The following is a 144,179-nucleotide window of genomic DNA, read 5'->3' as shown; positions in this document are numbered from 1 at the left end:
TATATGTTGAATACAGATTTGTATTCCTTTACATGTTTAGATTTTAATTCATGTTACTTGATATATGCTATGCTTTTGTACTTGATTTAGTTACATTGCATGCATCCATGTTTTATACTGGGATTTGTTCTCACCGGAGTTATCCGGCTGTTGTCGTCTCTGTATGTGTGCATGGCAACAGGTGGGGCAGGATCTGGGTCTCGAGCTAGATGAGAGATTGATGATAGCATGGAGAACTCGGGCGTTGAAGATTTCTAGTGTTGATCTACTAGACTTGTACTACTTATGTTGTAGTTGGGACTTGAACACTAGTATATGATTGTACTAAAAAGACTTGTATGTACATGATGTTGTTTAATTATTATAAAGACGTGTTATGCTTTGATTATACATTTGATTTAATGTTAAAAGCAAAATTTTGACCCACATTTTCGAGCAAAGATCCAATAAATCCCAAAAGAATTGAGTTAGAGCCCGGGTCCCCACATCATGATTCTTCTGTGATCTCTAGTGCTATTTTAATTTCAGGAAGAGTAGCTACGACTTTGATTGATACTGGTGCTACTCATTCTTTTATGTCTGAATTGTTTTTGTGATCTTTGGGTATAGTTTCTTCTGTTATTCCCCTCCTGTTCAATGTCGTTTTGTCTTCGGGAGATGTCTTGTGCCCGACGTCTATTGTGTATGCATGCCCTGTTCGTATTGATGATAGAGAGGTCTTTGCTGATTTGATTGTGATCCCGATGGTTGCCTTTGATGTTATTCTTGGCATGGATTGACTTTCGACTTATCGTGCAGTGATTGATTGCGTTGCTAAGACGATGAATTTTGCAGATGATAGCAATAAGGGAGGTTCGCTCGCCAGTGCAGGTACTTCGCTGGTCCTTCCTTTTATTTCTTGTCTTGAGGCTGAGAGATTGCTATGTAGAGGTTGCGATGGGTTTCATGCTTCTATTGTGGATGTGGATGGTATGGTTAAGTTGAATATTGATGATATCGATGTTGTGAGGGAGTTTGCTGATGTGTTTGAGGATGATGTTCCGGGTTTGCCGCCGGACAGAGATGTTGAGTTCGTTATTGATTTAGCTCCAGGTACGGTTCCTATTTCTAAGGCTCCGTATAGGATGGCTCCTACTGAGATGAAAGAGTTGAAGACGCAGTTGCAGGATCTTTTGGACAAGGGTTTCATTCGTCCGAGTTCTTCGCCTTGGGGAGCTCCGGTTCTATTTGTTAAGAAGAAAGATGGGTCGTTGCGGCTGTGTATCGACTACCGAGAGCTCAACAAAGTGACTGTCAAGAATAAGTATCCGTTGCTACGGATTGATGATTTGTTTGATCAACTTCATGGTGCTACTTTCTTTTCGAAGATTGATCTTCGGTCTGGCTACTATCAGTTGAAGGTTAGGGAGTCCGATATCCCTAAGACGGCGTTCAGGACCAGGTATGGTCATTATGAGTTTCTTGTGATGTCTTTTGGTCTGACCAATGCCCCATTCAGTTTTCATGGACTTGATGAACCGAGTGTTCAAGCCTTTCTTGGATAGCTTCGTCATTGTCTTCATCGACGATATTCTGATCTATTCTACGACCAGAGAGCTTCATTCAGAGCATCTCAGAGTTGTTCTTCAGTTGTTGAGAGAGAGTAGGTTGTTTGCCAAGTTGAAGAAGTGCGAGTTTTGGTTGGATCAGATTTCTTTTCTAGGCCATGTCGTTTCGAAGGATGGCATTGCCGTTGATCCAGTGAAGATAGAGGCGATTCAGAAGTGGACCTATTCCTACCACTGTTTCTGAGGTACGCAGTTTCCTTGGTTTGGCGGGTTATTATCGTCGTTTTATTTCAGATTTTTCCAAGATTGCCCTGCCATTGTCCAATCTAACGAGGAAGACTGTGAAGTTCGAGTGGTCCATTGATTGCCAGAGTGCATTTCAGGAGTTGAAGGATAGATTGACGACAGCTCCTGTTCTTTCTTTGCCCAGTGGTTCAGAGGATTTTGTTGTGTTTACCGATGCGTCGAAGAAAGGCCTTGGTGCAGTGCTGATGCAGCGAGGTAAGGTCATTGCCTATGCTTCTCGCCAGTTGAAGGATTACGAGAAGAATTATCCGACGCACGATTTGGAGCTAGCAGCTGTGGATTTTCGCCTTGAAGATTTGGAGACATTACTTGTATGGCGAAAAGTGTGAGATCTACACAGACCACAAGAGTTTGAAGTATCTGTTTTCCCAGAAAGAGCTCAACATGCGGCAGAGGAGGTGGTTAGAGCTTGTCAAAGACTATGATGTGACTATCAGTTATCACCCAGGGAAGGCGAACGTTGTGGCTGATGCTTTAACCCGCAAGTCGAGTTCTTCCTTGAGTTCTTTGATTCAGAGGCCATTGTTGATGGATTTGCAGAGAGAGGAGATTTCTTTGGTAGTTCCGGGGACCATTGCTCGCCTTTCAGCGTTGGTTATTCGGGCTACATTGACGGACATGATCCGTAGAGAGCAGACTGACGATGTTCAGTTGACAGAGTTGAGAGCTAGAGAAGAGGAGAGAGGTAATTCAGAGTTTGCGTCGAATGGAGAGGGTTTGGTAACTTTTAGAGGCCGTATTTGTGTTCATATTGGCGATGACATTCGGCGAGACATTCTGACAGAGGCTCATACCGCACCATATTCGATCCATCCAGGCAGCACCAAGATGTATCAGGATCTTCGTCGACTTTATTGGTGGCCAAGTATGAAGAAAGATGTAGCTATGTTCATTTCTCAGTGCCTTACTTGTCAGCAGGTGAAGATCGAGCATCAGATACCTGCTGGGACATTGTTATCATTGCCGATTCCTCAGTGGAAGTGGGAGCATATTACGATGGATTTCGTGACTGGTCTTCCCAGAGTGCAGAGAGGATTTAATTCTATTTGGGTTATCGTTGATCGATTGACCAAGTCAGCGCACTTTCTTCCAGTAAAGACGACGTACTCCATGAACCAGTATGCCGAGGATTACATAGCGGAGATTGTTAGACTTCATTGTGTGCCTGTGTCGATTGTGTCTGATCGTGACCCCAGGTTTACTTCAGAGTTTTGGAAGAGTTTGCACAGAGCTATGGGTTCGCGGTTAGCGTTTAGTACAGCTTATCACCCTCAGAGCGACGGTCAGTCAGAGAGAGTCATTCAGATTCTAGAGGATATGCTCAGAGCTTGTACTATTGATTATCCCGGTAGCTGGGATTCTAAGTTGCCTTTGGTTGAGTTCACGTACAATAACAGTTACCAGGCGACGATTGGCATGGCACCGTATGAGGCACTTTATGGCAGGAAGTGCATATCGCCATCTGTATTGGGATGAGATTGGCGAGAGGAAGATGTTAGGACCAGAGTTGGTCCAGCAGACTGCTGATGTTGTTGCTGTGATTCGAGAGAGGATGAAGACAGCGCAGTCGAGACAGAAGAGCTATGCAGATGTTCGGCGTAGGCCGTTGCCATATTTTCTGCTTTTAAGAGGATCGATCCGCCAGAATTTTCAGGGAGCACCGATCCTTTAGTTGCCTGTAGAGTGGGTCAAGGCTTTAGAGGCGATCTTCGATCATCTCCACTACGAGGACAGAGACCGTATCAGCTTGTGATGTTTTCATGTTGGTTAAAGATGCTCGCATATGGTGGAATGCGACCAAAGTTGGAGTTGATGTCTCGATATTGAAGTGGTCAGAGTTCACAGACCTGTTCTATGACAAGTATTTCCCCGACGCACTTCGAGCGAGGAAGGTTACGGAGTTCTTGGAGCTTCGACAGGGGAGCTTGAATGTGGATGAGCATATTCTGAAGTTTGAGGAGGGTTGCTTGTTTGCTCCGTACATTGCTTCCAACGACAGAGACAAAGGCGCTCATTTCATTCGAGGCCTTAGAGCTGAGATTCGTCGAGATATCAATATGTCCAAGGCCGTGACTTTCAAGGAGATTGTGTCCAAGGCTTTGTTGGCCGAGCAGGACAAGAAGGACATCGCCAGGGAGAGGCAGGCGAGACATCAGGCGATTGCTCAGAGGGGCCAGAGTTCGAGTCAGAGAGGCAGAGATCGATTCAAGGGGAAAGGCAAGATGGATTCGAGTCCTAGACCACCGACAGTTCCAGTTGCTCCATCTGATCCCGAGAAGCCTTTATGTCCCAAGTGTGGGAGACATCATAGGGGAGAGTGCAGATTTGGCACTTATTCTTGTTATCGTTGTGGCACGGCAGGCCACATTGCCATAGATTGTCCAAGAGGAGCTAGCCAAGAGAAGGTGCAGGGTCGCATCTTTACGATGACGAAGGAAGGTATTAATCATGATTCTTCTGTGATCTATAGCACTATTTTAATTTCAGGCAGAGTAGCTATGACTTTGATTGATGCTGGTGCTACTCATTCTTTTATGTCTGAATTGTTTTTGAGATCTTTGGGTATAGTTCCTTCTGTTATTCCCCTCCAGTTCAATGTTGTTTTGCCTTCGGGAGATGTCTTGTGCCCGACGTCTATTGTTTATGCTTGCCCTGTTCGTATTGATGAGCGAGAGGCCTTTGCTGATTTGATTGTTATCCCGATGGTTGCCTTTGATGTTATTCTTGGCATGGATTGGCTATAGACTTACCGTGCTGTTATTGATTGCGTTGCTAAGACGGTGACTTTTGCAGATGATGGCCTTAGGGAAGATACGCTCGCCAGTGCAGGTACTTCGCTGGTCCTTCCTTTTATTTCTTGTCTTGAGGCTGAGAGATTGCTATGGGTTTCTTGCTTCTATTGTGGATGTGGATGGTATGGTTAAGTTGAATATTGATGATATTGATGTTGTGAGGGAGTTTGCCGATGTGTTTGAGGATGATGTTCCGGGTTTGCTGCTGGACAGAGATGTTGAGTTCGTTATTGATCTAGCTCCAGGTACGGTTCCTATTTCTAAGGCTCCGTATAGGATGGCTCCTACTGAGATGAAAGAGTTGAAGACGCAGTTGCAGGATCTTTTGGACAAGGGTTTCATTCGTCCGAGTTCTTCGCCTTGGGGAGCTCCGGTTCTATTTGTTAAGAAGAAAGATGGGTCGTTGCGGCTGTGTATCGACTACCGAGAGCTCAACAAAGTGACTGTCAAGAATAAGTATCCGTTGCCACGGATTGATGATTTGTTTGATCAACTTCATGGTGCTACTTTCTTTTCGAAGATTGATCTTCGGTCTGGCTACTATCAGTTGAAGGTTAGGGAGTCCGATATCCCTAAGACGGCGTTCAGGACCAGGTATGGTCATTATGAGTTTCTTGTGATGTCTTTTGGTCTGACCAATGCCCCTTCAGTTTTCATGGACTTGATGAACCGAGTGTTCAAGCCTTTCTTGGATAGCTTCGTCATTGTCTTCATCGACGATATCCTGATCTATTCTAAGACCAGAGAGCTTCATTCAGAGCATCTCAGAGTTGTTCTTCAGTTGTTGAGAGAGAGGAGGCTGTTTGCTAAGTTGAAGAAGTGTGAAGTTTTGGTTGGATCAGATTTCTTTTCTAGGTCATGTCGTTTCGAAGGATGGTATAGCAGTTGATCCAGTGAAGATAGAGGCGATTCAGAAGTGGCCTATCCCTACCACTGACTCAGAGGTACGCAGTTTCCTTGGTTTGGCGGGTTTTTATCGTCGTTTCATTTCAGATTTTTCCAAAATTGCCCTGCCATTGTCTAATCTGACGAGGAAGACTGTGAAGTTCGAGTGGTCCATTGATTGCCAGAGTGCATTCCAAGAGTTGAAGGACAGGTTGACGACAGCTCCTGTTCTTTCTTTGCCCAGTGATTCAGAGGATTTTGTTGTCTATACCGATGCGTCGAAGAAAGGCCTTGGTGCAGTGCTGATGCAGCGAGGTAAGGTCATTGCTTATGCTTCTCGCCAGTTGAAGGATTACGAGAGGAATTATCCGACACATGATTTGGAGCTGGCAGCTGTGGTTTTCTCCTTGAAGATTTGGAGACATTATTTGTATGGCGAAAAATGTGAGATCTTCACAGACCACAAGAGTTTGAAGTATCTGTTTTCTCAGAAAGAGCTCAACATGCGGCAGAGGAGGTGGTTAGAGCTTGTCAAAGATTATGATGTGACGATCAGTTATCACCCAGGGAAGGCGAACGTTGTGGCTGATGCTTTGAGTCGTAAGTCGAGTTCTTCCTTGAGTTCTTTGATTCAGAGGCCTTTGTTGATGGATTTGCAGAGAGAGGAGATTTCTTTGGTAGTTCCGGAGGACTATTGCTCGCCTTTCAGCGTTGGTTATTCGGGCTACATTGACAGGACATGATCCGTAGAGAGCAGACTGACGATGTTCAGTTGACAGAGTTGAGAGCTAGAGCAGAGGAGAGAGGTAATTCAGAGTTTGGGCTGAATGGAGAGGGTTTGGTGACTTTCAGAGGCCGTATTTGTGTTCCTATTGGCGATGATATTCGGCAAGATATTCTGACAGAGGCTCATACCGCGCCATATTCGATTCATCCAGGCAGTACCAAGATGTATCAGGATCTTCGTAGACTTTATTGGTGGCCAGGTATGAAGAAAGATGTTGCTTTGTTCATTTCTTAGTACCTAACTTGTCAGCAGGTGAAGATTGAGCACCAGAGACCTGCTGGGAAATTGCTATCATTGTCGATTCCTCATGTGGAAGTGGGAGCATATTACGATGGATTTCGTGACTGGTCTTCCCAGAGTACAGAGAGGTTTCAATTCTATTTGGGTTATCGTTGATCGATTGACCAAGTCAGCGCATTTTCTCCCAGTCAAGACGACATATTCCATGAATCAGTATGCTGAGGACTATATTGCAGAGATTGTTAGACTTCATGGTGTTCCAGTGTCGATCGTGTCTGATCGTGACCCCAGGTTTACTTCAGAGTTTTGGAAGAGTTTGCACAGAGCTATGGGTTCGCGTTTAGCGTTTAGTACAGCTTATCATCCTCAGAGCGACGGTCAGTCAGAGAGAGTCATTCAGATTCTAGAGGATATGCTCAGAGCTTGTACTATCGATTATCCAGGTAGCTGGGATTCTAAGTTGCCTTTGGTTGAGTTCACGTACAATAACAGTTACCAGGCGACGATTGGCATGGCACCGTATGAAGCACTTTATGGCAGGAAGTGCAGATCGCCCTTGTACTGGGATGAGATAGGTGAGAGGAAGATGTTGGGACCCGAGTTGGTCCAACAGACTGCTGATGTTGTTGCTGTGATCCGAGAGAGGATGAAGACAGCGCAGTCGAGACAGAAGAGCTATGCAGATGTTCGTCGTAGACCTTTGCAGTTTGAGGTTGGCGATCACGTGTTTCTGAAGATAGCACCTCTCAAGGGTGTGATGAGGTTTGGCAAGAAGGGTAAGTTGAGTCCGAGATTTATTGGTCCATTTGAGATATTGGACAGAGTTGGTGATCGAGCCTACAGATTAGCCCTACCGCCAAATCTTGACAGAGTTCACAATGTGTTTCATGTATCAATGCTCAGGAAGTATATTGCGAATCCTTCCCATGTTCTTAACCACGAGCCATTGGACTTGACGCCGAATTTGACTTATCAAGAGATTCCGATTCAGATTCTGGATCGCAGAGTTAGAGTTTTGAGGAACAAAGAGATCGGCATTGTTAAAGTCCTTTGGAGGAACCATTTGATCGAAGAGGCTACGTGGGAACCAGAGGATGAGATGAGAGAGAATTATCCTGAGTTGTTCGTGCAGTGACGTCAATTTCGCGGACGAAATTCCTCTAAGGAGGGGAGATTGTAATAGCCGAGCCCGGTGTACGGTACGGTTTAAGCTTTTCTTGTTATTTGGGTTATGTGATTAGATGTTTAGAGTTGTGTTTTGGGCCATAGTATTATTGGTTATTATGTTCTTGAGGTGTTAGTTGTTGTTGGTTGTTCGTTTCAGAGTTTCGGATCGATTTTTGTTGGTTGAGTTTTGATCATTGCCGTGACCATAGCGCACCCGCGGTAGTGCAAGGATTGCACCCGCGGTCGACTGTTCATGATTTTGGAGTTGGGAAGTCATAGCAGGACCGCACCCGCGGTAGTGCAAGGACCGCACCCGCGGTGATGACCGCACCCGCGGTGTTTGTAGCGTCGCACCCGCGGTGATGGTGTTCCAGGAATTATTGGTTTGGTCGAAGGCTAGGCGCACCCGCGGTGCTTGTGGCAGCGCACCCGCGGTCTAGGTATGGGCGAGATTTTAAGTTACTTTTGGCTAGTGGTTGGCCATACTTTCCCTTTTCCTTTCTTCTCATTTCCGATTTTCTCTCTTCTAGCAAGGGTTTTCTTCCATTTCTTTTGCTTCCTATCTTTGATTCTTGGATCTAGTTCGATTTTCGACTTGAGATCGTGGTTCTCCTTGGTGCTAGGAAGCTAAGGTAAGCTTTTGGTGCGATTCTTTTAAGGTTTTAAGTTAAGAGTTGAATTGGGTTTGTTGTTCTTGTGTATTTATAGATTATTTAGCTTGGATTCTTGGATATAGAGTTGATGTTGGTGTTATTTATGGATTATTGTTGTAGGTGGTGTTCAAGAGCTTTGATTGAGGTTTTCTATTGGTTTGTAAGTGGAAATTCGTCCTTTTTGCTCACATGATGTTATATGTATTGTGTTTTAAAGGTTTTAATATGATATTCCCTTCAATTGATTCATTGTTATGTATTGATTCCATTGCTATGTTTATTGGAGGCATTTTATGTCTCAACTATTGTTCAAAGGGAATACAAGAGTAAAGATAGAGTTTCAAAGTGTTTTTAATGCCAAGAGAGAGATTAAATGTTTTCTGGATTGATAAATACATAGTCAGAGATTGCATGCAATTAGTTGATCAACGTCCATAGGCTTATATCCCTCAGAGTTATCGGTTTATATCGATTTGGGATACGAGCACCCCAGAGCAGAGATACTATTGATATCAATCCCCAGAGTAAAGAGAAATACCATCTCATTTATATGCTATTGCTATGATATTCATGTTCAGAGTTTATGATTCAGAGTTGATGGTATTTATGATTTCAAAGCTATGTTTTACAGAGTATATGTTCATTGCTATATAAGAGTTCCACTTGCTGAGATTTATTCTCATTTCAGTTATTTCATGTGATGCAGATCAGAGTGGAGGCCCGGGACGTTGACTGTGGACAGGGGGTCATATGCATACACCGTTGGAAGGAAGATTTTGGCATGCTCATAGGAATGATGCTTTGTATTTTGTTATGTCATTCGAATGATCATGTATTGTTATTTTGTAAAGATTTTTAAAGAAATGTTTTTTGAAACTCCTTCCATATTTTAAAGAAAATTTTAATTTCCGCTGTGTATTTTATTTAAAGAGGTCAGAGGTGTCACAGGAGATATGCTGTATCGGTTGGGTTTGTATGTACTGTAGTATTGATGTCCTTTCTTGTTGAGGAGATGTTGATATCAGAGACTTCTGTATATATTGTATACTACAATAAGATGAGAATGAAATGGAGATAGATTATGATGTACTTGTGTTTTCTGATTTGAACGCATTAGTGATATGTATATGCTGAACAAGTACAGACATATTGTAGAATTTTTCCAAAAATGGTAAGAGTCAGATCAGAGATGAGTGATCAATGGAGATACCACGATAAGGATTCTAGATTTAGAATTCCTTTGATATCTGTATTGTATATGACTCGATTAATACAGAAAGGAGCAGATTGCATCCCTATGTATTCAGTAGACCTACTGAAATCAAGCCTAGCATTGGCAGATTTGCCAGTGATATATGAGTTGGCTGATATTTGCCTAGATAAGATTTCAGATTTTTGTGATCTCAAAAAGATAGACTTCAGAAATTGAATGGAGATGAGGTATGGTTTGTATGTTAGATTCAGTATAGAATAATATTGAATATACAGAATAATACATACCGAATTGAAAGGTTTGAATATCTGGAGATGGTAGTGAATATTCTGAGAATTAGAATTGTTGTATACAGAAACTATTCAGATAAGAATTCCGCTGGAAACAGATTGTATTCAGAGTAGGTGATATATGAAATTAGTATACCGATTGACTTGGACACAGTTGCGGTTATGATCAGTGACTGAAAGATATGAAGATCAGAAAGTTCAGAGATGTCAGAAATGTATTTTGTCTGATTTGGCAGATTATTTTATTCGATTATTGCTTTATATCTGCTGAGTATTGTTATTGTTCTGAATCAGTATTTGAGACATCTTATAGTGTTTTGGGGAGCATATTTTATTTGCAGATAAGATATAGCAGTTGATCAGAATGACAAGAAGATATTTACTAGAAATCATTGTTTTATGAGTTCACTGATGTGGGGACCCGGACGCTAATCGTTTTCTTAATCATCTTTGGGATTCAATTATCAATTCTGAGAAACAGGGTCTAAAAATTTTTCTTTTTGAAATATAAATGCGGAAGGTAATGGAATCTAACAATATACATCTCTGTATAAAAACAACTACATTTCAGTATAAAAGTACAATACTGTACAATTTAATTCTAAGGTTCAGTTACTAAGTTCAAGTAATAAACCAAGTCTGTTACAAGTTCGGAATCACCACACTAACTCGTCTTCTCTCATCATCCTCATGACCCTGAACCAACCCCACCTGTTGTCATGCACACATTACAAAACAAGACAACAGCCGGATAACTCCGGTGAGAATAAATCCCAGTATAAAACATGGTAAGCATGTATAGAAACAATCTAAATCTTAAAACATGCTATCATGATCATATTCAAAAGTAATAGATTTCATAATCTATGAAATCAACTCAAAATCAGCATGCAACTCAATTCAGATAACCATGCAATTTAAATCAAATCATATAAGCATGCTGTCATTACTGAAAGCAATAAACATGGGTTTCATAGTCTATGAAACCACAACCATAAACTCATGCAGTTCTAGTCAAATCATGTCTAGACTCGACTCAACTATAACTCTAGGGATCCCGAGGTGAATAAGACGTCACTGTCTGTCACCTACCCTCCCAATCGAGGTGACGTATGTCTTATTCCTAGACTTCGGTCATATCTGTATCGAATAATCTACAGTAGGAGGGTGTCTGCTCCTATGTAACGATACCCCGAACGTCTAGAAGTCTGACTATCTGTCAAACTTTTCTATCTCAAATGCAATGTATAACAATCTGTAAACAACGCATGTTCATTTCACAAGATTTGAATATAAAGTCTATAAACAAATCATAATCATATCAGAAGATAAACAATAATTAAGTATGTGATTTTATTGGGAAACTCAAATGAGATCTAATTTGAGTTATATCTTCCCAGATATCACATGAATTATACCTTTGTCGTCCCGGTCTGACGAAGACGAAGTCTGGAAGTCAAATCTGTCCATATCAATCTGATAATGACAAATCACATAAATACAATATCAGTATATATCTCAGTTCAGAATCTGTTCTGATAAATACTCAACTCGGTATACAATCTGATCCAAGTCAACAATATAACAATGAATCTCAATCAATATCATATCTGATCAATCTAAATCAATACTGATGTTTCGATGGCATAACAATACAATCTGAATAACTCCGTCAATTCTGAACATCACAGATATAAATCTAGAACCCGTAATCTGTGTCAATACAATTCATAATCTGAATATTAATGCAATTCTGATATAGAATCTCAGTCAATATCTTTCAAAAATCTTAACAATTACAGAAACAGTCTGTTCTTTAATCTGACTTCAGTTCCATAATGTCTACGGTAGCAGAAACATCATATCCGAATCACATGCAATTCTAGCAACATCATATTTCCAAAACATCTCAAAACGTAATAAAACTTACGTCCTTGTGTAGCTCGTGTCGAGAGGAACACGGTACTGCGTTCGGATTCGAATTCTGATGCACGGATTCTTCGAAACCTCAAATCTAAAAGGCGTAAGGATTTTCTCTCCAAAAGCTTCGACCCTTTGATGAATTCTGAGAGAAAACACGTGTAACTATCATATATATACTGCATGCACCCATATAAAACGTGGCATAGCTTTTCTTGTTGCACGTAAGACCGCGGGTGCGGTAACTCAATGAGCGCGAGTGCGCCATGCTCTCGGCAGCACTACCCATTTTCTAGAATCGTCGACCGCAGGTGCGGTCTTGGTTAATACCGCGGGTGCGGTCACCCTACTGTAGCTGCACCGCGGGTGCGGTCCTTCTAGCATCGCGGGTGCGGTGTCGCTACGGCCTTGCTTACAAAATTTCACAATTGTATGACCGTGGGTGCACTCTTGTTCTGAGCGCCGGTGCAGTCTTGCAAAACCAAACTTTCTCATGTCTTTTCTTCCCTCATTGCTGTCATGCATTCTCATATCTTCCGAGTCTTACGTTAACGAAGATTAATACTCTTGGTTTATCAATTCTATAATTCTTGGGCCTTACAACTGAACTCACTAGATCTGTATAAGTTACTGATATTTTGTATCTGATTTGTTATTACTGTTGTTTTGAATCCGTATATGATACAGATTGTTGTGAACCGTTGAGAATATACACAGTACAATTGTATCAGAGTTGTTTTTGAAAGGTACAACTCTTCAGAAATGCGATCAGAATGTTCAGAGCTTGATTGATAATCAGAATGGAGCATCGATCAGAGTAACAGATATATGATTTTGTGTTTTGTATGAAATTGAATAGCTTGTGATGTCAGAATGTTCAGAATTGTATAACATAATTGATATTGATAGTCAGAGCCAAATATAAGGTAGGTATTTCTTCTTTAAATTATGTTATTAACTGATTTGTTTATGGCAGTAGTTCGAAATTGAAATCACAGATAGTGTCAGAAATGCGTTGTAGTGACTTCAGTTGTCATGTTTGTGACTGAGAATGTATGATATTCGTGAAAGGTGATCGGTTACGGTGACCGGAAGCGCAACGGAAGTTCAAAAATCTAAAATTTTTAGCTAAAATTTTCGGCCACCATGACTAAGTGTAGCTAATACAATAAAAAAACATTCATAATGTCATACATAGGGTGTTTAGAAGTTTTACCTATCAATCACAAGGATTGATGTATGGCTCCAACTTTGTTGTTAAACAACAAAGCTCTTGAATGGCATGAAGAAATCTACAAGCTTCCTCCTACCTTGAATCTTTCCTTCAAATTAAGCCCACCACCAACTAGGTAGATCCCCTCATATTTTGCACTAGAAAAATATGAGGATTTTTCATTTGAGAAGAGAGTGTTTCTTCAACCATTGAAGAAAGAAAAATTCGAGAGAAAGTGAATAGTATTTTTGGCACTATTCATCCATTGGAGAGAAGGAGAGACATTTTCTTGGTTGTGGGAAAAGTTAAGTAAAGATAGTTGCATGCCATGCCTTGGTTATACAAAAAGTTGTTTCCCAACCTTTCATCTCCCCATGCACATTCTATTTGGGCTTGTAACAATTACAAGGCCCATGAACTTTTATTTAAATGTCTCAAACACATTTGAGACCATTTAACCATTACTTGATTTTACTCAAGCCCACTAGTTTAATAATTATTTCTAATTGGGCTCTACTAGACCCAATGGTATTTAATTAATCCAACATTTGAATTAATTTAATTACTTGGACTCTACTAGGCCCACTAGTGTTTAATTAATTCAACACTTGAATTAATTTAATTTAGTCCATAATAATGTTTATGAAAATCACAATTTTCAAATACATTATTTATTTGGCCAACTTTTAATTTAGGAACACTTCCATAAATTAAAATTTACATTTCTCTCATAGAAGTCATACTTCTATTTTCTCTTACACTTATAAACTCATTTATAAGTCGTTCAACACATTGAACTAGTTTCTCCTTTATAGAAGTCATACTTCTAATTTTCCTTACGCTTATAAACTCCTTTATAAGCCGTTTAACACATTGAACTATTTTTACTTCTCAACGGGTTCTAGAAAGCCAGCACTTGTGTGGCCCTCAATGGTTCATTGATACAACTAGCCGTGGGTTCACATCTCCATGTGATTCGGAATAAACATGTCCTGATATGAGCATACCCCAATTGCTCCATTCTTACTTATCAACCCCTTGATAACAAGAACGTCAGAACTCAAGTCTGATAGTACCCAACCAACCATGTTAAACGCCTAGCAACATCGCTTACATGATTCCCTAGGTATCAAATGATAGTGCCTGCAAGAACCATTCAATTATGGTTAGCGTACAGTACGGTCCCTTCAACTCATATATCCCGACCGATTCAACAACCATTGGTTTATCGAGAGTTGTCAATGAATCGATACTATGTGTCATGTTGTAGTTGCATCGATGGTGTAATCTATGAAACCCCTTTCATAATTACCACCACACTCTGGCCAGAGATTTCAACCTACATACACATGATAACACATAGGATATCCATACCCGAAGGTAAGCGGTGAATCCCCGACTACAATGCATCGACTCCTATATGTTTCGACAGAACACCCAACCTTGCCACCTGATGACCCCATGAGAGTCGGTAAACAAGTCAAAGTGTAATTCTAGCACATAGAGTCTCAATGTTGTCCCGGGTCATAAGGACTAATTCTGTACAACCATAAACCAGGACTTTTCCACTCGATAAGTGAGAACCACTTGGAAAGTCCTTTAATGGAGGGTTGTTCAATGCAATCTACCAGGAGCACCTATCTGCATGCTCGGACATCACAATGTCCCCTACCAATGAAACATGGTACTCACATCGCATATACTAGTCTCTAACTCGAGCGGCCTATATCCTTCTTAGTGGCGGCTGAATCGACTAGGAACCGTTTAGAATATACAGTATTACAAATATGAGTTTCATGATACTCATCAAATGAGCATCTCATATTCTTTCTACCATTTGTATATTCAAGGGCTTTATCTATGCAACTAGCATGGGTATACAGATAAAGATGTGCCAAAATAATAATATCAAATATTACTAAAATAAAGATTGCTTATACATAGAGTTTCATTGTGAACACTCGGCCAACACTTGGCTCGACTGGCACCTACTCTAACAATTCGAACAGACAGTTTTGATATAGACAGATTAAGTCAGTTATGACAGAATTTGTACCGAAATGTTGGCAGAAATTGTACTGATATGTATGAATCACTAACAGAAAAGACAGAAAGATATAAATCAGAAGATGTATTACAGAATTTGTATATGTCTGATGAGAAATGGGGAGTATAATTCGATGAATTTCGTAATGAAATTACTACAATAATTTCCAGATTATGATATGATATGATTGTGATTGACAGATTGATCAATATATATCTATCAGTTTGTACCAGATAATGTACAAACATGACCAAAAGACACAGACTGATGTCAGAGAAGTGGTCAGAAATATCAGAATGACAAAGTAGATTATGTCAGATTGTGATTTTGCTTGAGTTTGTATTCGTGACAGAATATATCACGAGCTCTCTCTTAGATGGCTTTACAGATTGACAGACTGTCAGAATGTATTAGCCAGATATTAGAAGATGTTGGTACAGCTTTAGTGCTGGATGTTAGCACTAAATGTTATGAATTATTGTCACTGTATGAATTACTATATGACAATAGCTACTAAGACAGTTCAGAATGGACAGACTTAAGAAACCAACGTCGGATGATGACAATTGGTATTTGAAGCTAAAGATTGCATATGTCCTTGATTTGAGATAAGAAGACTGGATAACAACTACCCGTAGTGGTTTGTTATAAACTCTGATTGACATATACAGATGTTGTATAACCAACATGACAAGATTGATTCTGTCAGAAGGACTAGAGAAGCATTATGACATTATACTTAGTGAATTCTTATTCCAGACCGGAATCAGATATTTGAGTTTTGGTTTAAACTCTGTTATGCATTTCCTCTGTTTTCTTTGAAGTGATTGTTTGTGAGTTCGGGGACGAACTCAGACCTAAGAGGGAGAGAAATGTAAGGCCCAAGAATTACAGAATCGATAACCAAGATTATCAATCTACATTAACATGAGACTCGGAAGATATGAGAATGCATGACGTGCAATGAGGGAAGAAAAGATATGAGAAAATAGGGTTTGCAAGACCGCACCCGCGCCCAGAGCAGGAGTGCACCCGCGGTCATGCAATTGTGGATTTTTGCCAGAAAGGCCGAAGCCACACCGCACCCGCGGTGCAACCAAGACCGCACCCACGGTGCATGGACAGAAAGTTGGCAAATTTTATTCGAAGCGACACCGCACCCGCGGTGCAAGATGGACCGCACCCGCGGTAGTGACCCTGCACCCGCGGTCTTGTACGTAGCGCACCCGCGGTCATGCGTGTTGCTTGAAAAGTGATGCCACGTTTCCAGATTTGCATGCAGTATATATATAAGTTGATGACACGTTTTATTCCTCAGAAAACTCAGAAGAAGGTCGAGATCTTGAGGAGAATTTCCTTACGCCTTTTAGAATTTAATTTACGAAGAATCCGTGTCTCAGAATTCGAATCCGAACGTAGTATCGTGCTTCTTGTGCTACGAGCTACACAAGGACGTAAGTTTTGTTACGTTTTAAGATGTTTTGAAAATATGATGTTGCTAGAATCGAATATGATTCAGATATGGTATTTCTACTGCCGTAGACATTATAGAATTGAAGTCAGATTAAAGAACAGACTGTTTCAGTAATTGTTATAATTTTCGAAAGATATTGACCGAGATTCTATATCAGAATTGTGTTAATATTCAGATTATGAATTGTAGTGACACAGATTATGGGTTCGAGAATTATATTTGTGATGTACAGAACTGACGGGGTTATTCAGATTGTATTGTTATGCCGTCGAAACATCAGTAGATTGATATTGATCAGATTCAGTATTGATGGAGATTGATCAGACTCTGTAATTATTCAGATTATATTGTGATGTCGATGATATGAATTGAATTGTGTCTTGTTCAGATATTGATCAGATTATATACTGATTTGAGTATTGATCGAACAGATTGTGTATTGAGTTATTTATTGATACTATGTATTCGATATTGTCTTTTCAGATTGGATATGGACAGATTTGAATACAGGTCATCGTCTTCGTCAGACCGGGACGACAAATGTATAATTCATGTGATATTCGGGAAGACACAACTCAAATAAGATCCTATTTGAGTTTCTCAATAAAATCACATACTAGATTATTGTTATATTCTGATATGAATATGCTTTGTTATATGCTGATATGCTACTGCTCTGTTTATAGATTTATATGCATTGCATTTCATATAGGAGAGTCTTGACAGACAGTCATACCTCTAGATGTTCGGTGTATCTCAGCTTAGGAGCAGCTCTAACTCCTATTGCAGCCGTCGATACAGCTCAGACCAAAGTCTAGGAATAAGACGTACATTCACCCCGAGTGGGAGGGTAGGTGACAGCCATTGAAGTCTTATTCACACCGGGATCCCTAGAGTCAGCATGGAGTCGAGTCTAGACATGATTTGACTAGAACTGCATGCGTTTATGGATGTGGTTTCATAGACTATGAAACCCATTGCTATTGCTTTCAGTTATGATAGCATGTTTTTATGATTTGATTTGAGTAGCATGTTTAACTGATTTGTGTTGCATGCTTATTTGATTTGATTTCATAGATTATGAAACCTATTGCTTTTAGTTTATTCATGATAGAATAATTCATGATTTACTTTGTGTATATGCATGTTTACCATGTTTTATACTGGGATTTATTCTCACCGGAGTTATCCGGCTGTTGTCTTGTTTTGTATGTGTGCATGACAACAGGTGGGGCTGGATCGAGGTCAAGAGGATAAGGAGAGAAGAAGAGTTAGCGTGGTGATTCCGGACTTACTGTAGGTTTTGGTTTATTACTTGAACTTAGTAACCGAACCTTAGATTTAGAATGTACAGCATTGTACTTTTATACTGAACTGTATTTTATACTGAGATGTATATTATTTAGATTCCATTACCTTCCGCATTTACATTTTAAAAAGAAAATTTTTTAGACCCTGTTTATCAGAACTGATAATTAAATCCCAACGATGATTAATAAAAAGATTAGCGTCCGGGTCCCCACATAAAGTCCATAGAAATGTCAATCCAAGTTCTTTTTAAGAATAGCATGCAGAAGTGTTCCCAAAGTTCTATTGACAACTTCAGTTTGTCCATCCGTTTGAGAATTACAAGTAGTAGAAAACAACAATTTTGTACCAAGTTTAGCCCATAAAGTCTTCCAAAAGTAACTCAAGAATTTAAAATCGCGACCAGAAACAGTAGTCCTAGGAATGCCATGCAACCTAACGACTTCTCTAAAGAACAAATCCGCGATGTTTGAAGCATCATCGGTTTTATGACAAGCTATAAAATGTGCCATCTTAGAGAATCTATCCACAACAACAAAAATAGAATCCCTCCCCTTCTTAATCCTAGGCAACCCCAAAATAAAGTCCATAGAAATGTCAATCCAAGTTCATTTTAAGAATAGCACGCAAAATTGTTCCCAAAGTTCTATTGGCAACTTCAGTTTGTCCATCCGTTTGAGGATGACAAGTAGTAGAAAACAATAATTTTGTACCAAGTTTAGCCCATAAAGTCGTCCAAAAGTAACTCAAGAATATAACATCGCGACCAGAAACAGTAGTCCTAGGAATGCCATGCAACCTAACGACTTCTCTAAAGAACAAATCCGCAATGTTTGAAGCATCATCGGTTTTATGACAAGCTATAAAATGTGCCATCTTAGAGAATCTATCCACAACAACAAAAATAGAATCACTCCCCTTCTTAGTCCTAGGCAACCCCAAAATAAAGTCCATAGAAATGTCAATCCAAGTTCTTTTTAAGAATAACACGCAAAAGTATTCCCAAGTTCTATTGACAACTTCAGTTTGTCCATCCGTTTGAGGATGACAAGTAGTAGAAAACAACAATTTTGTGCCAAGTTTAGCCCATAAAGTCTTCCAAAAGTAACTCAAGAATATAACATCGCGACCAGAAACAATAGTCCTAGGCATGCCATGCAACCTAACGACTTCTCTAAAGAACAAATCCGCCATGTTTGAAGCATCATCGGTTTTATGACAAGCTATAAAATGTGCCATCTTAGAGAATCTATCCACAACAACAAAAATAGAATCCCTCCTCTTATTAGTCCTAGGCAACCCCAAAATAAAGTCCATAGAAATGTAAATCCAAGTTATTTTTAAGAATAGCACGCAGAAGTGTTCCCAAAGTTCTATTGACAACTTCAGTTTGTCCATCCGTTTGAGGATGACAAGTAGTAGAAAACAACAATTTTGTGCCAAGTTTAGCCCATAAAGTCTTCCAAAAGTAACTTTAGAATATAACATCGCGACCAGAAACAATAGTCCTAGGCATGCCATGCAACCTAACGACTTCTCTAAAGAACAAATCCGCCATGTTTGAAGCATCATCGGTTTTATGACAAGCTATAAAATGTGCCATCTTAGTGAATCTATCAACAACAACAAAAATAGAATCCCTCCCCTTATTAGTCCTAGGCAACCCCAAAATAAAGTCCATAGAAATGTCAATCCAAGTTCTTTTTAAGAATAGCACGCAGAAGTGTTCCCAAAGTTCTATTGACAACTTCAGTTTGTCCATCAGTTTGAGGATGACAAGTAGTAGAAAACAACAATTTTGTGCCAAGTTTAGCCCATAAAGTCTTCCAAAAGTAACTCAAGAATTTAACATCGCGACCAGAAACAGTAGTCCTAGGAATGCCATGCAACCTAACGACTTCTCTAAAGAAAAAATCCGCAATGTTTGAAGCATCATCGGTTTTATGACAAGCTATAAAATGTGCCATCTTAGAGAATCTATCCACAACAACAAAAATAGAATCCCTCCCCTTTTTAATCCTAGGCAACCCCAAAATAAATTCCATAGAAATGTCAATCCAAGTTCATTTTAAGAATAGCACGCAAAAGTGTTCCCAAAGTTCTATTGACAACTTCAGTTTGTCCATCCGTTTGAGGATGACAAGTAGTAGAAAACAACAATTTTGTGCCAAGTTTAGCCCATAAATTCTTCCAAAAATAACTCAAGAATATAACATCGCGACCAGAAACAGTAGTCCTAGGAATGCCATGCAACCTAACGACTTCTCTAAAGAACAAATCCGCGATGTTTGAAGCATCATCGGTTTTATGACAAGCTATAAAATGTGCCATCTTAGAGAATCTATCCACAACAACAAAAATAGAATCCCTCCCTTTCTTAGTCCTAGGCAACCCCAAAATAAAGTCCATAGAAATGTCAATCCAAGTTCTTTTTAAAAATAGCACGCAAAAGTGTTCCCAAAGTTCAATTGACAACTTCAGTTTGTCCATCCGTTTGAGGATGACAAGTGTGGGGACCCGGGCTCTAATTCTTTTCTTTGGGATTCAATGGATCGTTAATATAAAAAGTGGGTCAAAATTTTCGCTTTTCAACATTTATTCTAATGTTGTATAAACAAGCATAAAGTCTTTATTTATTTTACAAACATAATGTACAAACATAAGGTACAACATGTCTTGTTCCATCCATTCTTAACCACTAGTAATTAAATACTGTACATGTCAAAAGTATAACTACTAGTTCTTCTGCTATGCCCGAGATCACCACGCTATGTCCATCTCTCATCCTCTGCGTGACCCAGATCCTGCCCCACCTGTTGTTATGCACACATACAAACATAACAACAGCCGGAAACTCCGGTGAGAACAAATCCCAGTAAAAACATGTATACATGCATATAATCAATCTAAAACATGAAACATGCTATTATGAATGACATCCATATAAACATGCAATGCGAATCAAATCATGTCTGGACACGACTCGACTATAACTCTAGGGATCCCGGTGTGAATAAGACGTCAATGGCTGTCACCTACCCTCCCACTCGGGGTGACTGTACGTCTTATTCCTAGGCTTCGGTCTGAGCTGTATCAACGACTGCAATAGGAGTCAGGGCTGCTCCTGTAATAGCCGAGCGCGGTGTACGGTACGGTTTAAGCTTTTCATGTTATTTAGGTTATGTGATTAGATGTTTAGAGTTGTGTTTTGGGCCATAGTATTATTGGTTATTATGTTCTTGAGGTGTTAGTTGTTGTTGGTTGTTCGTTTCAGAGTTTCGGATCGATTTTGGTTGGTTGAGTTTTGATCATTGCCGTGACCATAGTGCACCAGCGGTAGTGCAAGGAGTGCACCCGCGGTCGACTGTTCATGATTTTGGAGTTGGGAAGTCGTAGTAGGACCGCACCCGCGGTAGAGTTAGCACCGCACCCGCGGTGAGCACCGCACCCGCGGTCCCAGTGTTCCAGAATTTTGTGTTGTGCCGTGAGCTAGGCGCACCCGCGGTGCTTGTGGTAGCGCACCCGCGGTCTAGGTATGGGCGAGATTTTAAGTTACTTTTTGGGAGTGGTTGGCCATAATTTCCCTTTTCCTTCCTTCTCATTTCCGATTTTCTCTCCATTTGCAAGGGTTTTCTTCCATTTCTTTCACTTCCTATCTTCGATTCAAGCATCTAGTTCAATTTTCGACTTGAGATCGTGGTTCTCCTTGGTGCTAGGAAGCTAAGGTAAGCTTTTGGTGCGATTCTTTTAAGGTTTTGAGTTAAGAGTTGACTTGGGTTTGTTGTTCTTGTGGATTTATGGATTATTTAGCTTGGATTCTTGGATATAGAGTTGATGTTGGTGTTATTTATGGATTATTGTGGTAGGTGGTGTTCAAGAGCTTTGATTGAGATGTTCTATTTGTTTGTAAGTGTAAATTCATCCTTTTTGCTCACATGATGTTATATGTATTGTGTTTTAAAGGTTTTAATATGATATTCCCTTCAATTGATTCATTGTTATGTATTGATTCCATTGCTATGTTTATTGGAGTCAATTGATGTCTCAATTATTGTTCAAAGGGAATACAAGAGTAAAGATAGAGTTTCAAAGTGTTTTTAATGCCAAGAGAGAGTTTAAATGTTTTCTGGATTGATAAATACATAGTCAGAGATTGCATGCAATTAGTTGATCAACGACCATAGGCTTATATCCCTCAGAGTTATCGGTTTATATCGATTTGGGATACGAGCACCCCAGAGCAGAGATACTATTGATATCAATCCCTAGAGTAAAGAGAAATACCATCTCATTTATATGCTATTGCTATGATATTCATGTTCAGAGTTTATGATTCAGAGTTGATGGTATTTATGATTTCAAAGCTATGTTTTACAGAGTATATGTTCATTGCTATGTAAGAGTTCTACTTGTTGAGATTTATTCTCATTTCAGTTATTTCATGTGATGCAGATCAGAGTGGAGGCCCGGGACGTGGACTGTGGACAGGGGGTCATATGCATACACCGTTGGAAGGAAGATTTTGGCATGATCATAGGAATGATGCTTTGTATTTTGTTATGTCATTCGAATGACCATGTATTGTTATTTTGTAAAGATGTTTAAAGAAATGTATTTTGAAACTCCTTCCATATTTTAAAGAAAATTTTAATTTCCGCTGTGTATTTTATTTAAAGAGGTCAGAGGTGTCACAGCTCCTAAGCTGAGATACACCGAACATCTAGATATTTGACAATGGCTGTCAACGACTCTCCTATCTTAAATGCAATGAATATCAATCTGTAAACAAAGCATGCTCATATTCATATCTGAATATCACAATGATCTTAAATGCTTGAATACAATTCTATAATCAAAGCAAAATCATGTTACAAGATTTGAATATAATTCTATAAACAATTCATAAACATGTTAACATATATACACAACAATTCTAGTATGTGATTTTGGTTGGGAAACTCAAATGATATCTTATTTGAGTTGTGGCTTCCCAAACAAACATGGCTTATACCTTTCTTGTCGTAGGAAGACTCCAAGTCTCCAAGTCAATATTAAATCTGTCAATCCGAATCTGAAATGACAATATTGATATATCTTCTATCAATTTCTAACTCAATATAACACATATACAATTCAGTAATTGATTCTGATACAATTCGACGGTATAACGGCTTGATTCTTCAATACCGATCAATCTAAATCTCATCCTATACCAATAATCAATACCCTCAACTCATAATCAGTATCATAACCATTTCAAACTATGAAAATATGCAAAATCTTATGCATATACATGCTGGAAATTATAATAATAGCATCTGATATCCGATATTCAATCCGGTAATGAATATACGATGCTCATTATATCAAGAACACAATATAACCATCATATTATAATTTCCTCAATCCATAAAATCTGAACCATGATGGAATCGAAGGAAACTTACATCACCTTGAAGCCCTTGAAGCGAGGAATAAGAATCTCAACTCGGAATATAATTCGGATGGCTAAATCTTGAGAAATCTAACTTTAAATTGAAAGAACTTTCCTTCTCCTTTAGCCTTTCTCTCTCTCGGTGGTTTCAGCTGAATTGGAAGGAAATGAACACCTCTATATATATCTTGCATGTAAAGTAACACATGGCCATTTCATTGTGTAACACACACGACCGCGGGTGCGCAAACCTCTAGACCGCGGGTGCGCATTGCCTTCGGCAACCCTTTTATTTTCCCAAAAGAGCGACCGCGGGTGCGGTCTCTGCAAGACCGCGGGTGCGGTCTTGCTTCGCATAAAATTGCAAACTTTCTGTCCATACACCGCGGGTGCGGTGTCTCCTAGCACCGCAGGTGCGGTGTGGCTTCGGCAGCACATTCAAAATTCCATAATTTATGACCGCGGGTGCACTCTTGTTCTAAGCGCGGGTGCGACCTCTCACACATGAAATATTTTGTACTTTCATCTTATGACATTCATTCTCATATCCCCCGAGTCGTACGACAATGAAAACTAATAATCTCGAGCCTTACATTTCTCCCCCTCTAAGAAATGATTTCGTCCTCGAAATCGCAGGCAATCTACTAAACATACATGACAAGTAATATAATCAAGACTGAAAAATTACTTACATTAAATAAATAGCTCGGGATGTTTCTGTCGCATGTTTGTTTCTGTCTCCCAAGTCGCTTCTCCGATGCCATGACGACTCCATTGGACTTTCACTAACGGAATAGTCTTCGTCCTGAGCTTCTTTTCTTTTCGATCAAGAATTTGTATCGGTTGCTCAACATAGCTCAAGGTCTGATCAAGTTCAGCTTCGTCAGGCTGAATGACATGAGAAATATCCGGCATATATTTACGCAACATTGACATATGAAAGACATCATGTATCCCGGATAACGGAGGAAGAGCAAGTCGATAAGCTCGGTTGCCAATCTTCTCTAAGATCTCGTAAGGACCGATGTATCTAGGAGACAGCTTCCCACGCTTACCAAATCTGACAACGCCTCTGAATGGGGAAATCTTTAGAAATACTCGGTCTCCTTGCTCGAATACCAACGGTCTACGTCTGACATTAGCGTATTTGGCTTGCCTATCTTGTGCCGTCTTCATTTTCTTCTGAATGACTTTCACCTTCTCAGTCATGTCACGAATCATATCTGGCCCAAGTTCTGGTACCTCTGAGACGTTATCCCAGTACAGTGGAGATCTGCACTTCTTGCCATATAAAGCTTCAAACAGTGCCATCTCAATGCTTGTCTGATAGCTATTATTATAAGAAAATTCACAAAGAGGTAGAGAATCTTGCCAACTAGGGCCAAAATCTAGCACTACGGCTCTCAACATATCCTCTAAAGTCTGGATAGTCCGCTCTGACTGTCCGTCTGTTTGAGGATGATACGCAGTACTCAGGCGTAATGTCGTACCTAAGGCCTGCTGTAAACTGTGCCAGAAGTGTGAAGTGAATCGTGGATCACGATCTGATATGATAGACTTCGGAACACCATGTAATCTGACTACCTCTCGAACATATATCTCCGCCATCTGATCGTGTCTGTAAGTCATTCTGTACGGGATGAAACAAGCTGATTTGGTCAATCTGTCGATAACGACCCAAATCGCATCACAGCCTCGGGAAGATCGGGGTAACTTCGTCACGAAATCCATGGAAATGTGATCCCATTTACATTCTGGAATGGCTAAACTCTGAAGTAACCCTCCGGGCTTCTTTCTCTCTGCTTTCACCTGTTGGCAGTTCAAGCATTTAGACACATACTCTGCGATGTCTGACTTCATCTGCTTCCACCAGAACTGTGTCTTCATATCATTGTACATCTTCCTGCCACCAGGATGAATGCTGAACCGACTACAGTGTGCTTCGGACATAATCTGATGTCTCAAGTCTGAAACATCTGGCACTACGAGACGATTATTGACGTACAAAACATGCTCACGCACCTGATATTCTGACAAATGCCCTGATCTGACCATTTGAATCGATCTTTGCACATTCTGATCGGTTCGTTGAGCTTCTTTGATCCTCATGATCAAGTCTGGCTCAACTTGAATAGCAACAAGTCGTAGTGGCCTCCTATCTGTATAAAATTCTAATCCAGAGAAACAACAGTTTTCAACTAGCTTTGTAACACCAATCGTTGATAAGGATAAGGAGCAAACCTTTTGACTTAAGGCGTCTACTGCTGCATTTGACTTCCCTGGATAATATTTGATCTCGCAATCAAAATCTTTTAACAGATCAAGCCATCTACGCTGCCACATGTTCAACTCCGACTGAGAAAACACGTATTTTAGGCTTTTATGGTCTGAATAGATCTCAAATTTCTCGCCATGAAGATAATGACGCCAGATCTTTAGTGCAAATACGATAGCCGTCAATTCAAGATCATGAATGGGGTATCGAGTCTCGTGAGTCTTCAACTGTCTTGAGGCATATGTGACCACATGACCTCGCTGCATAAGAACACATCCCAAATGTGGGGACCCGGGCTCTAATTCTTTTTCATGGGATTAAATGGATCGTTATTCATAAAACGGGGGTCAAATTTTTTTGCTTTTCGACATTCAATCAAATGTTACTAACTAGCATAAAACATGTCTCTATTTTATTACATTAGCATAATAGACAAACATAAAATACAAGTCTTGTTCTTACAACTAGTGTTTAATACCATCTATAAACAAACGGTAGTACAAGTCTAGCAAAAGAACCACTACTCCTCTGCTGCGCCCGAGATCACCACGCTATGTCCATCGCTCATCTCTGTCTTGACCCAGATCCTGCCCCACCTGTTGGTATGCACACATACAGACATAACAACAGCCGGAAAACCGGTGAGAACAAATCCCAGTATAAACATGTAACATGCATATAAACAATCTAAACATGAAACATGCTGATATGAATGTCATTCATATAAAATCATGCAATGTGAATCTAATCATGTCTAGACTCGACTCGACTAGAACTCTAGGGATCCCGTTGTGAATAAGACGTCACTGGCTGTCACCTACCCTACCAATCGAGGTGCTGTACGTCTTATTCCTTGTAACGAACCGTATTCTACACTACTTAAAATTTGCGGAAGAATTAAAAATTTTCTTAAATAAAAACATTCATACGGTCGTCACTCAACATTCATAAAAATAAATCTCACCATCATCCGTCACCAATAAAATTTTGCTAAAGTAAACTGTCTCAAAACGTCTCACGTTCAAATCAAAACATCAGAGTATTTTAAAAATTTGCATAAACATAAACTTGCGGTCCTCGGGTTTAGCCTGCCACTCAGCCCAAGCCTGCCCCTTGGTCATCACCTCCTGTCTCCTCAACATAGTCACCTGCATCGATCAAGTCTAGTGAGTCTAAAGACTCAACACGTATAAACTGGAAATAACGAGTAATACGTAATAAAACCACATGCAACTTGAAAATATGACATACATACTTGGAACTTGAACTTGCATAATAAACTTGAACATACGTACATACATACTTTGACGTGCCATAACTTAAACTTTTCATAAACATGCTGCATACTTGAACATACTTTAACATACATAACTTCATCATTTTGCGTAGAGGATGTTTCAAAGCGAGTGACCCGTAACATAAATGAGCCTGATCAGACTATACCACAGTACTGGGCTGACAGGGACGTATCCGCTGCCGCATACATAAGATCCCTGTTCATAATTTAACAGGCCAGTTGATCCACGTTCATAATTTAACGCTTCACAACCACGATCTAACCCGTTCATAATTTAACGGGCGGATTGGTCCCCGTTCATAATTTAACGCTTTCCAATCCTAACATAATTTGGTCACAAGACATTTAGCATACCTCAAAAACTAAAAAAAATGTTTTCTTGCACGTCAACATACTTACTTGGCGTTGAGGGATTCGTTGGACTTCGACTGGGGCCGTTGCTGCAACTTACTAACGTGAATTTCATACTTAACTTGCATTGCTTAGACATAGAAAACACATGCTTACTCTCAAGCTCAATCATACCTTAGGACCTTCTACGATTTGCCACGACACGCCCTTAATAATCCTTGCACTAACCCATAACATCAAACTTAAAATGAACTTACAAATATTTCCCAAAACAAGGGTACACGGACCCCGTGTTTGGGTCCGGGGGAGGGTCCGTGTACATACTGCCTAGAGTGTGTCGGGAAACGGAAGGGGCACGGACCCCGTGCTCGGGTCCGGATGGGGGTCCGTGTAGACTCTGGAAGAAGACATTGAAAGGAAGCAAAGGCACGGACCCCGTGTCAGGGTCCGTGCTGTCTCGCAAAATTGACACTGAAGGAATAACAAAGGCACGGACCCCGTGCCCGGGTCCGTGTTTGGGTCCGTGTTCGCTCGTTGCTTCGAAACCTGCGAGAAAACTTATGCACCTGCCTAATCTCCTAATTGCACATCAATGGAACGAAATTTACCATCTTAGGACTCTTCTTAGAACACCATAACATTGCATCAAAACTTATACAAACACCTCACAATACGACGTCCACTATACTACACAACGCAACACCAATTATGCAATTAACCTCAATCCCTTTCCTACAACTTTAAACTCATTCAAACGCCTAACAACTTGCATCAAAATCTTAAAAATACACCAAACCTCAAAACTAGCATGCTTATACGCAGCAACGATCGCCCGTCAGTTTCCAACGAAGCCTGCAACACTGAAACTTCAAGAATTATCAAAATCATAACTTTTCTGAAACGCAGTTTGAGCAGTCCCACGAAAAATTCCATAACTCACTCAATATTTGTCCAAATCGAAGGTATCGAAATCGAAGGTATCGAAAAGTTACACGTTTTTGCCGTTGAAAGTTTTCCCAAAATATGAACAGAAAAATCGCAGCTTTGACATGAACAGAAAAAAACGAGTTTTAGATCTAAAAATTTTCCTTCGAAATTGATCCGATTCATGATCCGCTCAAACTACTATCATCATACATAACTTTTACGCATAAAAATCGACACAACGCATAATATGACTTGATCGACACAGCAAGAACAGAGTATACATGCCTTTTTGATGATAACGTTACCGAAAGGCGACACCGAAGCGGAGATAGGAGCGAGGTTGATCCGGGACGAACGTGGCACCGTTACTCTTGAATAAAACTGACCGAAATCTTGCTGGAATTTGAAGGGAAGGGGGCGGCTACTCTAGGGGAATAAGAACCCTAATCTTTCTCTCAAAAAAAATAATAAAACTTGAATGAATTGTTGTGTGTGTGTTTAGGCGTGTATTACTGTGTGTAAAAGTGTGTTTGTGTGTGTGAGGCGTGTGTTTTAATTAATTAAAAGACTAACTTTTGGTTTACTAAAATAATTGTCTACTAATTAAAACACTAACTCACACTCAACTTTTTAAATAAAACTCTATAATTAAAATATAACACACCATATTAGACTTTAAAAGTTCTAAAATCAAAACTCACAAAATAATTAAATTTAGGATTCAAAAATGCTAACACTCACTAAATTATTTAAAATGCCCCCAAACTCAACTTAAAATAAAATACCATATCTAAAATTGCCAAAAATCGTCACCGGGTCTTTTCCTCAATCCCGCCTCGAATGATCGCCTGAAACATGAGACTCGAAAGACATTTTAACGTGCATCACATAAACATAAATAATTTAAAACAATGCATTTAAATAAATCATGCATCGCCAAAACACATTTAAAATTAATTTAAATGATTTAATAATTAAATGAATGCATGGGTTATACGTGTATTAAATTTGGGCACTACAGTTCCTCCCCCACTTATAAAAATTTCGTCCTCGAAATTAAGTCTTACCGAACAATTCCGGGTAGCGAAGTCTCATATCTATCTCTGACTCCCAAGTGGCCTCTTCCACTGATTGGTTTAACCACCGAACTTTGACTAGCTTAGTCACTTTGTTCCGAAGCCTGCGCTCCTGTCTGTCTAGGATTTGGACTGGTTTCTCCTCATAAGACAGGTCTGGAGTCAACTGTAACGGCTCATAACTCAGCACATGAGAGGGATTAGCCAAATATTTTCTCAACATCGAGACATGGAACACATTGTGCACCCCGGCCAGATTCGGCGGAAGGGCTACACGATAAGCTAGCGTCCCAACTCTGTCCAAGATTTCAAACGGTCCAATAAACCTCGGACTCAACTTGCCTCTCTTTCCAAATCTCATAACACCCTTCATAGGTGCTATCTTGATAAAAACGTGATCTCCTACGGCAAACTCGAGATCTCTCCTCCTTTTATCTGCATAGCTCTTCTGTCGGCTCTGGGCGGTCTTCATTCTGTCACGAATCTTGACCACCACGTCTGCAGTCTGCTGAACTATTTCTGGACCAAGTTCTGTCCTCTCACCAACTTCATCCCAATGAACTGGTGATCTGCACTTTCTCCTGTACAACGCCTCATAGGGAGCCATACCAATAGATGCTTGGAAGCTGTTGTTGTATGTGAACTCCACTAGAGGTATTCTAGATTCCCAAGTTCCTTGAAAATCAATTATGCACGCCCTTAGCAAGTCCTCTAAAACCTGAATCACTCGCTCAGACTGGCCATCTGTCTGCGGGTGAAAAGCTGTACTGAAAAGCAACTTCGTCCCTGAAAGCGGACCGGTTACGGGGCAATAAGCGCAACGGAAGCAAAATTTAAGATTTTATCATGCATTTTTCGGCCCCCTTGATTTGCACTATATTTACAAATAAAAATTCATACATAGGAGGTAAGAAAAATATACCTATCAACTTAGCAAAGTTGATGTATGGCTCCAATCAAGTTGTAAACAACTTGACTCTTCTAGGTTGAAGATCTACAAGCCTCCAACACCTTTCTTTTCTTCAAAATAAGGCCCACCACTCACAAGGTAAACCCCCTCAAAAATTGCACTAGAAAAGTTTGAGGATTTTTCAAAGAGAAAGAATTTTTGTCTCCAAAATGAAGAACAAAACTTGAGAGAAAAATGAGAGAAAATTGGTGTAAAAACTTGTGAATTTTCGGCCAAGAGGTATGCATGGAGGAGTGGGAGACTAGCCTAGGTAGTTGCAAAAGTTGTCTCAAAAGTTGCACTTCTTTTGAATATTTTATTAAAAAGTATTTTGGCTATTACTCCAAGCATGCAAACCCTAATCCCCTTTGCATGTGGGCTTGAAACCCTTCACAAGGGCCCATGGACTAATATTATTGTCTCAAACAATTTGAGCCCAATACTACTTTGCTTGAATTTTATACAAGCCCACTAGTTTAAATAATAATTTCCAATTGGGCTCTACAAGGCCCAATTATATAAAATTAATTCAACACTTGAATTAAAATAATTATTTGGACTCTACTAGGTCCACTAGTGTTTAATTAATTCAACACTTGGATTAATTTAATTTAGTCCATAATAATGTTTATGAAAATCACAATTTTCAAACACATTATTCACTTGGCCAAATTTTAATTTAGGAACACTTCCAAAAAATTAAAATTAATATTTCTCTCATAGAAGTCATACTTCTAAATTTTTCTTTTCCGCTCATAAACACATTTACAAGCCGTTCAACACATTGAACTATTTTACTTCTCTTCGGGATTTACAAAGCAAGTACTTGTGTGGCCCTCAATGGTTCATTGATACAACTAGCCGTGGGTTCACATCATAATGTGATTCGGACTAAACATGTCCTTATTCGAGCATACCCTAATTGCTCCATTCTTACTTATCAACACCTTGATAACAAGAACGTCAGAACTCAAGTCTGATAGTACCCAACCAATCACGTTAAACGTCTAGCAGCATCGCTTACGTGATTCCCTAGGTATCACATGATAGTGCCTGCAAGAACCAATCAATTATGGTTAGCGTACAGTACGGTCCCTTCATCTCATATATCCCGACCGATTCGACAACTATTGGTTTATCGAGAGTTGTCAATGAATCGATACTATGTGTCATGTTGTGGTTGCATCGATGGTGTAATCTATGAAACCCCTTTCATAATTACCACCATACTCTGATCAGAGATTTCAACCCACATATACATGAAAAACACATAGGATATCCATACCCGTAGGTAAGCGGTGAATCCCCGACTACAATGCATCGACTCCTATATGTTTCGCCGTAACACCCAACCTTGCCACCTAATGACCCCATAAGAGTCGGTAAACAAGTCAAAGTGAAACGCTAGCACATAGAGTCTCAATGTTGTCCCGGGTCATAAGGACTAACTCTGTACAACCATAAACCAGGACTTTTCCACTCGATAAGTGAGAACCACTTGGAAAGTCCTTTTATGGAGGGTTGTTCAGTGCACTCTACAAGGAGCACCTATCTGCATGATCGGACATCACAATGTCCCCTACCAATGAAACATGGTACTCACATCGCAGATACTAGTCTCTAACTCGAGCGGCCTTTATCCTTCTTAGTGGCGGCTGAATCGACTAGGAACGGTTTAGAATATACAGTATTCCAAATATGAGTTTCATGATACTCATCATATGAGCATCTCATATTCTTTCTACTATTTGTATATTCAAGGACTTTATCTATGCAACTAGCATGGGTATAAAGATAAAGATGCGCCAAATTAATAAATTGAAATATTATTAAAATAAAGATCGTTTATACAAAGAGTTTCATTGTGAACAGTCGCCCAACACTTGGCTCGACGTGCACCTACTCTAACAATCTCCCACTTGCACTAGAGCCAACTACCTATATACTTTAGACCCATTGATTCGCGATGCTTCTCGAACGATGGTCCTGGTAAAGGCTTAGTTAGTGGATCAGCAACATTATCTGCGGAGCCGACTTTGTCGATCGACACTTCTCCTCGTTCCACGATCTCTCTGAGGATGTGGTACTTTCTCAATACATGTTTGGACTTCTGATGAGACCTCGGCTCCTTCGCCTGAGCTATGGCTCCCGTGTTGTCGCACATCACCGGGATAGGAGCAACTCCATTTGGAATGACGCCCAACTCTTGGACGAAATTCCTAATCCAAACAGCCTCCTTTGCTGCAGCTGATGCAGCAATGTATTCTGCCTCAGTGGTGGAATCCGCAGTACTGTCTTGCTTGGAACTCTTCCAAGAGACAGCACCACCATTGAGCATGAATATGAATCCGGAGGTTGACTTCGAGTCATCAACATCGCTTTGGAAGCTAGAGTCGGTATAGCCTTCCAATTTTAGTTCTCCACCCCCATAGACCAAGAACAACTTATTGGTCCTTCTCAAATACTTGAGGATGTCTTTCACAGCTTTCCAGTGTGGAAGACCAGGGTTGGATTGATATCTACTCACTACACTTAGTGCAAATGCCACGTCAGGACGTGTAGATATCATCCCATACATGATACTACCAATAGCTGAAGCATACGGAAATTCGTGTCATCGCCGCTATCTCTGCATCAGTCTTGGGAGACATAGACTTGGATAGGGACACGCCATGACACATTGGTAGATGTCCTCTCTTGGACTCATCCATCGAGAACCGCTTCACGATGGTATCAATGTATGTGGACTGGGTGAGACCAAGCAATCTTTTTGATCTATCTCTATAGATCTGTATTCCCAATACAAAAGATGCTTCACCCAAGTCCTGCATTGAGAACTTACTTGCTAACCATATCTTTGTTGATTGCAACATTCCTACATCATTCCCAATGAGCAGAATGTCATCAACATAAAGAACAAGGAATGTCACAGCACTCCCACTGACCTTCTTATACACACAGGGTTCCTCAGGATTCTTAGTAAAACCAAACTCTTTGATTGTACTATCGAATCTGAGGTTCCAGCTCCTCGATGCCTGCTTAAGACCATAAATAGATCTTTGAAGTTTGCATACCATATGCTCACTTCCGATGGATGTAAACCCTTCAGGTTAAGACATGTAAATCTCCTCCTTAATATCCCCATTAAGGAAGGCTGTCTTGACATCCATCTGCCATATCTCATAGTCATACCATGCAGCTATGGCTAGCAAAATCCTAATGGACTTGAACATCGCAACTGGAGAAAAAGTTTCCTCATAGTCAACACCTTGCCTTTGAGTATACCCTTTTGCTACCAATCGCGCCTTGAAGGTCAATACCTTCCCATCCGCCCCAAGTTTCCTCTTGTAAATCCATTTACACCCTATGGGAACAGTTCCCTCAGGTGGATCCACAAGATTCCACACTTGGTTCGAATGCATGGAATTCATCTCAGATTCCATTGCTTCAAGCCATTTGGATGAATCGGCATCCGATAATGCTTCCTTGAAGGTCCTTGGATCACATCCAAGATTAGGCTCATCATGGCCCTCTTCAAGAAGCAGACCATACCTCACAGGTGGTCTTGAGACCCTCTCGGATCTCCTAGGAGCTTGTATCTCTTCACTCAGCTTATTGGGTGTGGGTTCTACAACTGTAGGTGTCTCTCGAACCTCTTCGAGTTCTATCATCTCGCCTTTTTTATCCAATAGAAATTCCTTTTCCAAAAAGGTTGCGTTCCTAGAAACAAACACCTTTGTCTCTTGGGGATGATAGAAATAATATCCAATGGAGTTCCTTGGATATCCCACAAAGTAGCATAAAATGGATCGACTATCCAATTTATCTCCCACTGTCTGCTTCACATAAGCAGGACACCCCCATATTCTAAGATAAGAATACTTGGGAGGCTTACCCATCCATATCTCATATGGAGTCTTGTCAACTGCCTTTGTATGGACATTGTTCAACAACAGTGCCGCTGTTTCAAGCGCATATCCCCAAAAGGATGGCGGCAATTCTGTGAACCCCATCATAGACCGAACCATGTCCATCAAAGTCCGGTTACGACGCTCCGAAACACCATTCAACTGCGGTGTAGCGGGCGGAGTCCACTGCGAGAGAATCCCATTCTCTTTAAGATACTCTTGGAACTCAGCACTCAAGTACTCACCACCTCGATCCGATCGAAGTGTCTTGATGCTTCGTCCCAATTGCTTCTCTACTTCACTTCTGAATTCTTTGAACCTTTCAAAGGCTTCAGACTTGTATTTCATCAAATACACATACCCATACCTCGAATGGTCATCGGTAAAGGTGATGAAGTAGGCATGTCCATGCTTAGTGGTGATGCTAAGCGGACCGCACACATCGGTATGGATCAAATCCAATAACCCTTTGGCTCGCTCCGCATGGCCCTTAAAGGGAATTTTGGTCATCTTTCCTTTTAGACAGGATTCACAAGTCGTGAGAGCATTAATATCGGACATATCAAACATGCCAACTCCCACTAGCTTGTTCATCCTTCTTAGGGAAATATGACCTAATCGAGCATGCCATAGTTGTGCCGAATTAAGAGTATCTTGTTTGCGCTTATTTGTTGTTGTTATTGCTTGGACATTGTTAAGTGGAATATCTTTCAATTTTAAGGTATAGAGATTGTTTTCAAGTTCACCCGTACCAACTAAACATTCATTCTTATAAATATTGCAAACACCTTTGCAAAATAAACAAGAAAATCCATCAATATCAAGCATCGAAATGGAAATAATGTTTTTAACCAAGTCTGGTACATACAAAACATCTCTCAAAATAAGCTTAAAATCATTGTTCAATATTAAATAAACATCTCCAATGGCCTTGGCAGCAACTCTTGCCCCATTGCCCATCCTCAAGAAGGTCTCACCCTCTCGGAGCCTCCTACTTCTTCCCATCACCTGCAAATCATTACAGAGATGTGAGCCACAGCCGGTATCCAATACCCAAGAAGTAGAGTTAATCGAGATGTTAACTTCAATATAGAACATACCTTTGGCAGAACCCTTCTGCGCAAGATATTCCCTGCAGTTACGCCTCCAATGTCCAGGCTTCTTGCAGTGGTGACAGATGTCAACAGTCTTCTCAGCCTTTGCTGGCGCGGCTGCCACTAAGGGACTCGGAGTCTGCCTCTTCAAGGGCTCGCTCTTCTTGGGGCGCTGGAAAGAACGCTTCTTTCCCTTCCCATGTGGACCGGTCTTCGTGCCAGATGAAGAGCCCACATAAAGAACCTGCTTCTCCTTTTTGATTGTGGACTCAAAGGTCACAAGCATGTTCACCAACTCTTCAAGGCTGGGCTCGAGCTTGTTCATATTGAAGTTCACAACGAAAGGATCGAAAGAGCTAGGCAGCGACAGCAGCAACACATCAGTGGTCAACTCCGAAGGCAACACCAAATCCATGCCTACGAGCTTGTCCACGAGCCCAATCAACTTTAGGCCATGCTCATGGACTGAAGTCCCATCTCGCATGCGTAAAGTGATGAGCTCCTTTACTGTGGCATGCCTCAAAGGCCGAGTCTGCTCTCCGAAGAGCTCCTTGAGGTTCATATGAATGTCAGCAGCATTCTTTGCATCCTCGAATCGCCTTTGCAGCTCATCGTTCATTGAAGCCTGCATATAACACTTCGCCTTCAAGTCATGGTCACACCATTCCTTGTAGGTCTGCAATTCCTCAGGAGTGCAGCCTATAGGAGCCTCAGCAGGGGGCGCCTCAGTCAGTGTATACGCGATCTTCTCCGAGTTTAGGACAATCTTTAAATTTCTTAGCCAAGTGATATAGTTTGGTCCGGTTAGAATGTGTTTTTCGAGAATTACGGAAAACGGGTTGCGAATTGATGACATTGTCAAAGATTTGTACTGAAAAGTAAAACAGATAAATGTTAATGACTATTTTAAAATATTTAATAAGATATAAAGTTTGGACTTTTACTTTATAAATTATCGCTCCCACTGTTTTGACATTTTCACTACCCTCTAGTGAAAACGGGAAACACTTTCCTCAGTAGGTACGTAAGGTCCAATTAGCGAATTGTGATCCCGAATAATATCGGCCATCACAACTCCTAAAAGGTAGTTTCCAATTGCATCGCCATGCAACCCTCTACGTATTCTTTTGTCTCACGTTTGATTAGGACCCAATAATATGACGTCGTTCATCTTTACGTGTCAAGCCTAACCCATCGATATTGAACCTTAATGGACGGTCGCCATGAGTTCCCTCAATAATATGAGCCGAAATCATGGGAGTTCCACGTAGTTCACATCACCATGTCAATGGATGTCACAGCTTTCCGGCACCCAGGGCCCCCTCAATAATATGAGCCGAGCCCCGAGTACGGGTAGCGTTCATCATGCATCCATTGTCGATGGAAGACAAGGAAATTATAAACAAATTTATAATTCCCCTTTTCGGACTTGATATTAATTTTGAATCTTATTCAAAATGAGGGTTTTTAATTTTGAAAGGTCTCATCATTAATTTTATTTTAAAAGCTCGCCATGTTTGATCGTATGTTTGCCGGATTCATGCAACTTTGTTATTATAATAATAATAACGCACATACTCATTATTTATAACATATCATGCATATATTATAAATAGAAAACAGTACAAGGATGATCAATCGCCCCAAAACTAATGGCCCGTGTGAGCCAAACACGGGCCTAGGTCCAATCCTAGGGTAAATGCAGGGATGCAATGCAACTAAATTATTACATTAGCATCCAATATTACATGTCTTCGATCTTCATAATCACCAAGGCCACCATCTTCCAATCTTGATCTTCCCCTATTCTAATATTTACAATTAAATATCCATGGCACATAGGGATACATCTCATGGGGTGGGAACGGGCCATAAACCAAGCCCACTTTATAAATTGATAATTATTACAATCATACAACACAAATATCCTAGCATACACCTAGCAAATTGGGCTTGGGCTTTTGATCATCCTTCATGCACAATATCAAATATCATACACCATCAATTAATTATCACTATAATTAATTGATCCAATATTATGTATCTTGAACCAATCACTAACCGCCACAATTATAAATTAAATTAACAAAGTATACAAACCCCTTTGTCTACTTTCAAATTAATTTATTTATAATTGAATTTCTTATAAATCACAATTTACTATAAATAATTAAAGTCCCACTTCAATTATTTATTTTATGAAAAATATATGTGCAACATTTGTAATTTTAAACTTAAGGGCCCAAAACTCATTTTTCACCAAAAATACTTTGGCCTATTTAAAATTCACAAATTATGTTGGCCATCCAATGGCCCAACATCTTAAGGCCCATGACACTTGGATTATCCAAAACACTTTTGGAAACCCTAGTCGTCACCGCCGTCGCCGGAGCTCCGTCGCCGGATTCCGGCAACACACAAAAAAAAATTTTTTTTTTTATTAAAATCGAATTTTCCGGGCAGCCCGTAGGCTGCCCAAACATGCTGCCCGAAATAATTCGGGCAGCCCGAAACTCACGGGCAGCAACATGCTGCCCGAAAATATTTTTTTTTTTTATTTTTTTGGTTTGTTTCTCAAAATTTCGGCCTTGAAGATTTATGCACAAAAAATTTCAAGCGGTTAGAAATCGATACTCAACATAATATAACGTAAATATAGTACAAAATCCGCAACCTAAGCTCTGATACCACTTGAAAGCGGACCGGTTACGGGGCAATAAGCGCAACGGAAGCAAAATTTAAGATTTTATCATGCATTTTTCGGCCCCCTTGATTTGCACTATATTTACAAATAAAAATCCATACATAGGAGGTAAGAAAAATATACCTATCAACTTAGCAAAGTTGATGTATGGCTCCAATCAAGTTGTAAACAACTTGACTCTTCTAGGTTGAAGATCTACAAGCCTCCAACACCTTTCTTTTCTTCAAAATAAGGCCCACCACTCACAAGGTAAACCCCCTCAAAAATTGCACTAGAAAAGTTTGAGGATTTTTCAAAGAGAAAGAATTTTTGTCTCCAAAATGAAGAACAAAACTTGAGAGAAAAATGAGAGAAAATTGGTGTAAAAACTTGTGAATTTTCGGCCAAGAGGTATGCATGGAGGAGTGGGAGACTAGCCTAGGTAGTTGCAAAAGTTGTCTCAAAAGTTGCACTTCTTTTGAATATTTTATTAAAAAGTATTTTGGCTATTACTCCAAGCATGCAAACCCTAATCCCCTTTGCATGTGGGCTTGAAACCCTTCACAAGGGCCCATGGACTAATATTATTGTCTCAAACAATTTGAGCCCAATACTACTTTGCTTGAATTTTATACAAGCCCACTAGTTTAAATAATAATTTCCAATTGGGCTCTACAAGGCCCAATTATATAAAATTAATTCAACACTTGAATTAAAATAATTATTTGGACTCTACTAGGTCCACTAGTGTTTAATTAATTCAACACTTGGATTAATTTAATTTAGTCCATAATAATGTTTATGAAAATCACAATTTTCAAACACATTATTTACTTGGCCAAATTTTAATTTAGGAACACTTCCAAAAAATTAAAATTAATATTTCTCTCATAGAAGTCATACTTCTAAATTTTTCTTTTCCGCTCATAAACACATTTACAAGCCGTTCAACACATTGAACTATTTTACTTCTCTTCGGGATTTACAAAGCAAGTACTTGTGTGGCCCTCAATGGTTCATTGATACAACTAGCCGTGGGTTCACATCATAATGTGATTCGGACTAAACATGTCCTTATTCGAGCATACCCTAATTGCTCCATTCTTACTTATCAACACCTTGATAACAAGAACGTCAGAACTCAAGTCTGATAGTACCCAACCAATCACGTTAAACGTCTAGCAGCATCGCTTACGTGATTCCCTAGGTATCACATGATAGTGCCTGCAAGAACCAATCAATTATGGTTAGCGTACAGTACGGTCCCTTCATCTCATATATCCCGACCGATTCGACAACTATTGGTTTATCGAGAGTTGTCAATGAATCGATACTATGTGTCATGTTGTGGTTGCATCGATGGTGTAATCTATGAAACCCCTTTCATAATTACCACCATACTCTGATCAGAGATTTCAACCCACATATACATGAAAAACACATAGGATATCCATACCCGTAGGTAAGCGGTGAATCCCCGACTACAATGCATCGACTCCTATATGTTTCGCCGTAACACCCAACCTTGCCACCTAATGACCCCATAAGAGTCGGTAAACAAGTCAAAGTGAAACGCTAGCACATAGAGTCTCAATGTTGTCCCGGGTCATAAGGACTAACTTTGTACAACCATAAACCAGGACTTTTCCACTCGATAAGTGAGAACCACTTGGAAAGTCCTTTTATGGAGGGTTGTTCAGTGCACTCTACAAGGAGCACCTATCTGCATGATCGGACATCACAATGTCCCCTACCAATGAAACATGGTACTCACATCGCAGATACTAGTCTCTAACTCGAGCGGCCTTTATCCTTCTTAGTGGCGGCTGAATCGACTAGGAACGGTTTAGAATATACAGTATTCCAAATATGAGTTTCATGATACTCATCATATGAGCATCTCATATTCTTTCTACTATTTGTATATTCAAGGACTTTATCTATGCAACTAGCATGGGTATAAAGATAAAGATGCGCCAAATTAATAAATTGAAATATTATTAAAATAAAGATCGTTTATACAAAGAGTTTCATTGTGAACAGTCGCCCAACACTTGGCTCGACGTGCACCTACTCTAACAGTCCCCATGGCTGCATGTAAGCTCTTCCAGAAGGACGATGTAAACCTCGGGTCCCTGTCGGACACAATAGAGACTGGAAATCCATGCAAACGAACTATCTCTCTGAGATAAAGCTCCGCATACTGCGTCATAGAGAAAGTCGTCTTCACTGGCAGAAAATGCGCTGACTTAGTGAGTCGGTCCACTATAACCCAAATGGAATTCGATCCTCTGACTGATCTCGGCAACCCAACAACAAAATCCATAGTAATGTTCTCCCACTTCCACTCGGGGATGGGGAGTGACTTTACCAACCCTGATGGTCTCTGATGTTCAGCTTTTACTTGCTGACAAGTGAGACATTCTCATACGAACCTACGGATGTCTCGCTTCATCCCTGGCCACCAATACAATAACTGAAGGTCTTTGTACATCTTGGTGCCTCCTGGGTGAATGGAATACGGAGATGCGTGTGCCTCTGTCAAAATATCCTGTCTGATCGAACCAACACTAGGCACCCACATTCTACCTCTGTATCTCACAATGCCGTCTGAAACTATGTACAGCACACTGCCCTTGGCTTCGTCTTTCAGTCTCCATTTCTGTAACTGCTCATCTGAAGACTGACCTGCTCGGATTCGGTCTAGCAAACCAGATTTGACTGTCAGATTAGACAGCCTAGGAGCCTTGCCATCACGATAAATCTCTAGCCCAAACTTCTGAATCTCCGACTGTAGTGGTCTCTGAGCTGTCAACTGAGCTATCACTGCCACTTTTCTGCTCAACGCGTCTGCCACGACGTTAGCTTTTCCCGGATGATAGCTAATCTCGCAATCATAATCTTTCACAAGTTCCAACCACCGTCTCTGCCTCATATTCAGCTCTCTCTGCGTGAAGAAGTATTTGAGACTCTTGTGATCGGTGAAAATCTGACATTTCTCGCCGTATAGATAGTGTCTCCAAATTTTCAGTGCGAAGACAACGGCGGCTAACTCAAGATCGTGAGTCGGGTAATTCTTCTCATGCACCTTTAACTGTCTGGAAGCATAAGCTATAACTCGACCCTGTTGCATCAACACTGCGCCTAATCCGAGCTTAGATGCATCGGTATAAAGCACAAACTCACCTTGCCCTGTTGGCATGGCTAGCACTGGCGCCGAAATAAGAGCTTGCTTCAACGTGTCGAAGCTCTTCTGGCATTCTTCACTCCACACAAACTTGGCATTCTTCTTGATGAGTGAAGTGAGTGGTACTGCTATAGATGAAAATCCTCGAATGAACTTACGGTAGTAACCGGCTAAACCCAAAAAGCTGCGGATTTCTGATGCGTTCTTTGGCTCAACCCATTCCTTAACGGCTGCTACTTTCGATGGGTCCACCTCAATACCACTGCTGGATACTATATGCCCCAAAAATGCAACTTTCTGCAGCCAAAATTCACACTTACTGAATTTCGCAAATAACTTGCGACTCTGCAAGGTCTGCAAAACTGTCCTCAAATGCTGGTTGTGCTCCTCATGGCTCTTCGAGTAAATAAGAATGTCGTCAATGAATACTATGACGAATTGATCGAGGAACGGCTGAAATACTCGGTTCATGAGGTCCATGAAAATCGCTGGAGCATTTGTCAATCCAAATGGCATCACCAAGAACTCGTAATGCCCATATCTGGTCCTAAAAGCTGTCTTGTGGACATCTGCATCCTTCACTTTCAGCTGATGGTACCCTGATCGAATATCTATCTTAGAGAACACGGTGGCTCCCTGCAATTGATCGAACAAGTCTTCGATTCTAGGCAAAGGGTATTTGTTCTTGATTGTTACCTTGTTCAGCTCACGGTAATCGATGCACAGTCTCATGCTCCCATCCTTCTTCTTCACAAAAAGCACTGGTGCGCCCCACGGTGAGAAACTAGGGCGGATAAACCCTTTGTCGAGGAGCTCCTGAATCTGCTGTTTGAGCTCTAACATCTCAGCTGGAGCTAATCTGTATGGCGCCTTGGAGATTGGCGCTGTTCCTGGCACGAGATCGATTGCAAACTCCACCTCTCTCTCTGGTGGAAGACCGGTGACGTCATCAGGAAAGACGTCTGGAAATTCTTTGACTACTGGCACCTCTGATAAGGATGGAGTGGACACGTCAGGTGCTGAAATAATACTAGCCAAAAAGGCCTGGCATCCCTTGGAGATCAAACTCCTCGCCTGCATGCATGAAATCATGCGAGGAAAGCTTCTCCATCTGGCTGTCTCAAAAAGAAATTGCTCCATGCCCGGCGGTCTAACTAAAACTGACCTCTTCTGAAAATCTATCAGAACTCTATTCTTAGTCAGCCAGTCCATGCCCAAGATAATGTCGAATTCTGGCATCGGCAATATGATTAAATCTGCATACACTAGGTGGCCATGCAGTTCTAGGTCGATATCTCTGACCACACTGGTAGCTAACAGCTCTTCCCCTGATGGGACTACTACCGAAAAATTCACGTCTAGGCCGATGGACTTGAGGTCTAAATGATTGGCAAACGTCTCTGATATGAAGGAGTGAGTGGCTCCTGAGTCTATCAACGCAGTTGTGGATAGTCTCTTAATGAAAATGTTTCCTGAGACGCGTTAGCACAACACAAACTAACTTATATCTCAAAATTTATACCATAAACCTTAAGCACAATAGAACTCAATAACCTTAGGTACCCAAAGTATTAATAGCACGCTAATAATCCCAAGAAGAAAAATTCCACATGCAAGACAATATAATACCGAGCTTAGGTAGAAAAGTTTACCAGTCAGTAGGGTGGTGTCTGGGTCCGCCTCCTGTGCATGCATGGCAAATACTCTGCCCTGGGTTGGTTGCTTCCACTGTGGGCACTCCTTCAGCATATGATCTGTAGCTCCACACTTGAAGCACCTGCCTGATCCATACAAGCACTGTCCCGGGTGCTGACGATTGCATTTAGGACACACGGGGAAGGCAACGGGCTTCTGAGGCGTCCCTTGCTGCTGAACTGGACCCTTGCCCTTAGGCGGTCCATGATATGGCTTCTTCGCTGGCGGTCCCTGAAACGGCCTCTTAAACTGAGGCCTCTGATTCTGCTGCTGCGGTGGAGCCTGGTAGGGCCTCTTGCCCTTCCTATCTGCCTCAATATCTCGCTGGTCCTGCTCTGCCGCCAATGCTCTAGATACGGCGACTGCATAAGAAGTGGGACCAGCTACTCTCACATCGCGGCGCAAGATCGGCCGCAGTCCATTCAGAAAATGCCGCAACTTTGCTTGGGCATCGTTCGCAATGAGGGGCACGAAGTGACACCCCCTCTCAAACCTTCTCACAAACTCTGCTACGCTACTATCTCCTTGCCGCAGCGTCATGAACTCGTTGGTGAGTCGGGTTCGTACTTCCTCAGTGAAGTACTTGGAGTAGAAAACCACTTTAAAACCATTCCAAGGCAGCACCTGTAAATTGACTGCCACTGACGCACTCTCCCACCATAGTCTGGCGTCTCTAGTTAATAAGAAAATGGCACAACGTACCCTATCAGCATCTGCCAGCTCCATAAAGTCGAAAATCACTTCGATGGACTTGATCCACCCTTCAGCTATCATCGGGTCAGTGGTACCCGCAAACTCCTTCGGACTCATCCTCCGGAACCTCTCATATACCGCCTCAGGTCTAGGCCTCTCCTCGGGGCCTACAGCAGTCTGGTTCCTCGCAAACTGCGCGAAGAACTGCGTCATGCCTGCAAGCATCTGCGCCTGCATATCTGGAGGTGGTGGTGGAGGTGGAGGATTGGCTCTTTCCTCCTCTCGGTGCTCCCTGTCCTCAGTCCTATCTTCCTGGTTAACCATACGTCTAGGAGGCATACTGTTCCAACAATTACCCAACACGTAAACCCAACATGCATGAATATAATACCAATATCATAAGATGCACAAAATTTGAACTTTAAAACATAAACATGCTGAAATCATGATCTAATGCATAGTACATAGCGTAACTCAAAACTTTAAAACTTACAGACTTGAGGTGTGACTTCGAGAGCTTCTTGCGACTGGCAGTAGGCGTAACCCTTTACAAGAACACCGCTCTGATACCAACTGTAACGAACCGTATTCTACACTACTTAAAATTTGCGGAAGAATTAAAAATTTTCTTAAATAAAAACATTCATACGATCGTCACTCAACATTCATAAAAATAAATCTCACCATCATCCGTCACCAATAAAATTTTGCTAAAGTAAACTGTCTCAAAACGTCTCACGTTCAAATCAAAACATCAGAGTATTTTAAAAATTTGCATAAACATAAACTTGCGGTCCTCGGGTTTAGCCTGCCACTCAGCCCAAGCCTGCCCCTTGGTCATTACCTCCTGTCTCCTCAACATAGTCACCTGCATCGATCAAGTCTAGTGAGTCTAAAGACTCAACACGTATAAACTGGAAATAACGAGTAATACGTAATAAAACCACATGCAACTTGAAAATATGACATACATACTTGGAACTTGAACTTGCATAATAAACTTGAACATACGTACATACATACTTTGACGTGTCATAACTTAAACTTTTCATAAACATGCTGCATACTTGAACATACTTTAACATACATAACTTCATCATTTTGCGTAGAGGATGTTTCAAAGCGAGTGACCCGTAACATAAATGAGCCTGATCAGACTATACACAGTACTGGGCTGACAGGGACGTATCCGCTGCCGCATACATAAGATCCCTGTTCATAATTTAACAGGCCAGTTGATCCACGTTCATAATTTAACGCTTCACAACCACGATCTAACCCGTTCATAATTTAACGGGCGGATTGGTCCCCGTTCATAATTTAACGCTTTCCAATCCTAACATAATTTGGTCACAAGACATTTAGCATACCTCAAAAACTAAAAAAAATGTTTTCTTGCACGTCAACATACTTACTTGGCGTTGAGGGATTCGTTGGACTTCGACTGGGGCCGTTGCTGCAACTTACTAACGTGAATTTCATACTTAACTTGCATTGCTTAGACATAGAAAACACATGCTTACTCTCAAGCTCAATCAGACCTTAGGACCTTCTACGATTTGCCACGACACGCCCTTAATAATCCTTGCACTAACCCATAACATCAAACTTAAAATGAACTTACAAATATTTCCCAAAACAAGGGTACACGGACCCCGTGTTTGGGTCCGGGGGAGGGTCCGTGTACATACTGCCTAAAGTGTGTCGGGAAACGGAAGGGGCACGGACCCCGTGCTCGGGTCCGGATGGGGGTCCGTGTAGACTCTGGAAGAAGACATTGAAAGGAAGCAAAGGCACGGACCCCGTGTCAGGGTCCGTGCTGTCTCGCAAAATTGACACTGAAAGAATAACAAAGGCACGGACCCCGTGCCCGGGTCCGTGTTTGGGTCCGTGTTCGCTCGTTGCTTCGAAACCTGCGAGAAAACTTATGCACCTGCCTAATCTCCTAATTGCACATCAATGGAACGAAATTTACCATCTTAGGACTCTTCTTAGAACACCATAACATTGCATCAAAACTTATACAAACACCTCACAATACGACGTCCACTATACTACACAACGCAACACCAATTATGCAATTAACCTCAATCCCTTTCCTACAACTTTAAACTCATTCAAACGCCTAACAACTTGCATCAAAATCTTAAAAATACACCAAACCTCAAAACTAGCATGCTTATACGCAGCAACGATCGTCCGTCAATTTCCAACGAAGCCTGCAACACTGAAACTTCAAGAATTATCAAAATCATAACTTTTCAGAAACGCAGTTTGAGCAGTCCCACGAAAAATGCCATAACTCACTCAATATTTGTCCAAAAATTTCGAATCATATATCAAATCGAAGGTATCGAAAAGTTACACGTTTTTGCCGTTGAAAGTTTTCCCAAAATATGAACAGAAAAATCGCAGCTTTGACATGAACAGAAAAAAACGAGTTTTAGATCTAAAAATTTTCCTTCGAAATTGATCCGATTCATGATCCGCTCAAACTACTATCATCATACATAACTTTTACGCATAAAAATCAACACAACGCATAATATGACTTGATCGACACAGCAAGAACAGAGTATACGTGCCTTTTTGATGATAACGTTACCGAAAGGCGACACCGAAGCGGAGATAGGAGCGATGTTGATCCGGGACGAACGTGGCACTGTTACTCTTGAATAAAACTGACCGAAATCTTGCTGGAATTTGAAGGGAAGGGGGCGGCTACTCTAGGGGAATAAGAACCCTAATCTTTCTCTCAAAAAAAATAATAAAACTTGAATGAATTGTTGTGTGTGTGTTTAGGCGTGTATTACTGTGTGTAAAAGTGTGTTTGTGTGTGTGAGGCGTGTGTTTTAATTAATTAAAAGACTAACTTTTGGTTTACTAAAATAATTGTCTACTAATTAAAACACTAACTCACACTCAACTTTTTAAATAAAACTCTATAATTAAAATATAACACACCATATTAGACTTTAAAAGTTCTAAAATCAAAACTCACAAAATAATTAAATTTAGGATTCAAAAATGCTAACACTCACTAAATTATTTAAAATGCCCCCAAACTCAACTTAAAATAAAATACCATATCTAAAATTGCCAAAAATCGTCACCGGGTCTTTTCCTCAATCCCGCCTCGAATGATCGCCTGAAACATGAGACTCGAAAGACATTTTAATGTGCATCACATAAACATAAATAATTTAAAACAATGCATTTAAATAAATCATGCATCGCCAAAACTCATTTAAAATTAATTTAAATGATTTAATAATTAAATGAATGCATGGGTTATACGTGTATTAAATTTGGGCACTACATTCCTAGACTTCGGCCTGATCTGTATCCACGTCTAAAAAGGGGCGGTGATCTTCCCCTAAGCTGAGATATCGCCGAACATCTAGTAGTCTGCCTGATATCCAGACTGCCCTATCTTAATGCATGAATACAAACTCTGCAAACAAGCATAATGCAATGCTACACGATCTGTAAACAAAGCATAGCAAGATCTGCATACAAGTTCTATAAACCAATCTATAACAATCATAATCATATCAAGGTATGAACAATAAAACAAGTATGTGATTTTGGTTGGGAAACTCAAATGTGATCTCATTTGAGTCGTGATTCCCCAAACAAAACATGTACTATACCTTTCGTCGTACAATCGCTGTCACGGTCGCCAAACTGAATCTGAAATGAAAATGTTGATATACAATCTATCAATCTCTAATCTAAATCAACACATATCCAAGTCACTACGTGATCTCGATACAATTTGACGGCATAACGACGCAATTCTCGATACCGGTCAATCCAATTCTTAACAGATATCAACACTATCTCATTCTCAATCATTCTCATTCATAATCCAATACAATATCCATCCAAAACACAATAACTCTGCCCCCATAATTCATAAACCATACTGAAATTCATAGGAATTGCAGATGATATCATTTCTTTGATCCGTTTACAAATATATCATGCTCCATACGCCAAGAACACAATATAACTATCATATTCTAATTTCCCAACCATCTGAATTTCGAAACCTGTTGAAATTACATAAAACTTACATCACTTTGTAGCTATTAACGAGAGGAGCTCAAAACCGCAGTCGGATTTGAATTTGGATGAGTAAATCTTTCAAAATCACAATTTGAAAATGGAAAGAAGTTGGAAGCTTTCCTCCTCTGAAACTATCGATTCTTGTTGCTGAAATGAAGAGAATTTCGAGGCCAATCTATATTTATACTTTGCATGTTCCGAACACATGGCTTATTCTTTGCAATACACGTCTCGCGCATATGCGCGGAATCACTCGCGCATATGCGCGAGACCTACTGTCTCGGCCATGCAGAAATTTAACACTTCGCGCATATGCGCCACTTATCTCGCGCATATGCGCCACAGCTACTGGAGGTATCGCGCATATGCGCGCAGTACCTCGCGCATATGCGCCGAGGCTACTGGATGCCTCGCGCTACGCTGCGCGCATGCCTTCGCGCAGGTGCGCCAACTCACTGGAAGCTCGGTGCATATGCGCCACCATTCTCGCGCATGTGCGCCAATGCTACTGGCCTGCTCGCGCATGTGCGCGCATTTCTTCGCGCATGTGCGCCCATGCTTCGAGTTTTTACCTTTCTTTTGTAAATTTTGCCTTCTTTTTAAATTCAATAAAATACATCTACAATCATGCGCGCACATGCTTTGAGTTTTTACCTTTCTTTTGTACATTTTGCCTTCTTTTTAAATTCAATAAAATACATCTACAATCATCTTAATTATTAACAAATCGTCTGATTATGATAACTAAATCTTCGAGCCTTACATTTCTCCCCCTCTAAGAAATGATTTCGTCCTCGAAATTGTAGATGATAAATTCAAGTACATACGAAATGCAATACAAGCAAAATTTCATAACTACGTGCATTATGTAAATAACTCGGGATATCTTTGTCTCATGATTGTCTCTGTCTCCCAAGTCGCTTCCTCAATGCCATGACGACTCCACTGAACTTTCACAAGTGGAATAATCTTTGTTCTGAGCTTCTTTTCTTTCCAATCAAGGATCTGTATCGGTTGTTCTATATAGCTCAATGTCTGATCAAGTTTAGCTTCGTCGGGTTGAATGACATGAGAAATGTCTGGCATATATTTTCGCAACATCGATACATGAAAGACATCATGTATCCCAGATAGAGAAGGAGGAAGTGCAAGTCGATAAGCTCGATCGCCAATCTTTTCAAGAATCTCGTAAGGACCAATGTATCGAGGAGATAATTTCCCGCGTTTGCCAAATCGAACAACGCCTCTGAACGGAGAAATTTTCAAGAATACTCTATCTCCCGCCTCAAATACTAACGGTGTACGTCTGATATTGGCATACTTTGCTTGTCGATCTTGTGCTGTCTTCATCCTCTTCTGAATGAGTTTCACCTTCTCTGTCATGTCACGAATCATATCTGGCCCAAGTTCTGGTACTTCTGAAACGTCATCCCAATATAGCGGAGATCTGCACTTCTTGCCATACAAAGCTTCAAACGGTGCCATCTCGATGCTCGTCTGATAGCTGTTATTGTAAGAGAATTCGCAAAGAGGTAGGGAATCTTGCCAACCAATGCCAAAATCTAGCACGACGGCTCTCAACATATCCTCTAAAGTCTGGATAGTCCGTTCTGACTGTCCGTCTGTCTGAGGATGGTAAGCAGTACTCAGGTGTAATGTCGTACCTAAGGCCTGCTGTAAACTGTGCCAGAAGTGTGAAGTGAATCGTGGATCACGATCTGATACGATAGACTTCGGCACTCCATGCAATCTGACTACCTCTCGAACATAAATCCCCGCCATCTGATCCTGTCTATACGTCATTCTGTATGGAATGAAACAAGCAGATTTGGTCAATCTGTCAATAATAACCCAAATCGCATCGCAACCTCTTGATGATCGAGGTAACTGCGTCACAAAATCCATGGAAATGTGATCCCATTTCCATTCTGGAATAGCTAAACTTTGAAGTAATCCACCAGGCTTCTTCCTCTCAGCTTTCACCTGTTGGCAGTTCAAACACTTAGACACAAATTCGGCAATGTCTGATTTCATTTGTTTCCACCAGAACTGTGTCTTCAAGTCATTGTACATCTTCCTGCCACCCGGATGAATGCTAAACCGACTACAATGTGCCTCTGTCAGAATCTGCTGTCTCAAATCTGCAACATCTGGCACAACTAGACGGTTATTCACGTACAACACATGATCTCGTACCTGATATTCTGATACATGCCCTGACCTGACCATTTGGATTGATTTCTGCACATTCTGATCAGTTCTTTGTGCTTCCTTGATCCTTATAATCAAATTGGGCTCAACTTGGATCGTAAAAAGTCGTAGTGGCTTACTATCTGTATCAAATTCTAATCCAGATGTACAGCAATTTTCAACTAACTTGTTAACACCTATCGTCGATAAGGACAAAGAACATACCTTACGACTCAAGGCATCGGCTGCTGCATTTGACTTCCCTGGATAATATTTGATTTCACAGTCAAAGTCTTTCAGAAGATCTAGCCATCTACGCTGCCTCATATTCAGTTCTGATTGAGAAAATAGGTACTTTAAGCTCTTATGATCGGAAAATATCTCAAATTTTTCGCCGTAGAGATAATGACGCCAAATCTTTAATGCAAATACGATAGCCGCCAATTCCAGATCATGAATGGGGTATCGGATCTCGTGTGGCTTCAATTGTCTCGAGGCGTATGCGATCACATGGCCTCGTTGCATAAGAACACATCCCAAACCTCTATGAGAAGCATCACAATATACAACGAAATCACCCGTACCTGAAGGTATCGCCAATACTGGAGCACTAGTCAGCCTTTTCTTCAGTTCTAGGAAGCTAGACTCGCACTCCTCTGACCAAACAAATGGTGCATTCTTTTGCGTCAATTGAGTTATTGGCTTTGCAATGCTGGAGAAATCCTTTATAAGTCTTCTATAGTATCCGGCTAGGCCCATGAAACTGCGTATTTCTGGTACAGAAGTCGGCCTCGACCAACTGATCACAGCTTCAACTTTATTCGGATCTACAGAAATACCATCTCCAGATATAATGTGTCCCAAAAAGACAACTCGATTCAACCAAAACTCACACTTTGACAATTTAGCATACAGTCGCTCGTTTCTCAACGTCTGCAAAACAACTCTGAGATGCTCTGCATGCTCATTTCTGTTCTTCGAATACACCAAGATATCATCGATGAAAACAATAACAAATTCATCCAAATATTTCTGAAACACTTGGTTCATCAAGCACATAAATACCGCAGGAGCATTGGTTAAACCAAAAGGCATGACAATAAATTCGTAATGTCCATACCTGGTTCGAAATGCTGTCTTCGGTATATCTACATCTCGAACTCGGAGCTGATGATATCCGGATCGCAAATCAATCTTAGAATACATCGAAGATCCCTGCAACTGATCAAATAGATCGTCAATTCTAGGCAAAGGATATTTATTCTTGATCGTTGCCTTGTTCAGTTGCCTATAATCAATACATAAACGCATCGAACCATCTTTCTTTCGCACAAACAGCACCGGAGCGCCCCAAGGAGATACACTAGGTCTGATATATCCCTTGGCTAGAAGATCTTCTAATTGTGCTTTCAATTCTTTTAGTTCAATAGGTGCCATCCTATACGGAGCTCTCGAAATAGGAACGGTACCTGGCACAAGTTCAATGCTAAAATCTACCTCTCGAACCGGAGGTAATCCTGGGATTTCATTTGGAAAAATATCTAGAAATTCCCGTACTACTGGCAAATCCGCCAACGCCGGGCTCGACTTCTGCATATCTACAGCATAAATAAAGAAACCATCTGCTCCTTTTTGTAACAATCTGTTCATAGTAAGAGCCGAAATCAAGGGAATCCGAGATCTGGAACCCTTCCCGTAGAATTTCCACTCGTCTGTCATCTCGGGTCTGAATCTGACAATCTTGTGGAAACAATCCACGGTAGCTCTGTACTTCGTTAGCATATCAATACCGACTATACAGTCAAAATCAGCTAGACCCAACACTATACAATCTAGTTCAATCTCATGCCCTTCAAACTGTAGAATGCAATGTCTAACCGTAGTTACAGATATCAATCCACTTCCCAACGGAGAATTAATAGATACAACATCTAGCAAAGACTCAACAGGCAAGGAATGCAACAATGCAAATCGTTCTGAAATGAATGTATGCGATGCACCAGTATCTATCAATATATAAGCAGGATAACCATAAAGGAGACAATTACCTGCTATAACATCATCTGGTGCATCTTGTGCTTGCTCTTCGGTCAATGCAAACACTTGGGCCTGTTGCCTCGGAGGTTGACTCACCGTCTGACTACCTCGAGCTCTGGGTTGGGTCTGTGCTGGTGGAGGCTGAAAAGAGTGGACCGATGATGCCTGCCGCTCAAACTGAGGTACTGACCCGGATGCTCGTCCAATCTGGGCTTGCTATACACCTCTCTGTGGACAGACTTTGGCAAAATGCCCCGGTTTCCTACAAAGGTTACATCGGTCTGTAACTCCTTGGCATTGTTCAGTCGCATGCCTACCTCCACAAGAATTGCAGTAGACACCTGAAGTCCTTGAACTTTGATCAAAACCAGTCTGTCTTGATCCGCTGGAGCTGGACGAACTGCTCCCAGGTCGCTTAAACTGTTTCCCCCTCGCCTTCAGCTGTTCCTTTCTGCCACTGCTACTACCGCCACTATCAAATCTTGGAGGAGGAGGAATGGTAGGTGCTGGTGGTCTCGGTATCGGAGAAACATAAGGAGCACTCCGCTGCCTCAACAATCCTGCTTCTGCACCCTTGGCTCGATTCAATGCATCCGCAAAGTTATTAGGTCTTCCCGTGTTTACCAAGGTAAAGATGTCCGGGTTCAAGCCATTTATGAATTGGTCCGCCACCGCCTCGTCACTACCTGAAACATGAGGTGCAAAACGAAGCAAAGAAGAGAATTTGGCAACGTACTCCTCAATGTTCAGTGGCCCTTGCCTTAGATTGGCAAATTCTGCACCTTTATCCTTGCGATAGGAGATGGGAAAGAAACGCTGATAGAACTCCGTCTTAAATACCGTCCAATTAATCTCGGTACCCCGCTGCTCTAAAGCTCTCCTAATGTTCAACCACCAATTCTTGGCTATATCTTGCAATTGATGGCCAATTAGCTTTATTCTCTTCTCGTCACTGTATTCCAAAGAGTCGAATAACATTTCAATGTCCTCAAGCCAACTTTCGCACTCGATGGCATTCTCGGTACCTTTTAATGTGGGAGGTCGAAAAGATTGGAATCGCTTCAGCAACGTCTCCATAGGGGTCGCCGTAACATCCATAGGATCTCCGGATGTGCTCCCCTGTTCTGGCGCTGCTGGTCGTAGAGGTACTGCTGCTCTTCTAGGTGGCATATCTAATAATCCAAAGGATTAGTATACAAAATATACAACTGTCTCAGCCATCCTCTAGTCAGTTACCTCTGATCTAGAATCAGTTCTGATTCAGTTAATCACATGTTATAATCGATCAGATAACAACAACATGTAATAAGGAAAGCAATAAACATGCTAGCACATCATAAGCAAGGAAGAAGACTCGATCTACCCCGCTCATTCTATCTTATCTTACTTTAAAGGAACTATGTTGCTCTGATACCACCTGTTGTGGGGACCCGGGCTCTAATTCTTTTTCTTGGGATTAAATGGATCGTTATTCATAAAACGTGGGTCAAATTTTTTTGTTTTTAACATTCAATCAAATGTTACTAACTAGGCATAAAACATGTCTCTATTTTATTACATTAGCATAATAGACAAACATAAAATACAAGTCTTGTTCTTATAACTAGTGTTTAATACCATCTATAAACAAACGGTACACAAGTCTAGCAAAAGAACCACTAGTCCTCTGCTGCGCCCGAGATCACCACGCTATGTCCATCGCTCATCTCTGTCTTGACCCAGATCCTGCCCCACCTGTTGTTATGCACACATACAGACATAACAACAGCCGGAAAACCGGTGAGAACAAATTCCAGTATAAACATGTAACATGCATATAAACAATCCAAACATGAAACATGCTGATATGAATGTCATTCATATAAAATCATGCAATGTGAATCTAATCATGTCTAGACTCGACTCGACTAGAACTCTAGGGATCCCGTTGTGAATAAGACGTCACTGGCTGTCACCTACCCTACCAATCGAGGTGCTGTACGTCTTATTCCTAGACTTTGGCCTGATCTGTATCCACGTCTAAAAAGGGGCGGTGATCTTCCCCTAAGCTGAGATATCGCCGAACATCTAGTAGTCTGCCTGATCTCCAGACTACCCTATCTTAATGCATGAATACAAAATCTGCAAACAAGCATAATGCAATGCTACACGATCTGTAAACAAAGCATAGCAAGATCTGCATACAAGTTCTATAAACCAATCTATAACAATCATAATCATATCAAGGTATGAACAATAAAACAAGTATGTGATTTTGGTTGGGAAACTCAAATGTGATCTCATTTGAGTCGTGATTCCCCAAACAAAACATGTACTATACCTTTCGTCGTACAATCGCTGTCACGGTCGCCAAACTGAATCTGAAATGAAAATGTTGATATACAATCTATCAATCTCTAATCTAAATCAACACATATCCAAGTCACTACGTGATCTCGATACAATTTGACGGCATAACGACGCAATTCTCGATACCGGTCAATCCAATTCTTAACAGATATCAACACTATCTCATTCTCAATCATTCTCATTCATAATCCAATACAATATCCATCCAAAACACAATAACTCTGCCCCCATAATTCATAAACCATACTGAAATTCATAGGAATTGCAGATGATATCATTTCTTTGATCCGTTTACAAATATATCATGCTCCATACGCCAAGAACACAATATAACTATCATATTCTAATTTCCCAACCATCTGAATTTCGAAACCTGTTGAAATTACATAAAACTTACATCACTTTGTAGCTAGTAACGAGAGGAGCTCAAAACCGCAGTCGGATTTGAATTTGGATGAGTAAATCTTGCAAAATCACAATTTGAAAATGGAAAGAAGTTGGAAGCTTTCCTCCTCTGAAACTATCGATTCTTGTTGCTGAAATGAAGAGAATTTCGAGGCCAATCTATATATATACTTTGCATGTTCCGAACACATGGCTTGTTCTTTGCAATACACGTCTCGCGCATATGCGCGGAATCACTCGCGCATATGCGCGAGACCTACTGTCTCGGCCATGCAGAAATTTAACACTTCGCGCATATGCGCCACTTATCTCGCGCATATGCGCCACAGCTACTGGAGGTATCGCGCATATGCGCGCAGTACCTCGCGCATATGAGCCGAGGCTACTGGACGCCTCGCGCTACGCTGCGCGCATGCCTTCGCGCATGTGCGCCAACTCAATGGAAGCTCCGCGCATATGCGCCACCATTCTCGCGCATGTGCGCCAAGGCTACTGGCCTGCTCGCGCATGTGCGCGCATTTCTTCGCGCATGTGCGCCCATGCTTCGAGTTTTTACCTTTCTTTTGTACATTTTGCCTTCTTTTTAAATTCAATAAAATACATCTACAATCATCTTAATTATTAACAAATCCGTCTGATTATGATAACTAAATCTTCGAGCCTTACACCAAACCTCTGTGAGAGGCATCACAATATACAACGAAATCACCCGTACCTGAAGGAATCATCAAGACAGGTGCACTGGTCAGCCTCTTCTTCAATTCTAGAAAGCTAGACTCACACTCCTCAGACCATAGGAATGGCGCATTCTTCTGTGTCAATTGTGTAATTGGCTTCGCAATACGGGAGAAATCTTGGATGAATCGTCTATAGTATCCTGCTAGATCCATGAAACTGCGTATCTCTGGCACAGAAGTCGGTCTCGACCAACTGATCACAGCTTCTACTTTACTCGGATCTACAGAAATACCATCTCCAGATATGATATGTCCCAAAATGACAACTCGATTCAACCAAAATTCACACTTTGACAATTTGGCATACAATCTCTCATTTCTCAGTGTCTGCAACACAATTCTGAGATGTTCTACATGCTCATTCATGTTCTTAGAATACACCAAAATATCATCGATAAAGACAATCACAAAATCATGCAAATACCTCTGAAAGATTTGATTCATCAAGCCCATAAATACCGCCGGAGCATTTGTTAAACCAAAAGGCACGACAATAAATTCGTAATGCCCATACCTGGTTTGAAATGCAGTCTTCGGTATGTCTATATCTCGAACTCGGAGCTGATGATATCCGGATCGCAAATCAATCTTAGAATAAACAGAGGATCCCTGCAACTGATCAAATAAATCATCAATTCTAGGCAAAGGATGCTTGTTCTTTATCGTTGCCTTATTCAGTTGCCTGTAATCGATACACAACCGCATCGACCCATCTTTCTTTCGCACAAAAAGTACTGGCGCCCCAAGGAGATACACTAGGTCTGATATATCCCTTGGCTAGCAGATCTTCCAACTGTGCCTTCAATTCTTTCAACTCTATCGGTGCCATCCTATACGGAGCTCTTGAAATAGGAGTGGTACCTGGAATAAGATCAATACTAAAATCTACCTCTCGCACTGGAGGTAATCCTGGAATCTCTTCTGGAAACACATCTGCAAATTCCCGTACTACTGGCAAGTCTGCCAATGTCGGGCTCGATTTCTGTACATCTACAGCATACACAAGGAACCCATCTGCTCCTTTCTGCAACAACTTATTCATTGTCAAAGCCGATACTAAGGGAATTCGAGATCTGGAACCCTTACCGTAGAATTTCCACTCTTCTGCCATTTCTGGTCTGAATCTGACAATCTTGTTGAAACAATCCACGGTGGCTCTGTACTTTGTTAACGTGTCAATACCCACTATACAATCAAAGTCAGCTAGCCCAAGTACTATGCAATCTAGCTCAATTTCATGACCTTCAAACTGTAAGATGCAATGTCTAACTGTAGTCACCGATATCAATCCACTTCCTAACGGAGAAGTAATCGACACGACATCCAACAATGACTCAACAGGCAAAGAATGTAATAGTGCAAATCGTTCTGATATGAATGTATGCGATGCACCCGTATCTATAAATATATAAGCAAGATAACCGCAAAGGAAGCAGATACCTAGCAATGACATCATCTGGGGCATCCTGTGCTTGCTTCTAAGTCAATGCGAACACCTGAGCCTGTTGTCGGGGAGGTTGACTCACAGTCTGGCTATCTCTAGCTCGAGGCTGGGTCTGTGAGGGAGTAGGTTGAAAGGAATGAACCGATGGGGCTTGCCTCTCAGGCTGAGTCACTGAGGCAGACGACCCTGCAGCCTGAAATCTCGATGCACCACTTCTCTGAGGACAGACCTTGGCATAATGCCCCGGTTGCTTGCATATGTTACATCTGCCCTGTAATAGCCGAGCCCGGTGTACGGTACGGTTTAAGTTTTGTATGTTTATTTGGGTTTTTGATTAGATGTTTAGAGTTGTGATTATGGGCCATAGTATTGTTGGTTATTATTGTTTTGAGGTGTAGTTGTTGTTGGTTGCGTTGTTTCAGTGTTTCGGATTGATTTTAGTTGCATGAGTGGTGTTCATTGCCGTTACCAGAGTGCAGCCGCGCTCATTGTAGGAGTGCCCCCGCGGTGTACTGTTCATAATTTTGTTGTTGGAGGGCCGTGGCATCACCGCACCTGCGGTGGTGTTGAGACCGCACCCGCGGTGTGTGCAGCACCGCACCCGCGGTCCGAGTGTTTCAGAAATTGGTGGAGTGCCGTGAGCATGGCGCACCCGCGGTGCTTGTTTGAGCGCACCCGCGGTCATGCATTATTGAGGTATGGGCGAGATATTTAGTACCTTTTTGGATAATATGACTTCACTTTTTCCCTTTTCTTCCTTCTCCATCTCGTTTTTCTCTCTAGTAATAAGGGTTTTCTTCCATTTCTTCCATTTTCTATCTTCGATTCAAGCTTCTAGTTAGATTTTCGAGTAGAGATCGAAGTTCTCCTTGATGCTAGGAAGCTAAGGTAAGCTTTTGGTTGTGTTATCTCTTGGTTTTTGGAGAAGAGGTGATATGGGTTGTTGTATTTGTTGGTTTAATGGATTATTTGACTTGGATTCTTGGATATTGAGTTGATGTTGGTGTTATTTATGGATTATTGTTGTAGGTGGTGTATCAAGAGCATAGATTGAGGTGTTATTGTGGTTTGTAAGTGGAATTTCATCCCTTGTGCTCACATGTATATATATGTATTGTGTTTCAGAGGTTTTATTGTGATATTCCCTTCCATTTGATCCATAGTATGTATTGATTCAATTGTTATATATATTGGAGGCATTTGATGTCTCAATTGTTCAAAGGGAATACAAAGAGTATAGTTCTAAAGTGTTGTTTAAATGCCAAAGAGAAAGAGTTTAAATGTTTTATTGGATTGATAGATACATAGTCAGAGATTGCATGCAATTAGTTGATCAACGACCATAGGCTTATATCCCTCAGAGTTATCGGTTTATATCGATTGGGATACGAGCACCACAGACAGAGTTACTATTGGTATCAATCCAACCAGAGTAAAGAGAAATACCATCTTATTGCTATGCTATTGTTATGATATTTATTTCAGAGTTGATGGTATTTATGTTTTAAAGCCATGTTTTACAGAGTATGATATGTTCATTGCTATGTAAGAGTTCCACTTGCTGAGTTTTATACTCATTTCAGTTATTTTCATGTGATGCAGATAAGAGTGATGGGCCAGGACGTTGACTGTGGATGGGAGTCATATGCATACGAAGATTGGAAGGAAGTAGTTTGTTTTGCAAGCAATATTTTTGGACATGATCATTAAAATGATGTTTTGTATTTTGATGTATCATTTAGTTGATCATGTTAATACTTTTGATGATATTTGGAAATGTATTTTGAAACTCCTTCCAGTTGAACGAAAATTTTAAATTCCGCTGTATTTTAATTGTAACGGGTACAGTGTGTCACATTTTGTGGTATTAGAGCACCGTTCTTCGGACCAATGCATATGACTTCGTCTACTTTCAACTGTCCGGGTATGTTTTCTTTGCATCTATCCATTGTTATCTATTGATTGGTGTTTTGTGAGCACATTGTAGAGTATGCCTCCTAAGCGGAAAGCTGTAGAGGGTGAGGATAGTTCTTCCTCGAGAGTTGTCGACGAGTTCGGCAAGTTGCTTAAAGAGCAGGCCAAAGTCCATAGCGAGCAGATTTAGCAGCTGCTTCGATTGCAAGGAGCAGGACAGGGTAGAGGCCAAGTGAGAGGCCAAGTAGCTCAGGCAGTTGGCACTGATGCCGTCTTTTCTGCTTTCAAGAGAATGGATCCTCCGGAATTCGCAGGTAGCACTGATCCTTTAGTTGCAGTGGAGTGGATCAAGGCTCTAGAGGCGATCTTCGATCATCTCCAGTACGAAGATAAAGACAGGATCAGCTGTCAGTATTCATGTTGGTAAAGGCTGCACGTATCTGGTGGAATGCCACGAAGGTTGGTGTTGATGTTTCAGCGTTGAAGTGGTCAGAGTTCACTGATTTGTTCTATGACAAGTATTTTCCCGACGCACTTCGAGCGAGGAAGGTTACGGAGTTCTTGGAGCTTCGACAGGGGAGCATGAACGTTGACGAGTACATTCTCAAGTTCGAGGAGGGTTGTTTATTTGCTCCGTATATTGCTTCAAACGACAAGGACAAAGGCGCTCACTTCATTCGAGGCCTTAGAGCAGAGATTCGGAGGGATATTAACATGTCCAAGGCTGTGACTTTCGAAGAGATCGTGTCGAAGGCTTTGTTGGCTGAGCAAGATGAGAAGGATATCGCCAGGGAGAGGCAAGAGAGGCATCAAGCTATTGCTCAGAGAGGCCAGGGCCCGAATCAGCGAGCTAAGGATCGTTTCAAAGGGAAGGGCAACATAGAGCCGAGTCCTAGACCACCGTCAGTTCCAGTTGATCCCGAGAAGCCGCTGTGTCCTAAGTGCAGCAGACATCATAGAGGAGAGTGCAGATTTGGCACTCATTCTTGTTATCGTGGTGGCACGGCAGGCCACATAGCCAGAGATTGTCCGAGGGGAGCGAGCAAGGATAAGGTGCAGGGTCGTATCTTTTCGATGACCAAGGAAGGTATTAACCATGATTCTTCTGCGATCTCTAGCACTATTTTGATTTCAGGCAGAGTAGCTACTGACTTTGATTGATACTGGTGCTACTCATTCTTTTATGTCTGAATTGTTTTTGAGATCGTTGGGTATAGTTCCTTCTATTCTTCCCCTCCAGCTTAATGTTGTTTTGCCTTCGAGGGACGTGTTGTGCCCGACGTCTATTGTTTATGCATGCCCTGTTCGTATTGAGGAGCGAGTTGTTTTTGCTGATTTGATTGTTATCCCGATGGTTGCCTTTGATGTTATTCTTGGCATGGATTGGCTTTCGACCTATCGTGCTGTTATGGATTGTGTTGCTAAGACGGTGACCTTTGCAGATGATAGCATTAAGGGAGGAGTTCTCGCCAGTGCAGGTACTTCGCTGGTCCTTCCTTTTATTTCTTGTCTTGAGGCTGAGAAGTTGATGTGTAGAGGTTGTGATGTGTTTCTGGCTTCGATTGTGGATGTGGATAGATTGATTAAGTTGAATATTGATGATATTGATGTTGTGAGGGAGTTTGCTGATGTGTTTGAGGATGATGTGCCGGGTTTGCCGCCGGACAGAGACGTTGAGTTTGTGATTGATCTAGCTCCAGGTACGGTTCCTATTTCTAAGGCTCCGTACCGAATGGCCCCTACTGAGATGAAGGATTTGAAGACGCAGTTGCAGGATCTTTTGGACAAGGGTTTTATTCGTCCGAGTTCTTCGCCTTGGGGAGCTCCGGTTCTGTTTATCAAGAAGAAGGATGGGTCTTTGCGGCTGTGTAATGACTATAGGGAGCTCAACAAAGTGACTGTCAAGAATAAGTATCCGTTGCCACGGATAGATGATTTGTTTGACCAACTTCAGGGTGCCACTGTATTTTCGAAGATTGATCTTCGGTCTAGCTACTATCAGTTGAAGGTTAGGGAGTCCGATATCCCTCAGACAGCGTTCCGGACCAGGTATGGTCACTACGAGTTTCTTGTGATGTCTTTTGGTCTGACCAATGCTCCTTCAGTTTTCATGGACCTGATGAACCGTGTGTTCAAGCCGTATTTGGATAGCTTCGTCATTCTCTTCATCGATGACATCTTGATCTATTCCAAGACCAGAGAGCTTCATGCAGAGCATCTTAGAGTGGTTCTTCAGTTGTTGAGAGAGAGGAGACTGTTTGCCAAGTTGAAGAAGTGTGAATTTTGGTTGGATCGGATTCTTTCCTAGGCCATGTCGTTTCGAAGGATGGTATTGTTGTTGATCCGATGAAGATAGAGGCAGTTCAGAGATGGCCTATTCCTACTACTGTTTCAGAGGTACGCAGTTTCCTTGGTTTGGCGGGTTATTATCGTCGTTTTATTTCAGATTTTTCCAAGATTGCCTTGCCATTGACCAATTTGACGAGGAAGACTGTGAAGTTCGAGTGGTCCATTGATTGCCAGAGTGCATTTCAAGAGTTGAAGGACAGATTGACGACAGCTCCTGTTCTTTCATTGCCCAGTGGTTCAGAGAATTTTGTTGTCTATACCGATGCGTCGAAGAAAGGCCTTGGTGCAATGCTGATGCAGCGAGGTAAGGTTATAGCCTATGCTTCTCGCCAGTTGAAAGACTATGAGAAGAATTATCCGACGCATGATTTGGAGCTAGCAGCTGTGGTTTTCGCCTTGAAGATTTGGAGACATTATTTGTATGGCGAAAAGTGTGAGATCTTCATAGACCACAAGAGTTTGAAGTATCTGTTTTCCCAGAAAGAGCTCAATATGCGGCAGAGGAGGTGATTAGAGCTTGTCAAAGACTATGATGTGACGATTAGTTACCACCCGGGGAAGGCGAACGTTGTGGCTTATGCTTTGAGCCGTAAGTCGAGTTCTTCCTTGAGTTCTTTGATTCAGAGACCATTGTTGATGGATTTGCAGAGAGAGGAGATTTCTTTGGTAGTTCCGGGGACCATTGCTCGCTTTTCAGCGTTGGTCATTCGGGCTACATTGACGGACAGGATCCGTAGAGAGCAGGCTACTGATTTGCAGTTGTTAGAGTTGAGAGCTAGAGCTGAGCAGAGGGGTAACTCAGAGTTTGCGATGAATGTTGACGGTTTGGTGACTTTCAGAGGCCGTATTTGTGTTCCTATCGGCGATGATATTCGGCGAGACGTCTTGACAGAGGCTCATACCGCGCCATATTCGATACATCCAGGCAGCACCAAAATGTATCAGGATCTTCGTCGACTTTACTGGTGGCCAGGTATGAAGAAATACATTGCCGTATTTATTTCTCAGTGCCTAACTTGTCAGCAGGTGAAGATTGAGCACCAGAGACCTACTGGGACATTGCTATCTTTGCCGATTCCTCAGTGGAAGTGGGAGCATATTACGATGGATTTCGTGACTGGTCTTCCTAGGACGCAGAAGGGTTTCAATTCCATTTGGGTTATTGTCGATCGATTGACCAAGTCAGCGCACGTTCTTCCAGTCAAGACGACGTATTCCATGAATCAGTATGCCGAAGATTACATAGCAGAGATTGTTAGACTTCACGGTGTCCCTGTGTCGATTGTGTCTGATCGTGACCCTAGATTTACTTCAGAGTTTTGGAAGAGTTTGCACAGAGCTTTGGGTTCACGGTTAGCGTTCAGTACAGCTTATCACCCTCAGAGCGACGGTCAATCAGAGAGAGTCATTCAGATTCTAGAGGATATGCTCAGAGCTTGTACTATCGATTATTCTGGTAGCTGGGATTCTAAGTTGCCTCTTGTTGAGTTCACGTACAATAACAGCTACTAAGCGACGATTGGGATGGCACCTGTATGAGGCACTTTATGGCAGGAAGTGCAGATCTCCCTTGTATTGGGATGAGGTTGGTGAGAGGAAGATGTTGGGACCAGAGTTGGTCCAACAGTCAGCCGATGTTATTTCTATTATCCGAGAGAGGATGAAGACTGCTCAGTCGAGAGAGAAGAGTTATGCCGATGTTCGTCGTAGACCTTTGCAGTTTGAAGGTTGACGATCACGTGTTTCTGAAGATAGCACCTCTCAAGGGTGTGATGCGGTTTGGCAAGAAGGGTAAGTTGAGTCCGAGGTTTATTGGTCCATTCGAGATATTGGACAGAGTTGGTGATCGAGCCTACAGGTTAGCCCTACCGCCAGATCTTGACAGAGTCCATAATGTTTTTCACGTATCGATGCTCAGGAAGTATGTTGCGAATCCTTCCCATGTTCTTCGCCATGAGCCATTGTACTTGACGCCGAATTTGACGTACCAAGAGATTCCGGTTCCAATTTTGGACCGCAAAGTTAGAGTTTTGAGGAACAAAGAGATCGGCATCGTTAAAGTCCTTTGGAGGAACCATTTGATCGAAGAGGCTACGTGGGAACCAGAGGATGAGATGAGAGAGAAGTATCCTGAGTTGTTCGTGCAGTGACGTCAATTTCTAGGACGAAATTCCCTTAAGGAGGGGAGATTGTAATAGCCGAGCCCGGTGTACGGTACGGTTTAAGTTTTGTATGTTTATTTGGGTTTTTGATTAGATGTTTAGAGTTGTGATTATGGGCCATAGTATTGTTGGTTATTATTGTTTTGAGGTGTAGTTGTTGTTGGTTGCGTTGTTTCAGTGTTTCGGATTGATTTTAGTTGCATGAGTGGTGTTCATTGCCGTGACCAGAGTGCACCCGCGCTCATTGTAGGAGTGCCCCCGCGGTGTACTGTTCATAATTTTGTTGTTGGAAGGCCGTGGCATCACCGCACCTGCGGTGGTGTTGAGACCGCACCCGCGGTGTGTGCAGCGCCACACCCACAGTCCGAGTATTTCAGAAATTGGTGGAGTGCCGTGAGCATGGCGCACCCGCGGTGCTTGTTTGAGCGCACCCGCGGTCATGCATTATTGAGGTATGGGCGAGATATTTAGTACCTTTTTGGATAAGATGACTTCACTTTTTCCCTTTTCTTCCTTCTCCATCTCGTTTTTCTCTCTAGTAATAAGGGTTTTCTTCCATTTCTTCCATTTTCTATCTTCGATTCAAGCTTCTAGTTGGATTTTCGAGTAGAGATCGAAGTTCTCCTTGATGCTAGGAAGCTAAGGTAAGCTTTTGGTTGTGTTATCTCTTGGTTTTTGGAGAAGAGGTGATATGGGTTTTTGTATTTGTTGGTTTAATGGATTATTTGACTTGGATTCTTGGATATTGAGTTGATGTTGGTGTTATTTATGGATTATTGTTGTAGGTGGTGTATCAAGAGCATAGATTGAGGTGTTATTGTGGTTTGTAAATGAAATTTCATCCCTTGTGCTCAAATGTATATATATGTATTGTGTTTCAAAGGTTTTATTGTGATATTCCCTTCCATTTGATCCATAGTATGTATTGATTCAATTGTTATATATATAGGAGGCATTTGATGTCTCAATTGTTCAAAGGGAATACAAAGAGTATAGTTCTAAAGTGTTGTTTAAATGCCAAAGAGAAAGAGTTTAAATGTTTTATTGGATTGATAGATACATAGTCAGAGATTGCATGCAATTAGTTGATCAACGAACATAGGCTTATATCCCTCAGAGTTATCGGTTTATATCGATTGGGATACGAGCACCACAGACAGAGTTACTATTGATATCAATCCAACCAGAGTAAAGAGAAATACCATCTTATTGCTATGCTATTGTTATGATATTTATTTCAGAGTTGATGGTATTTATGTTTTAAAGCCATGTTTTACAGAGTATGATATGTTCATTGCTATGTAAGAGTTCCACTTGCTGAGTTTTATACTCATTTCAGTTATTTTCATGTGATGCAGATAAGAGTGACGGGCCAGGACGTTGACTGTGGATGGGAGTCATATGCATACGAAGATTGGAAGGAAGTAGTTTGTTTTGCAAGCAATATTTTTGGACATGATCATTAAAATGATGTTTTGTATTTTGATGTATCATTTAGTTGATCATGTTAATACTTTTGATGATATTTGGAAATGTATTTTGAAACTCCTTCCAGTTGAATGAAAATTTTAAATTCCGCTGTATTTTTAATTGTAACGGGTCAGGGTGTCACATGCCCACTACACCCTGACACTGTTATGTGGCATGCTTACCTCCACAAGTACTGCAATATTCACTCGTCACCTCTAAACTCTGGCCAGGACCTCGTGGTCGGGAACCACTGGAGCTCGACGAACTGCTCCCTGCTCTCTTGAATTGCTTGCCCTTCACTTTCAACGGATCCTTCCGCCCGCTGCTACTACCGCCGCTATCAAATCTAGGAGGAGGTTGTGCTGGAGGTAGTGGCGGTCTCGGACTCGGGCCAACATACGGAACACTCCGTTGCCTAAGCAATCCTGCTTCTGCTCCTTTGGCACAGTTCAATGCTTCAGCGAAGTTATTGGGTCTCCCAGTATTAACCAATGTAAAGACATCAGGATTTAAGCCGTTTATAAACTGATCTGCTGCGGCCTCATCATTACCTGAAACGTGAGGTGCAAAGCGAAGCAAGGAAGAAAATTTAGCAACGTACTCTTCAATTTTTAATTGCCCTTGCCTCAGGTTTGCAAATTCAACGCCTTTATCTTTACGGTAAGATACAGGAAAGAATCGCTGATAAAACTCTGTCTTGAACACCTTCCAGGTAATCTCTGTGCCACGCTGCTCTAGTGCTCTTTTAATATTCAACCACCAATACTTAGCCACGTCTTGCAGTTGATGGCCAATGAGTTTCACTCGTTTCTCATCACTATATTCTAAAGACTCGAATAACATCTCGACATCCTCCAACCAGCTTTCACACTCGATTGCATTTTCTGTACCCTTTAAGGTCGGTGGTCGGAATGACTGGAATCGTTTTAATAGAGTCTCCAAGGGCGTAGCAGTGACATCCATCGTATCACCAGATGTGCTACCCTGTTCTGGTGCTGGTGGTCGTAGAGGAACGACTGCTCTTCTAGGAGGCATGAATCTGCTATACAAACAGTTTAGTATACAATCTATACCAACTGTCTCAGCCCCCCTCTGATCATTTACCTCTGATCCAGAATCGGTTCTGATTCAGTCTTAACCAATACATGCTGCAATCAAATCAGATAACACCACACGTAATAGGGAAAGCAATAAACCATGCTAGCATATCAAAAGCAAGGAAGAAGACTTGATCTACCCCGCTCATTCTATTCTATCTCAATCTACAGAACCTATGGCTCTGATACCACCTGTTGTGGGGACCCGGGCTCTAATTCTTTTCTTTGGGATTCAATGGATCGTTAATATAAAAAGTGGGTCAAAATTTTCGCTTTTCAACATTTATTCTAATGTTGTATAAACAAGCATAAAGTCTTTATTTATTTTACAAACATAATGTACAAACATAAGGTACAACATGTCTTGGTCCATCCACTTTAACCACTAGTAATTAAATACAGTACATGTCAAAAGTATAACTACTAGTTCTTCTGATATGCCCGAGATCACCACGCTATGTCCATCTCTCATCCTCTGCGTGACCCAGATCCTGCCCCACCTGTTGTTATGCACACATACAAACATAACAACAGCCGGAAACTCCGGTGAGAACAAATCCCAGTATAAACATGTATACATGCATATAATCAATCTAAAACATGAAACATGCTATTATGAATGACATCCATATAAACATGCAATGCGAATCAAATCATGTCTGGACACGACTCGTGTAATGCCCGAGATTTAATTATTATAATCAGACGTTGATTATTGACATGATTGAGGTTATAAGAACTCAAATGACGAGGCCGGGCGTCGTTGCATGGTTAGCCAAGAATTTGGACAGAACCTTCGGCGCTCGAGCGGTAGAAAAGGACCGCCCGAGCGCCAATGCATCACAAATTAATGTCCACGCAGAAGGTGTGGCGCCCGGGCGGTAGTTTTTGACCGCCCGAGCGCCAACGGGTAATTCGGAGACAGAGCGCCTCGCGCCCGGGCGGCAGATTTAGACCGCCTGAGCGCCGAGCTCGCGCCCGGGCGGAATGTTATTACCGCCCGAGCGCCAACCGGCATTTGGAAAAAGGTGACACGTTTTTCTTCATGCAACGTGTGATATTTATATATATAGATACATATCTTTCATACCTCAGAATAAAAGAGAGAAACGAGGAAACTTTGGAAGAAATTCTTCACGCCACGAATTGGTAAATTTACGAGAAATCCGTCCGTCTGATTTTGAATCCGACTTCAGTACTATGTTCCTAACAACGCGGGCTACAACTGGACGTAAGTTTTGTTACGTTTTGAGATGTTTTGAAAATATGATGTTGCCAGAATTGAATATGAATCAGATATAGTGTTTCTGTTACCGTAGACATTATAGAATTGAAGTCAGATTAAAGAACAGACCATTTCTGTAATTGTTATGATTTTTGAAAGATATTGACTGAGATTCTATATCAGAATTGTGTTAGTATTCAGAGTATGAATTATATCGACACAGATTATGAAGTCCAGTATTATATTTGTGATGTTCAGATTGACGGGGTTATTCAGATTGTATTAGCATGCCGTCAAAACATCAGTTGATTTAGACTAATCAGATTCCGATATGATTTAGATTGTATTGTGAAAGAGATGACATGAATTGAATTGTATCTTGTTCTGATATTGATCAGATTGTATACTGAATTGAGTATTGATCAGAACAGATTGTATATTGAGTTATTCACTGATACAACGTATTCAATATTGTCATTTCAGATTTGATATGGACAGATTTGGATACAGGTCATCGTCTTCGTCAGACAGGAACGACAAAGGTATAATTCATGTGATATTTGGGAAGATATAACTCAAATCAGATCCTATTTGAGTTTCCCAACTAAATCACATACTAGACCTATTGTTTATCTTTTGATATGATTATGATTTGTTTATAGAATTGTATTCGAATCTTTTGAGATAATTATGCATTGTTTACAGATGGTTATGCATTGCATTTGAGATAGGAAAGTTTGACAGACACAGTCAGACTTCTAGACGTTCGGTGTATCGTTACATAGGAGCAGACATTGTCCTATTGTAGATTATTCGATACAGCTCAGACCGAAGTCTAGGAATAAGACGTACAGTCACCCCGAGTGGGAGGGTAGGTGACAGCCATTGACGTTTTATTCACACCGGGATCCCTAGAGTTATAGTTGAGTCGAGTCTAGACATGATTTGACTAGAACTGCATGTGTTTATAGAGGTGGTTTCATAGACTATGAAACCCATTGTTATTGCTTTCAGTCATGATAGCATGTTTTTATTAATTGATTTGAGTAGCATGTTTAACTGGTCTGTGTTGCATGCTTATTTGATTTGATTTCATAGATTACGAAACCTATTGCTTTTAGTTTTATTCATGATAGAATAATTCATGATTTACTTTTTGTATATGCATGTTTACCATGTGTTATACTGGGATTTATTCTCACCGGAGTTATCCGGCTGTTGTCTTGTTTTGTATGTGTGCATGACAACAGGTGGGGCAAGATCGGGGTCGAGAAGATGATAGAAGAAGACGAGTTTAGCGTGGTGATTCCGGACTTATTGTAGACTTGGTTTTATTACTTGAACTTAGTAGTTGAACCTTAGATTAATTGAGAAACTGTTGTACATTATTGTACTTTTATACTGAAATGTAGTTCTATACAGATATGTATATTATTTAGATGCCATTACCTTCCGCACTTGTAGTTTTAAAAGAAAATTTTTAGACCTGTTTATCAGAACTGATAATTAAATCCCAATGACGATTAAGAACATGATTAGCGTCCGGGTCCCCACAACAGGTTGTATCAGAGCGATAGATCCTTTAGGCTGAGATAGTCAGAGTTGATAGATCCTTTAGACTGAGATAGAAGAGAATGAGCGGGGTAGATTGAATTTTCTTTCCTTGCATGTGATTGCTAGAATGAGAATTATTTCAATGTTGACTTACATTGTGTGTGCTAGCATGATTTATTGTTTTCCCTATTACATGTTGTTTGTCATCTGAGTTGATTACAGCATGTAAGTACTGAGCCTGGATCAGAACCGAGTCTGAATCAGAGGTATATGATCAAAGGAGGGCTGAGACAGAATATATAGATTGTATATTAATTTGTTTGATATTCAGATATGCCGCCTCGGAGAATTTCAGAAAAGGGCAGTACTTCGTCTGAACAGATAGATGCATCAGAAACTCAGATGGAAGTAAAGTTGGCAGAACTCCAGTTATTACAGCCGCCGATTCTGAGTGGTACCGAGACATCTGAAGATTGTCAGAACTGGGTTGATGACATAGAAATACTATTTGATCTACTGGATTGTACAGAGGAACAGAAAGTTAAATTGGTATTTCACCAGTTACGAGAGACTGCCAGAAATTGGTGGATTACAATCAAAGGAGTATTAGCACAACGCGGTACTGTGATCACTTGGGAAGTATTCAAGACTGAATTTTATCGACGATTTTTCTCAGTCTTGTATCGAGAGGACAAGAAAGCAGAGTTTGAGAATTTGAGCCAAGGTCAGTTGAATATTGATGAATATATCGCCAAATTCTCTACTCTACTGCATTTTGCTCCTCAGATAGCTGGGAATGATGAAGCTATAGTAAATCAGTTCATCAAAGGGTTGAATTCGGAGGTAGTTACATTTATGAATCTGCAGCGACCTTACCATTTCGCTGACATCCTGAGTAGAGCGAAGAGAGCTGAGGCGAGTCTGATTAGACAGCTAGGGAGGTTGTGTGTGAAACAACCCCAGACACAGCAATCCCCTCTCCGATTTGATCAAGGCAGTACGAGTTGAAAGCAAGATTTGCTGAAAGCTCGAAAGAAGCCATTCAAGAAGTTGGGGAGTGGTTCATCTAGCTCCAGTGGTTCTAGCCCGAGTTATACTGGAGTGTATTGCAGAACTTGCGGAGGAAGACATGCCACGGAGTTATGCCAGGGAGTTACTCGTAGTTGTCGTATCTGCCGACAGCCGGGGCACTTTGCTAGAGTTTGTCCTCAGAGAGATTCCCGAAGATTTCAGGGATCAGGACCACCTGGTGGCAGTGACCGAGGAACAGACCCAAGAAGCACCTGATGATATAGTGACAGGTACTATTATTTTCTGATTATAATGCATATGTATTGATATATATACTAATGCATTTGTTAAGAGTATTTTTGAATGAGTTGCATGGAGATATGCTGTATCTGTTGGGTTTGTATGTACTGTAATATTGATGTCCTTGCTTGTTGAGGAAATGTTGATATCAGAGATTTCTGTAGATATTGTATACTACAGTAAGATGAGAATGAAATAGAAATAGATTAGGATGTACTTGTGTTTTCTGATTTGAATGCATTATCGATATGTATATGCTGAACAAGTACAGACATATTGTAGAATTTTTTCCAGAAATGGTAAGAGTCAGATCAGAGATGACTGATCAGTGGAGATACCACGATAAGGATTCTAGATTTAGAATTCCTTTGATATCTGTATTGTATATGACTCGATTAAAACAGAAAGGAGCAGATTGCATCCTTATGTATTCAGTAGATCCACTGAAATCGAGCTTAGCATTGGCAAATTTGCCAGTAATATATGAGTTGGCTGATATTTGCCTAGATAAGATTTCAAATTTATGTGGTCTCAGAAAAATAGATTTCAGAATTGAATTCAGATCAGATATTGATCGTTATTTTAGAATTCAGCATAGAATGACATTGAATGTACAGAATGATACAGAATGAAGAAAGATCAGTAGCAAAATACTGACCAGGAGTTACATCTGATTTAGTGTTGCTCTTTGGCATGTGTCAGTATATTCAGAGATGTTCTGATGAGTTTATGCTCATTGTATCTATGAGATTTTGATATAATGGCAGCATTTGATTGATTGAATAAAATATCTGAAGATTATATTGGATACTCTGAGAACTGTGATGATTGTATACAGAAACTATTCAGATAAGAATCCTGCTTGAAACAGATTGTATTCAGGGTGTGCGATATCTGAAGTTAGTATACAGATTGATTTTGACACAGTTGAGATTGCGATCAGTGACTGATAGATACCGATATCAGAAAGACCAGAAAGTTCAGAAATGTCAGAATTGTCAGAGATATATTTTGTCTGATTTGGTAGATTATTTTATGCGACTGTTGCTTTATATCTGCTGAGTATTGTTAATACTCTAAATCAGTATTTGAGACATCTTATATTGTTTTGGGGAGTATATTTTATTTGCAGATAAGATATATCAGTTGATCAGAATGACATGAAGATATTTATCAGAAATCCTTGTGTTACGAGTTCACTGAACTCACTAGATCTGTATAGGATATTGATATTTCGTGTCTGATTTGATATTACTGTTGTTTTGAATCCGTATATGCTACAGATTAGTGTGAACTAGAGGGAGTATATACAGTTTCAACCGAATCAGAGTTGAATTCAAGAGTTACAGTAATTCAAGAATGTGATCAGAATGTTCAGAACTTGATTGTAATAACCAGAATAGGGTATCTATCAGAGTAACAGATATGTGATTCTGTGTTTTGTATAAGACTGATTATCTTGTGATGTTAGATGTGTCAGAATTGTACAGCAAAGCTTGATATCGATAGTCAGAGCCGAATACCAGGTAGGTATTTCTTCTTTACTTTATGTTATTAACTGATTTGTTATGCCGAATAGTTCGAAGTTGAAATCACAGATAGTGTCAGAAATGCGCTGTAGTGACTTCAGTTGTTATGTTTGTGACTGAGAATGTATGATATTCAAACAGACAGTTTTGATATAAACAGATTAAGTCAGTTGTGACAGATTGGTACTGAAATGTTGGCAGAAATTGTACTGATATGTCGGAATCACTAACAGAAAAGACAGAAAGACAGAAATCAGAAGATTATTACAGAATTGTAGAGTTCTAAATAGAAATGGGAGTACATTTCTATAGCTTTCGTAATGAAATTACCTGCCATTTTCTACAGATTGTGATATAATATGATTGTGATTGATAGATTGTTCGATCTATACTCTATTAGTTTGTACAAGATGACGTACAAACATGACCAAATGACACAGATCGGTGTCAGAAAAGTGGTCAGAAAGATCAGAATGCCACAGCAGATTATGTCAGATTGTGATTTTGCTGGAGTTTATATTCGTGACAGAATAGATCATAAACTCTCTCGTAGATGGTGTTACAGAGTGACAGACCGTCAGAATGGGTTATCCAGATATTAGAAAACTTTGGTATAGCTTTAGTGCTGGATGTTAGCACTATACAGCTTTAGTGCTGAATGTTAGCACTAGTTGATATGACTTATTATCACTGCATGACAATACCCATCAGCCTACCAGATTGGTAATGAGATAGTTTCAGTCAGGATAGTATACAGTGAATACTACAGATTTCTAATTCTTTTGAAGAAATTCGAAGGAAGATGAAGATAGTTCAGAAAGAACAGATGTCATAAACCAACATCGGATGATGATGATTGGTATTTGAGGTCGAAGATGAAATATGTCCTTGATGGGGATAAGCAGATTAGACAACAACTACTGGTATTGTTTTGCTATGAACGGTAATTGGTTTATACGGATGTTGTATAACCAACATGACAGGATTGATTTTGTCAGAATTAATTTGAGAAGTATTATGATAATATACTTCATGAAGTATTATTCCAGATTTGAAATCAAAGGTGGATAAAAGAAAGAGATTTCATAATGGATTCAGTAATATGAGAGTTTGATTTAAACTCAGTTATACATTTCTTCTGATATAGTTAAATTGATTGTTTGTGAGTTCGAGGACGAACTCAGATCTAAGAGGGGGAGAAATGTAATGCCCGAGATTTAATTATTATAATCAGACGTTGATTAGTGACATGATTGAGGTTATAAGAACTCAAATGACGAGGTCGGGCGTCGTTGCATGGTTAGCCAAGAATTTGGACAGAACCTTCGGCGCTCGAGCGGTAGAAAAGAACCGCCCGATCGCCAATGCATCACAAATTAATGTCCAGGCAGAAGGTGTGGCGCCCGAGCGGTAGTTTTTGACCGCCCGAGCGCCAACGGGTAATTCGGAGACAGAGCGCCTCGCGCCCGGGCGGCAGATTTAGCCGCCCGAGCGCCGAGCTCGCGCCCAGGCGAAATGTTATTACCGCCCGAGCGCCAACCGGAATTTGGAAAAAGGTGACACGTTTTTCTTCATGCAACGTGTGATATATATATATAGATATATAACTTTCATACCTCAGAATAAAAGAGAGAAACGAGGGAAACTTTGGAAGAAATTCTTCACGCCACGAATTGGTAAATTTACGAGAAATCCGTCCGTCTGATTTGAATCCGACTTCAGTACTGTGTTCCTATCAACGCGGGCTACAACTGGACGTAAGTTTTGTTACGTTTTGAGATGTTTTGAAAATATGATGTTGCCAGAATTGAATATGAATCAGATATAGTGTTTCTGTTACCGTAAACATTATAGAATTGATGTCAGATTAAAGAACAGACCATTTCTGTAATTGTTATGATTTTTGAAAGATATTGACTGAGATTCTATATCAGAATTTTGTTAGTATTCAGAGTATGAATTATATTGACACAGATTATGAAGTCCAGTATTATATTTGTGATGTTCAGATTGACGGATTTATTCATATTGTATTAGCATGCCGTCGAAACATCAGTTGATTTAGACTAATCAGATTCCGATATGATTTAGATTGTATTGTGATAGCGATGACATGAATTGAATTGTATCTTGTTCAGATATTGATCAGATTGTATACTGAATTGAGTATTGATCAGATGAGAATTGTATATTGAGTTATTCTCTGATACAGCATATTCAATATTGTCATTTCAGATTTGATATGGACAGATTTGGATACAGGTCATCGTCTTCGTACGACAAAGGTATAATTCATGTGATATTTGGGAAGATATAACTGAAATCAGATCCTATTTGAGTTTCCCAACTAAATCACATACTTGACCTATTGTTTATCTTTTGATATGATTATGATTTGTTTATAGAATTGTATTCGAATCTTTTGAGATAATTATGCATTGTTTACAGATGGTTATGCATTGCATTTGAGATAGGAAAGTATAGCAAGTTTGAGATTGATAGATCGTCGTTTTTCTTCAACTGCTCTTTAGTTATATTTATAGACTTATCTTTCCACGGTAACTTTGAATTTATGTATCCGTTGATTGCCACTTCATCATTTCTTGGACAGTGTTCTTGATTTCCACTTCATTATTGATTGTAAAACTGCGTTTTAATTTCAATAGCCGAAATACGTTGTTCTATGCAGTGCGGCTTTCCATATTCAATTGATGTCTGATATGTCTTTCTGTCTGTTGAATGATCTTTCTCGAGGTATCTTCAGTTGAGAGACTTTAATATTTTAGGCTGAATGTTTTAACTGATCAGTTCTCAACTGATCAGTTTGTGTCAGCTGATTTCAGTTGATAAGTCAAGCTGCCGAATTTGCTTTCGCGTATTAGTTGATTTAATCGATTGATTTATGTTTTGTCAAACTCCAGAATTTAGTTTCCAACAATTTCCCCATTTATGGTGTTTGACAAAACCAAGAGATTTAACTCAGCTCTTTGTTGATAATAGATTATGCAACTGAATCATAGAATAGCTGGGTTCCTTGTAGATAATATAAAATCTGAGAAAATGATATCAGTTGATAATAATAGTCTGATTAATTCTTCAACTAATTCTTCAGCACAACTGAATCATAAAATAACTGGACAAATGATATCAGTTGCTTTAGCTGCTTTCCCCCTTTTTGTCAAATACCTCCATTTTGTCTGAGAGCCTTCTAACATCGATGGATGGAAGTTTTACATCTGATGAGATACTTGTGGCCATAGTAGTGAAGGAAGTCTGCAGTAATTCTATCTTCTTTGAAACGAAGGTTTCCAGTCGCCCAATTCTTTGACTGTTTACATCTTGATTTGTGGAGAAAGAGTTGACTAGTCCCTTCTTCAGATCCTTTACAGTTTGGATAAGAGAGTCCATATTGTCTTGAAGTTTCTTCAGTTTCTCTAAGTTGGATGCATGTGAATGGTCCAGCTTTAGAGTGTGAGATAGTTGTGTGTTCTGAATTTTGGAGATGGTAGAGATCATTTGCTCCATATTATTCTGTAAGTGCTGAACTTCTTCCAAGATAAGTTCAACTTCTGAAGAAGATGAAGGAGGAGACTGATAAGATGTTCCTGGTTCTTTAGAGATGTGCTTAGAAATGACCAAAGTTTGATCAGTTGAGACTGATTCAATAACATTTTGAACTGAAATATCAGTTTCAGTTATTTCTCCTTGAACTAGAATATCATCAGCAATGATTTTATCCTGAGGTGGTGAAGGAGGGTTCTGTTCAGCAGATGATAAAAGAACTGAAGTTGGTGCCTCTATAGGATGATTGATTAAAGTGTCTGGCTCATTAGTGGGGTGAACCGGATCAGTAGATAGATCAGGTTGTACAGATTCTTTTAAAGCAATAGTGACCTCCGGATTGATTTGATCAGCAGAGTGATCATCTGTAAAAAATTCCTGAACGACTGACTGAATGACTTCATCAATGTTTCCCAATTTCAGCTCAGCCTCAGAATACATCTTAGGAATATTAGTTGTAGGTGCTGTCTCTGATGAAGATGGAGCAATTGATGAAATACCTTCTGGTTGAGATGAAGAACCAGCAAGATCCGTGACTAGGTTTCCAACTGAATGGTCAGCTGGAGCTTCTTCAGCAATTTTTTGAGACATCTCTGGGATGATCAGCTCTTGACCCATTTCCCAGTCTTTAATTTTTGCTTGCAGTGTTATCAGATCTGTTTCCAATTGAGCATAGACTGCTTTGTCGTTGAATGCAGTTGGACTAAGGGGATTAAAGTTTTGCCTGAGTTCAGCAACTATTTGCTGCAACTTTTGTTCCCGATATAAGTTAAAGAAATATTTCATCCTTAGCAAAGCTTGCTGAATAGAGGAGGCCTTAACTGTTTTTAACACTAGTCGTTCTAGATCAATAAATCTTTTCAACTTGGATTTATCGCGCAGTTCCTTAGCAAAAACATTAACTCTGAAATTGACCCATTCCTCAAAAACTTGGTGCTTCTCTGCTGCAAATGTATTGACTTCTTGCCAGATGAGGTCAATGTGAGTCTGAATTGCATTTGAGGGTCTGGGTTCTTCTTGAAGTTTACTCTTGCCCTTAGAGTCACTCAAAATATGTGGGATAGTTAATCCTGATGTAGTTGCGTCAATATTTTCTCTGAGTATTATTCCGGTGGGTCTGGCAAATGGCAAAGAAGAGTGAGGTGAGATACTAATCAGTGGAGCTTTGACCCCTGGAAGTTTTGATGATTTGCTGGATGCAGTGATGTTTGGCAGAAATGAGGATAATGGTAACTGATCCTCAGTTAAGGATGCAATTGAAACTTCCTTTGAGAAAACATCCTGGATTGGCTGTTGAGCTCCTGTATCCATTACCTGATTAGTGGATGTGGGTTTATCATGATCAACTGATTTGGTCTTCAGTGTCCTTGTTTTCTTGACAATTTGAAGAGGTAGAATCTTCTGACTATCAGGATCACTGAGAGTCAGTTTGTGTTTTGACTCTTTCTTCTTTGTTAAGTTCTTGGCAACTTTGACTGATTTGGGAGCAGCCTGCTCCATCCCAATTTCCTTCTTGATCTTGATGAATTTCTCAGGAGAAAGATCTAATTTGGTTTTTGATGGTAGAATGTTTTTAGCATTGAACACCTTGAATCTTGATAATCTGTCAGAATCATCAGCAATTAACCCTTGGTTTTTCAGCAGATAACTGAGCTGGACAGCAAAACCTTTGGATTGTTTAGCAGAAGAGAACATGTTTTTCAAAATAGTGAATAGAAGATGCTTCCAGTTGATTCGTCGTCCAGTCATGATTACTGTGATGAGTTGAAACTTTTCCAGAGTCAGAGCAGCAAAGGACCCAGCCTTCGCCAAAAGCCCTTTGGCTACGATGTCTGCCAGCAGTTGCACCTCGTGCTTTAACTCCTTCTTGGGATCGGAAACTTTGATTTTCCGTCCATCTGCAGAGAGTAAAGTTTGCATCTCTTCGATTTCCGATGCTTTGATTTCAGAAATTTGTGCTAGCCCATCAGAAGGCAGTGAAAACAAATCTCCAAAATAATCTTCAGAGATGATCATTAGTTTGTTATTGATGGTAGCATCAATGTTTTCATCAGAATTGATTAATCCTGTTGAATAGAAGTCGTGAAGCTCTTTGGGATAAATTTCTTGAGCGTAGAGACCCAAAAAGGGTTTTAAGCCTGCTGATTCCAGTTGCTGAAATACTTTCTTTACATCAGCGTCTGTAATGGACATAATTGAGTTGAAGTTGATAGCCATGGCGTTCAAAAGATGTGCTGGAATCTGGTTTGCCATTTGAAAGTGTTAGAAACTCTGATATCTCTCAAGAGAAATGAGAGTTCTTTAGAAAGATAAAATGCTCGTAAAGGAAAACTGAAATGAAGCGGGGAATAGTACTAATGTTTGTGACTGTTTGAATTTTCGGACACGTGTCAGTCCAGTAAAATTTTTGAGTAAAAATATGTGTACGTGTACTGTAATCGTGTGTGTAAAATAATGAGCGTTTAAAAATGTATACACGTTATAAATTGAAATTCATCATGAATTAGCAGACAGTCATGTCATTTGATGTGGAATATAATAGGTTTAATTATTTAACTTTGATGAGAAGATTAGTTGAATAATCAACTGAACGATCAGTTAGGAAAAACTGATTCCTTTCAGTTGAGAATTCACTAACAACTGTCTTCTCAGTTAACTTCTTAAACCTTCATTCCCCCTAAATAGATGCATTAAATAAAATAATCCTGATTAAGAAAATCCCAAGGCTTGGTAGTGTAATCGTCTTTTAAAGGAGTGTCCTTTCATCTTCTTTGACCTGGCCTATAAATAAGAATAGAGAAGTTAGTCACAAGCATCAGCAGAAAATACTCAAAGATAAATGGCAGGAGCAAGTAGTTCAAACGTTGATCCTTTTTCGCTGGAAGCACAGAAAGCTGCTATTGAAGACAAAGTTTTCTATGCTAGTCTTCCCTACTGGGAAGAATTACTGGAGCTCGAGCTCCTGTATAACTCAGGAAGGGTTACTTCGTTCAGGTGGATGGCCCAACTGAGAGAGGTGCGAGAGCATTTAAAGATTTCTGCAGAGGTGGATGCCTTCAAGGAAGGCCATCTTTATGAGCTGATGCTGCGCAAAGATTTGGAGATTCTTAACAGCATCGCTTCTTCACACAGTTTCTGCAAAACTTCGTCCTCAGCACTAGCTGTTTGGATGAATATGTGGATAGCTAGTGTGAAGGAAACTTATGATAATGTAATCCTTTCAAATATTTATGGATGAATAAAATATTTAGTGCGTCGTTTTGTTTTATTTCTTCACACAATTATCTGTTATATAATCTAATGAAATGCAAACAGTCATCAGTTTTGATAAGTAAACAAATGAACTGACGAAAAACTAATTTTCATAAGTTGATAATGAAACAACTAATAAAATTCAAACTGTTATCAGTTGACAATGATCAACTGATATCTTAAATGTCCTCGGTAAATGTGAGAAACGCTTTAATTGACTTGTGATTCTTCAACTTCTTCAACACCTTTTTCTTATAAATGAGATGATAGTGATAAAAATGTGATTCCACATCAGTTCAAAACTATTTCAACATGTCTGATTCTGATGCATGCAGTAGCACTCACGTTCATGTGACTGATCAGTCAGCCCCTCGCTTAACTGAAATTAAAAGAAAAATGGAAAGATATGTCTTTCAGAAGGTATTGACAACCTGGGAAAAGATTTATGAGTTGAAGATGGTGAGTGACAGTGGTGTCATTCCTACTCGTGCTCAGGAGGCAAGAGCACTGAAATACCTTGCTCGTTTTGAGGTTAGGCATGTTAATGATTTGGTTGAAGACAAATGTCTTTTAGAAGCAATGCTATGGAAGGAGTGGCATGTTGTTGATAAGATCTCAAAGTCAAGGGCATTTGCTGGAGTTCGAATTTATGAGTTAAATGATCGGGTTGGGGCATGGCTAGATACAGTTGGATCTATGATTTCTTCTGTAAATTGGGAACGTTGGTATTCTTAGTGAAATATTATTCTCAATTTGTTGTGTTCTTATTTTCTGCACTTAATTCTGTTAGTGAAGTTATATTACTAACAATATCTTAAGATAAATCAATTAAACCAAGAATATTTCGAAATAAGAAAACTTAGCCTCTGGTAATGGTTTTGTGAAGATGTCTGCTGCTTGTTGTTCCGTTGAGACGTATTCTAATCTGATGTTCTTCTTCAGTGCATGATCTCTGATGAAATTATGTCTGACATCTATATGCTTAGTCCTGGAGTGAAGAACTGGATTGTATGTAATAGCAATTGTACTCGTGTTGTCACAGAATATTGGTGATTCCTTTGCATCAACACCATAATCTTTCAGTTGTTGCTGAATCCAGAGTAGTTGGGCACAGCAGCTTCCAGCAGCAAGATATTCTGCTTCAATTGTGGAAGTTGCTATGGATGTTTTCTTTTTACTAAACCAGGAGATCATTCTGTCTCCAAGAAACTGACATGATCCACTTGTACTTTTCCGATCAAGCTTGCATCCTGCATAATCTGCATCTGAATAGCCAACTAAATTGAAAGATGAGCCTTTAGAGTACCATAATCCAACATTTTCCGTGCCTTTAAGATATTTCAAGATACGTTTGGCAGCAGAAAAATGTGATTGCTTAGGATTAGCTTGAAATCTTGCACATATACATACAGCAAACATAATATCAGGACGACTAGCAGTTAGGTACAATAAAGAACCTATTAAACCTCTGTATAGTGTCGTCTCAACTGTTATTCCCCCTTGATTAGTGTCTAATTTAACTGATGAGCTCATTGGAGTGCTTGCTGCTGAACAAGATTCCATGCCAAATTTCTTCAGCAATTCCTTGGTATATTTGGTTTGACTGATAAATGTTCCTGAATCCAGTTGCTTCACTTGTAAACCAAGAAAGAATGTCAGCTCACCCATCATGCTCATCTCGAACTTATCCTACATCAACTTGGAAATTTTCTTGCATAATTTGGGGTTAGTTGACCCAAAAATAATGTCATCAACGTAAATTTGAACAAGTAAGATATGATCATTTTTCGAAAATTTAAACAAAGTCTTATCAACTGATCCAACAGAAAAATCATGATCAGTTAGGAATTTTGAAAGGGTTTCATACCAAGCTCTTGGAGCTTGTTTGAGACCATATAACGCTTTGTTCAAATAATTGACATGATCAGGGAAGTTATGATTTACAAAACCTGGAGGTTGTTCAACGTAGACTTCTTCCTGCAATTGGCCATTTAGGAATGCACTTTTCACATCCATTTGATAGACTTTAAAGTTCTTGAAGGATGCATAGGCAAGAAATATTCTGATTGCCTCCAGTCTTGCAACTGGTGCATATGTTTCATCATAATCAATTCCTTCTTCTTGTCTATATCCTTGTGCCACTAGCCTTGCTTTGTTGCGCACAACTGAATCATCTTCGTTCAGTTTGTTTCTGTACACCCATTTTGTATCTATAACAGTTTTAGAAACTGGTCTTGGAACTAAGTTCCAGACATTGTTATGAACAAACTGATTTAGCTCTTCTTGAATTGCATTAATTCAATTAGGATCAGCAAGAGCTTCGTCAGTTTTTGTTGGTTCTGATTGAGATACAAAAGCTGAATGAATAAATAAATTGACCATCTGATTTCTTGTTCTTACTGGATCAGATGGGTTACCTATTACCAGTTCTGGAGGGTGTGATTTCTTCCATCTAAGTTCAGCATTTGTTGCTTCACCGTCAGCAAATTCTTCGTTAGGTAACTGAATGTTCTCAGTTTCAGTTGGAGCTGATTCAGTTGTTAACTGATTCACATTAGTTTGCTCCACTAACTGATTGTCAATATTTGCTTCCAATTCAGCTGGTTGATCCAATATCTCAGGTTCAGGTGTATGAAAGATATTTTGATTATTACGACTTTCGTCTGAGTCATCATCTTCCAGACTGATATCTGTAAATTGATCAGCTAGCTCAACTTGATCAGTTGGCTTATCAATTAGTGCCGTTTCATCAAAATCAACATGTGCAGATTCTTCAACATTTAAGGTTTTCTTATTAAATACTCTGTAAGCTATGCTAACTGATGAATATCCAAGGAATATTCCTTCTGCAGATTTGACATCGAATGCTTTTAGATAATTTTTACCATTATTATGAATAAAACATCTACAGCCAAATATTTTGAAGTAAGTGATTATGCTTTTTCTTCCATGCCAGATCTCATTTGGTGTTTTCATGTGATTTTTATTAATCATTGATCTGTTCTGAGTGTAGCATGCAGTGTTTACTGCTTCTGCCCAAAATTTTTGAGAGATACCAGAATCAGCAAGCATTGTTCTAGCAGCTTCTTTAAGAGTCCGATTCCTTCTCTCAGCTACACCGTTTTGCTGAGGTGTTCTTGCTGCTGAGAGCTCATGCTTGATTCCAGTATTTTCTAAAAAGCTTGAAAGTGTTTGATTGATGAATTCAGTTCCTCGATCAGATCTGATTCGATCAATCCCAACTGATTTTTCATTTAAAAGTCTTTTGAAGAGTTTAATCAGTTGTGCAGCCGTATGGTCTTTGGATTTGAGAAATATAACCCAAGTAAATCTTGAAAAGTCATCTACGACCACCAAGGTGTATTTCATTCCCCCTAAGCTCATGACTGGTATTGGACCAAAGAGATCCATGTGCAATAATTCTAAGCATCGGGATGAAGATTTACAGCCTTTGTTTTTGAAAGAGGATCGTACTTGTTTTCCATACTGACATGCTGAGCAAAGTTTTTCTTTTGAAAAATTTATTTTGGGCAAACCAGTTACAAGTTCATGTTTACTCAGATAGGCAAGGGATTTAAAATTTAAATGATTTAACCTTTTATGCCACAATCAGTTTTGAGATGATTTAGAGGCAATAAAGCATACTGGTGTATAAGGTTGATCATTCCAGCTGACTTTGTAAGTGTTTCCACACCTTTTGCCAGTTAGAATAATCTCTTCAGTTGAGTTTTTGACCGAACAGGAGTGTTTGTCAAACTGAACTGAGAATCCATTATCGCATAACTGACTAATGCTTATCAGATTATACTTAAGATTCTCGACTAATAAAACATCATTAATGGTGAAGTTACCATGGATAAGCTTACCCTTACCCACAGTTTTACCTTTGAGATAATAAATTTGAATCTCCTGTCATATGTCGTGAACATCCACTGTCCAAATACCATATTGATCCAATGCTTGTACCTACTATCTGCAATTAAACACAAAATAAGATTTTGGTACCCTTTTCTATTTGGATCCAAAGTTGATTAGTCCTTTAGGAATCCAGACTTGAATCAGTCTAACTGACCGTCCTGTTGCTGTATTCCATATGGTCCTTCCTTGTCTGTGTGTGCTTGGTGTATGGTGTGTGGATGATACAACATGTGTTTTGTCCTTTTTCAACTGATTGTTCAACCGATATTTTCTGAACTGGCTTACTGTTGTAGTAGTTTGAGTAGCCATTTGAATATTTTCTGCTGAGAGTTTTTAGTTGCTGACTCCATGAGTCAGTCTCACCCTTTGGATTATACCCAATTCCACATCTCTTTCCTTTATTCATATTCTGAGATGGCTGTTCAATCAATTTACTCGACTCTGCTTGTTCTTGTACCATAACTGATTTTACAAAGTGAATATATTTCCCTTTGTTCATATTCAGTTTTGGTCGAGTATCTTGGGAAGACGAATCATCTTTACTACAGAATCCTAAACCAGTTTTATCATCAACTGATTTCTGAGAATTCTGTATATTAGTTAAAGCTTTAGATGATTTGTTCCAAGCCTGAATAAGCTCATTGTGCTTTGAATTTTCAAGCAGCAATTTTTGAATCATTAATTGATCCCTGCTTCTTTCATTTCTGAGTTCAGCAATCTCCCTTCTCAGACTCAACATATCAACTGATTCATCAGTTTTTGTCTTATCGTCTTTGGGATCATCTTGCTTTGCTCTGATTTTTTCAAACGATAAAGCAAGCTTTTGATACTCACTGACCATGTCATGAAGAGTTGAGATGAGTTCTTCTCTTGTAAAATCAGTTGAACTAAAATCAAATACCTGCTGATAGCTTGATTGATCTTCTATGTTATCAGCCATCAGACATTTTACTTCTTCCTCATCCTCACTAGAACTGCAAGAACTTTCTGGTTCTGACTCTTCGCTGTCAGTTTCTGCCCATTTGGCTTTGCTATCTTCAGATAGGAGTACTTCATGTTTCTTTCTGTAAGGCTTCTTGTCGTCCTTAGATCTCCTCTTATGCTCATACACTTTCTTCTTTCTTTCAGTTGAGGCTTGATTGTCCTTTTTAGGCTTGAGACAGTTAGCAATAAAGTGACCCGATTTGCCACAATTGTAACATACATTAGACTCTTCTCTGGAGTTGTTTCTTTGATAATTCTTCTGAAAATTTCCTTGATTTTTCCTCATGAATCTTCCAAATTTCTTAATTAATAGTGACATAGCATCATTGCTCAGTTGATCAGCAGCTTTCTCAACTGAACCAGTTGGTTCACTTCTAACAGCAGTCAAGGCAGTAGTTGCCGCTGGGGTAGATGGTTCTCCTTCTCGAGTTTGAAGTTCAAACTCATATGCTTTCAGGTCAGCAAATAAATCATGAAGTTCAACTTTGTTTAGATCTTTGGATTCCCTCATTGCCATAGTTTTGACATCCCATTCTTTGGGAAGTCCTCTGATTACTTTCAACGCTACTTCTTTATTTGTATACACTTTTCCAAGTGCATTCAGTTCGTTGATGAAACAGCTGGTTCTTTCATCATATTCGTGCATTGTTTCTCCAATCTTCATTCTAATGTTGTCGAACTTCTGCACAGCAACTGAAAGTTTGTTTTCCTTGGTTTGTTCATTGCCTTCGCAAAGTTGAATTAACTTCTCCCAAATTTCTTTGGCGGTTTTGCACATTTTGATTTTACTGAACGTTACTTTGTCCAGTGTCTTATACAATATGTCTTTTACAACATTGTCTAGATTTGCCTTTCTCTTGTCCTCAGTAGTCCACTCATCTCTGGGCTTTTCAATTCGGTGAGGTGCCCATTCAGTAATAGCAACAGCTGTGTTTGCTTTCAAAATCTTCATGGGTCCGTCGGTTATAACGTACCACATGTCATCGTCTTGTGCAGCTAGATGAGCCTGCATTCTGATTTTCCAATCATCGAAATCTTCTCTGGAGAACATAGGAATCTTATTGAATGAGGACATAGTGATCAGATTGAGTATAGATAGTCTTTGATAGGATATGCCCCGCTCTGATACCACTTGATAGGATCGGTTATTGACTAAAGAGTGTTTAGAAGGGGGGGTTGAATAAACACTTCTACGAATTTAAATGTTCTTCGAAAAAGGTAGTTCAGTTTTATTACAAACTGAACTAAGTATCCCGTCAGTCAATAACAATCAGTTAAACTGAATAATCAGTTGCGGAAAGTAAACTGATTGAAAGATAGAGTATCTAACTGAAAATGAAAAACTGAAGTAAAGACAACACAATATGTTTCTGGATGTTCGGAGATTTGAATAACTCCTACGTCACCTCTTCTATCTCAAGGATAGGATATTCACTAAAAGACTTTGATCGAGTACAACACTTGTACAGAACCACTTCAGTTAGGACTTATCTACTGCCTAAACTGAAACTCTTAGTATAATACAATAATCTCTGTGAGTAACTGAACTTAGCACTTGTTGAATTATCAATATTACAGAGTGCTAGTTTGCTCAACTTGTAGCCTTGATTGCTACGAATAGATCTAATAAGAGTGAGCTGAGATTTTGACAGAGTAATAGCAAGTTTGAGATTGATAGATCGTCGTTTTTCTTCAACTGCTCTTTAGTCATATTTATAGACTTATCTTTCAATGGTAACTTTGAATTTATGTATCCGTTCATTGCCACTTCATCATTTCTTGGACAGTGTTCTTGATTTCCACTTCATTATGATTGTAAAATGGCGTTTTAATTTCAATAGCCGAAATACGTTGTTCTATGCAGTGCGGCTTTCCATATTCAATTGATGTCTGATATGTCTTTCTGTCTGTTGAATGATCTTTCCCGAGGTATCTTCAGTTGAGAGACTTTAATATTTTCGGCTGAATGTTTTAACTGATCAGTTCTCAACTGATCAGTTTGTGTCAGCTGATTTCAGTTGATAAGTCCAGCTGCCTAATTTGCTTTCGCGTATTAGTTGATTTAATCGATTGATTTATGTTTTGTCAAATTCCAGAATTTAGTTTCCAACAAACTCCTAGATGCCTGCTTTAGACCATAAATAGATCTCTGAAGTTTGCATACCATATGCTCACTTCCGACAGATGTAAATCCTTCGGTTGAGACATGTAAATCTCTTCCTTAATATCCCCATTAAGAAAGGCTGACTTAACATCCATCTGCCATGTCTCATAGTCATACCATGCAGCTATGGCTAGCAATATCTTTATGAACTTGAACATTGCAACTGGAGAAAAGGTTTCATCAAAGTCCACTCCTTGTCTTTGAGTATATCCTTTTGCTACCAATCGAGCCTTGAAGGTCAATACCTTCCCATCCGCCCCAAGTTTCCTCTTGTAAATCCATTTACACCATATGGGAACAATTCCCTCATTTGGATCCACGAGATTCCACACTTGGTTCGAATGCATGGAATTCATCTCAGATTCCATTGCTTCGAGCCATTTGGATGAATCAACATCAGATAACGCTTCCTTGAAGGTCCTTGGATCACATCCATGGATAGGCTTATCATGGCCCTCTTCAAGAAGCAGACCATACCTCATAGGTGGTCTCGAGACTCTCTCGGATCTTCTAGGAGCTTGTATCTCCTCTATTGGCTCATCGGGTGTGGGTTCTACAATTGTGGGTGTCTCTCGAACCTCTTCGAGTTCTATCATCTCGCCTTTTCTATCTAATAGAAATTCTTTTTCTAAAAAGGTTTCATTCCTAGAAACAAACACATTTGTTTCTTGGGGATGATAGAAATAATATCCAACTGAATTCCTTGGATATCCCACCAAGTAGCATAAAATGGATCGACTATCAAATTTTATCTCCCACTACCTGCTTCATATAAGTAGGGCACCCTCATATTCTAAGATAAGAATATTTGGGAGGCTTACCCATCCATATCTCATATGGTGTCTGGCTTTGAATGGACATTTAGTGGAATATCTTTCAATTTTAAGTTATAGAGATCGTTTTCAAGTTCACCAGTACCAATCAAACATTCATTCCTATAAATGTTGCAAACACTTTTGCTAAATAAACAAGAATATCCATTTTTATCAGCATAAAAATGGAAACAATGTTTTTTCACAAAATTAGGTACAAACAAAACATCTCATTAACTTAAAATTATTGTTCAACAATAAGTAAACATCTTCAACAGCCTTGGCAGCAACTCTTGCTCCATTGCCCATCCTCAAGAAGGTCACACCTTCCCTAAGCTTCCTACTTCTTCCCATCACCTGTAAATCATTACAGAGATGTGAGCCACAACCGGTATCTAATACCCAAGAAGTAGAGTTAATTGAAATGTTTACTTCAATTTAGAACATATTGTTTTCAGAACTCTTCTGGGCAAGATATTCCCTGCAGTTACGCCTCCAATGTCCAATCTTCTTGCAGTGATGACATACATCAGAAGTCTTGTCAGCCTTAACTGGTGTGGCTGCCTCAACGGGATTCGGAGATTGCCTCATCAAGGGTAAGGGTACGTTCTTCTTGGGACGTTGGAAAGAACGCTTCTTTCCCTTCCCATGTGGATCAATCTTCGTACCAGATGAAGAACCCACATAAAGAACCAGCTTCTCTTTCTTGATAGTGGACTCAAAGGTCACAAGCATGTTCATCAACTCCTCAAGGGTCGGCTCTAGCTTGTTCATGTTGAAATTCACCACAAAAGGATCAAATGAGCTAGGCAGCGACAACAGCAACACGTCGGTGGTCAAATCCGAAGGCAACATCAGATCCATGCCAACGAGCTTGTCCACGAGCCCAATCAACTTTAGGCCATGCTCATGGACCGAGCCCCCATCTCGCATGCGCAAAGTGATCAGCTCCTTGACGGTAGCATGCCTAAGAGGCCGTTTTTGCTCACCAAAGAGCTCCTTGAGATGCAAATGAATGTCAGCAGTACTCTTTGCATCCTCAAAACGCCTCTGCAGCTCATCATTCATAGAAGCCTGCATATAACACCTGGCTTTCAAGCCATGTTCATACCATTCCTTGTAAGTCTGCAATTCCTCAAGAGTGCAGTTAGTCGGAGCCTCAACAGGGGGCGACAGAGTCAGTGTATATGCTATAATTTCCGAATTCAAGACAATTTTTAGGTTTCTTAGCCAATTGAGGTAGTTAGGTCCAGTTAATACGTATTTTTTGAGTATTGCTAATAATGGATTGTGTATCGAAGACATTGTCAATTTGTACTGAAAAGTAAGAACAGATAAATGTTGAAGACTATTTTAAAATATTTAGTAAGATATAAAGTATTGACTTTTACTTTACAAATATTTACTCCCACTGTTTTGACATCTTTCACTACCCTCTAGTGAAAACAGGAAACTCCTTTCCTCAGTAGGTACGCAATGTCCAATTAGCGAATTATGATCTCGAATAATATCAGCCAATCACAATTCCTAAAATGTGGTTTCCAATTGCATCACCATGCAACCCTCTACGTAAACTTTTGTCTCACGTTTGATTAGGACCCAATAATATGACGTCGTTCATCTTTACGTGTCAATCCTTACCCATCGATGTTAAACCTTAATGTACGATCACCATGAGTTCCCTAAATAATATGAGCCGAAATCATGGGAGTTCCACGTAGTTCACATCACCATGTCAATGGATTTCACAGCTTTCCGGCACCCAGGCCCCCCTCAATAATATGATCCGAGCCCTGAGCACGGGTAGCGTTCATCATGCACCCATTGTCGATGGAAGACATGGAGATTATAAACAGATTTATAATTCCCCTTTTGAGGCTTGATATTAATTTTGAATCTTATTCAAAATGAAGGTTTTTAATTTTGAAAGGTCTCATCATTAATTTTATTTAAAAGCTCGCCATGTTTGATCGTATGTTTTCCGGATTCATGCAACTTTGTTATTATCATAATAATAACACACATACTCATTATTTATAACATATCATGTATATATTATAAACAGTAAACAAAACAAGGATGATCAATCGCCCCAATACTAATGGCTCGTGTGAGCTAAGCACGGGCCTAGGTCCAATCCTAGGGAAATGCAAGGGATGCAAATGCAACTATTACATATGCTTCCAATATTTACATGTCTTCGATCTTCATAATCACCAAGGCCCCCATCTTCCAATATTGGTCTTCCACTATACTAATATTTACAAATATATATCCATGGCAAATAGGGATACATCTCATGGGGGAGGAAACGGGCCATAAACCAAGCCCACTTTATAAATTGATAATTATTATAATCATTCAACACAAAATATTCTAACATACACCTAGCAAATTGGGCTTGGGCTTTTGATCATCCTTCATGCATAATATCGTATATCATACACCATCAATTAATTATCACAATAATTAATTGATCCAATATTATATATCTTGATCCAATAACTAACCGCCACGATTATAAACTAAATTAACAAACTATACAAACACATTTGTCTACTTTCTAATTAATTTATTTATAACCGAATTTCTTGTAAATCATCATTTACTATAAATAATTAAAGTCCAACTTAAATTATTTATTTCACGAGAAAATATTTGCACCTTTTGTAAATTTAAACTTAAGGGCCCAAAAAATCATTTTTCACCAAAAACATTTTGGCCCATTTAAATTTCACAAATATGTTAGTCATCTAATGGCCCAATAACATCAAGGCCTATGAAACTTTGATATCCAAAATACTTTTGGAAACCCTAGTCGTCATCTCCGTCGCCGGATTCCGGCCAACAAATTTTTTTTTATTTTACAGGGTACGTTTGGGGGGCTGCCCTTGCTGCCCGAAATGGGCAGCCCAAGCTGCCCGAAATTTGCCCCCAAAATTCTTTGATTTTGTTGCAAAAATTTCATCTCATGCAGTTAGAAATCGACCCCAATATAATATTATGTATATTCTACACAAATTAGTAACCTTAGCTCATGATACCACTTGAAAGGGGATCGGTTTGAGGTTTTAAATGCGCAGCGGAAGTTCAAAAATGTTTTCAAGGCATGAAAACCGAAAATATTTAAAGGAAAATTTGAACACCTCATGTTCTAGCATGTGATATATACAAAAACACAACTATGACATTCATAGGGTGTTGAGAATTCGTTACCTATCAATCTCTTGAGATTGATGATGGCTCCAACTTAGTTGACATACAACTAAGCTCTTCAAGGCAAGACAAATCTACAAGCTTTCTTTCTCCAAAATCAAGCCCACCGCCAAACTTAAAAGATCCACCTTACACTTGCACTAGAAAATGTAGGGAATTTTTCTTTGAGAAGAGAATTGTTTCTCCAACTATTGAAGAACAAAAATGAGAGAAAAATTGGAAGGAAGAACCCTCTAAGTTTCGGCCAAAGTGAGAGTAAAAATGGGAGAGGATGACTCGTCTTGGTTGTTGGAAAAGCTAAAACACTATTTAGCATGCCAAGCCTTGGAGATTGAAAAAGCAATCTCCAACCCTTCACCTCCCATACATGCAATGTTATTTGATTTTTAACAATTAAAAATCCATGGACTTAATTTAATTATTTGGACTCTACTAGGCCCACTAGTGTTTAATTAATTCAACACTTGAATTTATTTAATTTAGTCCATAATGTTTATGAAAATCACAATTTTCAAATACATTATTTATTTGGCCAACTTTTAATTTAGGAACACATTCATAAATTAAAAATTACATTTCCCTCATAGAAGTCATACTTCTATTTTTCCTTACGTCTATAAACTCCTTTATAGCTAAGCCGTTCAACACATTGAACTATTTTACTTCTCAACGGGATCTAGAAAGCTAGTACTTGTGTGGCCCTCAATGGTTCACTGATACAACTAGCCGTGGATTCACATCTCCATGTGATTCGGGCTAAACATGTCCTTATACGAGCATACTCCAATTGCTTTATTCTTAATTATCAACTCCTTGATAATAAGAACGTCAGAACTCAAGTCTGATAGTACCCAACCAATCATGTTCAACGCCTAGCAGCATCGCTTACATGATTCACTAGGTATCAAATGATAGTGCCTGCAAGAACCATTCTTTTATGGTTAGCGTACAGTACGGTCCGTTCAACTCATATATCCCGACCGATTCGAAAACCATTGTTATATCGAGAGTTGTCAATGAATCGATACTATGTGTCATGTCGTAGTTGCATCGATGGTGTAATCTATGAAACCCCTTTCATAATTACCACCATACTCTGATCAGAGATTTCAAACTGCATACACATGAGATCACATAGGATATCCATACTCAAAAGGTAAGCGGTGAATTCCCGACTACAATGAATCGACTCCTATATGTTTTGACAGAACACCTAACCTTGCCACCTGATGACCCCATGAGAGTCGGTAAACAAGTCAAAGTGTAATTCTAGCACATAGAGTCTCAATGTTGTCCCGGGTCATAAGGACTAATGGTGTACAACCATAAAAAACTAGGAATTTTCCACTCGATAAGTGAGAACCACTTGAAAAGTCCTTTATGGAGGGTTGTTCAGTGCACTCTACAAAGAGCACCTATCTGCATGCTCGGACATCACAATGTCCCCTACCAATGAAACATGGTACTCACAACGTGGATACTAGTATCGAACTCGAGCGGCCTATATCCTTCTTAGCGGAGGCTGAATCGACTAGGAACTGTTTAGAATATACAGTATTCCAAATATGAGTTTCATGATACTCATCATATGAGCATCTCGTATTCTTTCTACTATTTGTATATTCAAGGACTTTATCTATGCAACAAGCATGAGTATAAAGATAAAGAAGTGCCAAAACAATAAATTCAAATATTATTAAAATAAAGACTGTTCATAGATAGAGTTTAAACATGAACCCTCGGCCAACACTTGGCTCGACGGGCACCTACTCTAACAGTTGAATGAAGTCATTTAGAAAATGTTCAGACCGAGAATAAGCCTCAGTTTGATAGCATTTGATAGGATCGGTCTAGGCTTCCTAAATTTTTTTTATTCAAAAATACCTCAGTGTGGCTAGAAATTGAACTTGATATTCTTGATTGTCAATATTAGTTGGCTAACAAAACATGTGTGGAAAGAAACCAAACTGAAATATTAGAACAATTCAAATAATATTTTGACTAGGTAAACTAAATGGTAAACTGAAAGTAAAATGTACACACGTTTGGTTTTGAAAGTTCGGAGAACTCAAGTTCTTATGTCACCCCTTTTTCATTTTGGGAAAGGCCACACTAGAAGGTTTTGATCTTTACAAGCAATTTTCAAAAACCTAGTTCAGCTTGGACTGAAAACTGCCAAAAATAAAACTCCTAGTCTACTCAACTCACAGAAGAAACAATATACAAATTATTGACGAATAAAATTAATTACAAATAATTCTCCTTGCACTTAATGGTCCTTAATGATCAGATACAACTTTGTAAAGTGTGCTTAAGTGTATGATCAATTTTGCTTGTTTGCTTGAGAACTTGAATCAGATATCTGTCTATGTAATCTTTTGTTATGTAGGTTGGTAACCTTTGCTCAACTGATCTACGACTCTATTTATAGACTCCAAACTGAAATAGTCACAAACTTAAAAAGAATCCATTTCAAATAAGGATATCTATTGCTTAGTATTTTGTCCAGGTCATCATCCTATGACATTCGTACAAAATTTAATGCGGTTATATTTGGTTGCGCCAGTAAAGTAAGAAGAAACTTATCCAATAACTAGTTTTGTCCCCAGGCGAATCCGATAGAGATATGTTGTCTCCTCTTAGTTGTTCACACTGACGGATCACTCTATTCAGATGGATCGGCACTTCCTCCTTTGATGCGAACAGTTTTTTATTTTCTCGCCTTTGCTCAGCTAGTCGGGAACTAAGGCGATTAATCTGACAGGTTTGGTTATCGAGGAAAAGATGCTTCATATGAATGGCAGCCTGTGCACGAGTGCAGGGTTGCAAGGGAGTTGATGGAGCTATTTCCTGAAAAAAAAAAAAGAAAAAAAAAAAGAAAAGGAAAGGCTTAGAATAAGTCCAAATCATGTAAAATAGAAAATGACAAGTACTAAGGCCTTTTAGGGCGAATAAGGGCTTAAGTTGGAACCCTACTTTTTTTTGAAAGTTTTCCAAAATGGAAAATTTTGAGATAAACATATGAATTTAAAATACATGTCGAGAGCAATTTAGAACTATTGACGGAATGAAATTTTGAATTTCCTAGTAAAAGTAATAGGCTCTACGAAACTTTCCTAAAAATGCAAAAAGGGATTTCAGAGGCTTAAACGAAGTTTTTTCGCGTTTTTAGCCCCTACCACATGACGAAGTCATGAATATGACTCGTTGGGTCGTTTATGAGGGGACTGCGTCGGCCTTTTGTAAAAATTTGAAAGAAATGAATTTTAAAAAAAATATTTCCCCCAACTGATTATGAACCTGGCAGGCTCTGATATCGCTTAAATATCACGCTCTGATACGGGGTTAGTCGACGCCGGCGTTGTTTTACAAACACACAATTGAAAGCAACAAGCCTCGTAGTACAATATAAATAAAAAAAATGAGTTTATTACTCATAATCGATCATATAATTGTTTTTACAACGTAAATTTTTAAAACGATAAAAATATTGGAAGCTTTTACAACGGGAAAACAAATGAGCTTAAAAACGACCATAAATTATAATAACTTATTAGTTGTTTCGTCTATCACCAGCACTAAAACTGGTCCTGTTCCGTTTCATCTATCTGATTTTCGGACTTTTCTAGGGAGGGAGAATAAAGGGTGAATGATATGGTCGTCACTAGGTAAGTGGGGGGCGTTCTAGCACAAACATATCATGCACAACATAATTAATATCATCAGCATAAACATAAGCATATCTTGAGAGAATATTTTAATCGTTTTAAGATTTTACGTAAATTTCTTAAAATCATCGTAAATGCTTCTACATATTTTTATCGTTTTAAAAATTTACATTATAAAGAAAATTTTATAATTGATTATAAATAATAAAACTTATTTTTGGTTTATACTTTATTACGAGGCTTGTTTTTTTTTTAATTGTGTAATTGTAAAATAGCATCGATGTCAACTAACCCTGGTCTCACTGCGTGAGACCTTGTTGCTAATTCTGTGTTAATAAATGTAATTGTGAAGTAACAGTACCAAATACTTCAACAAATAAAAAATATGGCGAAGTTATATAATATATTTATTTAATCAAAGTTCCATAACAACGAAGTCGTTCACATCAATTAATTCACCAAAATACAAAACCTGTGAAGTTATACAAATCATTTACTTCGTTAATCAATGTAAACTATGAAGTTATATATAAGCTTTTACGTCTGTAATTACGAAATCGATGAAGTAAAAGACGTTGTTTTACTTCGGCATCGATCTAATTTCGGACCGGTTTTCCCTCATTGAATCGGACAAAGACTTCGCTAATTTTTTTGGATACTACTTCGGTTATAATATGAAAGTAAAATAATACCACATTACTTCACGTGCGTCTTGGCAATTATCTACCTATGACTTCATTGAATATACGAAGTAAATCAAGGAAATTCTACTAGTGTGAATTCAAATTTTCTTGCAAAGGATGGAGGAATACGGTTTTTCAATTGTTTATTTTTCTTTTTTTAAGTGTTACTAGTAGGGTAATGGAACAAGGTTAAAAATTTCTCATTTCTATTGCCATCAAACACGTGTGCTTTGGGTGAGATTAATTATATTTTTCTAGAAAAGAACGAGGAACAATTTTAAGATGATGAATAAACCTAGTTTTAGAGCTTGTGAAGAACATTAAATTCATTGTTATTTGTTTAGTTTCTGTTTGTCATGAAATTTTCGGGCGTGCCAGGCACGTGTTCGTGCCGAGTTTGTGGAATAATCTGACTTCGTTTACCAAACGTTGCGGCTCTCGATCCGATCGTTCGTTCTAACTCCTTCGAAATGGCTCCAAAACTAAGATCACGGAATGAGAAATATAATTGAATTAACAGGGAAATCCATAAACAACATCAACGTTTGTTATGCCGTTATAAATTCGAATTAAGTTTCTACAATAAACTTGAATGAACATGCTGAAATCTATGGAAACGATTACTGGAAATACAAATAGCGACAAAGGAAATGTGAAGGATTTTTTGGAGAGAACTTGCTGTAGCTTTTCTTGTGTGTGTTTTTTGTGTGTCTTTTCTGATTTTCTTCACTCACTTTTGTTCCATTCTGTACGACAGTTTTCCCTTCCCTCGTCACTCCACGTTCTTCCACTTTCTTCCACGTCGGGCAATGGCAACAAACTGATACCACGTTTCTTCATTGGGCCACTATGATCTCACTTGGGCTCTTTATCTGTTTGGGCTAAACTCCTGGGCTTCAAAGACCTTGGCTACACAACTGCAAGTTGGGTTAATGACCCATCTATTTGGGCTAAACAATTGCCCCCTGTAGCCAGTTTGGCCCATGGGCCAATTTGGCTATGTTTCCGTATGTCCCTTTTCAAAACAAATGGAATTCCCTCGCGCATTTCCCAAGCATTTCTATCTTCCTGGAGTCCTTCAAAATGAGTTTAACAAGTGTACTTCCTTCACAATAAAAGATCCTGGCTTAGTTATATTTCTATCACAAATCTCATTTCCAAACTATATTCCTCGATCTTCACACCAAATCCCTAAAGCTCCTACACACTCCCTTTGTTCCTTCCATTGTCTCCTCATCGCCCCACCTCTTCGCTGGAAAACAGAAACGCCGCCCCATCCTACCGCCCTTCGTTCCTTAATTTCGCCCACTGTCCGGACGCTTTTAGTCGATTGCGAACCTCAGAGTATGGATCGATTTGGGCGCAACCGAGGTCCGTTCTTCCTTCGTGCGACTCGCCCTCTCCGCGGAACTCTTCGGGGGTTACCGGGAATCACCCATCTCTCATTGGGTTTTGCACTTCGGTTGACGTGGGCTTCCCTTCGCGCGATTTGGTTTCTCCTCCTCGCAACTTGCTGACCTTGCAACTCCAGGAAGCAGGTAGGTTCTTGGGTTCTTCCCTTCATTCAATATGAGAGAATTAATTGTGTGAACACCCTCTATTATTGTTCAAAATTTTACATTGATACATTAGGGTGGGCGTTGTTTGAGCACTTGTGGTAACGAAAATCCTCATGCCGTTTAATGCTCTTTTCTGTCAGTGTTAATTTTCTCTCTTGTAGGGGTTTCCTGGTTTAAGATATGAAGTAGCTTGTGTGTATTAACTCGCAGGGACAAGCAGTGATTCTTTACTTGTGAGCGCCCATCGTTTTACCCGTAGGAGCCAACCCCTTTCATCCACCAGCAGATTCGTTACCAGGATGTCTACTTCTGGGTATGTTTGGTCTTTATCTGAGTATACTTTGATAAGTCTCAATTCATCTTACTTTGAATCTAATGCCATTTGCAGACCCTCAACGATCATTGAGGAAGATTCCAATTCGGTGGAAGTCTTTAATCATACCATTGATCCTTCCTATATCCATATTCCCTTATCCACCGAGGCCACCAACATGCTGTTTCCTCTGTCCATCCTTGAGCCAAACGCTTTATTGCTAAATCGCACTGTTGTACCACCTTTTGAGTTTGCCAAATTTAAATCTTTACCCCGGGGAGATGCTAATTGGAATTTTTGGGTTGAAATGTTGAAAAAGTTTGATGGGGGAATGTGGCGAAAACAGGGCTTTTACCAATTCATCCAAATGTCCACCACCGATCGTACTTTTAATCTAGACCTCATCGAGGGTTCCATTCGGTTATGGGCACCGCCTTGTAATTCTTTCATTCTCCCATGTGGCCCTATGTCCATCACCCTTCAAGACGTTTTGCATCTCACTGGTCTTCTCGTTCTTGGACATGAATTTGCCAGCCTGGTGGACGCCCGGGACTTACCTCAGCTCTCTGAACAATATTGGATTCCTTCTTCTTACTCTCAGATTATCAGGTCCTGGTGTGCTCTCAAGAGGACTTCCCCTACCAGCGAAGAACGTATATCCTTTATGTAATGCCCCGAAAATTTTAAAGTTCACGTAAACCACATGCGCGTCATTATTAAATGCTTTTGTATTTTAATTAATTGTTGGGATTGAATTAATTGATTATGTGGTGCATAATTGACATGTTTAAATTATATTTTCTACATGATTGCATTAAAATTGTATTTTTAAGGAATATTCAAGTGACGATCGAGGAACGGGGACCGAGGGCTGAAAAATGTAAATGATTTTACTAAATAATTGTTTTTAATTATTTAAAATGCGGTCGATGCTTTTAAGTAAATTTTAAAAATATCGGGTTTGAGGTGATTTTATACGCCGGAACGTAATTTTTATCGGTATTGGATTTTTAAATAAAATGCGAGCTTTCGAGCTACCCGGCTATTAAATTCACATTTTTTTTCAAAAGAAAACTTTACTAATCTTTTTAAATTTTTTTATGAAATCCTAATTAATTTAATTGGGCTTTAATTTATGGCTTAATGGGCCTAAATCTAGATTGGGGATTTTAGTAGTATTTAAAATTCAATTTTTACTCTAAACCTATTCTAGATTACAAATTCAATCGGCCACTCTTGTTTTTAAAATTGAAACTCTCCCCACCACCCTCACAAAACTCACGGCAGCAGCTTGCTTTGGAAACTTTCACGTGGAGTCTAAGCCTCGTCGCCTCTCCCGTTCTTCGTCGTCGTCGATTATCCGAGCGTTAATTACGCAAAGGCACACCTTAATCTTCCTTTTCTCATCCATTATATCATATAATCCTTTTAAATACTAGATGCATGAAAATTGATTAAAAGTTTTATAAGTTTTCGGTTTTATGCATTGTGGAGGTTGAACCCATGATTTTGAATCTCATAACTTGTTTCATACATGAAAGGGGCTGCCATGATGTTAGGCTATGATCTAGAGTTGTTTTTACATGAGTCTAAGGGGTTATAGAACTACACAACACGCCACAAACAATCCTAGAGACAAGTCGGGACCGTATCGGAACGTATTGATCTTGGGGTTCGGTTTTAGGGAACATCGATGCATAGGCTGGCTTGGGTCACTGCTGGGTTTCGGTTAGGGGCTGGGAAGGAGTCCTAGCCATGCTAGGACTCGAGATCTAGGGCTGGGGAGGAGTCCTAGAAGGCTAGGACTCCACCCGAGAAATAAGGAACTCACGCGCAGGGTTCAGGGTGATCGGCCGAGAATTTCAGGGGGGTGGCTCGTTAAGGGGCTGGCTAGGTGGTCTGGGTGACGTCTTGGGATAGTCCAGAGAGGGGTAGCAAGGTTAAGGGCTCGGGGTATCTCGAGCCAGAACCATGCGAGGAAACACACGCACGCACACAGGGAGGGGAAAGCATGCAGCTGTGCTCGCGTGAGGTTGCTGTCATGGGCAGTGCTTCGGGCGCGAGTTCAAGGACTGGGGCTGGCCTGGGCTGGGTCGGGGTGTGGTCCAGGGAGGGTTAGGTTCGTAAGGGGGCGAGTGGTTCACAGCTAGTTGAGTCCTAGTCCAATTAGGAGTTCTAGAGGTGCTAGGAAGACACACTCAAAACATGCAGATTTTGGGCCAAGTTCTAGGAGGTTTTTGATCGGGCCAGGGCCGGGTTTTTGGGCTGGGCTTGTACAGTAAGGTGCCTAGGTAGGTTAGCTAGGTTTTGGGTCGAAGTGGCTCGGGCGTGGCTCGAGTAAATCGAGAGATGGCTCGGCGGGGTCACTAGGGTGTCAATATTTCGAATTTAAGAACAAAAAAATAGATCCAAGGGTCCACGGGTGTGGCTCATGACTTGGATAGGTAGAATAAATCATAAAAAGGTTATGTTAAAAATTTGGGATCAAAATAACGAGTTTTGGATTTATTAGGAATTTAATCGCCGCACGAAACGTCAACTATCGAGTTAATTGAAAAGTCTAGTTTTAAGCTTCATAAAATCATGGAAAATTAGATTTAAGCTTAAATAATTATTATAAGTCTAAGTTTCTGATTTGGGAATTTTATGTTGAGGTTTGGGATTTTTCGGGATTAAATCGCATTAATACGTTTCATTTAAGGAATAAATTAAAAGTCTAATGTTTAAGCTAAATAAAATTATGGACAAATTCACATAAGCTTAAATAATTATTTGGGACATATTAGAGTCATGAAATCAAGGAAAAAGTCGAATTCGTAAAAAGTCGAGTCCAGGGGTAAAACGGTCTTTTTACACCTAGAAATTAGTAAAGGTCATGGCAGTGCCCAAAATGCTGTTTCTATGTTATTATGATGATTTTGAAATGTTTATGAATTTCTCATGATTAAATGCTGATTTTTAAATGTCTAAAGAATGTTCATGATTGAAGAAGACATTTAAAATACATGTTGCATGCTTGGTTTCAAAAATGAAAATGTTATGTTATGCACGTTTTTAATAAGTGATGTGAATGAAATACGTTGAATGAAGTGAAGTGATTGTGACTAGTTCGTCAATGGTGGCGATATCGTGAGGGTGATGGTCCCAGTGGGAGCCCGACGATCGTGTTTCCATTATTGCGAACAAGAGGTTATGAGGTTTGAGGTTAGGATAGGAATGTCGTGAGGGGAAAGCCCATTGGGAGCCCCGACGATCGTATTTCTATTCGATTCATGTTAGGCCAGGGCCCAGTTGACCGGTGAGAGTGTTGCTGGTGTCCCCCGCCGCCCAGTACTGTGGTTTTATTTCTGATGGATCCATCAAGAGGTCATGTCATGAGAGGAAAGTCACAATTAACGATCTGAATTCAACAAAGGAAAAGGAAAAGGAAGAATGTTTATGATCACGAAAAATGTTTTATGTCATGTCATGTTGAGGAAAAAAAGAAAGAGGTTAATGTTTATGAAATGCATCATGAAAATATTTATGAAAATGTTATGTTTATGTTTATGCATCTTCATGAAAACGATATTTTAAGTACGAATATTTTTCACCGTTATATGTTGACTGTATTATGTATTACTCGTTATAAAGATTATGGTGTGTTGAGTCTTTAGACTCACTAGGTGTGATGGATGCAGGTGGTTCTGAGGGAGGTCTTGATGAGTGATACTACTGGACTGATGGCGCACACAACCCGAGGACCAGTGCATTATTTTCCGCATTACGCTTTATGATTTCTTTTAAAGATTTTAAGACTATTTATTTATGTTTTGAGAGATTTTTGAGAGTTTAGTATGGGCTATACTTTCAACATTTATTGCTTTTTATGTTTGGTAAAACGTTTTTACGATTTCTGGTTTGACTATTACCATTCAATTTTCAAATACTAGTTGGATTATTTACTTTAAAATGGTGCAAGATTATTTTTATGTGCATGTGCATGCAATGACCGAAAATGTGAGAGATTTAAAAAAAAAAAAAAAATTCTAGTACTTTTAAAGCAAATAAAAGATGAGGACGTTTCAGTTGGTATCAGAGCGGTGGTTCCTGTATAGGGTTGTGCCACCATCAGCGCCGGGAAGATCAGTCGCCAAGCCTCAAATTTGTAAGTTTACATGCTTTATATGATTTTATGATGTTACATGCATAAGTACATGACTTATATGTTTACGTCACATGTTTGTTTTATATGCTTTGAATTTTTATACGTGATATGATATGAAATGAAAAATTATTTTGCAACGCATGTTGGTTTGTGGCGGAATTGGACTATGTTAATTTTTGGGTTTTAGTATTGACGTTTTACTTTTTGGGCTATAAGTTAATCGTGAATATTATGAACGCTTTTGGGACACGTAGATTTTTCTAAGAAAATATTTATGATTCGTGGTTACTAGTCGATTTAATTTTTGGGAATTAGACGTAAGGAATAATTATTCGAGGATTGCAACGACTTTGGGAATAAGAAAATGAATAAATTGGGATTTTAAGTTGATGAAAAGAAAGATTGGTTATAGGAATTGATTTTGGGTAAATAAGTTTAATTTTTTGAAATTTATGTTATGGGAAACCTGTAGAAGAAAATTAAGAATACCGAGAATTTATGGGTTAACTGTAAGATTTTTGAAATTAAGGATCAATTAAGGTAATTTTTGAGGAAATTAAGAATTAATTTTGAGGTTTTTTTTTTTAGGAATGTGGGGACTAGTTCAGATTAAGCGATAATTAAATGGTTTAAATGATAAGAATTTTGAGGATTTAGACTTTTAAGAATATTTTGAACATAAGAATATCTTGGGTTATAATGTTATAAGAATTTTAATCAAGGGTTTTTAAGGATAAAACAATATTAGGCTTGAAAAATCTAAGCGTTAGCAGATACGTTTGGGATTTTAAGATTGAAATTTAATAAGTTGATGAATGTTTTGGGTTTAAAGTAAGGAAAATAATATACGATAAGTATGATCATCCATCTTTTAACTTTGGAAATAGTAAGAAAAAATTGAAATTTGAGGTTATAATAGTAACAGCACTAAGTCATTTGGGTATTTTAAGTTGCGATATGAAAATAAGGACTTAGGAGGAAAATTTAATTGGTATCAAGGAGACGTAAGGACATTTTAAAACTTAAGTTTTATCAGAGTAAGCGTAGCGGAAGCGTGGATTTTTTGGGAACTAGAACTAAGTATAAACTTTGGGTTATTAAGGATAAGCGAATTTCGAGGACGAAATTCAATTTAAGGGGGGAAGATTGTAATGCCCCGAAAATTTTAAAGTTCACGTAAACCACATGCGCGTCATTATTAAATGCTTTTGTATTTTAATTAATTGTTGGGATTGAATTAATTGATTATGTGGTGCATAATTGACATGTTTAAATTATATTTTCTACATGATTGCATTAAAATTGTATTTTTAAGGAATATTCAAGTGACGATCGAGGAACGGGGACCGAGGGCTGAAAAATGTAAATGATTTTACTAAATAATTGTTTTTAATTATTTAAAATGCGGTCGATGCTTTTAAGTAAATTTTAAAAATATCGGGTTTGAGGTGATTTTATACGCCGGAACGTAATTTTTATCGGTATTGGATTTTTAAATAAAATGCGAGCTTTCGAGCTACCCGGCTATTAAATTCACATTTTTTTTCAAAAGAAAACTTTACTAATCTTTTTAAATTTTTTTATGAAATCCTAATTAATTTAATTGGGCTTTAATTTATGGCTTAATGGGCCTAAATCTAGATTGGGGATTTTAGTAGTATTTAAAATTCAATTTTTACTCTAAACCTATTCTAGATTACAAATTCAATCGGCCACTCTTGTTTTTAAAATTGAAACTCTCCCCACCACCCTCACAAAACTCACGGCAGCAGCTTGCTTTGGAAACTTTCACGTGGAGTCTAAGCCTCGTCGCCTCTCCCGTTCTTCGTCGTCGTCGATTATCCGAGCGTTAATTACGCAAAGGCACACCTTAATCTTCCTTTTCTCATCCATTATATCATATAATCCTTTTAAATACTAGATGCATGAAAATTGATTAAAAGTTTTATAAGTTTTCGGTTTTATGCATTGTGGAGGTTGAACCCATGATTTTGAATCTCATAACTTGTTTCATACATGAAAGGGGCTGCCATGATGTTAGGCTATGATCTAGAGTTGTTTTTACATGAGTCTAAGGGGTTATAGAACTACACAACACGCCACAAACAATCCTAGAGACAAGTCGGGACCGTATCGGAACGTATTGATCTTGGGGTTCGGTTTTAGGGAACATCGATGCATAGGCTGGCTTGGGTCACTGCTGGGTTTCGGTTAGGGGCTGGGAAGGAGTCCTAGCCATGCTAGGACTCGAGATCTAGGGCTGGGGAGGAGTCCTAGAAGGCTAGGACTCCACCCGAGAAATAAGGAACTCACGCGCAGGGTTCAGGGTGATCGGCCGAGAATTTCAGGGGGGTGGCTCGTTAAGGGGCTGGCTAGGTGGTCTGGGTGACGTCTTGGGATAGTCCAGAGAGGGGTAGCAAGGTTAAGGGCTCGGGGTATCTCGAGCCAGAACCATGCGAGGAAACACACGCACGCACACAGGGAGGGGAAAGCATGCAGCTGTGCTCGCGTGAGGTTGCTGTCATGGGCAGTGCTTCGGGCGCGAGTTCAAGGACTGGGGCTGGCCTGGGCTGGGTCGGGGTGTGGTCCAGGGAGGGTTAGGTTCGTAAGGGGGCGAGTGGTTCACAGCTAGTTGAGTCCTAGTCCAATTAGGAGTTCTAGAGGTGCTAGGAAGACACACTCAAAACATGCAGATTTTGGGCCAAGTTCTAGGAGGTTTTTGATCGGGCCAGGGCCGGGTTTTTGGGCTGGGCTTGTACAGTAAGGTGCCTAGGTAGGTTAGCTAGGTTTTGGGTCGAAGTGGCTCGGGCGTGGCTCGAGTAAATCGAGAGATGGCTCGGCGGGGTCACTAGGGTGTCAATATTTCGAATTTAAGAACAAAAAAATAGATCCAAGGGTCCACGGGTGTGGCTCATGACTTGGATAGGTAGAATAAATCATAAAAAGGTTATGTTAAAAATTTGGGATCAAAATAACGAGTTTTGGATTTATTAGGAATTTAATCGCCGCACGAAACGTCAACTATCGAGTTAATTGAAAAGTCTAGTTTTAAGCTTCATAAAATCATGGAAAATTAGATTTAAGCTTAAATAATTATTATAAGTCTAAGTTTCTGATTTGGGAATTTTATGTTGAGGTTTGGGATTTTTCGGGATTAAATCGCATTAATACGTTTCATTTAAGGAATAAATTAAAAGTCTAATGTTTAAGCTAAATAAAATTATGGACAAATTCACATAAGCTTAAATAATTATTTGGGACATATTAGAGTCATGAAATCAAGGAAAAAGTCGAATTCGTAAAAAGTCGAGTCCAGGGGTAAAACGGTCTTTTTACACCTAGAAATTAGTAAAGGTCATGGCAGTGCCCAAAATGCTGTTTCTATGTTATTATGATGATTTTGAAATGTTTATGAATTTCTCATGATTAAATGCTGATTTTTAAATGTCTAAAGAATGTTCATGATTGAAGAAGACATTTAAAATACATGTTGCATGCTTGGTTTCAAAAATGAAAATGTTATGTTATGCACGTTTTTAATAAGTGATGTGAATGAAATACGTTGAATGAAGTGAAGTGATTGTGACTAGTTCGTCAATGGTGGCGATATCGTGAGGGTGATGGTCCCAGTGGGAGCCCGACGATCGTGTTTCCATTATTGCGAACAAGAGGTTATGAGGTTTGAGGTTAGGATAGGAATGTCGTGAGGGGAAAGCCCATTGGGAGCCCCGACGATCGTATTTCTATTCGATTCATGTTAGGCCAGGGCCCAGTTGACCGGTGAGAGTGTTGCTGGTGTCCCCCGCCGCCCAGTACTGTGGTTTTATTTCTGATGGATCCATCAAGAGGTCATGTCATGAGAGGAAAGTCACAATTAACGATCTGAATTCAACAAAGGAAAAGGAAAAGGAAGAATGTTTATGATCACGAAAAATGTTTTATGTCATGTCATGTTGAGGAAAAAAAGAAAGAGGTTAATGTTTATGAAATGCATCATGAAAATATTTATGAAAATGTTATGTTTATGTTTATGCATCTTCATGAAAACGATATTTTAAGTACGAATATTTTTCACCGTTATATGTTGACTGTATTATGTATTACTCGTTATAAAGATTATGGTGTGTTGAGTCTTTAGACTCACTAGGTGTGATGGATGCAGGTGGTTCTGAGGGAGGTCTTGATGAGTGATACTACTGGACTGATGGCGCACACAACCCGAGGACCAGTGCATTATTTTCCGCATTACGCTTTATGATTTCTTTTAAAGATTTTAAGACTATTTATTTATGTTTTGAGAGATTTTTGAGAGTTTAGTATGGGCTATACTTTCAACATTTATTGCTTTTTATGTTTGGTAAAACGTTTTTACGATTTCTGGTTTGACTATTACCATTCAATTTTCAAATACTAGTTGGATTATTTACTTTAAAATGGTGCAAGATTATTTTTATGTGCATGTGCATGCAATGACCGAAAATGTGAGAGATTTAAAAAAAAAAAAAAAAATTCTAGTACTTTTAAAGCAAATAAAAGATGAGGACGTTTCACTTTATGTGGGTACTGATATGAAAGTATCTTTTTTGTCCTTCTTCTGGTAAGCCGACTATGGAATACTTGGCCCTTGCCAGGTCCCTGAGCGTTGGGAATGTACACTGTCTTGGTGTAATGTTTTTGGGATCAATTTACCATTGGTTGAACGTCGCCGTGAACTGATGTGCCCCTTTCTAGACTTAATGGGGTTATGTGGTTTCTTCAAATGTGGTTGTTCTCTTACTTTCCTGAGTTGAAATCCCCACCTGGCCTTCTTTCTGAGAGGTTGTCATGGAAGGAACTCATAGCTTGTCAGAGTACCTTCACTGTTGCAGGGGTGTGTGCTTTTATGCGATCTCTGTCCTTCTCTCGAGCGGTTCATCAGTCCCCGGTCCTCACAATCACAGCCGATGACTACCCATGGATTGGGTATATGGCTACCAGTAAAGCGATAGACGTATCTTCCTTGATTAAAAATGTGCGGACTGCCACCCTGCATCCTCGTTTCCTAGTACATGACGGGGTGTCCCCACGTGATCAGAGTACTCATGTTTTTGAGTTTTAAAATCCAACCTTGTACCCCTCCCAGCTAGGTTTGTGTCCAACCGTGCCTTCAAACGCATTGTATCTGCCTCGCCCCCTGAACGAAATGATTAAAGCGGAGTTGTCCCAAAAGAAATTCACTTCACTATCGTTGATCGAATTATCGGAGCAAGCCGAATATTTTAAAACCCCTGTTGTGGAGGCCCCCATTTCAGTCTCTGATGACTACCTTGCATGGTGGACTGCAAGATACCATTGTCTTATCCCTGCAGAATTGGACATATAAGGTATATCTATTCCTGCTTTTTTGTATGATTTGCTACTCTCAGATTTTAAATATTATATGTTTGGATATGTAGACCCTCACAGTCCTCGACAAGCCTTGGATCTGTCGGTTGCAAGAAATGGTAGGAGATGGCAAGGAGGGGAAACCAAATCCTACTCAGATGACTCCGTCTACTCCAGTGAAACAAGTACCTGTTCCTTCGCCGTCAAGACGGCGGACTCGCTCCACCGCTCAATTATCTCAGGCAATCCAACCAATCACTTCCATTCCCTCAGCTGGCCCTGTGACAGTAGAAAATCTTGACTCCTCCTCAACCCCCAGCCCTTCCGCCGAAATCGAGTCGGATGAGCATGTCCCTTTGGCCACTCCTTTGGCCTCACTCAAGCGTAGGAAAGTTCTCCCCAGGAATTCTTCCGATAATGTGGCAGAGAAATCCCCCTCGGCTGGCTCCCACTTTCAGGTAACAATCATTCTACTCCCTCTTTAATTATCAGTTTGTTGTTTGTATCTCACCTTCTCCTTGGCGTTGTACGATCTATCGGCACGGAGGGCGATGGTCTCTTTGGTAGAGGAGACTTTGGATTTTGATTTCAGCTTTTTGGAGTCAGGATCCTCTCATATGGCCTCCTCTGTGAATGTCCCCTCTGGTTTGGAGCTTGCTACCGCAAAAGCTTCACTAAAGAATTTCTTGGATATGAACTTCAACGCCTTAGGGGACATGGAAAAAACCACCATTTTATCCGCTGTGTCTATCCTGAAAAGCAGCCCAGATTTCTCGTCATCCCCACTTCATGAGGTGTTGGCTGCTTTGCCAAACATATTCTCAGCTTTCCAAGATTCGAGTTCTATATGTTCAGAGACACTAATTTGGGTGAACAACTTCAAAGAGCAAAAGAGACATTTAGATGGTATGCTCTCCGAACGGAAAATTGCTCTTTCTGATTTACATCAAAAAAATGAGGAGTTTGATGCCAAAGAGGAATTGGTGAAGAGGCTAGAAATGGAAATCGCCCAACATAAATTTGATATGGTAACTCTCCTTCATGACAGTGAGGTTTTAAAGACTTCCTCTGACAGACTCAATGTGGGGACCCGGACGCTAATCATGTTCTTAATCATCATTGGGACTAATTAATCAATTATAAAACAGGGTCTAAATTTTTTTTTTTTAAATACAAAGCAGAAACGTAATGTAATTTACTCAAATTACATATTAAACATGAACATACAAATCTTGCGTTATCTACAAGAATTCAACTAGGTTCAACTACATATCAGTGCTGAATCCTATGTTGCTTCGAAGCCCGGATCTCCACGCTATCTAATCTTCTCCCATCCTCTTCTTGACCCTGATCCAGCCCCACCTGTTGTCATGCACACATACAAAACAAGACAATAGCCGGATAACTCCGGTGAGATATAAATATCCCAGTATAAACAATGTAAACATGCAGTCATATAAAAGCATATACGAAAGCATATAGGATTATTCATAACATGTCTCAAATCAGAAACATAAATCCATATCAAACATTCAATAATCATGAATGGTATAAACAATGTAAATCAACATGTCATATCAGACTCAACTCAACTGACGCGTCGTCTCAGAATCGACTCAACTACGCGTCGTCTCAGACTCGACTCAACTCTATCCTAGGGATCCCGATGTCTAAATAATAATAATTATACCGAATCTCAGTCGATAGGAATGAATCAATCCCTAACGGCATCGATATAATTCATATATCCAGTGTCTGTGCGAATCAGGCGCAGAATTGACGACTCAGTCAACAACCCAACGAATCAGCCGGTAATTAGGCGAATCAGCCAACAACCAGACAACTCAGCCTGTAATTAAGCGAATCAGCTTAAGTTTAGACAAATCAGTCAATCACCAGACGAATCAGCCGGTGACTAGGCGAATCAGCCAATGACTCAACGACTCAGTAATCAATACATGCATTCAGTATCTAGGCAAATCAGTCGATGACTAGCGAATCAGCAGTCATTACATGCAGTGGATATAAATCAATAGACTACAATCATAAATCTCATCAATTGCAAATATCAATGCAATAAATGAAAGTATGTGATTTAGGGAAACTCGAGTCAAACCTCACTCGAGTTGTGCAATCCCAACTCAACATTAATTTATACCTTTCTTTCTGATATTCTGACTCTGTCGAAGTCTCGAACTCAAAGCCTGTCAATACTCAATCTGACAATAACAATATTGAGAGTACCGTATAAATACACCACTCAAATACTACTGGATATAATCAGAATTCAATCAAATTATGTTTCAACAACATAACGGCGTAATCTCAATATATTCAGCCATATCATATCAATCAGATATCGCTTCCAATATCTCATAATCGATGATAATTACATTCTGATATCAAGTCGACTCCAAAACTATTCCGAAAATCATAACAATTCCATAATCAGTCTGTTTCTTAATCTGACTTCAATTCTATGATGTCTAATATGTCAAGAACAACATATATGAGTTCCATTCAATTCTGACAATATCATAATTTCAAAGCATGTCAAAACGTAGTAACACTTACGGCCAGTTGTAGCCTACGTTGCTAGGAACTCGATACCCAAGTCGGATTCAAAATCAGACGGACGGATTTCTTGCAAAAGGCGTAAGGATTTTCTCCTTTCTTCTTCAGACCCTTTTTCAGATTGTCTAATGCTTTTTCGAAGGGATTCCATGCTATATATATATCAGTGCATGCATATCATGAGGTGTCCTTATTTTCGCACAACACGTCGCACCGCGGGTGCGGTAAGTGTAAGACCACGGGTGCGCTCATGCTTCGACAATCTTATCTATTCAGAAATTACATGACCGCGGGTGCGGTACATGTCAAGACCGTGGGTGCGGTCATGCACCGCGGGTGCGGTAATGCTTGCACCGCGACCGCACCCGCGGTGCGGTCACCCTTCGATAAAACTGACCAAGTTTCTGTCCATGCACCGCGGGTGCGGTACATGCAAGGGCGCGGGTCCAGTGTTGCTTCGGCAACACATTCTGAAATTCAAAATAAATGGCTGCACATTGTCTTAAATCGTGTCTCAGTTGACCCTTTCGTAATCACGTTAAATTATATGTCAATAATCCTTGATTAACAGTGATTAATTCTCGGGCATTACATTTCTCCCCCTCTAAGATCTGAGTTCGTCCTCGAACTCGCAAGTAATCAATTCAGATATATCAGAAGAAACGTATCCAGAGTTTAAATCAGAAACTCATCTCAGTAAATCTGTTCTGAAATTTCAATTCTCATATCAAGTTCTATTTCTGAAAATAGCTCTGATAAAGTCAATCTCGCAATACTGGCTATACAACATCCGTATATACCCATCAACAGTTCGTAACAACTCAACATCATCAGCTGTTATCGAATCTGGTTATCTCAATCAAAGATATATTCGATCTTCGGTCTCAAATACCAACAGTCATCGTCCGACGTTGGCATATTCAGACTGTTTATTATGAGCTGTTTTCATTCTCTTCTGAATTAGCTTCATCTTTTCAGTCATATCTCTGATCATTTCAGATCCAATCTCAAGAACCTCATAGATATCATTTCAATAAAGAGAGGATCCATATATCTTTCCGCACAACGCTTCGAAAGGAGTTATCTCAATACTCATCTGATAGCTTTCGTTGTACGAAAATTTACAAAGTGGCAATGAATCCTGCCATTTAGTGTTAACATCCAGCACTAAAGCTGTACCAAAGTTTTCCAATATCTGGATAACACATTCTGACTGCCTGTCAATCTGTGAAACAATCTAAGAGAGAGCTCATGATATACTCTATCATAAGTACACAATCAATCAAAAAAATCACAATCCGATACATTCTATACTGGCATTCTGATCTTTCTGACCACTTCTCTGACATCAATGTGTGTCATTTGGTCATGTTTGTACATTATCTGGTACAAACTGATAGATATAGATTGAACAATCTGTCAATCTTAATCATATTATATTACAATCTGTAAAAATGACGGTAATTTCATTACGAAGGCTATAGAAATGTACTCCCATTTCTATTTAGAACTTCACAATTCTGTAATAAATCTTCTGATTTCTATCTTTCTATCTTTTCTGTTAGCGATTTAGACATATCAGTACAATTTCTGCCAACATTTCAATACATTTCTGTTATAACTGATCTCATCTGTCTATATCACAACTATCTGTTCGAATACAATACAGTCACAATCATCAGACTGAACACTGAATCCATGACTGTAAGCTTCTGACAATATCTGTTCTTCCTGATTCGAACTATTTGATATACACAAATCAGTTAATAACATAAATTAAAGAGGAAATACCTACCTGGTATTCGGCTCTGACTATCAATATCAAGCTTTGCTGTACAATTCTGACACATCTGACATCACAGAATAATCAATCTCATACAAAATACAAAATCACATATCTGTTACTCTGATCGACACTCTGTTCTGACTATCGATATTGAGTTCTAAACATTCTACTTAGCTTTTTGAACTGCTAACGTTTCAAAATCAGCTCTGGTTCGGACGGTACAATATAATCTCCATTGTCTACAATCCGTCTCAACCATGTATTCAGAATAACATCAATATTCAATCAGATTCAAACATGCTAAATTCATAAACCGCAACTGTCTGACACTGATGTCAACCTCAGCTGACTAATCACGGTTTAACTCTGTTAAAATCAACTGATGTATCATCTTCAGATATAACAATCCCTGAACACAATCTGTCTCAATCAGGATTCACCATTTTAACCGTTTCTGATATCAACTCAAGGCTAAAATCATTCTCTCTGAAATCAGATCTAAAGTCTTATCTGGGGAAAGCATTAATGATTTTCATATCATTGGTAAATCAGCCAATGATAGACTCAACTTCAGTAAATCAACTGAATACATAAGGAGTCACTCTGCTCCTCTCTGTAATAATCGAGTCATAGTTAGTACGAATATCAAATGAATTCTTAGTCTAGAATTCTTATCGTACAATATTCATCTCTTGGTCATCTCAGATCTGATTCTCACCATCCTCGGAAACTAATCTAGGGTAGCTCTGTACTCGGTCAGCATATCAATATCAGTAATCACTGATACAAGATCTTTTCCCCAAAAGAAAGAAACAAATACTACAGTACATAGGGACTCAACAGATAATGCATGCATCAATGCAAATTTCTCAAAAATAAAAGTATGTGAAGCACCGGTATTCCTCAGTACACATGCAGGAGAATCAAACAAATCAGTTACCTGCAACATCATCATCTGGTGCTTCCTGAGCCTGTTCCTCGGTCAAAGCAAATACTCTGGCCTGCTGTCTAGGAGGCTGGCCAACTGTCTGGCTTCCTTCTGGCCTCTGCTGTGACTGAGCTGGTGCTGGCTGAAATGAAGGAACGACAGCTGATCGTCTACTCCACTGTGCCGTTGGTCCAGATGGTTCGGCTCCCTGGGATCTTTGGGAACCCCTCTGTGGACACACTCTGGCAAAATGTCCCTGTTGCTTGCAGAAGTGGCAGCTACCAAGTACTCCTTGGCATTGCTCAGTGGAATGTCTCCCTCCACAATTTCCGCAGTAAACGCCAGTATAACTCTGCTAAGAACCACTAGAGCTAGAAGAACTGCCACCAGGCTTCTTAAACTGCTTTCCTCTAGCCTTAAGAAAATCTTTTCTTCCCCCACTGCTACTGCCACTCTCGAATCGGGGAGGTGGTTGTGGTGGTCTCGACACTGGAGGAACAAATTCAGCTCGTCTCTGCCTTATCAGGCCTGCTTCAGCGCCCTTTGCTCTATTCATGGCATCAGCAAAGTTATTCGGTCGTCCTGTGTTCACCAATGTAAAAATATCAGGATTCAAGCCATTGATTAACTGATCAGCAACGGCTTCGTCATTTTCAGACACATGTGGAGCAAATTTCAACAAGGTAGAGAACTTGGTCAAATATTCTTCAATGTTCAGCTGACCCTGTCTCAAGTTGGCAAACTCCGCCCCCTTGTCTTTTATGTACGACACTGGGAAAAATCTTTGATAAAACTCAGTTGTAAATACATCCCACGTAATAATCGTACCTCGTTGCTCCAAGGCCTTCTTCATCGTAATCCACCAGCTTTTTGCAACATCCAGCAACTGGTGCCCAATCAATTTAATTCGGCGCCCATCACTGTATCCCAGTGAATCAAACAGCATCTCTATGTCATTCAACCAACTCTCACAGTCAATCGATTTCTCGGTACCCTTCAGAGTGGGTGGTTTGAATGACTGAAATCTCTTCAGCAAGGTTTCCATTGGAGTCGGTGTTACATCCATCGGAGGATTCGATGAGCTACCCTGTTCTGGGATTCGTCTAGGAGGCATATCTGAAACTCAACAGGATTAGTACTCCAATCCAACACACCTGTTTCAATTCAGTCTCTCCTCCGATCATCTTACTGCTGATCGAAAATCGGTTCGAATTCATTTCAAATAATACATATTACAAAATCAAATCAGATAAATCAAGTAACATGTATTATATAAAGCAGTACAACATGCTAGCATTCGAAAGCAGGAAAGAAAACCTCAATCTACCCCGCTCACTAGCCTCTTCTATCTCAATCTCAAGAATCTACAGTTCTAGTACCTACGGCTCTGATACCACCTGTTGTGGGGACCCGGACGCTAATCATGTTCTTAATCATCATTGGGACTAATTAATCAATTATAAAAACGGGTCTAAATTTTTTTTTTTTTAAATACAAAGCGGAAACGTAATGTAATTTACTCAAATTACATATTAAACATGAACATACAAATCTTGCGTTATCTACAAGAATTCAACTAGGTTCAACTACATATCAGTGCTGAATCCTATGTTGCTTCGAAGCCCGGATCTCCACGCTATCTAATCCTCTCCCATCCTCTTCTTGACCCTGATCCAGCCCCACCTGTTGTCATGCACACATACAAAACAAGACAACAGCCGGATAACTCCGATGAGATATAAATATCCCAGTATAAACAATGTAAACATGCAGTCATATAAAAGCATATACGAAAGCATATAAGGATTATTCATAACATGTCTCAAATCAGAAACATAAATCCATATCAAATATTCAATAATCATGAATGGTATAAACAATGTAAATCAACATGTCATATCAGACTCAACTCAACCGACGCGTCGTCTCAGAATCGACTCAACTGACGCGTCGTCTCAGACTCAACTCAACTCTATCCTAGGATCCCGATGTCTGAATAATAATAATTATACCGAATCTCAGTCGATAGGAATGAATCAATCCCTAACGGCATCGATATAATTCATATATCCAGTGTCTGGGCGAATCAGCCGCAGAATTGACGACTCAGTCAACAACCCAACGAATCAGCCGGTAATTAGGCGAATCAGCCAACAACCAGACAACTCAGCCTGTAATTAAGCGAATCAGCTTAAGTTTAGACAAATCAGTCAATCACCAGACGAATCAGTCGGTGACTAGGCGAATCAGCCAATGACTCAACGACTCAGTAATCAATACATGCATTTAGTATTTTGGAAAATCAGTCGATGACTAGCGAATCAGCAGTCATTACATGCAGTGGATATAAATCAATAGACTACAATCATAAATCTCATCAATTGCAAATATCAATGCAATAAATGAAAGTATGTGATTTAGGAAAACTCGAGTCAAACCTCACTCGAGTTGTGCAATCCCAACTCAACATTAATTTATACCTTTCTTTCTGATATTCTGACTCTGTCGAAGTCTCGAACTCAAAGCCTGTCAATACTCAATCTAACAATAACAATATTGAGGGTACCGTATCAATACACCACTCAAATACTACTGGATATAATCAGAATTCAATCAAATTCTGTTTCAACAACATAACGGCGTAATCTCAATATATCCAGCCATATCATATTAATCAGATATCACTTCCAATATCTCATAATCGATGATAATTACATTCTGATATCAAGTCGACTCCAAAACTATTCCGAAAATCATAACAATTCCATCTGTTTCTTAATCTGACTTCAATTCTATGATGTCTAATATGTCAAGAACAACATATATGAGTTCCATTCAATTCTGACAATATCATAATTTCAAAGCATGTCAAAACGTAGTAACACTTACGTCCAGTTGTAGCCTACGTTGCTAGGAACTCAATACCGAAGTCGGATTCAAAATCAGACGGACGGATTTCTTGCAAAAGGCGTAAGAATTTTCTCCTTTCTTCTTCAGACCCTTTTTCAGATTGTCTGATGCTTTTTCGAAGGGATTCCATGTATATATATATATATCAGTGCATGCATATCATGAGGTGTCCTTATTTTCGCACAACACGTCGCACCGCGGGTACGGTAAGTGTAAGACCGCGGGTGCGATCATGCTTCGACAATCTTATCTATTCTGAAATTACATGACCGCAGGTGCGGTACATGTCAAGACCGTGGGTGCGGTCATGCACCGCGGTTGCGGTAATGCTTGCACCGCGGGTGCGGTCACCCTTCGATAAAACTGACCAAGTTTCTGTCCATGCACCGCGGGTGCGGTACATGCAAGGGCGCGGGTGCAGTGTTGCTTCGGCAACACATTCTGAAATTCAAAATAAATGGCTGCACATTGTCTTAAATCGTGTCTCAGTTGACCCTTTCGTAATCACGTTAAATTATATGTCAATAATCCTTGATTAACAGTGATTAATTCTCGGGCATTAGACTCAATGCAGACATCCAAAGCTTGGGCGACAATTTGGTAAGTCAAAGGCACGCCTATCAGCAGTGGGAGGATACATTGAAAACGGCTTAGCAGACTCGGGTTGAATGCTTGTCCAAGTGGGAAGAGCTACTTCAACTTGATTTCCCTTGAAGACTCCATCTCATCTTTATGGCGATATTGGTTTTTGTTTTGGTATTTTGTGGAATATCTGGACCAAAGAGTAGTACATTCTTGACATATTGCACCTGTCTGCCATGATTTGGCTTGTTCTTTTATAGTTTCGTGAATGTTGGGGAATGTTTAGAAACTCAGCTCTGTTGTTATAATGCACTATTCTTTGAATATCTGTTGATTGGGGCTTGTTTGCAGGTGTTTTTATATTTTTGGCATATTACACTTACAAGCGAAACTCTGCCAAAATTTTTCTAAAAAGTGAACATTTAAATAACGACGCAAACAAACGCGAATCAACATACATTCCCAATGAACGGCCAAACCACATTTTTCGAATAAAGCTCACCGAAGTTTCAAGACATGCACTTAAATGACCTTCGCTTTGTTACCGATTTGGCCAACTAACACAACGAGCACTTTACCCAAATTAACTACAGCGAACTCCACGAGCCAGTATTTTTATTTATTTACAAATGTCCCATCATTATTTACAAACAACCTCAGCAAGGAATGGCTTAAAAGCCTATTCCTCTCATATTTACAGAAACTTCTTACAAGTTAATATGACAGATTCAAACAAAGTGGCCATCTAGCCTACTCTGTACCAAACTCCTTCACATCCAGCTTCATGAACCCTTCGGCTCCGACATCTCTACCCAACTACTGGGATAATAGTGTTTCAAATACTTGCCATTGATGCACCTTCTATGTGGCTCCCCATCTAGACTTGCCAACCAATATGCGTTCCCATCTAAAACTCGATGAACTTTGAAGGGTCCTTCCTAGTTGGGTGACCATTTGCCGAACTCCCTGTCTTTGGTCCCGAGGGGTAAAATCACTTTCCAAACCACGTCTCCTTCTTCAAATACTTTCTTATTCACACGCTTATTGTTACTTCTGGCCACCTTGGATTTCTGAAGTATCAAAGCATTATATGTTTGCATTCTCAGCTCATCTAAATCCTCAAGTTCCATAATCATAGCTTCCGTGTAAATCTCTAGTTCCAAATCATTTTGCCTCATCACTCTCAAAGACAGGATTACCACTTCCATAGGCAATAATGCATCATGCCCATAAGTCAAGGTGAAAGGGCTGGTACCAGTAGCACTTCTCTTTGAGGTCCGATAAGCCCATAAAGTCTCTGATAGCAGTCGGTGCCAATCTCGGGGATTGTCTTCCATCATCTTTTTCAACATCTTGATCAATACTTGGTTTGATGCTTCAGCTTGACCATTGGACTGGGGATAATGAGGTGAAGAATTAATCAACTGGATTCCATAATCCTCGGCAAATTCCTTCATTTCTGACCCCACGAACATAGTTCCTTGGTCGGTAGTGATCGATTGCGGGATTCCAAATCTGTGAATAATATGTTCTTTTACAAACAGAACAACATATTTCTGCTCTACCTTTTTCATGGGGAGAGCCTCGACCCACTTGGTGAAGAAATCGGTTGCCACAATTATAAAGGAGTGTCCTTTAGACGAGGGAGGATAAATTTTACCTATCAAATCCATGGCCCACCCCTGAAATGGCCACGGCTTTATGACAGCGTGCATTTCATCGGCTGGTATCCTCTGAATATTTCCGTGTTTTTGACATTGTTGACAACCCCTGGAATATCTTATACAGTCTTTTAACATCGATGGCCAGTAGTGGCCATGTCTGCGGATTAGCCATCTCATTTTGATTCCTGACTGGTGTGCCCCACATATTCCTTCATGTACTTGCTGCATAACTCTCATGGACTCTGGGAAACCCAAACACCGCAACAATAAACCATCGTATCCTTTCCTGTACAGTTCGTCTCCCATCAAGACGTAATGTAGAATTCTCATCTTCAAACCATGAGGCAACCTCTGCTCAGGATTCCTTAATGCATATTTTATTTCATCTCTCTAATCCCCAGCGAGGTCTACATCAATGTCAAAGGTATCCACTTGTATTCCTCGCTGATGGATAGAAGGATGATTTCATTTTTGTATCAACAAGAGTTTGTGGGTGAGCTGCGACGATATCTTTAAACCAGAAGCAATTTGAGCCAATTCATCAGCTTCCCAATTGTCTTGCCTTGGCACATGTTGGAATGCCACATCCTCAAAATCATCAAGGAGCTGTGAAGCAGCAGTAAAGTAAGGGGCCAACGCCAAGCTTGAACATTTATATTCCCCTGACATTTGCTTGAGGACTAACTGGGAATCCCCAATAATCAGCACGTCTCTTGCTCCCAAATCTCGTAAAATTTCCAAACCAATCACTAGTGCTTCATATTCAGCCTGATTATTGGTGCATGGAAAGTCCAGATTGAACGACAAAGCCGTCTTGACTTCTGTTGGGGATTTTATCACGACTCCAACCCCTGATGCCCTCTTCGTGCTGGAACCATCAAACTTCAAAATCCAAGGCTGATTAATACAGAAAACTGGTATATCTCCTGGTACATTCCCTGTCACATCAATCATAGGGTGATCTGCTAGGAAATCAGCAACGGCTTGGCCTTTCACCGATTTTTGTGGGCAATAGATCAAGGTGAATTCGGCCAATGCCAGTGACCATTTGCCGATTCTCCCAGTCAAGACAGGCATGTGAAGCATGTACTTGACAAGATCTGTCTGCGAAATCACATAAACTCTTGAATGAATCAGATAATGCCTCAATTTAGTACATGAATAATACAACGCCAAACACAGCTTTTCTATAACTGAATATCTAACCTCCAACTCTGTTAATGATCGACTCAGATAATAAATGGCCTGCTCATGATTCTCTTGGTTATTTTGTGCCAAAAGACACCCAATAGAATCCTGAGTGGCCGATATATACAATTTGAGGGGAAAACCATGTTTTGGGGGCATCAAAACAGGAGGTTTAGACAAATACTCTTTTATTTTATCAAAGGCTTCTTGGTGACATTTTTCCCATTTAAATTCCTCCGAGTCTTTCAACTTTCATAATAGAGAAAATTCACGAGTTTTACCTGCCAGGTTTGAAATAAATCTTCTTAAATAATTTACCTGACCGAGGAATCGTTGTAGCTCCTTCTTATCCTTCGGTGGCATCGCTGCCATAATGGCTTTAGCCTTATTTTTGTCCACCTCTACTCCCCGCTGGTGAACCAAAAATCCAAGGAAATTCCCAGCATGTACACCGAAAGCACATTTCAAAGGATTCAACTTCAAGTTGTGCTGCCTCATCCTCATAAAACTTTTCTTAAGATGGCCGAGGTGATCTGCTGTTTTCTTAGACTTGACCACAATGTCATCAATGTATACCTCTAAGCACTGACCGATCATGTCATGGAAAATGGTATTCATGGCCCTTTGGTAAGTTGCCCCCGTGTTTTTCAATCCGAATGGCATAACAAGCCATTCGAACGTGCCGATCTCTCCAGGGCATCTAAAGGCTGTCTCGGATACATCCTCCTCGGCTATTTTTATTTGGTTGTATCCTGAAAAACCGTCCATAAATGACATCAACTCGTTTTTTGCCACTGCATCGATTAACATATCAGCTACTTGCATAACATAAACGTCTTTCGGGGTAGCACAATTTAAATCTCTGAAATCTATGCAAACTCGAAGCTTCCCATTCTTTTTCGTGACATGGACTATATTTGCCAGCCATTCCGTGTATCTTACTGGACGAATGAATTTTTCTTTGAGTTATTTTTCAATTTCTTCTTTTACTCTTGCTTCAATCGCCTTCGACATCCTTCTAGCCGGTTGTTGGTATGGTTTGAAACCATCTTTAATTGGTAGTCTATGTTCCACCAATTTACGATCTAAACCCGGCATATCTTCATATTCCCATGCGAAACAATCTTTGAATTCCATGAGAAGTTTCACTATTTCCCCTTTCATCTCTTCCTCCAATAAGTCACTGATGTACGTGGTTTTAGGGCATTCCACAGTCCCCAGATTCACCTCTTTCAAAGGGTCTTGAGTCTCCGGCTGTCGATCTTCCATCTGAGCCGGAGCTAAAACTAAATCTTCCAGTTGTAACTCTATTTCCTCACCGTTATCAAATTCATCTTCAAATATTACTTCAGTTCCGTCAATGTCCCATAATTCCTGAGATTGTACTTCATTCACCAGCTGCTGCAATGTGGCTTTCCATTCGGAAGTTGCAGCCACTTCCATTTCTTCTTTAGTGAACTTAATCATCGACCCCCTCGATAATATGTCGAACCATGGGTCTAGGAGAGACCAATGGCAGTGGGTTTGAGAATTTTTTCAACTGCTTCCCTTACTTTCTTGGTGTCCATGTAAACTGCTCCTTGCTGCCCATTCACCTTGTAATCACGAATTCTGATAGGTCCGAAGGCTCCATCATAATATCTAGCTTCTACTGCGTTGGAGTTTGACTGATACGGCTGTGAATCAGCCTGTACCACTTCTACCTCATCTCCTTTCCACATCAACAGAAACTGGTGCATGGATGATGGCACACAATGGTTGGTGTGAATCCAATCCCTTCCTAACAAAGCGTGGAAACTTGCACTAGAATTTACCACGAAAAAGGCTGACAACAAAGATCGGGACCCTACAGTGATGTTTGCTAGCAATACTCCCAAAGTTTTTGTAGACTCCCCAGTAAAAGCCGCCATGGAAACTTCGGTGGGAATCAAATCCTCCACCTTCTTCCCCAATTTCTGAAGAATTCTGTACGGTAAAATATTCACAGCAGACCCATTATCTATAAACACTCTAGACAACGGCTTTCTATTCACATGCGCTACAATATATAGTGGTTTGATATGCTGAGTCATTTCATTTGTGGGTCGCTTCATCAATACTCTTTTCTCTTCATCGACAAAAACACCGACGCTTTCATTCAAAATATCAGTCTGAACAGGTTGTGTACCATTTTGATTTCCAGCAAACACCTCAGATTCACACATCCTTTTGCGTTTGAATTCCTCTGGCAACATTAACGAGCCAGTGGCACACTCAAATGAAATCAAAATCTGCCCCACTTTGACAGTAGCCCTCTTGACTGGTTCACTGTCTTCCTCCGATAATAGATCATCATCTTCCTCCTCATTATCTTCAGTAGCCTTCCTCCCAAATTTTTCTTCTCTTTGAATGATTCCTCTACCCCAGACCTACGTTCAACAGCTTTTTCTCTCAACAAACGTCGTTTTTGGGTTCTAGAAAGAGGCTTTGGGAATTTTGGATGTTCTACTCGCCTCCATACACCATCAGGAATTGCTCTGGAGGAACAACAAAGCGGGAATTCCTCTCATATTTTTTATCGGTGTTCATAAGAGATGGCCTCTGTATTATATTATGATGAAATGACTGCTGGCCACTTCTTCTCTCGTTATTCATCGACCAAGAATATGGGCTCCTTCTGAGGTACTGGTTCACCGGAATTTTGGCCATGGATTCCCTGTCATACCTCATATTCCTTCCAGTATAATGCAGATCCTCCTTACTGTAATAGCGGTCTTTTCCATGAAAAGTTTCAGTTTTCTTCTCTTTAACCTCAAACATCATTTTTCGAGGCACCCAACACTTCTTTACAGTAATTCTTGGCCTAATGGACATGTCCCTGTTTCCACTCCTCCTCCTCTCATTGATCAAGAAGCGCAAGTCAGTACTGCTCATGTTCACATTGGCTATCAGGGGAAAAGGATCTTCATCCACGATCATTGTTTCTTTTTTCTCGGGGAATTTCAGGATCCCCTTGTTTATTCTTTCCTACAAGACATTCTTGAAAGCCCAACAAGCATTAGTATTATGGTTGAAGGAATTGTGGTACTTACAGTAATCTCTTCCTTTCAATTCCTCCCTAGTGGGCAGCTTGTGGTCTGAGGGGAATGTTATAAACTTCTCCTTCACCAAGTGATCGAAAATTTCCTCCGTCTTTGATGCGTCAAAAGTATAAGGTGTTTGTACTGGAGGAATATTTTTCTTGGAAAGTTCTTCAATCTTGCGTTTCAAGAAAAGGGACAATCCGTGATCCGGAGTTTGCTACTTCTGCCAATGCAATTTCCTCCATTTCCTGGAAATAAGAGCCCACTGTAGACTTTCTTTTATGACTCTCCTCTCGTAACAATTCCTCATACTCTGATACCTTGGCAGCAAGTTCATAAAAATCACGGAATTCCATCCCTTGGAACTTCTTTCTATGTTCGAAATCGAGTCCTCGCTGTGCCATCTTCACGTACTATGATTCAGGGAGTAAAACTCGGCATCTGGTTCTCACCTTCTTGAACTTACAAATGAAATCATTGACAGATTCCCCCTGGTTTTTGGACCACCCTTGACAATTCCGCTATACTAATCTCAGGTACTGTCCGGAAGAATTGTGTATGGAATTGACATTCCATATCATGCCAAGTCATCATAGAGTTCCGAGGCAGCGTTGCATACCATGTGAAAGCAGTGCTGGTCAAGGAATTGGGGAACAAACGTAACTTGTAATTAGAAAAGTTCTCCAGATTTGCCAATTCCCCACACTGAATTGTAATCCTGGCCACATGTTCCACGCTGGATTGACCTTCTTCCCCGGAGTATAACTTGAAGTCTGGAATGCGGTATCCTCTTGGGTAAGGATTATCATGATCCACAATATCAGGGTACGGTTTATGGAATTATGGTCGGTTGATTGGCCGCACTCCTGGGCCATACAACTCTTGAATCACCTCACGCACCATCTCAAAATCCAACACTGGAGTTTGTCTTAAATGGTGAGGAGGATAGATTGCCACCTGAGTGTTATTCCCCGAACCTGGCGCTGAATATCCACGCATTCCCCCATCAACATACACCCCTGGATGTAAGTTAGGAGACGTCATAGAGAACACGTTACCAGCCATTTGTTTGCTGTTGCTGCTATTTTGGAATTTCAACCCCAATTCCTCATCTCTTTTGTGCGGAGGAGTGTATCTCCCTCCCCTGGCAGATTCAGGAATTTGTGTTTCCCCCAAGCGGCGATTTTCACCTGCTTGAGAAACCCCTGATCCTTGGCCTTGATCTTTTAGCAATTTAACGTCAGTTTCTTGGAGTTCAGCATTTTCTGGTGTAACAGCCTCTCCTTTTGCAGACTTCCTCCATTTTTTCACTTCTGCCACAAATTCCATCATAACAGTAGAGAAAGTTTGGGTCATTTCTTTGAGATCACAGCGGATATTTTTCTCCATAGCCAACAAAAAGTTCAGCGAAGGCCCTCCAACACCAGAAACATCAATTCCTTCCTTCATATTCTCTTCCTCGAACTGATGCACTAGCCTTTCAACTATTCTGCCCTCTGCATCAGTTTCTTCTTCCTGTGAGCGATGAACTTTCCCCTGTGATGGAGGAACTCCTTCATTCTTCTCAGTACTCTTTGGAGGCATTGGTCCCACCGGGCGTGCCAATTTGTTTGTCACGAAATTTGCGGGCGTGCCAGGCACGTGTTCGTGCCGAGTTTGTGGAATAATCTGACTTCGTTTACCAAACGTTGCGGCTCTCGATTCAATCTTTCGTTCTAACTCCTTCGAAATGGCTCCAAAACTAAGATCACGGAATGAGAAATATAATTGAATTAACAGGGAAATCCATAAACAACATCAACGTTTGTTATGCCGTTATAAATTCGAATTAAGTTTCTACAATAAACTTGAATGAACATGCTGAAATCTATGGAAACGATTACTGGAAATACAAATAGCGACAAAGGAAATGTGAAGGATTTTTTGGAGAGAACTCGCTGTAGCTTTTCTTGTGTGTATTTTTTGTGTGTCTTTTCTGATTTTCTTCACTCACTTTTGTTCCATTCTGTACGACAGTTTTCCATTCCCTCGTCACTCCACGTTCTTCCACTTTCTTCCACGTCGGGCAATGGCAACAAACTGATACCACGTTTCTTCATTGGGCCACTATGATCTCACTTGGGCTCTTTATCTGTTTGGGCTAAACTCCTAGGCTTCAAAGACCTTGGCTACACAACTGCAAGTTGGGTTAATGACCCATCTATTTGGGCTAAACAGTTTCATTTTATTCGGCTGCTATGGTATTAGAAATCCATGTCATTGTTCATGTTATTAAATTAAAGTTGTAGACACTGGTTTTTATGAAATGAATAAATGATTTTACAATTATCTGTAACTGATAGTTCTGGTTTTCAAATGTATATTTGAAAACAATGTCGTTATCGTCAACTCCAAACGTTGGACATCATATTATTTTTGAAATATATTTTTCTCGGTTTTTAAAATTTAAAAAAATCGTAAAAATCGAACTGACAATTAAACATATCACTTATATGAAAGCCTGAATAAGTTTAAATTGGCCAGTTTTAGCCCGGTTACAAGTTAGGCCCCAACAGGTGTCACGGGCCTGCTCTTTCCACCGCACCATATACCAAAAACAATAGCAAGTGGGATGGGCTGTTCTTTCCACCACATCATACAGCTGCCGGTTACAGTGAGGTTTTCTCCCTTCTTCGTCTCTTCGTTTTCCTTTTCCTTTGTTTTGGTACCTTGGTTTTCGCCTTTCCCCCACTGCAGCAAGGAAAGTTCAACGAAAACGTCTTGCTTTGTTCATATGTTCGCGGCCTTCTTCTTCCTGTTTCTTTGTGTTACCTCTGCCGTGTGGCTTTCCCCTTTCTTGGCATCGGTGAGCCTCTACTGTGTTTACTTCCTTCTGCGTGGCTTTCCCCTTAACATTCTTTCATCTGCTTTCACCTTACCTTGGTTCTCGTCTTCCCCCATTGCAGCGATTAAAGTCCAAGAAAAAAGGTTTGCTCTATGTGTTGTCGGGGTCCTTCTTTCTCCAGCTTCTCGGCCTTACCTTTGTTGCATGGCTTTCCCCCTTCTTGTCATTGGTAAGCTTCTGCTGTCTTCACTTGAGTCGATTGTTGGCCTCGACCGCATGATTGAAGAGTCTCACACTGACAACTTTCAGTACCTGGATATGGTCATCAAGGAGACCCTAAGACTCCACCCTATTATACATTTGCTACTCGCTCACGAATCAATGGAGGATTGTATGATTGATGGGTTTCACATACCAAGAAAATCACATACTATTGTTAATACAGAGGCTATTGGGATAGATCCTAATGTGTGGCCTTATCCTGAAATTTTTCGCCACAGAGATTTGCTGAATCAGGCGTTGACATTCGAGGACGTGATTTCTGGCTCCAACCTTTTGGGTATGGTCGAAGAAGTTGCCCGGGAATGCAGTTGGGGCTCATGTCAGTTCGATTGACGTTGTCTCGATTGGTGCATTGTTTAGATTGGGAGCTTCCAAATAATTTGGGTTCCGTCCCATATTATATTAATAAAATAAATAATTAACTAAAAAAATTAAAATAAAAAATTTGTAAACATTGACTTCATGAAAACATAATACAAGAGTATTTAATATCTTCAAAAATATGGAGCTTAAACAATACTGAGTTGTGCTCTTTGATTTTTCTTAATTTAAATTATTATGACCAACTAAATCAAATCAATATTGCCGACATTAAATAATTGTTATTTTAATACAATAAACCTCGAATAATTATAATTATTTCAAAACAATTCTCGAAGTTAACATTTGACAGTCCTGAGGCATATTATATTTAAATATAAAAATTTTACGGCCTTATAAGTTCGAAAATCTCATTTACATAATTCTGAATTTTTCGAAAACTCCTAAAAAATTTCATAAATTTGCATTTATATTTTCTATAGCATCTAAACATCCAAATAATAAATAATCAACACTAAAAATCGAAAAGCTCCAATATTAAATATGAAAATTTGAAATAATGCCCAAATAAGTTCCGAAAAATTATCAATACATCTCATCGGCTCAAATATAGTACCTACAATCATCAATTTAACATATCAATTATTGGAATTTAAAAGAACCAAAATACCCAAATTTCGAAACACTAAAATCCGAAATTACCTTTAAAATTCGAAATCTAACTTAGTGTTAGAGTAAATGTCCTGCAAGCCAACGGTTGGCTAGGGAATTTATTGACTCAAGTAAAATAAACAATCTTTATTTTAATATAATTTAACTTTTTATGGTCTTGTTATACTTTATCTGTATACCCATGCAATCAGCATTGATAAAGTCCTTGATTATGCTTTAATACAAATGAATCGTAACTCGATGTTGAAACTCATTTGTAAACACTGCATATTCTAAATTCGTTCCTAGTCGATTCAGACGCCTAAAACATGGATAAAGGTCGCTTGAGCTCGAGACTAGCATATGTGATGTTGTGTACTGCGTTTTTTGGTAAGGGCATGGAGATGTCCAAACATGCAAATGGGTAGTCATATGATGATTATACCGAACAACCCTCCCTCGGACTTTCCAAGTGGTTATCATTCATCGAGAGGATAATTCCGTGGTTATGATTGTACACCATCAGTCCTTACGACCCGGGACAACACTGAGGCTCTATATGCTATAGGGTTGTGCTTTGACTCATTTACCGGCTCCGGGAGAGTCATCAGGTGGCGAGGTTGGGTATAGTTGCGACACATATAGGAGCCAGTGCATTGTAGTCGGGGATTCACTGCTCATCTGCGGGTGTGGATATCCTATGTGATCTGATGAAATAATAGTGCATGGAATCTCTGGCCAGAGTATGAGATGTACGTTGGAGAAGGATTTCTCCAATAGTACAAGTGATGCCACTATTATAGTTATCATACAGTTATCGAATTAATATGCAACCCTCGATGAACTAATGGTTGCATATTCGATCGGGATACATGAGATGAAGGGATCGTACTGTACGTTAATCATAATCGACTGGTTCTTGCAGGCACTATCAGTGATACCTAGAGGATCATGGGACGATGCTACTAGACGCTCTTACCATGATCCAATGGGTGCAATCAGAAATGAGATCTGACATTCTTGATTAAGGTGTTGATGAAAAGAATAAGGCTAAATAGGGTAAGCCCGAATAAAGATTCTGTCCTGAATCACAAAGAGTTGTGAACCGACGGCTAGCTGTATCCCTGAGCCATTGAGTGTCACACAAGCACTGTATCGTTTGTTCCCGTTGAGAGAATAAATTCAAGGAGTTGAATTTATATTATGATATAGTAAATTCAAAGAGTTGAATTTATGATAATTAAATTTTAAGAAAATAAATTCAAGGAGTTGAATTTATGAGATAGTAAATTCAAGAAGTTGAATTTATGAAATTTTGTGAGAATAAATTCAAGAAGTTTAATTTATGACATTTGGAGAGAATAAATTCAAGGAGTTCAATTTATAAAATTGATAGTTTAATTTATTAAACTCAAAAGTTGAGTTTATTAAATATTAAATTTTGGAGGTGATAAATTCAAGGAGTTGAATTTGTAATTTAAATATTAAATTCAAATGTTGAATTTATAATCGATTTAATTTATTAAATTCAAAAGTTGAGTTTATTAAAAATTAAATTAAATATAGTGGGAAGTATGTTTAATGGGCTTGTAGGAGTACAAGTCCAACATACTAAATAATTAAAGTTCTTAATGGACTTTATTTAATTAATTAAACTAGTTGGACTAGCTCAATTAAATAATCAAGCCCATTAATGTTAATTATGGTAATTAGGTCATGGAATTTTTTTGTTCCAAAATTTTTGACCTAAAATAAAAGCCTCCACTAATTTGGATTGTGAGATTTTCGAGAATCTACAATCATAATCCTTCAAATATTTAGTTTACTTAATTAATTAAAATAATTAAGTAAATGATGATAACAAGAATATTTTATTCTTAATTTTGAATGGCATGATTCGAAACTTGCTCTCCAATTTAACAAGATTTTCGGCTCGTCCAAGAAATAGAATTGAGGCTCTCGAAATACTTTTCTTTCAAAAAGAAAAATTCGCCTTGGGTGTTGAGTCGATTTTTCGTGTTCTATCTCTACGCAAAAATTCTTTCAAATATTCTAGTGCTATTTGAAAGAGGAACAAATCTTTTAGTCGTGGACCTGATTAGAAGAATAAAGAAAGGAGTCATTGAAGAAAGTTCGTAGGGATTCATCATGAACTAGATCCGCTTGTACCGGATTAGTTTGAGCCAAGTGATTTAATTCGCTAAAAGTAAAATTCTTACACCCTATGAATGTTTTTGTTAAAACCATACGAGCGCCCAAAGCAAAAAAAACATATTTTTATTGTCAAAATAAATAAAAAATTTTAAAACTTCCGCTGCGTTTGGGCGTGTAGAAAACCGAGATCCAACACTTAGAACAACAAGAACGAGCTGTAGTAAGTCTAAGATTAAGATTTTCTCACGAATTCCGATGAAAACGACGACCGATGAGCGACTGTCATTTCAGATAACGAAAATTGTGATGGTTTGAGGGAGAAGAATGGTTTGAGGGAGAAGAATGGAGATGTCACAGAGAGTGCAGAGAGTTAATAATAGAGAAAAAATTGATTGGGGTTAGTCAACAAAAATTTTAAAATAAAGCATACCTATAATTTTTTTAAAAAAATTAGGTGGGGCTAGAGCCCAACCTAGCTCCCAACATAGCTCCGCCCTTGGCAAGGTTTAATCACTTCCCTCTTAACAAATCTTTGGAGGATTCGGAGAAGGTTTTTAAAGTCTCTAGCTATACATTTGTTAGATTAAGATGTTGATTTCTTTATGTTTAATCTTGCATAATCTCAAGTATTTGATTTCTTTATGTTTAAATCTTGCATCTTCTCTAGTAGATAATTTCTTTTATTCAAGAAACTATCCCCATCATGATAACCAGATTATTTGAGCAAGCATGTATTCCTAATTTGTTTCAAGTCGAGTTAATGAAAAAACAAAAACTGTTGAAATTAATGAAAACAAACTGAATTTAAACTGCTACTGATGGCTAAGAGATATTTTTTTAAGAGAGAGAGGGTAGTTATCTGCTCAAAGTATTTCCATGCTACTTATGCTTATGTCAATTTTTTTCAACTCTATCGTTGTCTAAATTCTTGCATCTCTGATTGTTTAATTCACGTCATTCTTACTTCTTTCCCTTTTTTGCAGATACAATATTTGTAAGAGTTTATTAAACAAGGATGGATCTTTTGAGGGCTGTTATTATAGGACCACAAGGCACTCCCTATCATGATGGTCTTTTGTTTTTGATATTATATTCCCTCACACATATCCTGATGTACTACCAGTACGTCTTTCAATATCTTTATTTTGGGAACATATATTTATTTTTATTTATTTGTTCCTCCGCTTTTTGTTGTTTTGTAGATAGTTTACTATTATTCGGGTGGCTTGCCAAACCCAAACTTGTATGGCTGTGGAAAAGTGTGCCTCGATCAGTCTTTTGAACACTTGGACTGGTAGAGACAATGAAAAGTGACCGCTGAAATCATCCACCATGTCGCGGGAATTGTTGTCTATTCAGGCTCTTATTCTGAATGCAAAGCCTTTCTTTAACGAGCCTGGATATGATACTCGGTATGTTGGCCAAGAGGGAGAGAGAAAATCCAATTAACATAAAGAGGATGTATTCATTCTATCGATGAAGACAATGTACACTCTTAGAAGGCCGCCAAAGGTACAAATTATGAACTTTAACGCTTTAACTTTTTTTGACATATAATATTGTCGTCATACTTGCTATCTGACATACATCTTTTTGCACTTCTATCATTTTGAAGATCTTGTATCCGGTCATTTTCGTTCCCATGCCCATTCTATTCTATCAGCATGTAGAGCATACATGAATGGTGCTTTAGTTGTTTCCTTGGTCAATGGAAGCGTCCCAGATGGTACTGCAACTCAGAATAGGTTTGAAGGAAGCTGTTGGAAGAATGTTAAAACATTTTTAATATGCGAGTATACTTTATGTTCAATTTAAAGCGGGATATTAAACTTCTCCTATTTGAACGCAGAGCTATCTTTTTCATAACTATTTTCACTAACTTGTACTTTCTTATTTTTATAAAAAAAAAAAAAAACAATTCCAATTTGAAATAATAATAACTACGAATATAAAATAAAATAAAATTACTCTACTCATAATATTTATAGCTTTTAAAATTAAGTTATTGAATTAGTCATACATATCCATGAACACAGGGTTGGTTTTTCTGGTCAAAAATATAAATGATTGTATGATGGACTATAAATCTGGGTAAGACACCTCAATTACCTCAAGAATTGAGGTGTCTCTTCACTGCAAGAAAAATACAAATCAACAACACTCATACGACAACGGTTTTTATTAAACCGTTGGCATAAAAAACCCATTTATAAACAATGGTTTTTTAAAACCGTTGTCTTTTATGTGTCTACGACAACGGTTTTTAAAAACCGTTGCCTTTGATGTGTCTATGACAACAGTTTTTAAAAACCGTTGTCTATGAGCGTTTTTTTTCGTGATACAAAAACGGTTTTTAAAAACTGTTGTCTAAGAGCTTTTTTATTGGGCTAAAACAACTGTTTTAACAACCGTTGTCTATGAGAGGTTTCTTTTTTAGGCTACAACAACGGTTTTTAAAAACTGTTGTCTTTCGGATGGTTTTTTTGGGCTACAACAACGTTTTTTCAAAAACTGTTGTCTATATAAGATTCTGTCAAGGGTCAAAGACAACGGTTTACACAAACCGTTGTCTTTCAGATGGTTTTTTAACTACGACAACGGTCTTTTAAAACGTTGTCGTTTCTTAGTGTTTTATTTGGTTAAAGACAACGATTTTTTGAAAAAACGTTGTCGTAGTTTCTAATTTTTTAAAAAAATCGGTTAATAATTAGCGACGGTTTTACAAATTACCGTCGCTAGTTAAACTTTAGCGAGTTTTGAAAACCGTCGCCGATTTACTTTAGCGACGATGCCTAAACCGTCGCATTTTAATTCATGACGTTTAAATTTAGCGACGAAACAACTGTCGCTACATTAATGTATGCGACAGTTGTTTCAAACACCGTCGCTCATAGCGACGGGCTAAATAACCGACGCAAATAGCGACGGTGTTGTTTTAATAATCGCTATTAGCGACGGTTGAATCAAAAACCGTCGCGACTAGCGACGGTTTACTCATAAACCATTGTGGGGACCCGGAAGCTAATCATCTTCTTAATCATCGTTGGGATTTAATTATCAATTCTGATAAACAGGGTCTAAAAATTTTTCTTTTAACATATCAAGTGCGGAAGGTAATGGCATTATTCTATTATACATATCTGTATAAAAATACAATTCTTGTACAACAATTAATCAAACTAGTCTAAGGTTTAACTACTAAAGTTCAAGTATTATACCAAGTCTACAATAAGTCCGGAATCACCAGATATCACATGAATTATACCTTTGTCGTCCCGGTCTGACGAAGACGATGACCTGTATTCAAATCTGTCCATATCCAATCTGAAAAGACAATATCGAATACATAGTATCAATGAATAACTCAATTCACAATCTGTTCTGATCAATACTCAACTCAGTACATAATCTGATCAATATCTGAACAAGATACAATTCAATTCATGTCATCGCTATCACAATATAATCGAGATCATATCTGAATCTGATCAATCTAAATCAACTGATGTTTCAACGGTATAACAATACAATCTGAATACCCCGTCAATCTGAACATCACAAATATAATACTGGAATTCATAATCTGAATATCGATATATTCAAAATCAGTAATACACAATTCTGATATCAAAATCGTAGTCAATATCTTTCGAAAATCATAACAATTACAGAAACAGACTGTTCTTTAATCTGACTTCAATTCTATAATGTCTACGGTATCAGAAACACCATATCTGAACCATATTCAATTCTGACAATATCATAAATTCAAATCTTGTCTAAACGTAACAAAACTTACGTCCAATTGTAGCCTGCGTTGATGGGTACACAGTACCGCAGTCAGATTCAAAATCTGACGGACGAATTTCTCGTACTTAATTTCCAACACTCCAGAACAAAGCCTTTCCCCAACTTCTCGATTCCTTCTAAGTATTCTGAAGAATTTGCATGTGTATATATAAATATATATATACATCCGTGACATGCATAAAAGCAAGTGGCGCATTCCATGATTTCCAGGTGGCGCTCGGGCGGTCAAGAATTACCGCCCGGGCGCCGAACCCTCTGCCCGGTAACTTCTCTTACGATTCCCTGGCGCTCGAGCGGTAAGTTTCTACCGCTCGGGCGCCACATGTTCTGTTCAAAAATCAAATTGCGATGCATTGGCGCTCGGGCAGTCCTTTTCTACCGCTCGAGCGCCGAAGGTTCTGTCCAAATGCTTGGCTGACCATGCAACGACGCCCGGCCTCGTCATTCAAGTTGGTATAACCCCAATCATGTCAATAATCAACGTCTGATTACCGTAATTAAATCTCGGGCATTACATTTCTCCCCCTCTTAGATCTGAGTTCGTCCTCGAACTCACAAACAATCAATTCCACTATATTAGAAGAAATGTATAACTGCGTCTAAATCAAACTCTCACCTTACTGAATCCATTCTGAAATTTCTTTCTTATATCACTATCTGATTTCCAATCGGGAATAAGACTTCATGAAGTATATTATCATAATATTTCTCAAATTAATTCTGACAAAATCAATCTTGCCATGTGGGTTATACAACATCTGTATAAACCACTCCATAGTCTATAATGATTCAATACAGCCAACTATCATTAAATCTGTTGCTCTTGATCTAGGACATATTCAATCCTCGACTTCAAATACCAATCATCATCATCTGACGTTGGTTTCTTAAGTCTATCTATTCTGAACTATCTTAATAGCTATTGTCATACAGTAATTCATACAGTGACAATAAGTCATAACAACTAGTGTTAACATCCAGCACTAAAGATGTACCCAATTCTTTTAATATCTGGACAATACATTCTAACGGTCTGCCAATCTGTAAAACAATCTAAGAGAGAGCTCATGATATATTCTGTCACAAGTACAAAATCAATCAAAAATCACAATCTGAAATAATCTACTGTGGCATTCTAATTATTCTAACCATTTCTCTGACATCGATCTGTGTCATTTGGTCATGTTTGTATATCATCTTGTACAAACTGATAGATATAGATTGAAAAATCTGTCAATCACAATCATATCATCTTACCTTCTGAAGAAAATGGCGGTAATGTCATTACGAAAGCCATAGAAATGCACTCCCATTGCTATTCAGAAATATACAAATTCTGTCATAGCTGATCTAATCTGTCTATATCAAAACTGTCTGTTATCTGAATGAAAACTGAATCCATCACTGTGCATGTCTGACACTATCTGTGATATCTGATTCAAACTATTCGGCACAAACAATCAGTTAATAATATATATTAAAGAAGAAATACCTACCTGGTATTCGACTCTGACTCTCAATGTCAATTTGGTTATACAATTCTGAAACATTCTGACATCATAAGATAATCAATCTCATACAAAATACACAAACTCACATATATCTGTTACTCTGTTCTGATTAGTACAATCAAGTTCTAAACATTCTGATCCTATTTCTGAATTACTGTAACTCTCGAATTCAGCTCTGATTCGGTTGAAACTGTATATACTCCCTCTAGTTCACACTAATCTGTAGCATATACGGATTCAAAACACAGTAATATCAAATCAGAAACGAAATATCAATATCCTATACAGATCTAGTGAGTTCAGTGAACTCATAACACAAGGATTTCTGATAAATATCTTCATGTCATTCTGATCAATTGATATATCTTATCTGCAAATAAAATATGCTTCCCAAAACAATATAAGATGTCTCAAATACTGATTTAGAGCAATAACAATACTCAACAGGTATAAAGCAACAATCGAATAAAAATAATCTGCCAAATCAGACAAAATACATTTCTGACAATTCTGACATTTCTGAACTTTCTGGTCTTTCTGATCTCGGTATCTTATCAACCACTGATCAAAATCTCAACTGTAACAAAATACATCAGTATACTAACTTCAGATAATGTGGGGATCCGGGCTCTAATTCTTTTTCTTGGGATTAAATGGATCGTTGTTATAAAACGTGGGTCAAATTTTCGCTTTTTACATTAAATCAAGTGTAACTAAACAAACATAAGTTCTTAGTTTAATTCACAATATAAAACATAAAGTACATGTCTTGATCTATATACAACTAGTGCTCACTATCATCTAAACTCAAATGATAGTACAAGTCTAACAAAAGAATCACTAGTCCTCTGATGCGCCCGAGATCACCACGCTATCACGATCATCTCTGTCTCGACCCAGATCCTGCCCCACCTGTTGTTATGCACACATACAGACATAACAACAGCCGGAAAACCGGTGAGAACAAATCCCAGTATAAACATGTATACATGCATTAAAACAATCTAAAACATGAAACATGCTAATATGAATATCATTCATATAAAATCATGCAATGCGAATCTAATCATGTCTAGACTCGACTCAACTAGAACTCTAGGGATCCCGTTGTGAATAAGACGGCACTGTCTGTCACCTACCCTCCCAATCGAGGTGCTGTCCGTCTTATTCCTAGACTTCGGCCTGATCTGTATCCGCGTCTACTATAGGGGCGGTGATCTTCCCCTAAGCTGTGATATCGCCGAACGTCTAGTAGTCTGCCTGATCTCCAGACTGTCCTATCTTAATGCATGAATAGACAATCTGTAAACAAGCATAATCATTCTAATGCAATGCCACCTGATCTGTAAACAAAGCATAGCAAGATTTGCATACAAGTTCTATAAACAAATCTATAAACAATCATAATCATATCTAGATATAAACAATAAAACAAGTATGTGATTTTGGTTGGGAAACTCAAATGTGATCTCATTTGAGTCGTAATTCCCCAAACAAAACATGTACTATACCTTTCGTCGCACAGTTGCTGTCACGGTTGACAATACGAATCTGAAATGGAAATGTTGATACAAAATCTATCAATCTCTTATCTAATCAACACATATCCAAGTCACTACGTGATCTCGATACAATTTGACGGCATAACGACGTATATTCTTAATGCCGGTCAGTCCAATCTCAATAAATATCAACACTATATCATCCTCAACTCATACTCAAATCAAATGCATAACTCCATATTCAAAATCGATATCTTTTATTCCTAAACATGCTGAAATTCATAAGAAATGCATACGACATCCTTTCTTTGTTCTAGTTTCGATTATAACCTCATAATCCTTACTAGAATATCTAAATATAGTCATAATAGCATTTTCCTTACATGAATTTCTTGAAACATGTTAGAACTGAATAAAAAGTGTACCCTTTCAAAGCCTTCGACGCAAGGAACAAGAATCTCAACTCGGATTATAATTTGGATGGCTAACTCTTGAGATATCTTACCTCAAACCTTGAAGAAAACTTGAGGATTCTTAGAGAAAGTCTCGATTCTCTGTGCTGGAAATGAAGAAAACACGAGTCAGCACCATTCCATATATATACCCTGCCATGTGTCAAGCTGAGAACAAAGGTGGATTTCTCGGAGGTATCACCGCGGGTGCGGTACCGCTAGGAGCGCGGGTGCGCTATGGCTTCGGCAGAACTTTTTATTTTTCACAAGTGATGACCGCGGGGGCGGTCATGTAAATACCGCGGGTGCGGTGTGGCTACGGGAATTCACTCATTTTCTGCCCATTGCACCGCGGGTGCGGTGCTTGCCAGACCGCGGGTGCGGTCTTGAACAGCTAAAATTTCATATTTTATCGCATCATTTCGTCCCGTCTGTTCTTGCGTTTCGTATTCAACTATCTACAAGAATCTCAGGCATTACAGATAACGCATATTCTGAATACAATCTGTTTCAAACAAGATTCTTATCTGAACAATTTCTGTATACAGTCATTACAGTTCTCAGAATGTTCAATACAATCTTCAGATATTCGATTCAATCAATCAGATGCTGCAAATATATCAAAATCTCATAGATATAATAAGCATAGAATCATCAGAACATCTCTGAATATACTGACACATTCCAAAGAGAAACACTAAATCAGATGTAACTCCTGGTTGGTACTCGTCTACTGATCTTTGAATTCTTTTAATTCATTCTGTATCATTCTGTACTAAATCTAATATACAATCAATGTCTGATTTCAATTCAATTCTGAACTCTATTTTTCTGATATAACACACAAATCTGAAATCTTATCTGGGCTAATGTCTGCCAACTCATACATCATTGACATATTTGTCAATGATAGGCTCGATTTCAGTAGATCTACTGAATACATAAGGATACTATCTGTTCCTTTCTGTATTAATCGAGTCATAGACAATACAGATATCAAAGGAATTCTAAATCTAGAATTCTTATCGTGGTATCTCCACTGATCAGTCATCACTGATCTAACTCTTACCATTTCTGGCAAAAGTCCTACCATATGTCTGTACTTGTTCAGCATATTAACATCAATAATGTGTTCCAATCAGAAACACAAGTACATCATAAGCTATTTCTATTTCATTCTCATCTTACTGTAGTATACAATATATACAGAAATCTCTGATATCAACATTCCTCAACAAGCAAGGACATCACTACTACGGTACATACAACCCAACAGATACAGCATATTTCCATGCAACTCAGTCAAAGATATTCTTAACAAATGCATTAGTATATATCAATACATATGCAATAGAATCATAAAGAGTAGTACCTGTTGTGAATTCTGGATCTGGGTTTTCAATTGGACTCTGTTCCCTACAATCTTCGGGAACGCTTCTGAGGACAGACTTTAGCAAAGTGTCCCGGCTGTCCACAAATATTGCATCTACCAGTCACTCCCTTACATTGCTCGGTGGAATGTCTCCCTCCGCAACTCCTGCAATGCACTCCAGTATAACTCGGGCTAGAACCACTCCCCAACTTCTTGAATGGCTTCTTTCGAGCTTTCAGCAAATCTTGCTTCCCACTCGTACTGCCGTGATCATATCGAAGAGGGGATTGCTGTGTCTGGGGTTGTTTCACACACAACCTCGTCAGTTGTCTAATCAGACTCACCTCAGCTCTCTTTGCTCTACTCAAGATATCAGCAAAATGGTAAGGTCGCTGCAGATTCATAAATACAACTACCTCTGAATTCAACCCTCTGATGAATTGATTTACTATAGCTTCATCATTCCCAGCTATCTGAGGAGCAAAATGCAGTAGAGTAGAGAATTTAGCAATATATGCGTCAATATTGAGCTGCCCTTGGCTCAAATTCTCAAACTCTAATTTCTTGTCCTCTCGGTACGACGCTGAGAAAAATCTTCGATAGAATTCAGTTCTGAATATTTCCCACGAAATCACTGTACCTCTCTGTGCCCACATTCTTCTACTGGTAATCCACCAACTCCTGGCGGCTTCTCGTAACTGATAAGGCACCATTTTAACTCTCTGTTCATCTGTACAATCCAGTAAATCAAACAAGATTTCTATATCATCAAACCAGTTCTGACAGTCTTCAGATGTCTCGGTACCATTCAGAACCGGCGGCTGTAATAACTCAAATTCTTTCATCTTTTCTTCTAGCTGAGTTTCTGGTGCATCTATCTGTTCAAACGAAGTACTGCCCTTTTCTGAAATTCTTCGAGGCGGTATATATGAATATCAAACAAATCAATACACAATCTGTATAATCTGTCTCAGCCCTCCTCTGATCATATACCTCTGATTCAGACTCGGTTCTGATCCAGGCTAAGTAATTACATGCTGTAATCAACTCAAATACAAACAACATGTAATAGGGAAAACAGTAAATCATGCTAGCACCCATAATGTAATTCAAAATTATAATAAATCTCATGTTAGCAGTCACATGCACGGAAGAAAATTCAATCTACCCCGCTCATTCTCTACTATCTCAGTCTAAAAAAGATCTATCAACTCTGACTATCTCAATCTAAAGGATCTATCGCTCTGATACCACCTGTTGTGGGGACCCGTACGTTAATCATCTTCTTAATCATCGTTGGGATTTAATTATCAATTCTGATAAACAGGGTCTAAAAATTTTTCTTTTAACATATCAAGTGCGGAAGGTAATGGCATTATTCTATTATACATATCTGTATAAAAATACAATTCTTGTACAACAATTAATCAAACTAGTCTAAGGTTTAACTACTAAAGTTCAAGTATTATACCAAGTCTACAATAAGTCCGGAATCACCACGCTATCTAATCCAGCCTCTTTCTCATCTTGACCCTGATCCAGCCCCACCTGTTGTCATGCACACATACAAAACAAGACAACAGCCGGATAACTCCGGTGAGAATAAATCCCAGTATAAAACATTGTAAACATGCATATACATAAAGTAAATCACAAACTATTCTGTCATGAATAAACTTAAAAACAATAGATTTCATAATCTATGAAATCAACTCAAAATCAGCATGCAACACAAATCAGTTAAACATGCTACTCAAATCAAATCATAAAAACATGCTATCATAACTGAAAGCAATAACAATGGGTTTCATAGTCTATGAAACCACATCTATAAACACATGCAGTTCTAGTCAAATCATGTCTAGACTCGACTCCACTATAACTCTAGGGATCCCGTGATGAATAAGACGTCAATGGCTGTTACCTACTCAACCGATCGTGGTAACTGTACGTCTTATTCCTAGACTTCGGCCATGGCTGTATCGTGGTGCTACAATCGGAGGGTGTCTGCTCCTATGTACGATACACCGAACGTCTAGAAGTCTGACTATCTGTCAAACTTTCCTATCTCAAATGCAATGTATAACCATCTGTAAACAAAGCATGCTCATTTCCAAAGATTTGAATATAAAGTCTATAAACAAATCATAATCATATCATAAGACAAACAATAATCAAGTATGTGATTTTATTGGGAAACTCAAATGAGATCTGATTTGAGTTCTATCTTCCCAGATATCACATGAATTATACCTTTGTCGTCCCGGTCTGACGAAGAAGATGACCTGTATTCAAATCTGTCCATATCCAATCTGAAAAGACAATAACGAATACATAGTATCAATGAATAACTCAATTCACAATCTGTTCTGATCAATACTCAACTCAGTACATAATCTGATCAATATCTGAACAAGATACAATTCAATTCATGTCATCGCTATCACAATATAATCGAGATCATATCTGAATCTTATCAATCTAAATCAACTGATGTTTCAACGGTATAACATTACAATCTGAATACTCCGTCAATCTGAACATCACAAATATAATACTGGAATTCATAATCTGAATATCGATATATTCAAAATCAGTAATACACAATTCTGATATCAAAATCTTAGTCAATATCTTTCGAAAATCATAACAATTACAGAAACAGACTGTTCTTTAATCTGACTTCAATTCTATAATGTTTACGGTATCAGAAACACCATATCTAAACCATATTCAATTCTGACAATATCATAAATTCAAATCTTGTCTAAACGTAACAAAACTTACGTCCAGTTGTAGCCTGCGTTGATAGGTACACAGTACCACAGTCAGATTCAAAATCTGACGGACGAATTTCTCGTACTTAATTTCCAACACTCCAGAACAAAGCCTTTCCCCAACTTCTCGATTCCTTCTAAGTATTCTGAAGAATTTGCATGTGTATATATATATATACACATCCGTGACATGCATAAAAGCAAGTGGCGCATTCCATGATTTCCAGGTGGCGCTCGGGCGGTCAAGAATTACCGCCCGGGCGCCGAACCCTCTGCCCGGTAACTTCTCTTACGATTCCCTGGCGCTCGAGCGGTAAGTTTCCACCGCTCGGGCGCCACACGTTCTGTTCAAAAATCAAATTGCGATGCATTGGCACTCGGGCGGTCCTTTTCTACCGCTCAAGCGCCGAAGGTTCTGTCCAAATGCTTGGCTAACCATGCAACGACGCCCGGCCTCGTCATTCAAGTTGGTATAACCCCAATCATGTCAATAATCAACGTCTGATTACCGTAATTAAATCTCGGGCATTACAACCGTCGTAGATGTGCTATAAATATCCGCACCCTTAGTCACTTTCTTGCCACACTGAAGTTTTCTCAATTCTACAATTTTCATTTTAACTTTCACTTTTCAATTTCTTTTTTCTTCTACGATTTGTCCACGATTTTCATTAAATTTCAATTTTAAGTGTGAAAGATAAAGATTATAAATATATTAATTTAGTAAGATTGTTAGGTTTACAAAATTATAACCGTAAATTTTTTTTATTTTACGAAAAACATTAGCGACGGAAAGCATAAGACAAACCGTCGCTAATTAGCGACAGACAGCTTAATAAAAACCGTCGTTAAATCGCGATAGAATGCATAAAACCGTCGCTATTAGCGACGGTGTTATTTAGAAGAACCGTCGCAACGTTTTTTATAACAACGATTTTACAATGTTACAACAACGGTTTTTCACTGTCGTCTTTAGACGTCTGCGACAACGGTTTTTCACCGTTGTCTTTGAGCGCACCTTTTAACCACAGAGCTTTTAACAACGGTTTTACAAGACCTACGACAACGGTTTTTCACCGTCGTCTTTGATGTCTACGACAACGGTTTTTCACCGTTGTCTTTGAGCCCACCATTTAACCACAGGGACTTTAACAACGGTTTTTTTTTCTTGTAGTGCTTATCTAGTATATATATATAATATATATTAAAATAATTTTGTTTTATGCATATAATATGTTAAAATTATTAGTTAAATGTGTAATATTTATGATACAAAAGACCATTGACATTAATACAATATATTTACTAATTTAATTATAATTGTTTTAAATTGCTTTTTTTTTAAAAAAATTTGAGTATCAAATCTTTGATCTTTTTAGAGATTTTAAAAAAATATTCAAAATTTTACGAGCAATTCATTGTGAAACATGAAATTTAATTTATTATTCAAACCATATAAAGTGAACCCACCCGATGAACCACATGATAATACAAGAAAACCAAACTGGAGCGAAATAAAATGGATTGGTTTCGGATTAGTCATTCAAAAACAAAAAAACTAACCGAGAGTTACTATAAGCAAACCAAACAGACAGTTGCACACTCATATTCATGAACCTATTTGTGACCTAAGTGTCAGAGAGATCACGTCAAAAATTTTTTCTGTACCATTTTCACATGTTTGCTGAATATGTGTAGGAGCTCGGCGTATGAATCCGACCACATCTTACGCAAGAGCTCTTGCATGGAAAGTTTACACATCTACCTCAAAATTTTAAAGTAAAATCACATGTGGTACAATAGAACTCGGATTTTATTCGGGAATTTATTTGAAACCAATGAATCCTGATGTCAATTAATCTGTACCTTAAGGTACCTACATTGGTGTTCAAAACACCAATGAGGTGTTAATATCATTGACCCCCACCCACTTGTGCAACATGATACATTTGAACGCCAACATCATTTCATTTTTTCTTTTTATTTAATATTTTACTTTTTTTTTGAATTTGAAAATGAAAGAGTAGTCCGCATTAATTACATGTATATATATATATAATATGTATATTATTTAATTTAATAATTTATTTAAATAATTAAAAGAAAGATTATTTATTTTTAATAATATTAAAATAGTAACGGTTAGTTTTATTAAAAATATTAAATAATTATTTTAATGGCTACTTTAATGAAAAATTAAATATTCATCTATAAATACTCACACATTCCACAAATTATTTCAAACATCCAAACACGTTATTCTACATCATAAATCACTAAAAAAATATTCTCTCTTCTATTTTCACCATGTCAATATTATTTGAAAAATTTATTTCTAAAACATAAAACATCCAAACACATTATGATACATCGTAATCTCAAGCATGTGTGGAGAATCGTAAAAGACCGTCCAATGTTTACTCCATAGTCTGTTATTCACGTTGTTTGCATGAAGAAGGCAAGGACTCAGAGTATGGAAAAAGCAACACCTCATCCAACCAAGATGCGAGTCTACATGTAGACCTAAACAAAGAAGAAAATCGTCCAATGGGTCAGAAAGCTACAAAATTAAAGGGAAAAGGCAAAACAAGATCGGACATGGAGTGTATGACAACAAACTTGGACAATATTATTGCAATGTTTACTGAATATACAAGCATGAAAAAAGCTAAAGTTGAAATGGAACAAAAACAACTCGAAGTAGAAGTGATGAAAGCAAAAGCTGTCATGCCTAAAGTTCAACTAAAGGAATACGCAATCCTTTCGAAGGATACTTCGCAAATGACATATGAGCAACTTTCATCCATGAATGTCTATGTCAAGAGATAGGGGGAGATGGAATATTTAATTTTTAGTTATTGTAATTCTTGATTATTGTAGTTTTTAATTGTTATAATTTTCATTCAATGTAATTTTCATTTCCGTTAATGTAACTCTCCGGTCAATTAATGTACTTGTTGCAAAGTAGTCGTTGGAATATAGCCATTGCAAATATGGTCATTGGAAAATATCCGTTGGAATATAGCCGTTGCAAAGTAGTCGTTGGAATATAACCAGTGCAAATTTGGTCGTTGAAAAGTAGCCATTGGAATATAGTCGTTGCAAATTTAAAAATATATAGACACCTTGCGCTATACAATTCTTCATTCTACAAACATACCATTTGGCAAACACGTAGACTTAAATTTGTTTACTTCAAAATGTCTCAATATTCCAGTAGTTCCAGCTCTAGCTCGACAAAGGAAAACGAAGTCCAAGTTGAAGTTAATGACGAAGATTATGATTCGGGGAAAGAGCTAATGTCATTGATACTTCAACAAAGCCGACAAATGGTTGAAGCATATCAAAGAAATAACATGATGCAGCGAAGAAGAAGGTTCATCCAAAGCAAGCGTGAAGTCGGACATGCGAGGCTCTTGAATGATTATTTCTCCACAAGCCCGTTGTATCCAGATCAAATATTTTGAAGACGATTTTGCATGCGAAGAGAGTTATTCTTTTGAATAGTGAGTGTACTTGAGAATCGTTCACCGTATTTTAAGCAAAGGGACGATGCTGTGAGAAGAAATGGCTTGTCACCACTACAAAAATGCACGGCTGCAATTCGTCAATTGGCGTATGGAGTCTTGGCCGACCATCTTGACGAGTACCTATGCATGGGTGGATCAACTGCCATCAAGTGTATTTTCAGGTTCTGCGGATATGTGATTGAACTATTTAGTGATCGATATTTGAGAAGGCCAAATGCTGATGATTTTCAACGTCTTCTTCAAATTCATGATGAGAGGCACGGGTTCCCTCGAATATTGGGCAGCCTTGATTGCATGAACTGGGAATGGAAAAATTGCCCAGTTTCTTGGGAAGGCCAGTTTACAAGAGACTATGGGTCACCAACAATCGTGTTTGAAGAGATCGTGTCTCAAGAGTTGTGGATATGACATGCATTCTTTGGTGTCGCCAGTTCACGTAATGATCTTAACATGTTGTACGAATCTCCCATATTCAATAACGTTTTACAAGGAAATGCCCTAGAGATTAATTTCATGGTCAATGAGACTCAATATATGTAAGGCCCGAGATTATATCATTTTAATCCGAGATTATTTAATTACGAATTTTGGAAGTATGAATTAAATTCCATAAATTTTGTGATTAATTAGGATTGAAATGGAATTAAAAAGAGTTTTGAGGACCAAATTGTAAATAGTGAAGAATTCAGGGGCTAAAGTGCAATATTGGATTTAGTGGGACACTTGTCACCACCATATAACTTGATATATATACAACTCATTCTTCACGAATTCAGAAGCAAGATCAGCGAGAATTCCCTTCAAATTCCCTTAAGCTTTATTTGAGTTTAATTTGAGATTTTGTTCGATCCGATTATCAGAATTTGAATCCAAACGCAGTTCTGTACTCCTCTCGCTAAGAGCTACTACAGGACGTAAGTTTTATTGATTTCTGGTATCATTTGAAAATATGATGTTGTAGGAATTTGATATAATTCGTGTATGGTGTTCTTGTCATGTTAGACATCATAGAATCGAAGTCAGATTGAAGAACGGACTGTGTATGTAATTGTTATGATTTTTGGAGTCGATTTGACTGAGAATTCATATCAGATATGTATGGTTATTGAGATTATGACTGATATCGATATTGATTATGAGTTCTGGTATTATATCTGTGATGTTTGGACTGACGGGGTTATCGAGACAGTGTTGTTATGCCGTCGAAACATCAGTTGGTTGATATTGATCAGATTCGGTATTGATTTGGATTGGATTGTGATACCGTATGTCGATTGACATTAATCAGATTATGTGTTTTGATTTGAGTATTAATCAGAACAGGTATTGAATTGAATTGTGTATTGATATTATATCTATTCAACTGTTCTTACCAGATTGGGAATGGACCGAGACAGAGTCGGGACTTCTTCTTCTTCTGAGCGAGAAGATAAAGGTATAAATTAATGTTGAGTTAGGATTGCACAACTCGAGTGAGGTTTGACTCGAGTTTCCCTAAATCACATACTTTACCTTATTGCATTGATATTTGCATTAAGTTGATTGATGTACTTGTTCTCTTGATACTAGATGACAGGTATTAGACGAGTTATCTTGTGACAGAAGTGCCGGATAGTGGTGGTATCGCCACGGCACATTGCACGATGTCTCAAGATAGGATATTAGCGATAGAGCTACAGTCCTTGACGGTTAGGTCAGGACACTGGATGTTTGGTTATATCGAGTAATGGAATCTATTACGGAATTCGATATAGGAACACCATATTTGGTTATATCGAGTAAAGGATATTGGAATTCTTCTATAACGGAATTCGATATAGGAATACCAGGGCACTGGTTATATCGAGTAATAGAGATTATGGTTCCATCCTTTACGGAATTCGATATAGGAATACCACATCTGGAAACCGGGATCCCTAGACTAGGATTGAGTCTAGTCTAAAAAGTAGAGTCACGGGATTGAGTGACAGTTATATCTTATGGTATTGATTAATACGGATTTATGTTCCTGAATATGGTTCCTGTCCTTTTATGTTCCTGATATTGGTACATATTTAGAATAGAAATTATTCTTGATACTGATCATGTTCCAGATGTTGGTCCATGTTTAGAATAGAAGTTATTCTTGAGATTGATTATGTTCCTGATATTGGTACAGGTTTAGAATAGGAATTATTCTTGATATTGATTTATGTTCATGATATTGGTACATGCCTAGAATAGGATTTATTCTTGATATTGAATTATGTTCCTGATTAGGGTACATGTTTAGAATATGATTTATTCTTGTAATTGATTTATATTGATTTATATCATGATGTTGATATAGGATATGATTTTTGTTATATGCTCTTATATGATTTATATGATTGCATGTATACATGATTTATACTGGGATATTTATATCTCACCGGAGTTATCCGGCTGTTGTCTTGTTTGTATGTGTGCATGGCAACAGGTGGGCTAGGATCAGGGTCAAGAAGAGAACGAGGCTGGACTAGATAGCGTGGAGATTCGGACTTTGAAGCAACTTAGGGTTCAGCACTGACTTATAGTTGAACCTAGTCGGATTATTGTAGATCATACAATAATTGTATGTTATGTTTAATATGTAATTTGAATTTAATTACATAATGTTTCCGCTGTGTAATTTAAAAAAAAAAAAAAAATTTAGACCCTGTTTATTATACTTGATTATTTATTCCCAACGATGATTAAGAAGATGATTAGCGTCCGGGTCCCCACAATATATGAAGGGGTATTATTTAACAGATGGAATATATCTAGAATGTACCACTTTCGTTAAGGCTTTTCCTTGTCCCGAGGATCCAAAGAGGAGGCTTTTTAAGGAAAGACAAGAGTCTGCAAAAAAAGATGTTAAACGAGCATTTGGAGTGCTCCAAGCTCGATGGGCAATTGTCAGAGGTTCGTTACTGGTATAGAAAAATTTAAAACAAATTATGTTAAGCATGCATTATTTTACATAACATGATAGTTGAAGATGAGGGGGTTCACGTGACAAATTGATACAACGATGAAGGTGACGAACCTGCACAACCCCTCCAGGGCTCAAACCGAGGCTTTCATGAATACCTCCGAACAAAGTCTGAAATACGTGATACTCATATGCATCACCAATTTCGTGCCGACTTAGTTGAATATATTTGGTCACAATATAACAACAACCCATGAATTAGTATTTTACATTTTCTCTTATATTTAATTTATATACTTTTTTTATTTTTATGCAAGTATTATTTATTTTTATATGTTGTACTATTTCATTTTAAGTTTATAATAAAATTAAATTTTAAATAAATGACACTTAGAAAATAAGATAAAATTACGTACTAAATATATAAAAACATATTAATATTTATATAAAATATTAATATTTTAAATT

Source organism: Primulina eburnea, chromosome 5 (genome assembly GCF_022965805.1).
Source record: "Primulina eburnea isolate SZY01 chromosome 5, ASM2296580v1, whole genome shotgun sequence".
NCBI classification, from domain to species: Eukaryota; Viridiplantae; Streptophyta; class Magnoliopsida; order Lamiales; family Gesneriaceae; genus Primulina; species Primulina eburnea.
This window is presented reverse-complemented; position numbering follows the sequence as displayed.